Source organism: Miniopterus schreibersii, assembly GCF_964146895.1.
Source record: "Miniopterus schreibersii genome assembly, chromosome: 15".
Lineage (NCBI taxonomy): Eukaryota > Metazoa > Chordata > Mammalia > Chiroptera > Miniopteridae > Miniopterus > Miniopterus schreibersii.
In genome coordinates this window covers 19,994,826-20,102,466 of record NC_138115.1, presented here as the reverse complement: position 1 = coordinate 20,102,466, position 107,641 = coordinate 19,994,826, and the positions used below count along the sequence as shown (strand labels likewise).

Genomic DNA, 107,641 nt, shown 5'->3' with positions numbered 1-107,641 from the left:
GACACTGGCAGCCCCTCAGCTCTGTTCACCCGGCCGCTGGGAAACACGGCCTGGGGCAGTGGGCAAGCGCATCCCTTTCAGGCTCGTGTGAAGCCATTCCTCGGTGCCCTTTTGGGGGTAGTCATTCCACACATTACATAGAACCCCCATTTCTTCACCTACTCACAAGGGTGCTGGGGGAAGCGGGTTGCAATCCGGACCTTCTGTGTCTACGCACACTCCCTGCTGTATGTTAAAAGCGATGCCGTGGGGCCACAGTGTCCCATGCACAGTTAGTCCAAGCTGCTCCTGCTGACCTCTGCCCTCTGTCTGGGGGGCCATGCAGTCTCCAGGTTGCCCTGGAAACCAGGGGGAGGCAAACCCCGAGGCAGCAGCACTGGCAGGACAGGGCTCCTGGAGGCTGGTCCCCCCCCTCCCCCCGTGGTGACTGCTCTAGGCTCCTGGCTGAGGTCCCTGATAACAGATGCAGACAAAGGGGAGCCCCCTACCTTGCCCAGGTCTCCTCACCGCTCACCTGGGAATCGTGTCTGGGGCAGGACTCAATGGCTGTGTAACTAGAGAGCCTGTAGGCCGCGTATTTTTCTGGCTTCTTTTCCTTCCTCCTTTCCCACTTTCCCTGCCTTCCTTTCCTTTTCCTCCTTCCTTTCAACAGTTTTCCCCCCACTTCTGAGCACCATCTGTGTCTGTACTCACCGTTCCTTAAAGTGCCTCTGTCGTCCAGGTCACAGGCCATTGGGTGAGATACATGTGAGTGACCAACATCTGTGCCTGCTGGTGGAGAGGGGAGGGCGCAAAGCACCCTGGGCTCCATGGGAACTGGAGTTTCTGGATAGTTCCACAGCCTGAGGTTCTGTCCCGTGGTCTTCATAAACCTTCACACCCTCCCCAGAATCATCACACTTTGGTGTCCAAATTACAGCTTCCCAGGTTGACTTTCATACCTAAAGGAGATAAAATTCTTTTGTTGGACTTGTTTTTTTTTGGTTTTTTTTGTGTCTAGAAAATGCGTCCCCATAATAAGTGACCTTAAAGTCAGCCCAGGTCATTTTGGGATTCAGAATGCTCCTGAATTTGGGGTCAAATGCTGACAGGGAGCAACTAACCATAGGTCCCTGTGCTCTACTGGAACCAGGGCCTCCTGAGGGCTGAGACCTGGGAGAAATCAGCAGCTCAGGACCTTCTGGAGAGAGTGTGGACTCTGGCATCAGTCCTGGGTTTGTATCGTGGCTCTTCCTCTCTCTGGCTGTGTGACCTGGAGCCTCCTGACCTCTCTTGGGCCTCCATTTTCCACATCTGTTAAGTGGGTTATACTTTGCTGATCACTGTGAGGGTTAATTAAATTAGCACAGTTCCTGGCACAGAGCAGACATTGTGTTTATGACTTCACAGCTCTAACTCCAATAGCTCCATGAGCTCTTTTAAAAAACCTGTGACCCTTCCAACAAGGAAAAAAGTGGTGGAGAGCATGAATAGTGTAGATCCCATAGGAACGCTTGAATTACCGTTTCAAAATGGTTTTTAATTTGTGCTTCTCGTGTGAGTAGCTTTGCTTTTCTTCACTGTTGGGCTTTGTTAGAAAGCCTTTGCAGAGGGCAGAGTGTAGCTACATTTCTAAAGTAAAACCCTCCCAGCCTTGTGTTTGTGTGGGACAGCTGGGCCCCCAGAGCAGGGGTCTGGGAGCGCATCTGATGAACAGGGACAGGTGCGTCAGGCCTGTGCAGAGAAGTGGGGTGCACATGAGGGAGCCCCAGGGTGCTGAGCTGGAAGCACTTTGCATGCCAGGACAAGGGGATGGAACAATGCACAGAGTGCCATGTCGGAGGGACATGAGGCTTCGCCACTCACTTCTCCTGGGCTCTGGCCAGGGTTGTGGGTAGAAGACTATCAAAGTGGGGAAGATTCCTCCTGCTCCTCTGACCTTTACCTCCCCTCCCTCATTTTCAAGGTCAAGATCTGAAGTCCATGTTCTCTATCCTGGCCACTGTCCCCACTTATCTCCTGGCAGGACTCAGCCCAGCCTGGCTGCCAGCTCCCTGCAGGTCAGGCTGACCCCTGTCCGACCATCCTGTCTCTCCTGGCTTTGTCTCCCTCCTTCCCCTTCCTCCCAAGGCCCACATGCGCCGTTGCGTCAGGGTTTCCCAATCCAGATTCCGCGACACGGCCAGCTCATGCCATTGCGCACGGAGTCAAGTCAGCGGATTTCGTCCTATTTATAGGATGGTGCGCGATTCAGGCCTGGTGCCTGGTCTGCAGGTTGGGCAGCCACAACAGACTTTGTTTTCTTTCCCGTTTTTTCTTTATTATCTAAGTTTTAAAGATAACCATTCTTACAGGTAATATGCAAATATATTCTCACCGGGAAAGATTCCCATTTACAGATGAGAAAACTGAGGCTCACAGAGGCTGAGCACCTTGTCTAGCTAAACGTCTAACCAGGGGCAGAACTGGTAGCTGAATCTGCATGCTGCAGTGAGTAGGTATAATAGTATATGTGTGACGGTCACTGTGACCAGAAGGGTCCCACTCCTGTGGGCACACAGCTCTTGCTCCACCCAGGACCTCTCCACCAGCTCCAGGAAGGTGGCTGCATTTCTCTGACTCCCAGCTCCTTTCCCTTCTGGTCCAGCTGCTCAAGTCACTGCAACCCTGGAAGCATACCCCTTGGGGCTCTTGGCAATGGAGCATTTCAGAATTGAACCTAAATTAAAAATAAAAGCCTTAACTAGTTTCCTTTCTAGCTTTATTAGCAAACAAATAAATGGCTGCCTTTGGAGGGTCCTGTCCATTTTTCCAGGCATGATTCATCATCAGATATAAGCTTCCTTCAAGATACAATAGAAAACCAATGAGAATTTAATTTCTGTGGAGCAGTGGAGGAAAAACCCAAGTTGGAAGCAGGGGTGGCCACAGGCAGTCAGTGAGTGACTTAGAGTGTGTTTCTTTATGACCTGAGTGTGGGCTTCCAAAGGGTGCCCGAGCTCTGAGCTACCAAAATAAGGTCATGAATGAAACTGGCACTAATTTACAATCCCACCCACAGTGCACAAGGGTCCTTTTCATCTGCATCCTCACCAGCACTTGCTGTTTGCCGATTTATGGATGGTGGCCATTCTGACAGGTGTGAGGGGATATCTCATTGTGGTTTTAATTTGCGTTTCTCTGATGATTAGTGATGTTGAGCACCTTTTCATATGTCTATTGACCATCTGTATACCTCTTTAGAGAAATGTTTATTCAGGTCCTCTGCCTATTTTTTAATCAGATTTTTTGTTTTGGTTTTAAGTTATATGAGGTCCTTACATATTTTGGATAGTAACCTCTTATCAGGTACATAATTTGCGAATATCTTCTCCCATTCGGTGGGTTATCTTTTCATTTTGTTGATGGTTTCCTTCACTCCCCCAAAGCTTTTTGGTTTAATGTCGTATCATTTGTTTATTTTTATTTTGTTCCCCTTCCCAGAGGAGACTCATCCAAAAATATATTTCTAAGACTGATATCAAAGAGTTTACTGCCTGTGTTTTCTTCTAGGAGTTTTACATTTTCAAGTCTTACATTTAAGTGTTTAATCCATTTTAAGTTTATTCTTATATACAGTATAAGAAAATAGTCTAGTTTCAATCTCATCTACAATCGCATCAGAAAGAATAAAGTATCTAGGAATAAATTTAACTAAGGACTTAAAAGACTAGTACTCAGAAAATTCTAAGACACTGAAGAAAGAACTTGAAGAAGACACAGGTAGATAGGAGGCTGTATTATGCTCACGGAGAGGAAGAATTAACATCATTAAAATGTGCAGACCACCCAAAGCAGCCTACAGGTTCAGTACAATCCCTATCAAATTACTAATGGCATTTGTCACAGAACTAGAACAAATAATCCTAAAATTTCTATGGAACCACAAAAGATCCCGAAATAGCCAAAACAATCTTGAGAAAGATAGATGAACACAGTTGGAGATATGATGCTCCCTGATATCAAACTAGACTACAAGGCTACAGTAGTCAAAACAGCATCATACTGGCATAAAAACAGACACATAGGCCCATGGAACAGAGCAGAGAGCCTAGAAATAAACCCACGCCTATGTGGCCAATTAATCTATGACCAAGGAGGCAGAAATGTACAATGTGGTAAAGACAGTCTATTCATTAAAAGGTGTTGAGAAAACTGCACAGATAAAAATATTTCCCAAGTGATTTATAATAACCATAGACTTTCCAGATATTAAGCTGTGTGCAGCCTCCTGGAGGAAGACCGGGCCTCAGTAGTCTCGCCTGTCCAATGGGATTGCTATCATTCTCTCGAGGTTGCTGTGAATAGTAAATGAAGACGCTTTGTAGACCCTGAAGTGCTTCCCACAAGAGCTGCTTGTCCTTGTGTGTTAAACTCAGCCCTATGAGTTCTAAGCGTGTAATGATGCCATTTGACACAGGGATCAATCAGTCTCCTAAGTCTGCAGCCCAGTAGATGATATTTTACTGGGCAAAAGGACACCTAGGTCACCGCCTTGGAAACGTCAAGTGTATTATTTAAATGAAATGCCTGGGCTGTGGATGACCTGCAGTTCAAACTGAAGACCAGGCTGTAATCTCATTTTCGAAACACTTGTTCAGAAGCTGTTTTCTCCCCATTTTGCTTTTAATAACCTGTCTCTCGTCTTAAAATAATGGTCTGTGCCACTGTGTAGAGGTACATAATTCAAAGGCAGAAAGAAAACAACAGGAAATTGTAATTTCTCGTTTCTCAGGAAGTAAGAAAAATAGAAATACCTGCGACTCCACCGATTTTCAGATGTGAAACAGAAGAAGCTTCAGGTGGTAATAGTAGAAACAGTATAACAAAATTTGCCATATTAACCATTTTTAGGTGTTTAGTTCAGTGACATTGGGTACATTCACGTTGTATAACCGTCACCACCCTCCACCTGCAGAAAATACTCATCTTCCCGAACTGAAACTCTGTTTCCATTAAACACTCAGTCCCCTCCCTGTCCCCCAGCCCCTGGTAATCTCTGTCTACTCTGTCTCTGTGCACGTGACTACTGTAGGTACCGCCGGTAAGTGGAATCACATTGTGTCTGTCCTTTTGTGTCTGGCTTATTTGCTTAGCTTAAAGTTTTCAAGGTTCACCCACGTTGTAGCATGTTATGAGCTGAATTGTGTGCCTCCAACTAAAATTCCCATGTTGAAGTCCTGACCCCCAGGACCTCAGACTATAACCATCTTTGGAGGTGAGATTTTGTACAGAGATAATTAAGTTAAAATGAGGTCATTAGGGTGGACGCTGATCTAATATGACTGCTGTCCTTATAAGAAGAGGAAATTTGGACACAAACACTACAGGCGGGGGACCATGGCAAGACACAGGGAGAAGATGACCATCTAGAAGCCAAGGAGAGAGGCCTGGAACAGATCCTCGCTCACAGCCCTCAGAAGGAACGAACCCTGCTTACTTCCAGCCTCTATAGAAATTTATTTTCTATAAATTTCTGTTGGTTAAGCCACCCAGTCTGTGGCACTTTGTTATGACAGTCCTAGCAAATGGCAGGTATCAGGAGGTCCTTCCTTTTTATCGCTAAAAAACGCTCCATCGAATGAGTAGACCATGTTGTTTATCCGCTCATCTGTCATTGGACACTTGGCTTATTTTCATCTTCGGCAGCTGTAAATAATGGTGCTTTGGATATCTGCGTAAAAGTATCTGCTTGTGTTTCAGCTTTTGATTCCCTCGGGTATATGCCCAGAGGTTGATTTCCTGGATCATATGGTCGTTCTGTGCTTAACGATTTGAGAAACCGCCAAACTGTTCTCCTCAGTGGCTGCACCATTTTAGATTCCTACTAGCAAAGCACAAAGGTTCCGATTTCTCCACATCATCGCCAGCACTTATTATTTTACTTTTTGCGGCATGTTTGTTTTTTAATACCCGCATAATCGGAGGCGTTGAAATGAACAACAAGAGTTCCACTCCTGGGATGGTGGAGCAGGCTCCTACCAGGCTGATCCCCCCTCGGAGAACAGCTGCAAACTCGGGATCGGGGCAAAAACCAGCACCTGAAGGCCCTGGAAAGCGCACTAAAGCGAGCAGGTCGCAACTTGAAAGAAGGAGCCAACACGGAGTAGTCTCCAGTTTTTATGGCTTTAGCCTAAAGGCAGAGCGCAGCCACAGTGAAATGAACAGGAGCTAAAACTCTGGTAGCAGTTCCCCGTCTTTCTGTCCTGGGAACCAGAGCTCGGGCCTGTGGCTTCAGTGACCCCTGAGAGTGGAGGGCGGAGTCCTGGGCGGGGCGAGCTTCCAAATTCTTCGCATTTGCTCAACCGCCTCTGGCTGACCTCTGAAAACCAAGTGCAGGTCAGACGCGAGCAGCTTCCAGGAAAGGCTAACCAAAATCGATTGCGTTTTTATACATTAGCAGTAACAACTGGAAAATGAAATTTTTAGAAATTACAATATCATCGATAATTTAGGAATAAATTTAAACAAAGGTACCCAAGACTTTTACAACGGAAGACATCTGCAATAAGAGAAATGAAAGAAGACCTAGGTAAATGGAGTGATATACCATAATCGTAGATTGGGAGGCTCAGAATTGTTGAGGTGACAGTTTGTCTCAAATTGATGTATAAATTCAACACAATCCCAGTCAAAATCCCAGCAGGCACTTTGGTAGAAATTGACAAACTGTTTCTAAAGTTTATGTGCCAATGCAAATGACCTCTTTATGGGCAAATTACAAATGCAAATGAATCAACCAAAATAATTCTGAAAAGAACAAAGTCGGGAGTCTTACCTACCTGATATCAAGACTTACTATGAAATCATAGTGGTTGCGACAGTTAGGTGTTGGCAAAGGACAGACATACAGATCAGTGGAACAGAAGAGGGTCCAAAATAGACTTACGCATATAGGGTCAACTGATTTTCAACAAAGGTGCCAAAGCAATTCAATGGGGGAAAGTTTAGACTTCGCATTCTCTTGGCTAAAGCAGGCCGCAAGGCCAGTCCAGATTCAAGAAACAGGGAAGTAGACTCAACTTTTGATGGGAGGGGCAGCAAAGTCACATTGCTAGGGGTGTGGATGGAGGCAGGGAGACATGAAGGACAGGATTCATTTTGGAACCTACCACCCTAGGGAACCTGGACTTTTGGGAATCACTCATCAGACAACTCTGCTTGTCCACCAAGCTCTCAGCTTAAAGGCCACCTCCTCTGAGAAGCCATCCAGGATGGCTCTACCTCAAAAGGTGACTCACAATGACTACTTGTCACACTGGCCTGTTTAGCTCCTCATAGCTCTTCCATAATCTTGGTCATTCAATTCTCCATTTGTTCATTGTCTGTCTTTCCCATTAGGATACAATGATCATTTAAGATGACTTTGAAATAAATGAAAAGAAATGAGACTGGGAAGGTAGCCAGAGGTCAGGCTGTGAAGGGTGGGAATGCCTCGGTGAGTTTAGACGTTCAGTTGTAGAGAAAGAATCAGAGGTTTAGAGCCGGGGGTGACCTGATATAATTGATAGTTTCTAACAAGGATCCTGAGGCCAGGGCACTGGTGTAGAATTCCTTGGGAGGCAGGGTGAAGGGAGAACTGGAGGGGATGAGAACACGGACACCTGAGGGTGGCTGCAATGGGCTGAGAGTGAGTGGCCTGGGTGAAGGGTCAGCGGTCATGGGGAGGCAGGTCCTCAAACTGCTGTGGCCAGACCTTCTGACTTCTTAACAGAGTACGGCTATTTAGCTCTTCTATATGGAATGTCAACAATTTTTAACAAACAAGTTTAAGCTAATAAAAACGTTTAAACTATGTTGGGGGTGGGCTGTGGCCTGAGCCCCACGGGATAGCCTCTCTGCCAAGCATAACATAATTATGATTTCACAGGCGTAATTGTAGCTGAACTCGAACGCCTGGAATCCAGGTTATTGCTCTGCCTGGTGTGTGTGTGCAACCAAGATACAGCACCCAGGAGACAGGGTCTGGACGTGGGAGGGCGAGGAGAGGGGGACTGTGAGCTCTGTGGTGGGGGGCAGGGTGGAGGCCTGTCCTGGCCCTCACTGGGTGGGGCCTGGGATTTGGATACAGGCGGAGGAGTCAGAACCCGACTCTGCCACCCCTTCACTCCTTTCCTCTTCTGCAAAGTGGGGTCATCAATGCCTGTTTCTCAGAGCCAGTGATGAAGGAAGCAAGAACATGTCATCACTTATGTGGCGATGGCCGGGAACCACACACCCTCCTGTAGCTTTCCCTAAACAAGTCCACGCGGCCTCCGCAGCAGCTCTGTGAGGGCGTTGCTGTTGTTTCCTTTTGCCGATGGGGACACCGAAGTTCAATAACTTGTCCACGTCTACGAAGCTGGAAAGTAGAAAACAGGATTCAAACCAGGCTTCAGAATCCACGGTCCCACCCCACTGTGCTCTGCTCCCACATGTGGAAGTCCCCGGCACTTAGTAGGCCCTCTGGGAAGTTATTCATCGGTTCCATTGGGAGCTAGTGTGCGCCTCCTGAGTGCCAGGCAGCTTGCTAGGCTCTGGAGGTGGAGTAGAGATGGGAGGGGCATGGCTCCTCCCCTCATTTCATCTTTGTTGAGTGTTTGCTGAGGGCGGGGCTCTCTATTGGCGGGGGGGGGGGGGGGGGGGGGGGGGGGGGGGGGTCGGAGACTGAATTAAAATGTAGGTTTTATTATTATTCATGTATGATGAGGCCGACAGACTAGGCCCTTGGAAAGACAGTTTGTTACACACAGTTCCCAGAAGGAGGGGGTATGTCACACCATTGGGGGGGCACATGGAGAAGCACCGGGGTGGGTCAAGAGGCGGGTGAGCAGGCTGAGGCTTTAGGAGTGGAGAATTTGAATGATTGGGGGGGCTCTGGGCTATAGCGGTGGTCCCTTGTAGTCCAATACCTGGCAGTCCATGGGCTTATTTAGGGCAGGAGCATAACTAAGGCACTGTGGGAACCTAATGAAAGTAGTTGGGGGTTTGCATATCAAAGGCGTGCCCCAGGCAAGTTGTTCGCTGTCTCTCAGAGCTGGCAGCCCAGGGAGGGGCAGCCCCTCTTAAGGTCTTCAGTCAGTGAGGCCCAGGTACAGGAGCATCAGGAATACAGACAAATAAGAATATGTAGTTAATACGGGCACAGTCTGCGACATGAAACAGACATGGTTCTGACCCAGAGAAGTTTACAGGCCAGGATGGAAGGACCATCGTGCAGGCGATAAGCAGGGATGAACCCCAATGCAGAATCCTTCCCTTCTTCATTCCCTTATCAAACAGTCACTCATTCAGTCGCATGTATTGAGTGCCTGCTATGTGCCAGAATCCTGGGGAACAAAGCATGGCCAGGCCCCAGCTCCAGGAGCCTTACATCTAGTGGGGAGACAATATGTAAACAAGAAATAAGCAGGTGCACGCCTATTGGGATATGTTGTACCAAGAGAACAAAGTATAGGGATTGTTAAACAACAAGAAATATATACATTGGTCCCTGTTCCTGTTTCCTGAAAGAGCCCCCCAAACTCTTATGAATAGGGGTGCTAGGAGCATCTTTTGTTCTAACGAGGTTACTCTGGGTGGGCTCCAGGGTGGGGGATGGTCACTAGAAAGACCAAGCCATGCTTGGGAGCTTGGACTTTGTAGCCCTACCTCCCATTCTCCAAATGGGGAGAGGGGCTGGAGGCTGAGCTAATAATCTATCACACCCACATGGTGAAGTCTTCATAGAAATCCCTAAGGTATGGAGCTCAGAGCTTCCAGACTGGTGAACACATCCATGTTCCGGGAGGGTGGTGCACCCCGACTCCACGGGGACAGGGATCTTGCACTTGGGACCCTCTCGCCCTCGCCCTATGTACCTCTTCACCTGGCTAATCATCTGTACCCTTTATGTTCTCTATAGTAAACCAGGAACTGTTCTCCTGAGTTCTGTGGGCATTTTAGCAAATTATCAAACCCAAGGAGGAGGTCGTGAGGCCCCTGATTTGGCCAGGGTGATTGGTCAGAAGGATGGGTGACAAGCTGGGATGTGGGATTGGCAGTCTCGTGGGACTGAGCCCTTAACCTGTGGGGTCTGCATGAGCTCCAGATAGTGTCAGGTTTGAGTTAAATTGCAGGACACCCAGCTGGTAGAATTGTTAGGTATGGGAGAAAAGCCACATGTGTGGTCACAGAGTGTTCTGTGAGTAGTGAGTGTACTGAGTAGGAAAAAATTGTTTTCTTTGAGTTGGTAGAGAGGAGTTTTTCCTTTATAGTGATATGATATAGAACGACTGGGGATGGGCCTTTCATATAAGGAGGACAGGGCTGGCCTCTCTGAAGAGGTGACCTTTGAGCTGATGCTGGCGTTAGCATGTGATGATCTGGGGAAGGAAGGAGCACTGCTTTGCACAGCAAGTGCAAAGGTCCTGAGGCTGGAACAGGCTTTGTGTGTCCCATCTTAGGCACCATGGAAAGTATGGCTGGAGCATGGTAAGTGAGGGAGGGAGAAGTAGAAGTTGAAGTCAGAGAGGTTGACACCCACCGTGTTATGCTACAGCCCCTAATAAGGGGACTGGATTGTATTCTACGGGGAAACATCACAGGCTGTAAATGGGAGGTGACATGAGTGATGCATGTCAAAATCAGCTTGTAGGGAATGCGTCACAAGAGTGGAGACCAGCTGGGAGGCAGCTGAAGTTGACCCAGTGAGTGATGACAAGCGCCCACTGAGCGCCAGGCCCTGCGCCCGGCGAGGAAGGTGAACAGCCCAGTCCTCAGGGGCTCACAGTTCAGGCAACAGGCCACAGGGGAGCAGGGCCTGCGAGCCTGGGGCCAGCTTGGTGAGCCTCAGCACACGAACTGGGCCACGGGCTTTCAGAGTCCACCTTTCTCTCCAGAGTCACTCTTCTGCGGGCAGAAGCCAGCAAAGCCTCGGAAGGACTTGCAAGGCCCAGCGCCGCCTTGGGCGGCCTCTCCCTGCGCTCAGGGTGGATGTTCTGGGCCCCGGGCTTCGCTCCCCGCTGCCGGCAGGGTGGGCTGTGCACAGGGCTCCAGGCCCCTCGCCGTGTGCGGTGAATCTGGGCAGCTCGGCCCCACTCTTGGCAGTTTTTGCGGCCTCCTATTACGCATTCTCATTATAGTAGATGGCTCAGAAAGATTTCCCCAGCCAGTCAGGATTTTTAGTGTGGATTCTGTGAGAACAAGGGTTACATTTGTCTCTTGCTCATGGAACAGCAGTCACACTCTGGCTAACACGGGGATCCCATCACCCAGCTGGGACCAGGCTCAGGATGGATTAAACTAACCAGGTTGGCGGGATGTCCGTTAGTTCGTAAACTGAGAGCCAACGACCAAATTGCATTGCAAGCAGAGTCTAAGTGAAGAATTAGGATATCACAAGGAAAACTAGTTTTGTTAAGGACCAGTCCTCCCTTTGCTCTCCTCCCCAATTAAATTCTCTGAACTTTGGTCAAAAAATGATGAGAAAAACAATAAAAAATAGTGACTACATCATTAATAATTGTTATTGTTTTATAGATCGCTTCCACCATTCTTTAAAAAATATTTTTTTATTGCTATGTAATTGACATATAACATTTTGTAAGTTTGTGCAACACATTACTTCGATACATTTATGTATTGCAATACCATTACCGATGTGGCATAAGATGACACCTCCTTCATGCCCCACGATGCCCATTTCTTTTCTGTCTGAAAACTATTATGAGAGCAACTTCTCCTGCGTCTGCTGGTTCTCAGTGGCATTTAGCTCAAAATATCCCATTGCCAAACAGGCATATTTACTCTGGTGTTCTTCATTAGTTTATGCTTATATTCTTAAGCCACCTTTCTTTTTTCTGGAATGTAAAGCTCTTTTTAATTAACACATAGTGGACATGCAATATTAAATTAGTTTCAGGTGTACAACATAGTGATTTGACATTTCTATGCCTTACAATAGGATCATGACAATAAGTCTAGTAACCATCTGTCACCACACAAAGTTATTACAATATTATTGACTTCATTTCTTGTGCTGTACATCCTCATGACTCATTTATATAACCATATGTTTGTACCTCTTAATCTCCTCCACCTTTTCGCCCAATCCCCTGGCAGCTATCAGTTTGTTTTTTTCGGTATCTATGAATCTGTTTGTTTTGTTTGTTCATTTGATCAGTTTTTTAGATTCCACATATAAGTGAAATGGTACGGTATTTGTCTTTCTCTGACTTATTTCACTTAGCCTAATACCTTCTCGGTCCATCCATGTCGTTGCAAATCGCAAGTTTCATTCTATTTCATGGCTGAGTAATAGTCCATTGTCTACATGTACCACAGCTTCTTTATCCACGCATCTATTGACAGACGCCTCAGTTGCTTCCATACCATGGCTATTGTAAGTAATGCTGCCATGAACATAGGGGTACACCTATCTTTCTGAATTAGTGTTTTTGTTTTCTTCAAATAAATGCCCAGAACTGAAATTACTGAACCGTATGATAGTTCTGTTTCTAATCTTTTGCTGAACCTCCATTCTGTTTTCCACGGTGGCTGCACCAATTTACAACCCCACCAACAGTGCAGATGGGTTCTCTTTTCTCTGCATCCTTTCTGATGCTTGTGTCTCTTCTTTTTGATTGATGGTAGCTATTCTGACAGGTGAGAGGTGATATCTCATTGTGGTTTTTACGCGCATCTCCCTGATGATTAATGGTGTTCAGCATCTTTCAAGTATCTGTTCACTATCTGTATGTCTTCTTCGGAGAAATGTCTGCTTCAGTCTTCTGCTCATTTTTAATTGGATTATTTGTTTTTTTTGAGGCCAAGTTTTACAAGTTCTCTATGTATTTTGGATATTAACTCCTTATCAGATATATCACTTGCAAATATCTTCTCCCATTCAGTAGGTTACCTTTTCATTTTGTTGATGGTTTCTTTCACTCTGCAAAAGCTTTTTGGTTTAACGTAGTCCCATTTGTTTATTTTTATTTTGTAGCTCTTGCCCAAGGAAACTCATCCAAAACTATATTTCTGAGACCGATGTCAAAGTTTATTGCCTATGTTTTCTTATAGGAGTTTTATGGTTTCAGGTCTTATAGTCAAGTCTTTCGTCCATTTTGAGTTTATTTTTGTACATGGTGTGAAAAAGTGGTACAGTTTTATATTTTTGCATGTAGCTGCTCAGTTTCCCCAACATTATTGTTATTATTATTTTTTAACCCTCACCTGAGGATATGTTTATTGATTTTAGAGGGGCGGGGGAGAGTGCGAGTGAGCAAGAAACATCAATGTGAAAACACTGATCAGCTGCCTCTGGTATGGGTCTCAACCGGAGATCAAACCTGCAGCCCAGGTATGTGCCCTGACGAGGAACTGAACCCACAGCCTTTTGGTGTATGGGGTGATGTGCCAACCTCCTGAGCCATCCGGCTGGGGCTTCCCAACATTACTTATTGAAGACCTTTCCCTATTGTATATTCTTGCCTCCTTTGTTATAAATTTTAGAGATTATATAAGCATGGGTTTATTTCTGGGCTCTTTATTCTGTTCCATTGGCCTATGTGTCTGTTTTTGTGCCAGTACCATGCCATTTTGACTACTACTACTATTTCCCTCCTTCTACTAAATTTGGGCTTTGTTCCTCTTTTTTAGTTGCTTTAGGTATAATGTTAGGTTATTTGAGATTTTTCTTGTTTCTTGAGGGCCTGGATTGCTATAAACTTTCTCCTTAGAATGGCTTTTGCTGTGCCCCATAGATTTTGTAATGTTGTTTCTATTTTCATTTGTCTCAAGGTGTTTTTTGATTTCCTCTTTGATTTTTTCATTGGATAGCATGTTGTTCAGCCTCCACCTGTGTTCTTTTCGGTTTTCCTCTTATCACTGATTTCTAGTTTCATACCACTGTGGTCAGAAAAGATGCTTGACAGGTTTTTAATCTTAAATTATTGACTTGTTTTGTGGCCTAACATGCGATGTAGCCCGGAGAACGTTCATGTGCACTTGAAAAGAATGTGTGTTCCGCCGTCTGGGAATGGAATGTTCGGCACGTATCTATGAAGTCCATCTAGTCTAATGTGTCACGTAAAGCCAGCGTTTCCTTGTTAATTTTGTCTGGATGATCTGTCCATCGACAGGGTGTTTAAATTCCCTTCTATTATTGTATTACTGTCAGCCTCTTCGTGTTTGTCTGTTAATATTTGCTTTATGTACTTAGGTGCTCCTATGTTGGGTGCATAGATGGTTACAAGGGTCAGAGCCTCTTGTTGGATTGATCCCTTTATCATTATATCACACCCTTGTGTCTTGTTACAGTCTTTGTTTTAAAGCCTATTTGGTCTAAGTATTGCTACCCCTGCTTCTTTTTTTCATTTCTGCTTGCATGGAATATCTTTTTCTACCCATTTATTTTCAGTCTGTGTGTGTTTTTAGATCTGAAGTGGGTCTCTTGCAGGCAGCATATGTGTGTGTGTGTTTAATCCTTTCAGTTACTCTGTATCTTTTGAATGGAGCACTTACTACATTTATATTTAAAGTAATTATTGATAGGCATGTACTTATTGCCATTTTAATTGTTTTCATATTAGCTTTATAAATGGTTGGTCTACTACCTTTACTATATGTTTACCTTTTCTAATGAGATTTTTCTTTCCTTTCATATATTTTCTTACTTCTAATTTTAGTCTTTTCTTTTCCATTTAGAGAAGTTCCTTATTTCTAGTTTTAGTCTTGTTTTTTCCTCTTAAATAATTTCCTTTAGTATTTCTTGTGATGCCGGTTTTGTGGTGATGGACTCTTTTCGTTAAGCCACTTTTCTTGGAGAGGAGGAGAAATATCTCATGATCAGGGACCAGGAAAACTAGGTTCAGTCCCAGACCTGCTACCTCCTAGCCATGTGGTCTTGAGCAAGTCACATTTCCTGCAACCCATTTTACCCTCTGTGAAATGCAGTGACACCCATCCTGGTTTGCCAGCTAGCAGCCAAGCGGCCCTGAGCTTGTCCCATAACCTTCTGGAGCCAGAGTTTTCTCATTTGCAAAAAGGAGGTTACGAACACCTCCTTCCATGTAGGCAAAACACAGGCCCGTGGGGGGGCCCCTGGAGACTTGCTCTCTAGGCTGACTCACTGACAGTAGTGCTGCTGACCTTAACTGTCCCCATGTCTCCCCCCCCACCCATCCCAATTTTCCTCTGCTCCATGCTGGGTATCTGGTGATTTACGATGATGTGGTCAAGGAAACAAACACGGTTGTTTTTGAGCTTCCCCCCCCCGCCCTGTGCTGTGGGGTCTGTTGGTTTTGAGGGGGAAACCAGGCCTGAGCAAGTGCTCACCAGTGATGCGTGGCCACGAGCTGCGATTGTGTTTCATGCATGGGGCCTGTGTCTCCTGATGTCAGACAGACGGGGCCGCCCTGGGTTAGCTTCAGACCCTTTCAGTGCTGATTCCCTTCCTGCCTTCGGCATCACGGGTAGGAGAGTGGCCCCTGCCCTGTTCGTGGAAGATCCTGAATTTGGGTCTGGCAACTGGCAGCTGCGGGGCCAAAACGCTGCTCCAACAGGTAGGTTAGTTAAGAAAAACAAATGTGGAAAATTTCCCTTAATCTTTTTATTTGTCGCTGTGTGGGCTGCTTGGGCAGAGTGTAAGTGGTGGTTTTCACTCGCACTATGTAGGATACGAGCCTGAACTAGATGGGACTTGAAGGGGGATTGTTAAATGAGGCCTTGGCCACCTTTGCTCAAGTTTCCAGCTTCATCTTTAGCCCCTGGACTTTTTGCAGTCCCCTCCCCCTAGTGACACCCCTTTTCCTGCCCCTCTGATTGGTACCGTGAGGTCAAACTGTGTGCTGGACCCTCTCTTTCCCTCTCAACATCCCTCCTTCAGGAACTTCCAGAAGGAGATGGCGGAGCAGCCTGGGAGGACACAGCGAGTTTCCACTCCCGTGTCTCCTGCAGCCACTAGTCTGGGATGAGCCTCAGTTTCCTCCCTGGTTCCTGGGAGCTGGGGTCTGTGGGGAGGCCTCAGTTGTTCTATCACTTTGGGGCATAAGCTGATTGGGTGGGTCCCTAGCTGCCTTCCTCCTGCTGTTTCTTGCAGCCCTACTTCCATTTCTTTTATGTACGAGGAAATTGTATAAAATTGTATTCCATGAACAGTTCGAACATGCCCGAGTGAGCCCAGTAGGTGCCTCTGAGAGAATGTTCATTTTAGAGAAGGTTAAGAGAAGCCGGTGTTTCCTCTGGGGACAGCAAGTAAGCAGGCCACGTGTAAGTAGGGCTCGTTCTAATTTACACGAGCCTCTCCCACACTCTCCCATGTGACCTGCAGCCATCTGAGAGGTGGGATGGTCGGATGGCATCTCTCCATTACACAGGTGACTACTGAGGTTAGAGAGGTTTCCCAATTTGCCCGTGGCTAGAAAACTCAGATCTGAGCTAGGCCAGTGCTCCTTCTGTTTAGTTGACAAGAGCATGTCCAGCCTAGAGAAGAGTTTTATAGGAGTTTACCTGAGCCAACATTTTGAGGACATGCCCAGGAGCAAAATCTCAACAGGTTGAGAAAATGCTCCAGAGGATGGCCGTTTTGCAGCCTATTTTATACATTTAGAATCAAAGGAGGTGGCGTAAGGGGGTTACATGAAATCCGTTGGTGGTAGATAAATGGGGTGGTGGAAACTAAAGCAGGGAAATCTCTAGATTGGATGGAAGGCAACATGGAGAGACACATACTTCTTCTACATAGGTGGGTACGGGACAGTTAATAATTAACATTACAGCACAGAGATGGTGTGTGGGAAACAAGGTAACAGCGAGGGGGCTCTGTGGTCCTGTGCTCTGTGTTTGCACCTTTGAAGGGCCTAGAAAAGAAAATTTCTAAGATATGTTACCCTAAATGCATAAGAACAATGGACAGAGCTCACTTAAGGTAAAGATTGGCCTTGACCTTGCTAAGGAGGCTGTAGGCCTGGGACAGGACTACCTGCCATGCTTGCCCACTTAGGAATTTACGATCGGACCATCCTGTGGTTACTTTTATAAGGCCTGCCATGCAGACCCCGCCTGAGCTTGCCAACTGTAATATAGACCCCCATTTATCATTCATAGTTTCATATCTAGAACCCCCAGGAAGAGCCAGGGAGCCCTGGGTGGCTGAAAGAGGACCCTGGCTAGAAAAAGTCTAAGCTAATGAAGGGCACCAGAGTACACGACCCCCAAATGAACTAAAGACCATTGAGAACCAACGGATGGAGGGAAAGCTGTTAAAACAGGGCACAAAAGGAAATTCACCTTTAAAAGGAAATTTCTATTTATAAAGGTGTCCCCCTGACTGGTATAGGAGGAAGCCTCTTAATAACTGATCCAGGAAGAAAACTCAGACTGGAATCTGCATAACAAACCCTACTAAACAACCCTAGTTTACCTGGTTTTCCTGGTCACCTTCCCATAACTTGCCTCCCTGTCTGGCAGCCCCCGGGCCTATTTTCCTGTGTTTAGACTAAGATGGTCTGTAAGCCTCACTCATCCAGCACCTCCTTGAACCAGTTTTCTTCACGAACTGCCAGTTACCTAATAGGCACATCATTAAAACTGTTTTTCCCCTCTTTTAAAATCCATCTCTGATCCGTTTAATTCACGGGCCCCGGCCAATGAACCTACGATGTGTAAAGGGAAAAGGAATTGTTTTCCTTCCCAACGCTCACCCGCCAGCAGTGCCTCGAGAGCAGGGCCGCAGAGGGGGGCACAGCGAGCAGAACATGGGGATGGGGTCCTGGGCTTCAGAATCCTCAGGAAGTTCCTCTCTAAGTACTACCTGGGTTTGCCTCCTTTGATGGGCATTTGGTGCTGGGGGGTAGTATCTGCCATTTTCCCTCTTCCTAAACCTTTCCCTGCAACACTGCAGTTAGAGTGTTTGCAGAAGGGGAGAACAGCCGGAGAGATGTCTGGCCCCATATTAATGGGGGATGGTAACCCTTCTTCTTCCCCGAGAGAAAGGCGGCCTTTCTCTTGTGATGCCAGATGAATCTCTAATGTGCCCCTTAGGACGCCATTCAGGGCTCAGACCCCCGTCCAGCTGCCTGCATTTGACGGAGCCTTTTGAAAAAGCGAGCCCTGGAGAAAGTAGCTCTAGCTCCGCGTTACACAGGGGACACACAGGATCCTCGCTGGCTGTTTCTTCTAGCAGGGAGGGCGCCACGCTGTGTCCTAAACCCTGTCCGAGACTGGGCTTGCCTTTACACTTCGGGACACAAAGACATTTCCTGGCGTGAACAGTGCCCTGATTCCCGAGTGAAATTGGCCCCCATGTCACTCTCCGATGACACCGATGGCCACGAACAGGGCCACCTGTGCATCCTCAGGAGGGGCGGTCCATTGCAAGACAATAGAAAGCAATGGCGACTGGGCAAAATACCTCACTCTAATTAGCATATTGACAGTGGAACAAAACCCACCCAAAACGAATACAGGTGACCCCCGGGGGCACTTGTGACTGAATATGAAAGAGAAGCCCCAGGCCTGCGGCAGCTGCTGGGCTTCTGCTGACTTGAATGACAGCTTCTCACTGGTTCACGGAGGTGTTCCTGGAGCTATTGAAACTGCTGTGTAGTCAGTTCAAAATCAGGCATTTTTGTTTTAGGCTGTGGGCATCTCCTCCAGAATATTTGGCATTTTCTCCCAGGCCCCTATTTGAACAACCCTCTGATTCCCAAAAATGCTTTCTTTACACAATGTGTGTGTAGGTACAATCGTGCTCCTGTCCTCAGACCCACACGCTAATATGGAATTTGTGATCATGCAGCCGCTACGGAACTGATTTTCTTTAGTGGAGTTACACTGGTCACACAGGGTGTGAAAACCACGTGTGGAGAAGTGTGTGGTGGTTGGTGGGGGGGAGAGGTTTAACTTCTGAAAGGAAGCGATGGTCCCTTTACTGAGATTCTCCTAGGTGGAAAAGCGCTGTTTGCTCGGACTTAGAAAATCAGCTTGTCGTACCCTGTCCCATGGTGAGCCCAGGAGCCAAAGAGCAGCACACCTTAAACCAGTGGCCCTCGCTGAGGAGGAGCTTTTTTTACAGGAGTTGTTTCCAGTTGATCCAATATCACCTTATCTGTGGATTTTAGCTCACTGTCCATCCCTTCCACTTAAGCAACAACTTTGTAGGGGCTGGAGGGAGAAACTCTAGCACGTTAAATGGAGATCATAACTCTAAGATGAATTCCCATTTTAGGAATGCAATGCTTTCATTTAATGTGACCTTTGGAACTGTGGAAACAAGACGGTTAACTTCTGTCCCCATTTCTATAAACTCACAGACAGCATTATTGACCTGGAAAGACACAGTGGCAGTTTAAAAATACCGTTTTATAAGTCACAGTTTGTACAAATAGACCCCCCGCTCCCCATTTGTCGAGTCAGCTAAGGCAGGGGTTAGTAAACTGTGGCCCATGGGACAGATCAGGCCCATCTCCTGACTTTGTAAATAAAGTTTCATTGGAACCCAGCTATGCTTACACATCATCTATGGCTGCTTTCCCTCTACAACAGCAGAGCTGAGTAGTTACAACAGAGGCCATATGGCCTGCAAAGCCTAACATAGTTACAATCTGGCTCTTTACAGAAAAAGTTTGCTGGATCCTGGTGTAGGTTATTGGGGATGCAATCTGGCCACCTGTAGACCATCGCCTACAGGTATGATTTGCTGATGTTTTAAAAAGTGAAGTCACAGCAGGCTCATGGCAGCTTGGCCCCTGCAGTTGGCACCTGACCTGCTTCATCTGTTTATCTTACTGCCTGGATCCTGCAGGCAATGGAGTCCCATCCCTGGTTAGCGGATCAGGATGGATGTTGGCTTAGAAGTCAGGAAAGCTGGGCTATGGTCTTGGCTCTACCTTGAGCTTTCTGTGTGACCCTGATAAAGCTACTCTATTCTCTGGCCTCAGTTTCCCCACTTCTCAGGCAAGGGGTTGAGTTACCTGGCCTCTACTCAGCCTTTTCAACTCTAATGTGCTGTAGTCCTGCTATTCCAAGTGTGGTCCTCAGACCAGCAGCACTGATGCCCAGAGTTCATTAGAAATGCAGAGTCTCAGGCTCCAACCAGACCTACAAACTGGAACCCTCATTTTAACAAGCTCCCCAGGTGATTCTTATAAATACTACTTTTGAGAAGCACTCCTCTAGAATATCACCTTCCTGGTGTGATGTTAGTAGCAAATGCTTTGTCTCTACTTTCTAAGTTGGAGGCCTCTGGGGATTTCAATTTCTGAGCTGTTTTTACTCCTCGGGTGAATTAGGTGAGATAGAAAATGTATGATCTTATTAGTATAATGTCTCCCTAGCTTTCTCTAAGGTACTCTCTTAAGACTTGGTGGGACCCATCGTGAGTCTGAGGGTCAACAGAACCCCTTGCCATTCGTAATACACGCACAGCAGGAGTACAAGACAGGCGATCCCTGGCTTTGAAATGGCAGGTAGACCTGTAAAGAAAGAGTATTGCGGGGGCGGAAAAATAATTTTTCTCCCACCTTTCTAAGTTCTTCTGGCTGGACTAATAATCAAATTAACAGGAGATACATTAACAGGAGAAAATGATGCAATGTACGTATGTGCATACGGGGTTCCCTAAGAATATGGGACCTGAGGCCATATTGAGCAGTGGAGGCTTCTATGCCATTCTGGACTAAGGAAAGGGAGGCAGGAGTCTGGGAATTCAAAGAGGAAGTAGGCAACTCACAGGTAGGTGAGAAAAGCAACAATGGGGCACAGAGGGGCGTCTAACAGACAGGCTTGCTTGGGTCCTCCCTGTCTGCCACACTTAATTCACATATGCTAAAGCTCCCTTCCTGAAGCAGGTTTTTCTATCGGAATCCCTTTAGGCAGGTAAAGGTGAAGGTAAAAAGAATAGCTTTTCTTGAGTTTGTTGGATTTTATTTCAGCTTGAAGTAATCTGCATGCCAAAGGTAGCACATTCACAGTTGTGTGTGTGTGTGTGTGTGTGTGTGTGTGTATCAGGATGCTGAAATGTCTCTGAGCGGGCAGGTCATTTTTGAGCATTTATTAGAAGGTCTCAGATTAGAAACAAGGAAAGGAAGTTTGCCCATGAACTTCTAAAAACATACATTTACTTTTTAAAAAAATATCCTTATTGATTTCAGAGAGAGGAAGGGAGAGGGGGAGAGAGAGAGAAACATCAGTGATGAGAGAGTCATTGAGTGGGGATGGAGCCCGCAACCCGGGCATGTGCCCTGACCAGGAATCGAACCACAATCTCCTGGATCCTAGGTCGATGCTCAACTGCTGAGCCATGCCCGGCTGGGAAAAAACACACATTTTTAAACCACCGTTTCTAAGAGGAGAGGATATTGCCATGGAGCCATCTCCTTCTCTGGGCCACCGTTGGGTAATACGAACACCAACAATGATGATAAAAGCCGGTACTTACAGAACACTCACTACGTGCCGGGAGCTGTTTTAAATCTTTAAGCATGCACACATCATTTAATCCTCAGAACAACCCTGTCAGGCAAATAACATTACTATTCCCATTTTACAATGGAGAAACCTGGGAACAAAGTAAAATGTCTTCTCTAAGGCGACACAGCGCCAGAATTAGAATCAAAGCATCTAGCTCCAAAGCCCACGCTGCCAAGACAGTGCTGCCCCGTGAGGCACATGGGATCTATTTGGTGAGTGAGTGGGAAGGATCAGGAGGCTAGAAGCCTATTTGCGAGGAGGCTGGGGATGTTTTGGGAAGGAACACAAGCTGGGATTCTGCTGGGATTCAAGCAGGTCTGAGTAGATAATTATTTGCTATTTCTTGCTCTTCTCTGATAGACTGTGACTCCTCTAGGTTAGGGACCATGTCTCCTTTGTCCACTATTGTATTTCCAGTGCCTCGCACAGTGCTTGGGGCATAGTAGGTGCTGAGTAAATGCATGGTGACTGAATGAGTAAAAGAGTGAACTAGTGAGTGAGTGAGTTGCTTTACTGTTCAGGAGACAAACCACAGAATCTGACATAGTACAGTCTGGTCAAGACCAAATCAATTACATAGTCGGTTGAATCTGAGCATCTGGAGCAATCAGCAAGGCCTTCCCAGAGGAGGTGGCAGCAGGGTGGCTTTTTAGGTGGGAACGTGCGCCAAAAGCTCATTGTTTGCAAGCTCTTGCCCAAGCAATCACAGACACCTCCCCTGCAGAGGGGGACCACACAGGCAATGCACTGAGCTGACAAACACCTTCCTACTCGGCCTGGGACTTTGGCGGGAGCATGCTCTTCCATCCAGCGTTGGCACCACATGGTCCCTCGTGTTGGCCAAGGATGCCTGCCTGTCTTCTCTTGCTCCCTCTCCCCTTATCAGCTGGGGGTGAACTCCACAGAGCTCCCTGTCAACCGAAGCACAAGCCATTCCCTTGTAGGGCAAAGGCTGGCGATCTTTTGCAACAATATTTCATAATTTATATATTTGATTAAAAAGCGGAACCTGTGCCAGCAGCCTGCATAATCTAGCATATTGGGATCATTTGCTGCTTGTGTCACTCTTCTATTTTAAAACTTTCCATATTTGAACTCATGGAAGTACATCCTTCACATTTATTAAACTTTTCCCATAAAAACAGTTTAGTGAGTCTCCACCATCTTCCATAGAATGAAACAAAAAGGGCCACAGCAAAACCTTTTAGACATTTCCTTTAGGGAATGCCATTTTACTAAGGCCTTTAAAAACATTTGTCTTTTTTTTTGCCAGTAATTAAAAAAATATCAAGACAAATGAGATTTTTTAGTGGCATGATAATTACTTCAAGATGAGCTTTGTGACTTGGCGTCTGACCTTGTTCTTTGCCGTGGCTCCTCCCCTGCCTCTCAGAGGCCTCCATCCCAATCCTGGGACAGGCTTAGTCCCTTAGGTGCCTTGGGTTAGTTCTCTCCGTTTCCCTGACTGCCGCTTTCCTGTGCTTTGTTCCTGTATTTTATCCACTGTCCCTCTTTTTGGAGAACTGGGCCAGCTCCGCTTTGCCACCTCCAGCTCTAACAAGGCCTCTCTTTTTCACAAGGCACCTGTTTCACGTGATTTGGGTGTTTGTCGTTTCAAATACGCTCTCTTCCCCATTAGAAGTTTGATGGTTGGCACCAAGATCAAGGCCAATCACAGTACCCCAGCCGTCTAGGCATAGTACTTGGTCAAAAGATAGGCACATGACCTACACTGGGCCAATCGAGGTCACCCCCAGAAAGCCCCAAGGAGATACTTCCTTTCACTGGGCTCACTGGCTCCAAGGGTAAAGGTGACCCTAGATGCCGCTGGTGGCCACATCTGCTGCCATCTGAGTAAGGCCAACCCGGGGGAATCAGGTGAGAGATGGAGAAAGGAAGCGGGTTCTTGACTTCATAATTCGAACTACTGGATCAAGTTGTTCCTGCAGCTGGCCCTTCTCTTGACCTTTCGGACCAGAAAGTAAATTCTAGAATGTGGATCCTCTCTAATTTGGGGGCGTGTGTGTTAAACTGGTTCGAGTTGGATTTCCCTCACCTGCAACAAGAGAGGCCTGGATAGTATTTCTTCTGTCTGCAAGTCCAAATCCTTTCTGTTGTTTAAGAACCAACATTGTCCCGCACTCGGAACAAAGAAACACTTTAGGCTGGTGCCTGCAGGTTTTATTATCCTAGAATGGATGGAATCAAACAAAGAAATCATTTTGCTTCAAACTTAGTAGAGATGACTGGTTGCAAGTAGCGGCTGAGATCAAGGCGAGCACGCGACTTCCTGCAGCAGCAGCAGCCTTGGCTTGGCAAAGGCGGAGATGTCAGTGGCCAGCACACATGCCATTGCACCCTTGTCTTTCGTGTAACTTTCTCATATTTGAAGCCAAACGTTTGGAGCCAAAGTCTGATAACCCAGTGAGTCAAGTACTCAGGTCACTATCATTTGCGTCTCCATGGGACCAACGTGATTAAAAACCCAAATGAAATGTGTAGTTCACAGCAAGCTGAAACGTGAAACTCCTTGGGTATCAGTCACACTGTTTTTGGCTACAGTTAACAAGATCCCCGCTGATGGGAAACCGTCTGATGAGGAAATATGTTATACAATGGGGAACTGTATCACCCTGCATAAATAATAAGGAAATAATTCTCAAGTAACGAGAAGCCTAGAGGTGAGTTTACTGGCTCAACGACACAATCAAGGACCTAAGCTCTCTTTCACTCTCAGCCCATAATCCTGTTCCCGGCTTGGTTCCCGTCTCTCAAGGTTCTAAGATGGTACCAGGGGTTTCAACTCGCAGCACCCAGCTTGAGAAGAGGGAGCTCCCTGAGAAATGGCTGATTCCAAAGCTGGGGTAAAGAAAATGCAAGATGAGCCGGGAACTCCTTATTGTGACAGAAAGTGAAACTATACTTAAAAAATGATGAAGACATGTCAAAAGGTCATAGCCAGCTTGAAGGAGTTTTCTTTGGCCAAATTTGGAACAATTTGAATATCAAAATAACTAATGATAGTAATAGATGAAAACAATTTGACAAAATAGAAACCTATAACTCCAAACCTATATAAATAAATGAATAAATAAATGGGGAGATGATAGAGCTTTTCCTTATATTAGAATGCTAAGCAATAAACAATGAAGGAATGATTGAATTAGAGACATCAACACTGGGCAGTTATTACAGTGATCATTAAGGCAGTTGGGAAACGTCCACGGATACTAAGAGCCAGTGGGTGGAATTTTTATGAGGAACAGATTAACATAGTCTCAAAGTACCTTCCCCAAAATGCTCATTAGATACAAAGAGAAGATTAACTTGACACTGGAAAAATCTAGCATAGTCAAGTGTTTAAAATTAATATCAATAGTAATAAAACAAATAAAGAGTCTTTTATTATCTGATAGGGGGCAATGCAAACAGCACCGCTTCCATGGCATTCCTGCCAAAAATGCGTAACCTGAATCTAATCATGAGAGGGTATCAGACAAACCCAATTTGATGGGCATCCTTTGCAATAAGTGGCCGTGAATATTCTTAGATATCAAGATCATAAATGTCAGAGAAGGAGCGAGGATCTCTTCCAAATCACAGAAGGCTGAAGACACAGGATAACTGAATGAAGCAAGTAATCCTGGGCTGGACCTTCTTGTTATAAAAGACCTTATGGGACAATTGGCAGAACTTGAGCTGTGTCTGAGGACTGGCCGATAGATGTTAATTCCTGGTTTTGATGGCTGTGTGTGGTGATGTCGGAGAGCGCTCTTGTTTCTAGGAGTTGCACACTAAAATATTCAGGGGTGATGGGGCCTTGCGTCAGCCACACCCTCAAATGGTTTCAGGAAAAGTTCTTCTCTTTTTGTAATGTTTAGTAAGTTTAAAATTATATCAAAAGAAAAAGAAAGCAGGCTGTTTCCTCCAGAGCATCTCTTTTCATTGAAGACGACTTTTTTAAGCAGCCCCCATGGAGAAGCCCCTTGGCCAGGGTTGGGTCACATGCCCTTTCTCCGGCTGCAAAGGAGGCTGGGAAAGTGAATTAATTTAGTGGGAAGCAGGCTCGTCCTGCCAGAAGGGGAAGCGGGGTAGAGAATGGCAACTGTAGGGGGCCAGCAGTGTCTGCCTGGGTCTGAAGTGTTTGTTTGGTGTGGGGCCCTTTGGAATACAGTGCCTTCAGCGACTGTGACTCATCCAAGAGCCCTGGGCTGTCTGCTCTTTCATTTAATTGCTGGGCATTGTGCTGAGGATTGGAGAGGCCAAGATGCGCTTATTCTCTCAAGAAGTTCACGGGGGAGCCTTTCATGAACTAATAATTATAGCACAATAGAAGCAGTGCAGTGATCACTGTAAGCCTGGGGCATTGTGATGCACAGATGAACCTAAAATACCCCAGGGAAATGTTCCTAGAGAACATTCACTTGACGGGAATGGTGACTGCCCTTCTTGCTGACACAGGGAGATGAGTCATGTGCCAGTTAACACTGTCATATTTTAAAGCATATGTCCTTGCAGTTCGGGTACAGAGTCCCACTCAGCTGTGGCGGCCCCGTGGAAGAGGCAGCGACTGAGCACAGTGTAGGGAACTCGAGAAGGGAACAGCCTGAGCTATGGCACAGAGCTGGGAAGGCACAGGGCGCACGCAGGGACCTGCAGGCTGTTCATTTTGCTTCTGAGAGGGGAGCAGGAAGCAAGGTGGGTTGGGGCCAGGAAAATTAAGAAACCTGAGTGCAAGGCTGAGAGGTTTCAACTTCCGAGTGTGCAGTAGGGAGCCCCTGAATGTTCTTCGAGGAAAGTGCATCATTAGGCTGGGTTTCTGAGCAGTTCACCTGAGCTGTGTGTATAGAGGGTGAGTTTGTGGCGGGGGGAGACCCACTACCAGACTGTTGTTTGTTAGGCTGGGCAGAAAACATTCAAGGTGAAATATGACCTCAGGGATGGAGGGAAAGAGATGGTGGGAGAGAAAGGACTGTACCGAGCGACCCATCAGGGGAGGTGGAGTGTCAGTGACAATTTAGGTGTTCCAAATGCAAGGATGGGGTGTCATCAGTAGACATGGGAAGGCAGGAGCATGCTCTGGGTGGGGTCCATGGGTCTGTTGTGGGTCATTACTCCCACCCACTATGATATAGAAAAATCAATTAGGCATCATGTTGGGTTTCAGCAGAGGAGTTTGTGTATTTGATAATCTCCCTGTCTTGCTTCACCAACTCCTGCTTAAACCTCTTTGAAGGCTCCCCATTGCTTCTAGAACAGAGACCAGTCTTTTCTGTGGCCCACAAAGCAGGAGTACCCCTAAGGCCTCAGTGTTAACCTAATGCCCCGTCACTCTCCGTGCTCCTGCTACAAGTCTTCTTTCAGTCCTGTGAATGGGCCATGCTCACCACTGTATCTCTAACACCAGTTAATAGGTATTGAATAAGCTGGTGCTGCTTTAGCCCCAGGGCCTTTGCACATGCCATCCTCATATCCATATTTAACCACTGCCCTTTTCCTCTTTTCCTACTCAGATGTACTCATTCTTTAATTATCAGTTCTAAGTGTCACTTTCCTAGGAGCACATCTGACATCCCTGACTAGGTCCAATATCTTTCATATACTTTATAGTAACACACACCTTCCCTTTATAACATTCACAGTAGCTGTAATTTCACATTGACAGACTGTAAAATCCAGGGGGCAGTGTTCTTTTTTTGAGTGTTACACCTCTGTACTCAGCATGGGAACTGGAACTCTGTAGTACTCAGTGAAGATCTGAGGAATGAATGAATCAGTGAATGAATGAGTGGATGAGTGAATATTCCACTGATGTTTCTGGGGAGGGACTGAGAAGCAGGTTATGCTTGAGAAGCACCTTCTAGGACAGGTTGAATTTCAACAGAAGGAGTTGAAAAGTAACCAGCTTAGAACTAGCAAAAGCATGGTGGGGGTGTGTTTGATCAAAGGGAGTTTCTGAATGTCTAGGAGAAATAGGCAAATAGAAATCTAGAGAAATTATGAGTCACAAGACCAGAAAGACAATTAAGCCAAGTTTTAGAAGGATTCAAACGTCAGGGTGAGAACTTGGTTCTTAACTTGAGGGGTGATGGGGAGCCATGAGAGTGGGGGAGGGAGACGACACGCACAGCTTCTCTTTGAGAAGACAGACATGAGAGGGAAATGGAGTGTGGCAAACCACCTTGGGAGGGTATTGCAGTAACTTTGGCCGAACTTGCAAAGCATGTGCGAATGAGGGTATTGCAGATAAGAGATGACGAGAGTGAAATGTGGGTGGTAAAATTCAAGAGACTTGGCAACAGAATGTAAATTTAAGAAAGAAAGAAGGTCACTGGAGGCAGGACTGCGAGTTCCTAGGTCTCATGTCTTTTTTTGTCTACATATCTGCAGTAGAAAAATATGTCTTTTCTTACAAATTGTGGAAAAGAAACTGACTTGGGGGCTGCAAATGCTCAGAGAATCCATAAAAAGAGAGAAAATCTCGCCCCAAGGCCTTGCCCTAAGACCTAATCTATTTGGCTCATTCAATGTTCAGTTGGAAAAATTGAAAAATGGACAGGTTTCTCATAAAAATCTAGTGTTTCTTAAGGTCTGCCCACACATCACCATGTCCCATATGGCCGTGTTTGGCGGCAACCCAACACTCTGCCTGGCCTTACACCCAGAGGGCTCCACTCATTGCTCACTTGGGCTCTGAGTCCAGTGGAGTCTGGTCTGGTCCCTTCTCTTTAAGCAGCTCATCAGTGCCCAGGAGGCTGCTGTTAGGTACATGCCATTTCCATCAGTGATCTGGGGAAACCTGAAACTGGGGGTGGGGGTTCTGCTCCAAGGACCTACATTCTCCAAAGAAATCTGCTGAGACACATCGATGAAGAGGCGCTGGCATGTACAGTGCCTTGTGCCAGCACCAGCATTCAGGGTCACCGGGCTAAGTGGATGCCACAAAATCATTGCCTCAGTGTAAATAATTAGAGGAGGGCGTATGTGGACTGCATAAAATGTTTATTGATATGTTTATCATGCCAAAAAACGTTTTTATTTAAAATTCAAATTCCATTTGAAAGGAGGCAACAAACGATTGTTGGAATCCCAGGCTTCTCCCGGAGGGGCTCCCAGCCTCACGAAAAAGCACGCGCACTCTACAGCTACGTGGCTCGATCACTCAGAACTGCACTCTGGGAAACTCCTCCTGGGCATCCCTTGCAGGATGCCAACTGTGCCTTTAGTTGGTAGCTGGGAAAAACAGCAACAAAGACAAAATAACTCCGTCCTAAGACTTCTCAGGACATTTCTGGCTTTGAAACTATTGACCTTCAAGGATCCACCACCACCCAACCTAGAATATATGTGTCTCTATAGTCTCACTGAAAACAATATTACTGTTTTTTGTTGCTTGCTGGCTGTCACGTCAGACCCTTGGGATGGCCTCAGCGCGCCTGGCTCTCCTTCTCAGTGGGCGCCTGCGGGTCCCAGCCATGGAAAGGCAGCTCTTCAGGAGTGCTTGGACTTGCTGCAGGTTGGGCACAGAAGCTGACCCTTGGTGACAATGTATGCACGGCCGCTCAGCTGCTGCTCACAGCCCTCACAGACAAAGTGCTTTCGGTGCCAGGCCAGGTCTTCTACACGCTGGTAGTCCTCCGAGAATATTATCTGGGGAAGAGAGCAGAAGAAACGAAACTAGTAGAGACAGTGCACTGAAGCCAAGTTGGAGGATGGTGGTCCATCCTATCTGATTCTTGTTTTGGCCTTTACATGCCTCAGGGGAGAAATCTGGCACCAACTGGAGGCACTATGTATTTGGTGAAGGTCACAGTTGCATCTTAGCTTCTCAGATGGAAAGAAAGGTCCTCCACCATCAGCAGGTTTTACTTATCTAGTCTCTGGAATATTCTTTGGGTCAATTGCAAAGCTGCCAAGGACTAGTCTTCAAGAGCAAGAGCACACAGTGACCCTTAGGAATATACGTATGGTGAGGAACCCTGAGACTCAGAAAGAGCAGAATAGCATACTTGTTAGATGTGCCTTCCGACGTTGGGTCAAACACGAACTGGGTATTAAGTTTCACTTGAACACTTAGCTTTGTGACTTGGGGCAAACTGCTTAATCTCCCCGTGCCTCAGTTTCCACATCTGTTGCAATGGAGATGTAAACACTACCCATCCCATGGGATTTCATGAGCACTGCACGAGTTACTGCCTATGAAGTGCTTGGGATACCGACGGACACAAAGTCAAAGCTGTGACTATCAGACCTCTCTGGGCTGCACTTGCCTCGCGTGTTAAATGGAGATAATGGCTGTCTCTCCCTGGAGGGTTGTCGTGAGGTATAAATGGCACATTCCACATGAATTACATAGCAAATAACTGCCGCACTGTAAGCCCTTAATAAAGGGTAGAGTGCTAGGACAGTGAACATACTGTTGTTCTCACAAAAATGAGGCTGTGGCCTGGCCTGCTGACAGTCCTTTTGTTTTAATATTGCTCAATGGCCAAGTTACTAGGTAAGGGGCCTTAACTTCAAATGGACACCAACTGTGGAAGGTGGTAGGAGGCAGATATTGGCTCAAAATGAAGGCCCTTGTTTGTGCCACATGTGAAGGGAGTGAGTTTCCTGTCACCAAAGGCATGCAGACAGTGGCTGTTATTGTCACAATTACTATTGTCATTATTAATATACCTTAGGGTTCCTCGAGCCTTAACCCATATTGAAGAATTGAAACCCTCTCATAGCATCTCTCATTACTGTATTGTATTATGTTAATGTTGTATTATATCATATTATATCCCATTACCCTAAGACTAACAGCAGCTCCCATTAATTAGTTACTTGGTCAGGCCCATGCCAAGCGTTTTCATTCAGCATCTCATTCACCTTCATAGCCACCCCCTGGGATGGAACTCTTATCCTTCCCACTTTACAAGTGAGGAAACTGAGGCACAGGAGCTGGGTAACCACACAACTAATAGATACGGAGCCAGGTACCCGCCTCCTGTTATACCCTGTGATGATCTTCTGAGCACTTACTCAGCGCCAAGAACGAGACTGGACAGGCACTGTGTGTCCCACCCATCCCAGCAACCCCAGGGGTGCAAACAGGATTGGCCCCATTTTGCAGATGCGTAAACAGGCCGAGAGCGTGAAGTGTGGCCCGAGCCCCAGTTTCCTATCTGGGGGTCCCATCATCAGCGAGGCCACACTCCCCCTGGCCTCCGGGTCCCCTCCCCCTCCGGCACAGCCCGCGGGCTCACCTCGTCGCAGCCCGAGCACCGGGGCCGCAGGCTCTCGCAGTAGTGGCGGCCACACCAGGGCGCCCCGTCCTTCCAGAAGTAGATGAGGTCGACCAGCGGCTCGGCGCACTTGGCGCACACGAAGCAGGTAGGGTGCCACTGCTTGCTGTAGCCGGCCCTGTCCGCGTAGACCACGGGGCTGTCCGCGGGTGCTGCCCCCTTGCAGAGCTCGCAGACCTGGAGGGGTGGGGGAGGACCCCAAAGATACAACGCAGTCAGGAGAGCAAACTGGCACCTTTGAGTTTCGACTCCAGGCGCTCCTTGCTGGGTAACCTTGAGCAAGTTACCATACCTCTCTGTTCCTCAGTGTGCAAAGTGGGTTAAAATTGCCTACCTAGTAGGTTGTTGTGAGGTCTAAATAAATACTTGTTTAGCACACTGACTCTCAACCTTTGTGTTCTCAGCATGTTTTAGACTCTTAAAAAGAGTATAAAGACTTTTTGTTCATATGGGTACTAGCTATTGATATTTACCATAAGAGAAATTAAAACTGAGAAAAATTAAATAATTACATATGAATTCATTAAAAAGTAAACCAATATGTTAACATAAATGTTTGTAATTAAAAAATAATTCTATTTTTCAAAACAGAAAAACTTAGTGAAAAAAGTGGGATTGTTTTACGTTTTTGCAAATCTCTTTAATGACTGGCTCCATAGAGGACCTCTGGGTTCTGGTAACTGCATTCACGTTTCATCTTTTGCATAATGTTGTTTTCTTTGAAATATATGAAGAAAATCTGGCCTCATACAGATATGAGGCTGAAAAAGGGAGGAGTCTTTGAATCGCTATTGCAGAAGACTGTGTGAAGTTTTCTTTGATTCTACATCACAATTCAAGTGGTAGTTTCCCAAAAGTTAGTTAATATGGGATTTGAAACCATATTGATCAACCTTTCGTCCTTGGTACATGGAGACCTGCTGGTCCAGCTTCTATTTTGAATGGGTTTTTGCCCATGTATGATTATTTTGTAATAAACTTTAAATTTTAGAACAGTTTGATTTACAGAAAAATTGTGAATACAGCCTTCTCATATACCCCATACTCAGTTTTCTTTACTCTTAAGTTTACATTAATATGGTATATTTGTCACAATTAATTAATAATTTCGATGTTGTTATTAACTAAAGTCCAAGCTTTATTCAGATATTCTTAGATTTTACCTAATGTCCTTCTTCTGTCCCAGGATCCCATCCAGGACACCACATTACATTTAGTTGTTATATCCCCTTAGGTTCCTCTTGGCTATGACAGTTTCTCAGACTTTCCTTGTTTTTGATGACTTTCACAGTTTGGAGGAGCACCCGTCAGGTATTTTGTAGACTATCCCTCCACTGGGGCTTGACTAATATTATTATCATTAAGTTGGGAGGAAAACCAGAGGTAAATTGCCAACCTCATCACATCCTACCCAGAGTACATACTTAATCGAAAATGACCCATAAAATCCTTTGGATTATTTGGAATTATCTCCTGCTCCTCAAAACTCTGATAATGATGATGGTGGCGGCTATCATTTCCTTAGGGCAGGCTGTGTCCAGCACTGTGCTCAGGATCTTGCATTCATTACTATTATCCCTTACAGAAACCAGAGAGAGTAATTTTCCCTTCTAGAGTCATCTCCCCTTTAGGGAAATCATTATTTCCCCTGAGATATGGCAAAACTGAGGTTCAGAGAGATTCAGCTACTGCTCAGTAGCATACAGCTGATAGGAGACAAAGCTGGTATTTGGACACTGGCCTCAGAGCTAAGGTTTGTTCTGCTACATGTTAATTGGGCTACACAGTTGGCAAATTGTGGCTGTGGCCACACCTGCCCACGGCCTGTTCTTGTAAGATGCACCAGAGAGGAATGGATTTTATGTTTGAACTCCAGTTCAGTGAAATGGTCTCTCAAAAATTAATTCAATTTTCATTACCAGACCTGTGTTATACACTAAATTGTGTCTCCACCAAATTTCTATGTTGAATCCACATGTTGAAGCCCTAACCCCAATGTGGCTTTATTTGGAGACAGGACCTTTAAGGAGGTAATTAAGATTAAATGAGGTTGTAAAGGTGGGACCCTAATCAGGACTGGCGTCCTTATAAAAGGAGACACCAGAAATCAAGCAACTTCTCTCTCTTCTCCTGTGTATCCACAGAGGAAAGGCATCTGAAATCCAGGAAGAGAGGTCTCACCAGACACCTACCCTGCCAGCACCTTGATCTTGGACTTCCAGCCTCCAGAATGGTGAGAAAATAAACTTCTGCTGTTTAAGCCACCTGCTCTGTGGTATTCCCAGTTCCTAGTTATGATATCCCAAACTGACTGATACAACCTACATTACAAAAACTTGTGCTTAATTATAATATTATACAGTTGACCCTCAAGCAGCATGGGGATTGAGGGTGCCAAGACTTGCAGTAGAAAATTGGCATATAACTTAAAATGACCCTCTGCATATTCAGATTCCCAGCCTCGGACTGAAAGTACAGTTGACCCTTGAATAACAAAGGTTTAAGCTGCATGGGACCCAAGCAGTTGCAACTGGTGTTGTTCAAGAGTTGACTGTATTTTGAATTACAAATACTAAAAAATTGTGGAAATTTGTTTTCTCTCGTTACTTAAAGTACCTACATGATATCATTGATTTGGATCTTAGCCCACAACCCCTGAAATATTTACAACCTGACCCTCTACAGAAAATATTTCGTGAGAACTGGCTTTTGATGAGAACTCTGTTACTAAACAGCAGTTACATGTCAGCCCCATCAAAGTAGTGATTGCTTTGCCGTGTAGAGATGAGTAGGCATATGCTAAGAGCCTAAACACTTAGTATTTTTAATTTAAATACTTTAATTACATACTTGACGTACCCCTGCATATGAAGAGGAAATAAAATGGTAGAAGTTGGGGAAAGAAAACCAAATGACAAAGAATGTCCGTGTGCTGATAGCAGTCCCTAGCATAGTGGCTGTTGAATGAATGTTTAGGAAGGAGTGTGTTTGGTTAACTGATCCTGCCTGCCTGCCCATGTCCTGAGAACGCTGCTGGATTTGTGGTTTCAGTTCTGCCCACAGGAATGAGTGGCGTGAGAACCCCGGGCCGCTGCACACGACCGAGTCCCAGCTCGCCTGCAGCTCATCAGAGGGCCTAGACCAAAAGTGAGTGATGAATCAGCATCCATTTATTCTCACCATCTCTTCAGCATAGCTGGGAAGTGTAAGCTATTTGGCAAGGGCTGCTTGAGTACCAAGCGAGTTTTTTGTCTGTCTGTCTTTCTAAACTTCATGGAACAAAATTTCCAGACCTTTCCTCCACAGAGGGACTTACTGTTGGACCATGACACTAGGTCATGTGTCACCATGATGCGTCAGTGGGAAGGGGAGGGGGACACATGCACCTGGCTGGGCCTGGAGGCATCAGCAGGCACCCGTGACCCAGAGAAGGAGAAGGGGGATACAAGGTCAGAAAGGCAGTTTGGGGTGATCATGGGTGGCTTTGATCCTAGGTTATGAGTTGGGATTCACTCTAGAGGTTATGGGGAGGGAGCCATCACCTGTCTTTAAGGTAAGGAGTGCTGTGTTCTGGTTTGCACTGTAGGGAGATAATTCTGGTGGCTGCGTGGAGGAAGGAAGAGATATTTGTGCTCACGGGCCTGGTGTCAGCTCCTCAGCCATCTGAAAGTCCTTTGTTAAGGGCCGCTCGAAGGCGTGTCTCTTGGCTCACTGTTTCCCCAGCATCCCTGGCTCTTGGCCTTGGTGCTAACAGTAGCCAGCCCGTTAAGTAAACAGTGTCACTGCCATTTCATGAAAGGAAGATGCCTGGGTAATGAGCCCTTTCAGCATGTGTCAGGAACCAATTTTCTCCTTCTTGTCTCTGAGCTGTCCTCTGTGCCCCTTTCCCTGTCATCTCAAAGCATGACAGATCTGACAGTGTCCTGGCTCTGTCACCTGGTGGTGCCCAAGCCACCAGGGTCAGGCTGGCAACCAAAGTCAGAATGCCTAGCCTGCTTGGGCCCTAGGATCCTGGCCCCACCCTTCTCTGCACAAACTTATATTTCTACAGTCTTTGGTACTGAGGTTTACAATTTCTAAGTTGCAGGGGATGGTTGAGAGGGGGACTAACTGTGTGACCTTGGGAAAGTTACCCAACCTCTCTGAGCCTTAGTTTTTTTCACCTATTCAAAGGGGATACTAATAATAATACTAACAACATCATAGAGTTGCACAATTAAATGAGATGACAGTTAATGGACTTTATAAGGGTTCAATAATAATTAGCTAAAATCTCCTGTTATTCCCTACCCCAGCCCTCCTTATAGATAAGAAGGCGGAGGCTCAGAGGAGTTAAATCACTTTCCCATGATAACAAAGACATGTTGTAAGCGGGATCTGTATTTGGCTTGGAGGCCTGGGGTTCCTTTTGAATTGTGTGAGTTTCATTGTCTGGGACTACCCCAGACTCAGCTAGAATCAGTGCCTGGCTTGGCTGGTCTGCTCTGACCCCTCTCCGACCCCACCCTCTGGAAGACAGTGATTCTCAGACTGGAGCCTGCCCATTACCCCCGCCCCCCAGAGGGCTTGTTAAAACCCCCACCCCCAGAGTGTCTGATTCAGTAGGTCTGGGACGGGCATAGGAATCTGCAAGTCCCCAGGGGATGCTGATGTCATGAGACCACACTTTGAGAACCACTGTTTAGAGTGTTTAAAAATGATCTTATAAATAAACTCAGTAAAAATGATATCAGCAATTTAATTCGGTTACAGCTAAGGCCAATTTGAATTCCTGGCATGCTTAAATTCTGGACTATTTTTAAGAAAGCCCCATGCAGTCATTCTTAGGCTACTTCGCCTGTGAAGGAGACAGTGTGGTCAAGGAGAAGTCCTCTGGGACTATGTTAAAAGGCAAAGAAAAGAACATTTATTGTTAGCGTATCAGTTGTTTCTTACTCATACGCCTCACTATTTAGAATCAGAGCTTGTGCTGGGGCCAGTGTGGTTCAGCTGGTTGGGAGTCAGCCTGCATACCGAAAGGTTGCCAGTTCGATTCCCGATCAGGGCACATGCCTGGGTTGCGGGTGCGATCCCTGGTAGGGGATATGCAGGAGGCAGCCAATTGATGTTCTACTCTCACATCGATGTTCTCTTTCTTTCTCCCTCTCCCTTCCTCTCTCTCTAGGGAAAAAAAGAAAAAAAGTCTGAGCTTGCTCATGAGACTCTTTCCAACATTTGCCACATAGCTGACTTTGCAGACTGTTCCCCCAGGGGGAGGAGTGGGGCACAGGCCTGTCATAGGTAGAACAAACAGGACGTTTCTCCCTGTGCCACTGAAGGTTTGCCCTGTCCCTGTTCAAGTAGGAAGAGTCTTAATGAGAAGGGTGTAAATGAAAGAGTTTGAAAATTCTGTAACCTGGGCCTTTGTGATCTGTAAAAACACCTGCTTTGAAAAAGCGGAGGGAGGAACGTTTTAGACTCAGCTGCCTCAGATGCTAAGACCCTGCAGGGTTGGGGTCCCTCAGTGAGTGAAAATGACGTTGCAAATTCTCAATTCTCGGACCCTCCTCCAACCAGTGGGGTGTCTAAGTCCCTCCCTTCGAATGTGGTCCTGCCTTAATGGCAAGCCTCTGTCCAATGGAAGGGATGCTATAGATCCCTGAGGAAGGTCATAAAAGGCAACACAGCTTCCACTGGGCTCCCTGTCACGTCACACACCCTGGCCCTGGGCAGGCAGGAGAGAAGTCCTGAGGCCTTCAAGCTGGGGGACCATGTGGAGAAGACACACAGCAGCGACTGCTGGCCCAGCCCCAGCTGTTTGCATCTGCCCAGCACCAAGGCCAGATGTGTGAGTGAGGGAGCTTCAGAGGAGTCCAGCCCCAGCCTGTGAGCTGCTCCAGATGATGCTACGTGTACAGAGATACGCCATCCCCACAGAGCCCTGCCCAAACTGCCGATTTATAAGCAAACAGAGGTTATTGTCTTAGCCTCTACATCTCGGGGAGGTTTGACAGGCAGCATTAGGTAACGGAAACATCAAGTGTGGAACACGGAATTTTTAAGACTTCTGTAATGGAAGTAATCAAGACACCAAGTGTTTTAGGCAACAGCAGATTAAGGACAGTGGCCATGGGTTGCAGGGCCAAAGAGCTGTCTCTAAGGACCGAGCCATGTTGGCCTCTAAGAGAGGGATCAGCAGATATGGAGAAGCCTCTAAACCAGCAATAATCTCTCCGTCGGGGTTGCCAGAGTTCTGTCCCGATTCTGCTGTCTCCTCTGGAAGGCTCTTATCCAAAGGCCTACCCAGTCTAAACCCAGAGTGCCTTGTGAAAATCTCACCATTACAATACAGTAAATATTAGCACAAGGGCCTTGAGTTCAGGCGCTGGGCTCTTTCCAATACAAATGCTCACAATTTATTTATAAACAGCATCTCCTCATTTCCTCTTATGGTGATTGTTCCCCATCTTTGCTTTGCAGCCTTACGTATCCCAGAGCCATTGTTTTACTTTTTTTTCTTTTCTGGCTCAGGGTCATTTCTGGCATCCTTAGCCTGTTGCGTCCTGTTTCCCCAAACAGCTGCCTTCCTGAGGCTCCCGCCCGTGCAGGATGGGCAGGCTGGGTGCAATGCTCAGGGTCATGGCCTTCGGAGTGAGGCCTGTACCATGGCCTCACCACCGGTCAGCCCTTGCACGAGTCATGCACCTTCCTGAGCCTCACTTTCTTCTCTGATGCAGGTGGCAGGCCCTGGCTCATGGGAAATGCTTTGCACGCGGTCACTGTTGCTGGCCAACCACTTTGCCTCACGTGTCTTCTTGGGGCAGGTTATTGACTGTGGGGCTCAACATTAGACATTTCTAACTGAGTCTCTTCTCTGGGTATCTGGTGAAGGGCGAAGAGGGAACCAGGAAGGCTTCCTAAGTGCCACTCTCGTAAAAGGGAACGTCTGCCTGGGGTGTTCTCGAATCCGGCTTTGTGTGGCATGTGGGCAGCCACTGACTCTGCAAAAGGAGGCTGCTGAGTAGGAAAAAGCCTCACATGCGGTCATCGCTGGGCAGCAGCCTCGCCAGTGCCTCCAGCATGGGGCTCACAGCGGGAGTGCCTAGTCTTTGGAGTCTGGGTTGGGCTTGGGTGAGGCAGGCCTGAGCTCCAGTTCCCATTTGACCACTCCCCAGCTAGGTGACTAGACAATTTCCTAACTCTATGTTTTCTCATTTTTGTTTTTTGGCTTGTGATCCAGAGCAGGAAATACATTTTATGGCCCGATGTAGTACAGAAACACATGTGCACATACACACCCCTGAGATAAAAGGTTCCCAGAAAAATATTTACTACCCCTGAAGCACTTCTGTTTTTAAAAGAACAAAACATTAAAAAAAAAAATATCCTGGTTGTAATTCACTAAATCGATTTTCCTGTCCACTGATAGGTTGTGACCTGAAGTTTGAAAACACTGTTTAACTTGGCTAAGAACTTCTCTTAATGTCTTAGTCTTTCAAAGGGAGATAATATACCTTGTAGGATAATTCTTAGGATTCAATAAAATGACAATGGGAAGCCCCTGGCTCAGGGCGTGGCACAACCTAGGTGGTTGATAACATCATCATCGCCGTCATCATCACCACCATCAATTAACCTATGATAGCAAAATAAAATCGGATAAAACCGAAACAATTCATAAAAATCTAAAACTATTTTTTATGGTTTTTCTAGTTCCAGGGTCAGCAAACTACCTGCATGGGCCAAATCCAGCCCACCGCCCGTGTCTGCGAATCTTTTATTGGAACACAGCCGCGCTCATCTGTTTAGACGCTGTCTGTGGCTGTGTTAGTGCTACAAGACAGAGCGCGTAGCTGTATGGCCGAGACCGTATGCCTGCAAAGTCTAAAATTTTCACTCTCTCCTTTAACAGGAAAAGTTTGCCAACCCCTGTTTTAGTCAATGGAATATTACGCGGTCCACTTCAGAAAAAAAAAAAAGCTTGTGAAGCCTATGTGGCAACATGGGAAAGTATTTACAAGTATAAAAAGTGGGATCAAGGGAATTTTCTGTGAAAAAAATATCTCCTTTAATGTTATTAAAATATTTCCACCATAAGGAAGGAGGGAGGCAGATGTTGAGAAGCCTGGTAACCATGGTGATTTTTCAGGGCTGCTTCTCTGGGCCTGGGACCCTCCTGCCCTCCAGGGCGGGGCAGGGGTTTCAAATTCCCAGAGAGGGGCTGGCAGGCAAGCCAGCGTGCCAAGCCCACAAGCCAAACATCTGCTCGGACAAAGATTTGGAAGTCCCTTGCCCACAAATATGTCCCTTGTTGGGGCTGGAGTCCAGCTGAGCTGCCAGCTGCTATGAGTTTCCATCTGAAAGGCAGACCTCAGTGGAAGGGTGGGGACCCAGGCCTCCGGCTCCTCCTCTGTGCATTCTTGTGGGAAGGAGGGGGCACGCTATAATTTGGACCAAATTAACAAATCTTTACAACTTCGAGGAAGGTCTTCACTTCCCTCAATCTATTGCCCTCCTCTTAGTCTCTCTCTTTGCCATGGCTTGGCCTGAAAAAGGGGTGATGTGGGGAAGGGCTGGAGGGGGAGGCAGGAATATTAAATACTAAAGGGTGGAGGTTACATTACATGTTATGTCCTGGCTTTCTCTCCCCTTTCTTCAGTTACAAGTTTGGGGTGTAGGAAAGAGCGGAAATGCCTGGGCAAAATGACCATGCCCAGGAAATCTGTATATTCAATTTCTGAGAGAATATCCAGCATGCTCTCCAAACACAGAGAAATGGTTTGGTGGAGATGTTAACCATCAGAGCAGTAAGTAAGGTCATTGCCCTCAGGGTGTATAGGCGCCCATAGGCTCCATCCAGGTGGGAGACATGGGAGTGGAGGGCCTGGAAAGGGAGTCTGGGGCTTCTCCATTCTGGTGTGAAAGGGTCCAGGTTGCTGGAGTTGGCAGCTCCCTGGCCATGGAACCCTCTGAAGCCCCCAAGACCCGCAGTGGGTGGGACTGGGGTGGGGCAGGCAAGTCCTTCCATTGTTCTTGGCACACAGACAAGGGGCCCTCAAATTCTCCACCGGGCTGGGCTGTGAGTTACAGCCGTTCACCTCAGCAAACCTAAATACACACCCCTTGCGTTGCTGTACACACATTGCTGGGTCCCACCCAGGACTTCTCAGACTCAACTGAAGCAGCAGGACTTGGGTTGGAATCCCAGCTTCGCCTCTCATCAGCAAGTCAGTTAACCTCCCTGTGCCTCAGGCTCCACATCTGTGAGATGGGTATAACAACTCCAACCTCTCTCAATGGTTGTTAGGGGGATTCAAAGGGATGAATAGGCCTGCTATGCAGTAAACAATTCCCACCCATCCACTCACTCACAGTGGAGTGAGGGCAAGAGAGATAGGCTAAATCTTTTTGGGTTTTTAATTGGCCTCACTGATTTAAAGGGCATGCTTTGGGAGGGTGAGTTAGTATCTGGGATATTTCTGCCATTGTGTGTCCTCATGGAGAGGGATTACTTTGAAGCCCTCACCTGTGATGTCTGCCTCTCCTAACCTCAGTGTAATAATAACTCTCAGAGCACTGCTCTGCGGTTGATGTGGGCAGCCATAGCCCTTGGGTTCATTCTCAGATGTGCCATGGCTAATTTTAGGTTGCCTGTCCTGTCAGGAGCCCTGTCTGAAGGTCTGGGGTTTGAAAGCTGGGGGTGGGGTTCAAATCTCAGAACTATGCTCAGATCCGCATAACTGGACAGCGCTGGCCTGCAGGATGGGTCAGGCTCAGATGGCGCTGTCTGCAACCTGGCTGGCCCTCTGTTATCTGGCTTCACTCAGAACTCAGCCCGCGGGTGGGAATTCCAGACGGGCAGCTGGGAAGGGCCTTGGCAATGAAAATCCTCTGGTCTCTGAGGACACTGGTGGAGGGGCTGAGGGGGATGGCTCGGCAGCTGGACCTTGCTCACCAGAGTCTGAGCTCCTCCCAGTCTCTGAGGAAGGTCCTGACTGTGACAGGCTGCGTTGCAGCAGGAGGCAGTCAAGTGAGCTCATAGGAGAACTGGCCTCTAGTGCAGGCAGAGCGCAGCACAGAGGAAAGTGGGAGCTCGTGGCCCCAGATGGCTGAGTGTTGTGTGGTCAAGGTCATGGGTTCCAGGGTCGGGTATAAAGCAGTGTGTTAGATCCTGTGCCTGTGTTTCCAGAACTCCCGATGGACAACTCAAAGGATGTGAGAGTGGTGTGCAGTGTCCTCAAAGTTGGACTCCTTGAGCCAGGAGGCCAAATAAGTCTAAGAAATGCCTGGGTTATCATCTCCTGGCCCTTCACCATAGACCCACTGCTGATATCCCTTTTGCTGAGCTTCCAAAGTGTGGCTCCCAGACCAGCATCAGCATCTACCTGGGGACTCATTACAAATGCAGATTCTCAGGCCCCTACTAAGTAGGAAATTCTGGGGTGGGACCCAGTCCTCGAATTTGAATAAGCCTTTGAGGTGATTTTAGTTTGAAAACCACTGCGTTAGCCTAGAAAGGCTCTTAGTTTTGTTCACTCTGATGTCTCCTAAACTTACATGGCCAGATGACCCTTTTAAGGCACAATGTCCACTGGCTTTCTGAGGAATAAGTCTTGGGAAGCAGGAAAGGTGGACTTGGGGCCTGTCAGAGGCTGGTTTGAATCCCACAGCCTTTCTTCACAGCCCTGGATGGTGGGGAGCTTTTACTCAGACACTACAGTGCTCAGCCCTGCTCTCGGTTCACAGCAATGCCCGCTAAATGTAGCTGCTCACAACAGTAATAATGATCATTATTAGGACGATAAATGGCGATATGTTACCAATACAGTTCTCGTATAATAGTTTCATGTGCCCCTCTTTTGGCCTCCATTTTCCCCATAAAACTCTGTTTGGATTTGAGGTGTCAGACTGAGTCCTACAGTTTTCCCCGCACACCCAGGTTAAGATGAATGCCCTGACCACTTCAGCAAAGTTCAGGGGAGCAGAAACCAGACCCTGCACCTGATTCTTGCCTTTGTTCCCTGTCCCACACTGCCCTTTTATGAGAAACAAGAGGAGCACAGCACCCAGGACTGGCCAGCACCCATGTCCACTCAGTACTGCCACTCTCTGGGGTAAGGCGGAGCAGCTCGGGGAGTGTGGCCCATGTCCACACCTAAACGTGGCGTTACTGGGCCCACACGGTCTATGGCCTGGCGGGCTATCTAGCTACCTTTATAGGATTTGCTCCCTGGCTTCAAGGAGATAAAGAGGGAGTAAAAGAAAAGCACCCAGCCTCCTTTCTTTCTGGAACAGAAAACAAGCAGGGTTTTATAACTCTAGAAAGACTATTGGATCCACGCCCTTCTGCTTAGAAACTGGGGGACCTTGGAAAAATTACCTATCCTCTCTAAAGCTCCGATTCCTCAACTGTAAAACGGGGTTGGTGAAACTCACCCCACCAGGCCACTGTGCGAATTAAACAAAGACCCTGAGAGAGTGATTATCACATCTGGACAGAGCAGGTGCTTGATGAATGTGACCTTGAGATCTCCTTCTCCTCCTAGGCAAAATGGCCATCCAAATTGTCCCCTGTCCTTCCAGGCTCAGTTCAGTTTGAACATTCATTTGTTCATTCATTCATGGATCACATATTTATTGAGCACCTACTATGTCTATTGAGGGCACCTGCTGCAGATACAGAGATGAACAAAAGACCTCAGCCTCCAGAGGTGGCCACAGACCTGAAGCCACTAATTACATAATTAGTTACTGAATTTAGATTGGGGGTAGGGTAAGGAAGGGGACCACTGTCTTTCCCAGCCAGCCCAGGCCAATCAATATTGGCTTCCTTTGGAGTCCCTACCTTACTTTCTAACTGTGAAATCTGCCATTTACTGTCTGGTTTTGTTTAAATGCTTCCTAAGTGTCAGATTGTTTCCTCAAGTTGACTGTAGGCAAGGATCTGGGATCTCAGCCACCTTTGCCCCACTTTCATAGTGAACAAAATGTGGGGCTGAGTCCAAGAGAAAACACGTTCTGAGATCAGCATCTGCCTCTTGGGAATGGCAATTGGGAAATGTCACAACGACTTAAAGAAGTTGCCTTCCAGCTTGGAATTACACAGCATTAATCCTTAAGGGCAAATAGCTATTTGAGGGTGACTAGAAGGCAGTGCTGGGGAGGAGACTAGTTTATAAAACACGATCAGTGGATCTAATTTTAAAGTCTCTGGGACATGTAGTCTTTCTGAGAAATGGGTCTTTTCAACATCGTCGCCAAACGTGTGGTAGAGAAAATAAGTTTTGCTCTTTTGTCTTAGAGTTCTCAGAGAAACATAGTTTATTGGATGCTGATCCTAAATGAACATGCCAACAGATGGCATTGGAGATGCAGGACTCGAGACTGAGGTAACTAGTTTGAGTCACTGCAGCAGGGAGGAAAGAGCTGGCCCTTCTGGATGTGGTGACAGCATTGTTTGGGCTGGCATTCCCCTGGGGTGTCTGGCTCCCACAGGTGATTGCCAGCCTATTCCCAGCAAGCCAGGTAATTTGCTTGAGACCCCATGTATGTTTATCTCCAAATGTCAAATAGAAACATCAGGCCACCTGACTGATGAGGGGAATGGGGTGTGGGGTGTGTGTGTGTGCAAAAAGCAGAAGGGAGCTGGAAGCCATGAAACTTAGCAAACATCAGCACCAGCAACACCAGTCTTAAGCTTGTCCTTTTACTTTCTGGGGGGGGGGGGAAACAACAAGGCAAACCCATCCCTGAAGCTTCCACCACCCAGACCCTGGCTCTCCTGTGTGTTCTCAAACAGCCTCCAGAGGCTCACCCCCCCACAGCATATCGCTCACACTGCAACTAGAGAAAGCTTTCAGAAACACGGCTCAGATCCCACAAAACCTCCCACAGCTCCCATGGCCCTGAGAGTGAAGCCACAACCCATGGCTTTCTCCCACGTGGGACAGTGGCCTCTGCTTGTTTGACTTCCTGGGCTTGGCAGACAGTACAGGCTGATCAGTACTTAGTGATGAATGGGTGGGTGGCCTGACCCTTCGGGAAGCATGACCCCGCTGACCTGGCCAGCCTGTGTTCCGCCTCCCCTCAGCTCACCAGGCCTAGTCACATGGGACTTTGTTCAATCCTCTGACTCTGCAGTGCTCTCTGGAACTTTCTTTGCACATGCTCACCTCTTTAGGGCGGCACAGGTCTTCCCCGAAAGCCTGAAGGCCTGGGTGGCTCATAGTTCTTCTGAGGCCAGCCTGGGCCTCAGCTCCTAACCCAGACCTACCTTCACCCCAAGCAAGCTTAGATGCCCTTTCTCTAAGCTGCGACAGTTCCGTTGTTTGTGTCTGCCACTGGACAGTGAGACTCTGGAGGGCAGTGACCTTGTATCACTGTCCACTGGACAGTGCCAGGCACAGAATAAATGAGCACCAACTAGCTCCTGGAGGCACGACTGTATGCATGAGTGCATGGATGGGGGGAAAGCCTGGCCTGGGTGCAGCAGCCTCGGGGGCCGGGAGAGACTTACGTATTCTTTGGCCGGGTCACCGATGCTGCCGTTGGTGGTCGGGGCGGTGGGCTCTGTGCCCTCTGGCTTTTCCTGCTGCTTGCCCTCCTCCTTGGGCAAGCCACCCTGCCCCGGGAGGGCCACCTCTCCCACGCCGAGGGCCTCGCTCTTGTAGTGCTTGACGAATTCTTCCATGAGTTTCAGCTCGTTCTCCAAAAGTCCGCGGCAGCGAGAGGGGTCCTGGTCGTAGATGGGGAGCTGGTGCATGAGCTGGCGGCGGCGGTAGTAGGCGCCCTCGGTGCCCGTCACTGGCTGCTTCTCCTTTGGGATGAGCTCCATGTACTGCAGGCCCTGGGCAGGAGGAGAGAAACCAACAGTGATTCTCCAGCCCCAGGCCGAGGCCCGGGACCTGGTGAGATCTGGAATTGGTGAGCAAGTTCCTGCTTCTTCAGGATCCTGCTGAACCCAAGGATTCTCAAGGGAGAAATGTTGTGAATCTTGGTGACACCCAAAAGAGGCCTCCATAAGCTTTCACTCTCCCCCAGGTTGTAGTCACTGGTCACTTTCTTGATGAGAATGGTGAGATTTAAGTAGATGTTCATTTTCGATTTGCTGGCTTTGGGACATAGATTTTGTTTCCTTCAAAATGGAATATTTTTACTTACCCCATGTCGATGCTCCTCATTAAAAAAAGTCAATCTAGTTTAAAATTGCTTTTCTTAGAAAAGTATAATTAAATCATTATGGATGTAAGGTTTTTCATGGTTTATTAATTTAAAAATATGCAAAGACACCTTCTAATAGAATCAACAAGGTGTGAAATCAATAACATTTCCACATGGATATGAATGGTAACCATCTGAATATTAATATGTTCAGAGATAACTGTCCAATTTGGCCTTTACAAAAAATAAATGAACAGAAATCTTTTACTTTGGTGGGTCCCAGGGATGGGGAGATAGGGAGAAACAAAGGTCAAGGCCACACAGCATGAGAACCTGTGAAAGGCAAAGTGTTTATCCTTGACAACTGTTCTCCATTTTGGTGCTGGACCTTGATCATGACCTTGACACATGTACCAGGTTGCCTGATTCCCACTGCCCAGGTGGCTGCTGCCGTATTTACTGTCTCAGAACCCGCCTGCCTCATATCGCATCATTGGGGATTGTGAATCAACTTGGAAATTCATGCTGCAGTTTATAATGAGTGATCAGTTCAGTTGTCTGCTTTTGGGGAGCAGGAGTGAGGAACCTGGGTGGGGGTACTAGTCCAGAGCCTGCAATTTGCCGAGTTTCATCATAGATGAATTTTGGATAAGAGTGCTTTTAGAAAAGGGAGAGGAGGCGACCTGGGTTCCTGTGGGACTCATCAGTAGAAGGGTGGCTATGGCTGCCCCCTTGGTGGATCTGCCCCAAATTCTGGGGACAGCAGCTGAGACAGCTTCTGGCACTGTGGACTCACAGCACACCCTGTTAATCTCTGTTCATTGGCACTGTCCCTGATACCTTTCAAGGTGCTTTCCCAATGTGGGAGACAGCCTGGATGGTGGACAGAGTCCTGGGGTGTCAGGAAATTTGGGTTTCTAGCTCCAGCCTGGCTGTTGCTCTCTGTGGAAGACTGAGAGAGTACCTGGCCCCTCTGGGCCTCAGTTTCCTCATCTGCAAAGTTCAGGGTAGACTGCATGATCGTTACGGTCGTGGTGATCGTGAGAAGCGTATGGTGACTTCACTTGACCCATGAGTAAGAGAGAGATGAGCAGCAGCACTGAGTTTACAGCCCATGAAAGGGACCAAGGAGGTGATGGATTCTTGTTGGCCAAAGAGGCCAAGGTCCTTCACCCAACACTTGGAAGAGTAAGAATCTCCATGGAGCCACAAAGCTGACTACATGCCTAGGAAGGGCTTATCCTTGAACCTGTCTTGGGAAGACCAGGATGACCCATGGCTTTTCTTTTGACCAATATGAAACTGCAGGTGGCTTCCAGCACAAACAGGCCAGACAGGCAGGTCTGAGGAACTGAATCTCCAATTTGATGCTGCATAGGAATCACTGGGAGACCTGATACAAAGCTTCCTGGGCCCACCCAGACACTCTGACTTAGGAGTCTGGAGGGGCCCAGAAGTGAGCCCTTTCACAGGTCCTCCTGGGTGCATTTGAAACAGGACATCTGAGGGTCAGGGCCTTTCTGGAGACAGTGGATGGGGAGAGTGGATGTGACCATCCAGAGGATAAGGGAAGCAACAGTCCCTTAACCAACAGCCTGGGCAGGGCTCAGGGCCTTGGGCAGTGGTTAGGAAACAGCCCCTGGGGGCAAATACCCACACCAGCTCTTCTCATTTCCTGCCTGGGGCCTGCCCTGCTCCTAGGATCTAAGGAAGGATTCTGGAGTAGTGGAGATGAGGGTTTTGCTCACTCTGCCAGAATGTGGAAGCAGTCTCAGTAGCACGGCTGACTCAACTCATGGAAGAATCCCCTCTTCAATGAAGGCTGCCTACTCCCTGAAGGTTGAGCAGTTTAAGAAATGATGGGAATAGCTAACAGGTGGTACTTGCTAAGTTCTAGGTACTCTTCTAGGTGCTTTACGTATGTGAACCCATTTAATTCTAGTAACACCCCATATTACCTCTTGGGAAACTGAGGCACAGAGAGGTTAAGTAACTCCCCAAGGTCACACAGTTAGTTTGAGGTAGGGACAGCTTTGAACTCAGCAGCTAGGGTCTCAACCCCTTCTATTCTGCCTCTCTAGAAGATGGGCGATTTGCAAAGAGAAAAAAATGTCGCCCCATCTCTGGGGGATTTCCCTTTGTCATCACGTCAGGGTGGGTATTGCCTGGTGCCAGGATTCCCCAGTCCCGGGATATGTCCGTGGCTCTGGCCTTAAAGGGCCTGCACCCCTTCCTGCTCAGCTTTACAAATAAACTCTGGAAGTCCTGGAGCGGTGGCCTCACAGCGAGCCTCTGGTTGATCCCTGCATCTGCAGTACCCTTTCACGGCTCTGTGGGTGTATGTGGCCAGAACCCACATGTTCCTGGCTGGGGCCCTGGAGACAGGCTGTTTTCCTTCCCAGGGGCCCGGTGCTCCTGTTGCAGCTCCCAGCCCCAGCTGGGTGTCGTCTCTCTGCTTTGGCGCTGCCGAGGACACGGCATACAGCTGCCCCTCGTGTGTGCTTTCTGATGGCTGCCCTGGCCTGGCTGGCCTGAGACGCCTGCCTGCGCCTCCCAGTCACACACCCAGGGCAGACATTACTAATCACCCCGATGAGGGTCTCAGAATCCTCCTCAACACAGCCCTTCAGACGATTACTCAGGACTGCACGGACTTGGGCAAGGATGGTGGGGAGAGGGCCGGGACTGAGTCAGTTGCCTGTGCCATCAGAGCCTGTAAGGGGCTGTCCCGGGTACCCAGGAAGCTGACTAAGGCCATGTTCCCAAAGCCCTTAGCAAGAGGCCTTTTCTCAGCCCAGCTGGAAAGGTTGGTTTAGGTTTTACGTTTTTCATGAGGACCTTTCTGAGTCATTTGGTGGTCTGCTGTCTGGCTGGGACATCTTGGGAGAAGAGGTTTCTGGAACCAGGCTTTATCAGGAGAGAAATTAAAAATGCAGAGAGAAAAGTGGAAGGGAAGAGCTCTGTTCTCAGGGTTGGGCAGAACATGCGTGGGTTCTGGAGTCAGGACCCAGTCCTGATTCTGGTCCTCCTGACTCTTCTCTAGCTCTCAGAAAAGGACAGGAATGGGCTTCATCTTACATGTCATTCCTCGTCAATACCCAGAATGCTGTGTTGAGAAGGATTCTGAGGCTCGTTGAGGGCTCAGTGGGAGACAGTGCTCTCACTCTTCAGCGATGTTTGCCATGGGTGCCGGGGTGGAGGGTGAGGAATGAGTGCTACCTCTGTGTAGGCTCCTCACGAGCCTCTGTTTGCCCCCCTATAAAATGGGGCAGTAATGGACCCAGCACACAGGGAGTGTCGAAGTGTTGATATCATATACAAAATGCTCAATGGATGGCGGTTCCCTTCATCTTTTCTATCTTGCCTCCCCCCCAAATCCTGGCTAGCTTTCAAAACCCATTCAACCCCTATCCTCATGTTCTTGGAAGCCTTCCCTAGAAATGCTAACCCAAGATACCTGCCTCCCGCTCCACCTATCCAGTTGGCCTGGCCTGGCCTGGCAGGGAACAGCCCAAGCTTTGGAGTCAGGGAGGCCTGACTTTGGGACATGTCTCTGCCATTTAAATCAGCTGGGGGACATCTGGCTAGCAGTGCCACCTCTCTGAGCCTCAGTTTTCCCTTCTGCAGATGAGGGTAATAATACTACATCCCTAAGAGTGTTGGGAAATTAGGTGAGATCATGCATGGATAGCTCTTAGTATAGTGCCTGGCTCATAGTAAGTACTCAACAAGTATTAGCAATCAGGTTTACTGTGACCAGTTTTTAAAGGCTTAAGGATTTCTCTGGCTTTCATTCTGGTTGGGAAGGATGACAGCAAGATTCTATCCCATTTCCAAAATATAATCAGTCTCAATCATTTGGGAATTAAAAAAAGTCGGGAAGTTGAATAGGAAGGGAGATTTGTCCAATCTCAAAAATGTGATTTGCTGAGCAGGCCAGACAGAAGGGCCTTTATCCCGTGTGGTTTTATGAGCCAGCATTAATCATGGCCTGATGATGCCGTCCTCTGATTAGTTTGGGGCCAAAGCATTTGGGGTTTTCACCAGCCAGATCCTGACGCCCACAGCCAGCTCTTTTATGAGCTGCTTGCTGTAGTTTCCACTGACATCTCAGAGACCACTTGATGGCTTACCCAGCCCTGTGCACTGGAGGCAGGCCTGCCCTCGGAACCAGCTGGCATGCTTGGGTGCTGCTGTTGTTCGGTGCCACGCTCTGTGGCCCTGGGATCTGCCCCTGCCTAGTCCCTCAAACTGGCAAAGGCCAATTAACCATTCTGTTAACTTACATGTGAAATAATTCCTACTTCACAGGGTGCCTGAACTCATGAATGCTGAAGTGTTCTTTTAAAAAATACTTTTAAAGAAGTACAGTTTTAGAAAATGAATCTTTGCCTCTGTTCACTTTATCTAGAGGGGATGTCCCCCTCATACACTCTAGATTAGAACTGTGCTGCTCAAACTCTCCGTGGTGAAGGTCAGGTTTGTTTGGTTAATCTTCCCACCGGTTGCAGAGTGATCTGTGGGCTCCTGCACCTGATGAGAGGGCAACACCTGCCATGTGAGGCTTTCAGGGGCGTCTGATCACAGGCAATGAGAGTTCTCTGATCACACGCTTGGATGTCCATTGCTATGAAAATTTGCCCACATTTATTCTCGGTTTCTATACTTCTCGTTGTGGACCAGTTGCAAGGATCTTGTGCAATGGCACCAGCCCATAGACCACATGTGGAATGTCACCGGCCAGGAAGGTGACGTAGCACAAATACTCAAAGCCATTATGTGCCCTGCACAGTGTGAGGCCCAGATAGGACAGTGTATAGGACAGTATGGTGTCTGTCCTGGTGGATTTTGCTTCACTCATGAGACAATTATAGTTTGCTCTAAAAGCTTTTAAAGAAACAATGGAGAACTGAGAGAGAGAAGGTGATCAGGAGGGTGGGCGGTATCTACTGTAGTTTGCATAGTTAGAGACCTGACCGTCAGAAGGACAAAGCCATGCAAGAACAGGGACAGGATATTTCAAGTAAGGGAAGAGCAGCCCCGGCATCCCCTGGGAGCTTGTCAGGAGTGCAGAATCTCAGGACCCGCCCAAGCCTCCTGGATGCATTGCTGCAATCTCTCCAGATGATTTATATGCTTGTTGAAATTGGAGTGGTCCATTCAGAATTGGACTGGTCCCCTGGGTCTTGAAAGCGGCTGCACGTGGCGCTACCTGGGGCATCATTAACTGCTCACTTCTGGGGATTATGGTCTTGCAATCTGGAGCTTCTGGTTTAATGGCCTGGGGTGAGGTCTGTGTGTAGGAACTTTTTATGTGTCCCTAGGAAATTCCAGGAGACAGCCAGGGTGTGACCTTGTGCAAGTCACCTGTTCTCTGTGAGCCTTATCCTTTCTACCCTCCTCAGGGCTCCTCCAACCATTTGCCCAAGCCTTCTCTGGGTGCCTTTTCCCCACAGTTTTGAAAAACCAGTTTGGCTCTCCCTTCTAAGCCCAAGAGACGTCAGCAGTCAGGGAGAAGCATGGGCTGCTTCTCTGTCCTCCTAGAGGCTTGCAAATGGCACATCCCAGCCACTTTGAGGGGAAATGAACATCGTGCAGATGGAGACAAGCACCTGGAGAGGTCTGGATCATGAGCCGTCCTCTGTTAAGAAGTGAGGAGCCCACAAGGAACCACAGGCAGCCTGTACTAGAGTTGGAAGGGCCCTTAGAGAGCAGATGAACAACTGTACCCACTTTATGGATGAGGAAACCTGAGGCCCTGATAGTCATCGCTTCAAGATCACATTGTGAGGTAGGAACAGAAATGAAACCACAGCCATTCCTATTATTTCTATAACCTTGCCCTCTTCTTATCTCGTCCTTGAAATTCGTGAACCTGTGGCATGGCTAACATTCACAAGGGCAAGAAAACAACCACTTGGTTGGAGGAAGCTGTCTTACCAGTTTCTGGGTGACTCCAGGGGGAGCCCACTCGTAGGTGATGGTATCAAAGGTGGGATCCTTCCCCGTGGCAATGGGATTGGTCATGATCATCCGGTTCCTCTTGTAAATCCGGATGCCATCCCCACCTTTCACCCGGGCTGTGAGGGTGGAATACTTGGAGTCCATCAGCAAGCGGCCAATTTTCCGATCATCTTCCAGGTCGGAGCTCAGGCAGTGGTCCTCTTGACTGCATTTGCATGACTTGCATATTTTCCTGGGGGAGGGGGTGTAGAGATGGGGACAGGTGAGATCAACCTCCAGAAAAGAGAGACAGAGCCTCCGACTGGCAGCATCTACCCTTCTGAAAGCAAGGGCAAGGTTTAGCTTTAGCAACTTGGAAAGGTTGGCAGCAGACACGTGGTAATCTGAGAGCAATGGGTGGTTCATTCATTAGAGATGCTCTAAAGCAGGAGCCTTCACAGCCTGTAGGCTGAACCTGGCCCAGAACCTGCTTCTGTAAATAAAGTTTTATTGGAACACAGCCATGACCACTCACTTGCATATCTTCCGTGGCTGCTTTGGGGTGACAATGGCAGACTTGTGTAGTTGCAACAGAGACCATCTGGTCCCCCCAAGCCTAAAATATCTACTATCTGGCCCTTTCTAAAAAAGGTGTGGACCCCCTGCTTTAAGAAATTAAAAATTATCTCCCAAGATCCTGAGCCTCATAGTTTCAGCAACTTTTAAACTCTAGAGTACTCATTCTGAAGTTGGAATAGAGATGGAAATTTTCTTCAAGAAATTGGTGGACAGGACCCCATGAGAAGGGAATGGGCTTGGAAAACCCTTCAGGCTGGAGAGATTGGTGTTGCCTGGCAAGTCTTAGTTGAGAGGCTGGGAGAAGGAAAGGCATCCTGGGGGAGCTTCAAATTCTCTCTGACAGAAACAGAAGTGATTGGCCGCTCTGTGTCATGCTGTTTCAGTTTAGAGATGCAGAGTTCCATGGCCATGGCGTGAGAGGAAAAATTCGCCCCTCCTTCTCTGGCCTGTCACCGTAGGCATGCTGTATCCCAGATGCTCTATGCATGCGATTTGAGAGCTTGTTAAGACCTCTTTCAAGACCTACCGCAGGATGGGGTAGCCTCAGCAAGAGATACGTCACCACAGCTGCATGAGCACGTCCCAGCCAGGCATGCCCAAAGAAACCCTCCTTTGCTCTTTAAACTTGGGAGACTGATACATTTAAGTATAGGTCACAAATATTGACTGTGGGCCTGCCTTGATGGTCTACATCAGTGGTTCCCAACCCAGGTCAATTTTGTCCCCCAGGGGGATTTGGCGATGTCTGGAGACATATTTGATTGTCACAATGGGGTGCTACTGGCTTCTATAGGGTAGAGGCTAGGGTTGCTGCTAAATATCCTACAGTTCACAGCTCCCTCTTTGCAACAAAGAGTTATCCAGTTCCAAGTGGCCGTAGTGCCAAGGTTGAGAAACCCTCTCATAACATGAAGAGAAGAAGGACCCATCACAACCTTCCAAGAACTTACAGCTGGGGTGGGAGAGGAGAGAGAATCAGATGGAAGCCATAGCATAAAGTACAATCAGGCTGGGCCGTGTGAGAGTTGCATGTGCTGTGTGGGAGTTCTGCTGGGCTGGGCCAGTTCTCCAGGAGGCCGGTATGTGGAAGGCGGACAAGGGCTCAGTGGTGATGAGTTTGGAAAACACTGGGTTCCAGGAGGTGGAACACAGTTTTCAGTGAGAGGCTGCTTCTTGTCTTTAACACACTGATGTGCTGCGTGACTTCAGTGGGGGAAGATTGCAGCATCTCCGTTATTTGAAGAGAAGCCTGCAGTCCAAGGTCCCAGTCAGTGGGCGAATTTGAGAAAAGTTAAAGTCAACAGTCTCAAGGGTAACTCTGGCACTACAAAAGAGAATATGACCCTCCATGCAGGGTGAAACGAGGTTTCTTTCTCAGAAGAAGGGGTGGCTTGTTTTGTGGAACTGTGGAATTTTATTCATGATCAGTAATATTCTCTCGCCTCTCCCCTTTATGAGGCAGAGGAGACTGCTTCTCCAAGAGGACAGGCGATGACACCTGGTTTAACGTGGGTAGCGGCAGGAAGTGGAAGGTGCAGGAAGACGAAGGAGGTCAGGGAGATCCTGGTCTCCCACGGCCCCTCTGACCTCCCGGGTATCTTTTGTATGTGAAACTAGGTGAGGAAGCTGCCACTTGCCTTCCTGGTTAATGCAGACTTTCAGGTGCTAGTAGAGATGCTGGGAATGCAAACACTTTGAAATGGAAAATGCTGATGAAAGATGTTCCACGAAGTCATGTCTACATTACTTCTCCTTTATTCATGTTTTTTTGTGTTGCCAGGCCCATGGCTGGGACTTTATAGAAGTCCATCCACCCCACTCTTTCCTGGCACCCGGATTGTAGAGGACACGGATACACTAGAAAGACCCTCAGTGGTGTGGAAATGACCCTTTCTGCAATCAGTCATAGAAAACCTTTAATTGAAAAGGCACAGGCTTGAAATCTATAATCTCGGTCTGAACACTAGCCCACCATATGTCCGCGGTCAAGTTTCTTCCCTATCAAACGAGAGGGTTGGTCTACATCAGGGTTGGTAAACTGTGGCTTAAGGCCAAGTCCTATTTTTGTATGGCCTGTGGACCAAGAATAGTTTTTACATTTTTAAATGGGTAAAACTATGTGAATTTCCATGTCCTTACATAAATCAATGCTTTCATGCTACAAGGACCAAGGGGAGTAGGTGTGACAGAGGCCGCATGACCTGCAAAGTCTAAAATGATTACTGTCTGGCTCTTCACAAACAGCTTGCTGACCGCGGGTCTAGTTGATGAGTCTTCAAACCTGGCTGCTGATCCGCCTCGCCCGCCGGGGGAGCTGGGGGGGCTTGGAGATGCCGCGCCCTGGCCCTGTTGGCCAGGCTCCCGGGTCTGGAGTGGGACCAGGGCTGAGCATTTGAGATGCTCTTCCCAAGGTGATTCTGAGGCTCAAGACAGGGCGACAGTCACTACTCGGTCCCTTTCAGGAATTTAAGCAGCTCTGGTTGACTTTCTCTAGATTTTCCCTTGAAAAGCATAGGAAGCCCAGCTATTATGTTACTGCCGAATTATTTATGAAGATCCCCTGTCCCCATGAGAAGAGGCAGAATTAACACTATCATTCCAGGGTGGCTGCTGAAGCTGGCCTGGAGACAGGACCGTGTGAGAAGGGTTGTCGTCATCATGAGTTTGGGAGTCTATCAAGAGCAACCCCTAAGAATGCAAAATTGTGTAACTGGAGGAGCCAGCGGTCTCTCTTCCATTTTTCATATTATGTCCCCTGTTTTCCTTAAATCAGGTTTTTTTCCCCCTCTACCCACTGAAGTCAGTGTATATTGAAAAACTAAAGGTAATTAGGATAATAATAATATAAAAAAATCTGGGCAGCCCTAACTGTTTTTGCTCAGTGGTTAGAGCACTGGCCCTCGGCCTGAAGGGTCCCGGGTTTGATTCCAGCCAAGGGCACGTGCCTCGGTTGCAGGTTCGATCCCCAGCCCTGGTCGGGGTACGTGCGGGAGGCAACCAATTGATGTGTCCCTCACATTGAGGTTTCTTTCTCTCTCCCTTCTACTCTTTCTGAAAAGCAATGGAAAAAATGTCCTCGGGTGCGGATAAAAAAAAAAAAATGTGCATGCCAGGAAGGGACCTTGCATTGGGCTCTCTGAAACCCCTCGAGCCTTGGAGGTGTCTTTTCCTCTACCTTGAAGGGGAATCCAGCAGCCTGTGGAGGTTGCCAGATGGGGAAGGAGCCCATGTGGCTAGTGGGAGAGCAGGATGCTGAAGGCTGCTGGGGGGACTCCTTGTTTTCATAATGTTTGTTCTGAAAATCTGCTCTTGTACCCTCTAAGAAATGCTCATCTTCTGTGTTTCTGATACTAGTTCCATTCCAATTCTACTAACCCTGCGAATGGTTCATTTGATTGTAAACAATTACCGGAAACTACGGGGCTGTAAAGCTGAAGGGGACCCCAGAGCGCATCAGCTCCAACATCTCTGTTTCTCAGCGGCTAAGTCTGAGGCTTAGAGAAGGGAAGTGTCCTGTTCAGGCGGAGTCAGCACGTGAATTCTGTCCTTTGATGATTAGTTTTCTGAATTAGTTGAGGGCCCTTCCCACTAAACCAGGCTGGCTACCACTTGGATCATTATATATATTTCAAACTATGGAGAGTATGGGAACTGGAGCATGAAAGTGGTTTGACTGGGACCTCGCTGCTCCTGTATGGCTTGAATTTAGGTCCTGTTAAAGTTGTCCTAACCAAAGATGACACTTTGAGATGCAGGAAGGATCTATAGACTGCAATCTGTCTATATAATGATAAATTCACTTGATGTTCAAATCATTTATAGGATGGGGAGGAGATGTAGGGATTTAAATGATCCTGAGAGACTTCTGCTTCCAGCCATGAGGAATAGGGCATCGGAATTGCCCTCCTCCTGCAAACACCTACACAACCATACAAACAACAGTAAACAATCATTTTCAGATGTCAGACAATAAGAAGCACAGGGCTGTGATCCTTGTGAGAAGAGAAATATTATTGAGTGGACTCTGTGCACTTAGGGAACATTAGCCCCCTGACCCAAGAACTAGAAAAGGAGGCCTCCGAAGCTGTATAAAGAATCTAAGCTGATGATTCTAGACATTGTTCTACGACACTCCGATGGCAGATTCAGGACCAATGGGGTGATATGATACGGAAGCTGACTTTCCTTCAGGCCAGAAAGAGTTCAAGTGGCCAAAATAGATGCATGGTGGGGGGTGTCTGCCTTCTGGGAGTGTTTTAGTGGTGGGAGGAATTTGTGCAGGGGACAGGCAGGAAGTGAAACTGGATGACCTTGAAGGTCCTTGCATCCAGAAGACCACATGAGCTCCACTGAGGTGAGGACTGTGAGGGAATGGCGTCAAGGAACAGTTTCGTGCTTTGAAAGCTCACGGCATACTGAACCCAGAATGGTTGAGAGCATGGGATGGGTGTCCCACAGACCCGAGTTTGAATCCTGCCATTTAGTAGCCATCTCCCCATTACATACCCTCAGTTTTCTGATCTACAAAATGGAGATACTAATACCCACTACTAAGGGTTATTTCAACATTTAAATATAAAAGATTTAGCTCAGTTCAATAAATATTTTTATAATTGCTTTCTCATATTGGAAGTCAACATCTCTGAGGCAAATGCCTCCCAAATTTTGTTCCCCCATTAAGTGCCCAAGGCAATGCCCTGGTAGTGGAGATAAAAGCTCCTTCTCACTGTTGTACCCTACAGAGACTCACAGGGCCTCCGAAGCTGTATAAAGAATCTAAGCTGATGATAGTCACAGGGATAGTCACACAGGCTGTGCCCTGCCCAACTCCTGGGGGTGCCATCCACATAGATGCTAATGTGAACAATGCTGGGACCTTGCAGTGTGGCGGCCCTGCCTCTAGTTTTCAGAGTCCTCAATGAAAAAAAAAGAGAAAAGTCCAGCTGGCCCTTAGGGTCCTCTGGCGTGGATATGAATACTAGGACTTGGTTTTTAAGTATGTGGACACAATGCCTTTTAATTCTGTCCCAGGGTCACTTTCAGATCAGAACCCACCAACAGGGACAATGGTGCAGTAGGAGGAGAGCAACCCCATGCACCAAACCCCAGGACAGACAGCTCTTCCCAGAGTGCACCAGGCTCCAGCTAACAACTGCCCACACCTTCCCAGCGCAGCGCTTGCTGGGCTGAGCCTCCACCTTGAAACAGTTAATGGGATGCTAAGCTCCTTCTTCATCTTGGCTCCCCAAGGGCTTTTCTGGCATTTCTGAGTTAGGCCAAGAGGGAGTGCATTTGTTCCGGGGCCACTCCTCCCCACAACGTGCATCCCATGCGGTCCCAGCAGAGAATGACCAGGGTTCCCTGAAAGGACAGCCAAGAATTGAAAGCAGGCAGATCCTCCCCGACAAAGTCCGTTACCTCCACGGATGTGGCTCAAAGCCTGAACACGTCCCCTTGCATCGCAAACAAGGCACACCTCTCGCTGACTGCTGCTGGCCCAGGGACATCTGGAAAAAGAGCAGAAAAAAGGGTGTTTTCCTTTCAAAAGTCTTAGACCAAGGATGCTTGACCTCTACGGCTGGCATGCCAGCAAAGGGATTGTGTGAGGTGCAAAGGGCTTGAGATGAACAAGCCATGGCTAACTGTTCACCATCACTCCCCGTTCACCAGAACAACGGCTGGGCAAGTGGCCTTAGGGCAGGCAAGTGGAAGGGTGGGGCACTTCCCAATAAAAATGCAATGGGGCTCCCTCCCAGCCTACAGTGCTGTCCCTAGCTGCCAGGGCTGCTGCGAGGGACCATCTGCTCCTTCCCCTGCCCTCCCCGACTCCCTTGATCCACTTGTCACTGGAATGGAATCTTCCAGCAAATCTCCCTTCTCTCTCATTTACTTGTGATTTATTGATTGGGTGTGATGAAACCAAAGGGCAAACCAGTGTTCACCCCGCCAAGTGTTTATAGCCCAAAGCATAACTTAAATATTTTGCTAAAACACGGGAAAGCAGGAGCGTTCGCAGTCCGGGGCTGCTTTGGAAGGAGAGCAGCGCACGAGTCAGCTTTATTTCCCGTTACCAGCTGGAGGGGACAGAAGTGCACCGGCTGCAGCTGCTGCTGTTGCTGTGTTTAGACCCGAATGGCTCTCAAAGGAGGTCTTGAAACCAGCAGGGTCATCGGAAGCTTGCCAGAAGTGCAGGCCCTCAGGCCCCACCCCAGCCCTTTTAAATCAGAACCTTCGATTCAACAAAATGTAGAAGACCTGGATTACATCAGAACTGGAGAAGCAGCGGGCTAGTATATGGACCTGCTGGCTGGGAAACATGCCTGGCTCTCCACTGGGCTTGGGGGTGTGGGGGTGATTGGCTGCAGGTATGTACTTTATTATGATTTTATCAAAAGCAAGGCTCCATCAGCTAGCAAGATGGAGGGATAAGCTCATGATCCAACAAGCTGTTGATCCACTTAACCATTTATTTAACATCTACTCTGTGCCAGGCGCAGGGATACATCATAAAGACTCAGGTGTGCCCTAGAGGAAGTCAGTCTAGGGGGAGATGGAGCAGAAAAGGCATATTTATCACCTGCTCCTGGAGGGGGTAATTTTGAGGCAAGGAAACTGCCTGTTGTGCAGTAGAAAGGCATGGACTCTGGAGTCTGAGAGACCTGAATTCCAAACCCAGCTTTGCAACTTTACAGCCACACTGACCTTGGACCAGCTGAGCCAACTTTTCTTACCTGTCAGATACAGAGATAATGGATGTAAAGTATCTGACTGTATTAGGCACAAAAAATGGTAGCTGCTGATATTTTCACAAATACTTTAGGAGCACAGAATAAGGTGCCAATAAACCCATATGAGAAATCCAGGGAGGCTTCTTAGAGGGGGTGACCCTGGATCGGGGTAGTGCAAGATGAGCTGACAGAAAAGAAGAAAGGGATTCCTGGCAGGAGGGAAAGAATGTCTAAGGGCAAAAAGGAACAAAAGGCCTTGATGGGCAGGGTGTCGCCCTCTGAGCATGCTCTTTGGGACAGGCCAACGCTCTTGGTTGTAATGCACACTCATAGCTTCAGCGTAAGAGCCATGTTGCACATATTTGAAGGGGAGCACATTCATATTTGTGCCTGTTCAGTATTACATTCACGTTAAAATTGAACAACAAGATGATGCTCGCCACCACCCCCTTGTCCTAAGCTGGGAGCTTTCATTCCCAGGCAGAACTTGGCTCCCGGAAGCCACTGGGATGTGAAACCTTGCAGACATCCCCTCTTGCTCCTGACACCTTGGATTCTACTAGTTGAATACAGAGATCCTTCCACACTTGGCAGTTGATTCAAAGGTTACTTTGGGAGGTATATATACAGTTTATGAACAAGGCTTCATTATTGAATTGTTTTAAATATGCCCAGAAGCAGTGGGGCCTGGAAACAGAGAGCTATGTGGAAGCATTTCCTAAGTGGCCAAGCACCCTGCATGCCTGAGCATTATTGTTCTAATGAGCGGCTGATTTAGCAGTCATCCTGTAAGGGGATTAGCCCCGATGCTTGGCCAGGAGAGCTGAGCTGCTGGCTCAGGGTTTGGTTTAGAAACCGTGATGTGAGGCAACACAGCAAGCAGAGCACTGGCCTGCGGGCGGGGGTGGGGGGCTGGCCTGCAGTGCCAGCTCTGACATTTATGAGCTGTGCAGCTAGAGGCGACTCATTTCCTAGCCTGGCTGAAATTGCTCCTCTGTAAAATGAGAAAACTGGCTGGAATTGGGGTTGCCCAAATCTTGTTCTGCAGAGTCCTTGTTCTGTGGGATGTTACAAAGTGGTCCGGGGCTGGGGGCAGGGAGGATTACATGATCAAATAGAAATGGGGGACACCGGACGGAACTGGCTTCCAGGGCCTTGGAAGCGCTGGCCTGTATGGGAAGTGAGAGAGAGGTGGCGAGCAGGTCCAGGCTTTGGGGTCCGACGGTCAGGGTTTTAGTCCCAATTTTGTGCCTTTCTCCTGCTGGACCTGGGCAGGTGACTGGACTTGTGGACTCTCAGTTTCTTTGATTGCATCATGGGGATGGTAACAACCACCTGCCTCATGCAGTGACTGTGAGGATGAAATGGGTGCTGCAAGGAAAGGGCTTAGCTTGCATTTATTGTGCACAGAGTCTTTGCTGTTGTCATCGTATATTGTGTAAATGGTCTGAGAGACCCTGAATCAGATGTTCTCAAAAAAGTTTTCCCCCCTCACTTCAGAATTCTAGGGAACTTTACAGGAGCTACTTTCCTAACTGCACACCTCACACATAGACTTCCCTACTCTTTCCTTTGTTTCATGTATGTGTTGCCTCCCTGACTAAGTGTAGGGAGCAGAGGGCTGGCCCTTGTCGCCATCCTGCTGGTGGGATGGTTTCCATGGCGACAGAAGTCCATGGGAGAGGAAAATAAATGGCCCTGAGAAGAAGAAATAGATTTGGGCCATCAGGCCACACTTGCAGCCAGTTTCCCAGCAGACTGCTTAAGACGATAAATAGCCACCCATCTACTGCATGCTATTCCTCCAGGAGCCAGCCAGACCCAGCATCTCCAACACAGAAACGATCCTGCTTATTAGGGAGAGAAAACACCGACCAGAAATAGTGTTTCAAATGAGATATTCCGGTTTATAAACAGTGGGCTTGTCTGATGTGGACTGCGTCCCTGGGGAAAGATGGCACAGTGGCCCACAGTGGCTCACAGTAGCTGAGAAGGGTAGAGCTTAAAAGGACCTGTCACTTAAAAAAAAATGGGTTCTTCGAATATAGCATCTATTCTGTCTTTTTTTTCCTGAGGGGAAGATAAAATGTTTTGACAATTTTCTTTGGCTCAGGATAGTAGGATGTGGTTCATCTGATGTTGTGGAACCAAATCATGTGAGGGGCTGAAAAGGACTCAGACCAGGAGTCCCCTGGGGGTGCAAGGGGCAGGGGTGACAGAGACTGCTCCCTGCTTTGAGCATTTGCCTTCAGGTGAACTCCAAGGGGAGTCTTAAAGGGGGAAGGTGCCACCAAGAGCAATGTAGGACTAAAATGAAGAGGAACTGGAAAGGGGAAATACAATATGGGGTTTGGGGTGAGTGTGGGACCTGAAATTAGAAATGGGGGCTCTCCTCCCAGCTCAGCTGCTCTCTCCTGTGTAACTCAGTTCCTCCTCTGATAAATGGGGTTTCCTTGCCCTTTTTTTGTGTCAACAAGGCTGTTGTAAGCATCATATAAGGTTAAAAGGTTGTTTATAAAGTGAAATAATTATTTACCATTGTTAAAAATTATCCAAAACTTGGAAATAAAGGTGGGTGGTGCATCCTTTCAATGTCATGTGGTGGCAAGATGACATTGTCCCCTGCCCACAAGCCCTGGAGGATTATCTAGAGAAATTTACTTTGCTCTACTCTAAGACTTGTTGTTACATGTTAACTTGAAGCTTTTTCTCCAGTAGAGATACAAATACAAATAATTTTTTGTCCTTTTGCAAAAGGTATCCCCAAAGATTATGGTTTATTGTCCTATAGGACATGACTGCTTATATACCTAACCCATCAATATTTTCCTAACATTAAATTGACTATAAATACCTAGCTCCTTAAATGGTTTTTGAGCTGATCTAAATCTTACTGATATCTTCATTAATGAATGAGTGGACTAGAATCTTTGCTAAGTTATATTTTATATTTGCACAAAAGTCACGATTTTACCTTTTAGAAAATTACATCTTAACACCATCTCATGCCCTCCTGACTCTCCATGGGTTTACTTTCTGCGCTGGGGTGTTCTGAATTGACATTAAATTCTACCCCAAGTCAACTACTCTGACATGCCTTTATAAGTAAGCTCCACAAGCATATGTGTTATTAAAAATTGATTAGTCAACATGCTTTGTTATTTAACAACAAACCCTCCCCCAGGGGTTCCCAGGAGAGAGGGTGGAGATGGCTGGGGTGGGGTGAAGCGATGAGAAGGTCTAGAAGAGAACTGAGATCATATACTGAAAAATGATCCCGGAAACTACCCGACTTCCATCAAGAACCCCAAACAATGAGAGCTCGACAGTGCACTGGGTGATTTTACTTAAACATTCCCTTCCTTAGCAATTACGACACCCTGTGAGGTATCATCCTTACTCCCAGTCAGCCGGTGCTGGGCGACGGTGAGCCTGCGAGGAGATGCAACTTGTCCATTCAGAATGGGCTGGACTGGAGCTCCTCTGGGGGAAGGGGGAGGCTCCTTCTAAATCTATGCTTATCTCAAGCAAATGTTTGATCTTTCCTAATGTTTGTGACCGCAGCTAACATTTATTGACTATGCCCTATGTGCCGGACAAATGCCAAGTATTTTTGTGTTATTTAACTAAAGCTTCTTGATGAACCTGTAAGAGAGACTTTTACTAACCACATCCGAAAGCCTGTAAGTGGCAGAAGCAGGAAGTGAAACCAAGCAGGTCTTACTTCAGAGCTATGCTCTCATCTGATCTGCTATGGCACTTTCCGCTGGGCACTTTACAGTTTACAAAGTATATTCGTATCAGCCCTAGGTTGAAGATATATTGCATTTGGCTCATGAGAAAAGCAAGCTCATAGGACTGATGAGATTTGTTACTCAGAACATGACTAACACTCATGTCTTTGGAATCCAGATCCTGTGACTTCCTACCACACCAGGAGTCTCTAGACCCCAGACAACCTCCTACGAGTCTGGCCTTGACTCTGGGCATCAGGCCAGTTGGATCCAGAGGGGTGGAAGAGTGTTTGCAGGGGTGGGAAGTCCTGGGAGGGCTAGGGCTGGGGGAAGTAGGAAAAGGTCATGATCACCTCGGTCCGAGGATTAATACCATCCAACCCTGTTCTGCTAAATAAACTAAAGAGTAGATAGATGTTCAAGGCAATGGACAGCCCTCAAGGGCAGTTGTTGAGGCCGTGGCCAGAGAGGAGAGTGAATCAGTCATGAGTGGTGCCTTTGGGAGAAAATCGCTGGGCGTTGGCTTCACTTAATTTACCGGCCCCTCCTTGGAGGCCTGAAATGACCACTGGTCAGGTTATGCTTACTACCTCCCAGGTAGTTGGAGTCACACTGTGACCCAAGTTGTGAAGATGGTTGATCTGCTTCCTAGAGACTTATCACTTTAAAGGAAAGGACAAAAACCATAATAACCAACTTGCTAGTCTGGGTTTACTCCCAACTCTTAATCGTTTGTTTATATTGAGGATACCAGCTCCCACCTTGTTTGAAGTAATGCTGAACCACTTTTAAAGGGCTCAGGGTTGCAGATTCTGGTCCAGCGAGTCTAGGGTGAGCCAATGCTGCTGGTTCCTACTTAGAGTGGTGAGGGACTTGTCTGTACATTAGGATCCCCTGAGGATCTTTTAACCCTTCCAAAGCCCAGGCGACATCCAGATCAATTTAGCCACAACCTCAGGGGACAGGTCATAGGCTGCACTCACTCTGCAAGGTTCCTGTGGGATTCCAACGTGCAGACAAATTTGGAAACAACTGGGCCATGCCGTTCTACCCTCGGCTGCTCCAACTTGGATTTTAACACCTTTAACATCATTGGCTTAACCCCCCTCCACCCCGATACTCAACTTGCAGACCATAGTTGCCACAAGGTGAGTTTTCACGGCACATCTGACTTTTGTTATTGTCTTTTCGTTCTGGTTCCACCTGCCCTGGCACAAGCCTGCCTCAGGCTTTTGTGCCAAATGCAGTAACTCTCTTAACAGCTGTACAGAGGGGAAGCTACACATCTTCCTCTTCGTCCAAGTTTCGCCGGCTGCCTGACTCCTCTCAGGGGCTTGGATACTGAGACCCTCTGCTAGACCGGAGGTCAGGGGTGGTCCTCCGTACCCTCCAGGGCCATGGGGGGCTGGGAACTGAGAGATCCTGTCAGATGGAGGAACCCAACCTGGGAACACCTAAGGCCCCAAAAGGTTACAGGCTGCATCATGAAGAGTGGCTGTTTTGTCCTTAAGAAGTCTGATGCTTTGGGGAGTGGCCTGGCTGGGAGGTATAAAGGGGGCCTTGCACTTCACTGTCCGGCTCAAGAGCCCCAGGATCTTAACAGATGTCTGGACTTCTACTTTTTTAAGCTCCCAACAACTGAAACATGAGTTGCTAAAAAGGGGTTACAAAACCTGTTTATTGTATTGTGTTCACCATTCAAGTCAAGTCCCCTTGTTCACCATTTACCCCCCTTTACTCTTTTCTGTACCCCCACCCCCTTTCCCTCTGGTAATCACCATCCTGTTGTCTATGAGGGTTTTTTTCTTTTCTTAATCCTTTTACCCCCCTCCCCCAAATCTTAACCAGCACAATAACTCTCTTTTTGCCACCCTTCCTGACCATAAACCCTCCCTGTGACATGTCCTGTCACCAGTGGTGGAGGGTGGGGCCCTGAACCCCAGGGATGCTGGGGGAAGGCCAACAACAAGGCTCTTTTCAGTCTGTTTGCTTTTAATTAGGATGACTCTTGGCACACATTTCCATAACGTATGTATTTTCCCGTTTTAATGTGAAGTGAACGCTCCCTGTCTCGCCTCCTCCAGGCCTAAGCAAAACTGATGCTCTGCGTTTGCCTCTGTCCTCTGGCTCACTCACCTCCCTGCTGACTCTGCCTCTGGGTGGGGGGGCCGCAGGCGTGGCCGAGAGAACCCTGCTTCCCCAGATATGAGATGAAACAGGGGCCTTGGAGCCTGGATCCTGGAGGGTTCTAGCTTTATCCCATCTGACCTCAAGACAGCAGACCTAGAATATGGTAGCGACAGGCAGAGGAGTGTGCAGAGCTGGCGGATGGCGATCTTTCTCCTGGTTTAAATTTTCATTCTGCACCGTCTGGTCTGCGGTCTCTGATGACATGCACACCAGCCAGGGAAATAACTGTAGATAAAGCCTTCCTGAAAGCACAGCTACTCTGATACAGGCAGCAGCTAAGTTCCCATCTGCATTAGAGGGGACACGTGGTGACAGCAAGGTTCTGCAGGGACCTGTGTGCGCCCAGGGCCATGTGTGGCCGTGTCCTTTCTCCCCCATCTCTACTCTCCTGTCTGGACAGGCACAGATGTGAAGAAATCTCCTCAATTTAGATACCCTTTCCCTGAATTGTGTAATGAGGCTACAAATGCAGACTAAACAAATTGAGATTAGCCCAAGTGACCCAGTGCTTAGACTTCTATGGATGGAAAACTCTCTTCTTTTCCCTTTTTTGTTTTTAAAGACCGATCCTATTTAAAGCAACAAAATAGGAAAGTGGTTGGTGGGTGATGAGCTGATTGCAGAAGTGCCTGGGTCGTTGGTATTTCCCGGTGCAGATTCAGCTATTTTCCTATGAAACGGTTTGTGTGTGCTACATGGATCATGTGGATGTGGTAGAGTGAGTCCGATGGGTTTAGCTCAGGATGTTAGCAGTATCCGATGTCGCAAATAAAGTCTTATAAAAATGCCCGACAAAAGGGTACTTTTTATTCTCTGTAAGAAATGTTTTCTTTAGTTTTTGTCTGTCAAGAATCTGGGTTTGGGGCAAACTATACCATGTCCTCACTGTTCTCCCTCTCTCAACACACTGTGTTTAACAGGGAGTTAAAGTCAGGGCGGAGAGGCAGGAGCAAGAAGTCCACAGAAGCCTGACCCGCTGCTGCTCTAGAGCTGGGCAAGGTCAGCAGGATGGGGGGTGGTCCCAGACCCTCGGGTGGGGGGTGGGGCCTGCTGCCGGTCTCCGCACTTGCTGCCCTGAAGCGAGTCCTAATCATCCGTTCAGGCCCCTTGATGAAGATGCCCCTGGGCAAGTCCTGGAAACCAGCACCCAATTCTTCCTATCCCTTCCTCAGGGAAGTCCTCTGTTTTCCCAGGCTAGGGACCCCCTCCCCCCATAAACTCCTAACCACCGGGCATGACCCTTTCTGCAACATTTCTATAGTTGTAATCACTTGTTTGGGTCTTTCTTCCCCTCCAGGGCAGGAAATTATCAGAGATCCTCAAATGTGAACACAAAGGGTTAATCGGGCTCTGAAAACGGAGTGGAAAAGCAAGTCCAGATGTGGAGAGGGAAATATAAAAATGAAAGGTTTCTCTGTTTAAGACCCTGCCTTTGCCTCCCCCTCCCCCTCCGGCCAGCAAAGCTTCACGGACCCCAGCTGGTTCCAGAGAAGTAGGCATTGCCGGGACCCTGGGACATGACAGCGGTAAGCACGTGACGCCTGCCTGGGGGTGACTGGCTCTAAAGCCTCACCCCACTCCAACAGTGACCCCATTCTTAACCGTCTGCATCCTGGAAATCTAATGAAAAATGAACCATCACAGTCCCATTCCCTCCGCTGGCCCGGTCGGCCAGCGGAGCTGCTTAGTGACGGCTGCCTCCCACCCCATTATCATTTGGCGCAGTGCAGCAGACACTGAGCGCTCCCAGCGAGATAGGGGGTGTCTGCCCTGCCTTTTCCTTTCTTCTGTCTGCCTTTTTGATAACTCTACTTTTTTGTATCTTTAGCACTTTCATAAAAAAAAAAAAATAGGCAAAGAGGCGATAAGACTCAAATCAGTACATTTTTCAAGGGTTTGCAGTTCTTGGAAAGGCCTGATACAAGGGACGTTTGGACAGAAGAGCTGTAGCAATTCTAGGGAACGGTCTGCAAGGCTGGGCTCCCTCTCCCAGTTGAAAGTGGGCAGCCGTGAAATATTCGCAGAATCTCTCTTTTATCTTCCCAAGGGGATAGGGCTAGTCCATGGATCTGCGTGAGGGCCCAAGGAAAAGCCAGGATGCTGACCCCTGTCTGACATTCTTTTGGCAGGGTGGAGGCGGAAAGGAAGCCAGCCTCTTCCCCGCCTGCTTCTTGCTGATAGCTGATGTTTACACGTGGTTGTATCCAAAACAGGCCCGCAAGTCTTATGGATAAGGGGCCCTGCTGGGCTGAAGGGACAGGATTTTTAAGGCTGAACCAACACCGTCTTGGACACCAGCTCCCTTTGAAGGAGACGCGGCCACTGGGCAGCCAACGTGCACGAGGGGGCGGGGTGCGTGAACGCAGGCTGGCAAGAGCAGCGGAGGGGGCGAAACCTTCCTCCTCTGTTTGAGATCTTCCTGTTTCTAGAAATGCCAGCCCATTATTTGAGGGGTTCCGTGCTTCGCTGACTTTCTATGAGCCTTTCCAAACTGCTCAGATTCCGAGAAGGTGGGCGTTGTTTTCTTTGACTGTGAGAGGGATCACACAGGTCAAGGGCTGTCCTGGCATTTCTTGCCAAACTAAGTGTTTCCAGAGGCTCCAGTGCAATCTTTTTCTTCTTGAAAAAAATTTTTTTTTTTTTTTCTTGGACAGGCCCTGCCAGCTTTTTGGAAGATGTAAGTAAAAACACCAGCCTCACTAGGGACCAGAAGTTATCCAGACCCCCTGGGGAATCTTATCGAGATTTACTAAGTAGCTTGGGGGATGTCATGATAAAAACAAATAAGGTCCAAGTAGGGACTCTCTACTCCCCCCGCCCCCACTTCCTAAATGAGAACAAGCTGTTGGTGTCCCCAGGCTTAATATCTTCAGGTTGCACGTGGAAATTAAAATCTAATTGGCTTCATGGTTCCTAGGTTTCGGCTCTTAATAGACTGACTCAAGCAGAAAACTGTAAGCTTGAGGCCAGCAATACTTCCTTATTGTACCTCCCATGACTTATAAGGCTCCTGATTTTAGTGGCCCGATGTCCTCCTGTAAGGATGTAATTTGGGGTGTGTGTGTGTATGTGTGTGCATGCGCGCGTGCACGCGTGTCTGATTTCTTAACTTGCAGCATTACTAATCTTTCTTTTATTAGAATAATTTTGGAAATGGGAGAGACTTAGCAAACCAAGTTGGAGAATTTGTAATCTTGCCTATTTGAATCCTAATAATCTTGCCATACAGGTACAGCACTGGTATTAGAAAGTCTACAGGCTTCGCTTATGCAAATGACTCCTGCTGGGATCTCAGGCCCAACTTCTCAGGTTAACTTAAACAATAATGGAAGCATTCACACACACAACTTTCAGCCAATATTGGTGCCTTGATGTTATAAAAACCCTTGTGTTTTAGTGTAATGACATTAGCAAGACTTTTTTTCATTTAAAACAAGTACCCTTCTTATAAATGGCTTCCCTCTCCTCTCTTATTTGCTATTACATGTTTTTAAAACTAACATTCAATACACGTTCAAGTATTTCCTCCTTTCCTTGGCTTTGCCCCCACATAATGCAGTAGTTGTACATACTTCATATAGTTGAATTCTATGTTTAAGAAAATCTGACATAAGAAAATCACAGTTTCTTAGAAATGAAAACACCCTAAAGAGGATTTAGGCCAGGTTTTTCTAAGCCCAGTTTTATGAAACAGAAATTAGTACATGGTCATTCACTTTACAAATGATTCGCTTTTAAGGCCTCACCTTTGAAGCTCATTTAACACAATTAAAATGTAAAATCAAAACTACAGAAGCCAAATTTCTTTCCAGAAAATGATCTCTTGAGTAAATTCAGAATTATTCATTTAACCATATGCCCCAGGAATAGTGCCAAATTCCTGGATACCGCTGAGCCTACTTACAGTCACTTCCCTCTGCTTCGACCATTTCCCACTCCCTTCACCTAAAGAACTCCTAATCTTCCTTCAGGTACCCCTAACACAGGAAACCCTGTATCTTGTATTTCTTAGTAGTGCCTATCATGATTCTAATGATCTAGTTGTAGACATAACTCTTTAATGTCGTTCTTTTCTGCTACACTGTAAGTCTACGAGGGCAGGGTCCCTGCATGTCTAGTTAATTGCTCCATCACCAGTGCCTAAAATAATGCCTTGCACATAGTGGCTCCTCAATAAACATCTGTTTGAATAGCTTCTTTTATAATACTTTCATTTTTGCCTTTCATCAGTATTTCTTTGTGCAGTAAAAGCTAACACATCTGAGGCTGATGCCTGCAGGAAGGGTTGGAAGAAAAAAGAACCACCCTGGTTTCCAGGATTCTAGCCTCCCTTGGAAGGGGAGGGGTCACCTAACCCTTTTGACCAAACCCTCTCTTCCCCCTCAGTGGCTCTCTCTCCCTTCCAAAGTTCTAGCACTGGTTCTTGTCTTATTTTTCAACATGCTCTTCTCTTATGCGTGAATCTACCCAGCGGCTTCAACTATTCCCTTCAGCTCTCAGCTTTATCTCCAGGAGTGTCTTCAGCTCCTGGAATCTCTTCATGGATAGACTGATGGAACTTCCAACTCACCTTCTCTGCCCCCCAAACCCACTGGTTCTCCCATGTTTATGGTATCCTTGCCCATGCAGTCACCTGGACCTGCACTCTGAATGCCAGCCAACTGCTCATAGCAAGTAAAGTTGGAAAGAAAGCTCTTCTGATTGGGCAGAACACGACTTTTTCTCATCAAGGGGCCCATTTTTAGTTTGTGTCATCCCTTCCATGGTGTACCCCAGAAGGTAGGAGATGTTTCCCTGATGAGAGAGCCTGTTTCTGAACCTTCTGGAAGGTGACTCACTAGAGAAAATCAGACTTCTATAGAGAAATTCAGAATGTAGCAACCACAGGCTTTCCATGAAACAGAATATATACAAGCACCAGGAAATTGTGGAAAACCAGGCCAATCCATGAGAGTCATTAAGTTCTGCAGACTTTCCATGGCATTTCTGGTCTTGGCGCATTGCTTTGGAATATCCCTTTATCCACGCCTGCCCTTGAAATTATTTGCTGGCAGAGTGTTGGGGGAGAACTGTTCATGTTGGAGTCGAGGAGCTGAACCTGAACTCTGGCTACTTTTTTCACTACCTGTGTGACCCCGGTGAGCAGTTTCTACTGTCTGAAACTCGACTTTTTCATCTTTAAAATGGATTACAATCCCTACCAGCTTCATGGGGTTGTTGTGAGAGTCAACTGCGATGATGCACATGAGATGCTCTGAAAACTGTAAAGTGCTGTAGAGAGTAGGGATTATCAAACACAAGGTATTTATGGGAGTCCATGTTCTCTTTCATTAATTTTGTCCTCAATATACTGTGTGATTCTTTCCTTATATTTTTTCTTTAAACAAGTCACTTCTTAAAAACGTATTTCTTGAAAAGAAACCTTTATCCCTAAAATGTATAAAAAATAGAAAGTAACCATAAAAATACAGTAAATATGAAACATTATTAAATTCTAGCTAATACTGTTGCTTTTTAAAAGCTCTGAGCCAAGGACTATTTTCCATCTGTTGAAGGTGGAGTTGGGTAAGTGTCTGAGGCCTTAAAGACATTTTAGCACCAGGTGGAGACTGTCTCCTTGACATAATCTGAAGATGGAAGAACTGAAGAGGGAGAAAGATTCTGAGGGAGCTCAATTTGTGGATGCATGTCTGTGTACCAACCAAATTCACCTTATGACCAACATGTTCACAGCCCATACTTCTGGAACCCTGTAAACATGTTGGGTATAGATGGGAAAAGGTACAGAGGGAAGAGTGTGCAGTTGTGGAATGGATTTCCTACATTTAATTCGCATCCATCACACTAGTTATATCATCATGACAATTTACTTAACCCCTGAATCTTATTGCTGAATCTTAGTTTACTCATCTGTAAAATGGGATTGGTGGGAACACTGGGAAAAAAGCTACGTAGAACCATGTAGAATAATGCCTGCACATGGCCCATGCTTGATAAGTGCAGCTACTTGACCTAGTGCAAGAGCAAGGCTTCTATTTTTGCCCCTCATATCAAGGGCAGAACATGGTTGAAGTTTCTGTTGTTTTGGTTCTGGGGAGTATGGAGTAATTAATAGAACTAAGGAGAAAATGTGGGGCCATTTCTCTACTAGCAAAGGAAGGAGCAGAATGAAAGTGATTAAGTGAACCATTATGATTTTGAAAAGATGGGAAAGAATATCAATCAAGAAAGTGTTTTCCCCCCAGCAAAACTTTGCACAGACTATCACCCACTGTTTCAAAAGAGCATTCACAGTCAGTGCAGTGTCAAGGGCTTGGCGAAAATTATAAAGCCTAGAGGTGTTGATATTAAGCATTTTTAAAAAAGGGAGTGCCAACTGTTAAGTCTTCAGGATAAGAAGAAATATGATGGGCCCAGGGCCTTCTCAGAATTTCTTGTACTTCAAAGAGCATGTACTTGGCAATGATTCCACCACTTTCCTGAGTTTGGTCAATGTAGCTGAGCAAAGGCAAAACTCTTAAAACCCACACAGATGGAACTTTTCCACTGGCCCTATTTGGGTATAAATATTCATCAAGGACTAGAAACTTAAAGTAGATATCGGTCTGAGCTATGAGTGGTTTGGACTAAATTTCAGCCGATTTTCAGTCGTCTCGCTGGCTCCTGTCTCTCAGGAGAGCCAACTCTCCTGATCTGTGGCTGCTGTTGTCTAGAGATCTGAGCCAACCACCTCCCCAGACCACGGAAACCATTGAAGTTTGTTCTCAGGAGACTTCCAGCCAGAACCAGAGGGCCTCAGTTCAGATGAAGGTTCGAGTTAGTTGTCTGAAGGAAGGAAACACATCAAAGGCTTGGCTCACCCACCATTCTAAAGTCAATCCTTTCGTAGGCAAGTTTATAATCAACTTGGAACCAGACATGAAAAGTTCAGGGTCTGGTCTGGAATGGTGCTTTCCCCACCCCTCTCACTTTCATTTCCTTTACATCTTAAGATCCTTCCTAAACACCAAGGAAAATCCTTCCCACTCCTCTGGCCCCACTCCTACCTTACCAGTTCTGATCTCGGTCCAGGAACCAGAAGGTCTGAGATTCAGCTACCTGTGTGGGGCACTGGAGGGGTTAATGGTCTTACCTACTCTATTCCATGTCTGTCTTGTATCCTCAACTCTCATGTTTTCTCTGCCCCTTTCTCTCCCTGCGGATGCCTTGTCTCTGTCGGGATGGAGAACCAAGCTGCTCTTGATTCTCTGGATACCTTTCCTTCTCCCTCCTATATCCTTACTTCATTCCATTTCCTTTTCCATTCATTAACACTGCCAAGCCCTTACTGTGTGCCAGGCTTTTGGGGGGCACACAAAAGAGGAAGAGGTATGGCCTTATACGTGGAGAATTCAGGCGCCAACAGGATACATACTATGGTACAGGAGTTAAGCAGGCAAGACTGGCTGCACGTGTTCCAGGGCCACTCAGAAAATAAACCATCCACCGAGTGGGGGAGTGAATCCATGCGAGGAGTTCAGGGGAAAGAGAACTTGGTCTGCAATGACAGCTCCATGGGAGAGGGGACTGGGGAACGGACAGGATTTTGTTCCATGGAGAAGGCCTTTCAACACGCATGTGAGGAAGAAAACGTATGGTCGGAGAACGAGTGACAGATCAGTGTGGGGGAAGCAGAATGCTGTAGCGAAAGATGAGCTGAAAGGGACCGATCACACAGAAACTTTAGTTCCAGACTGAAGTCAATGGAAAGTTTCAAAAGAATCCTTAGGGCAGGTCCCTGGGATAAAGCTGTCTATTCACAGGCTAGCTGCACGGGGCGGCAGCAAGAACCTAGCCCTCAGCCCCTTGTCCCCACATCCTTCTGCTGTTTGGATACATACCACTTTCCATTATTTGTCATATACGGTCTTCTTTACTTTCTAACAGTATTTCAAGAAAAATTTATGTGTAGTAAAAATTCACAAATCTCAATATTCACTTGATTGTATGTATATCCCCTGTGGCTACCATCCAGATAGAGACACAGAACACTTCCTGTGCCCAAGAAAGTTCTCTCATGCCCCATAACATCCTCTTCTTATAAAGGCACCCACTGTTCTGACTCCTATCACCATGGATTGGTTTTTCCTGGTTTTGAAGATCACATCAATGGAATTACACAGTATGTGGGCTTTTGTGTCTGACTTCTGTCAAACATATTTAAGATTACTCTTATTGTTGCAAATATTAGATACCTTTTTTTAAATACTAAGTTTTTTGTTGTATAAATATAAAATGACTTGTTTATCTATTTTCCTATTGATGGAGGTTTTAAATATTTCCAGTGTTTGGCTATTATGAGTTAAAACTCTTCCAAATATTCTTGTCCAAGTTTTTTGTGTGTGGACAGTAATGATCCTTTGTCTTGGCTATATACCTAAAAGTGAATCTACTGGACCATAGAGTAGGTATACATTTAACTTTACTGGAAGCTACCAGTTTTCAAAAATGATTGTATCATTTTACATTCACCCTGGTAATGTATGAGTTCCAGTTGCTCCACGTCTTTGTCAACACTTGCTATTGTCATTATTTACTTTTACCATTCTGCTGGGTGCATAATGCTATCCCGCTATCCTTTTAACTTGTATTTCTCTGATGAGTAATAAGGTTTGGTACCTTTTCCTACATTTATTAGTCATTTAGACATCTTCCTTTGTGACATGCCTGTTCAAGTCATCAATTATTTTTTTTAAAATTGGATTGATGGATTGACTTGCCCTGGCCAGGTTGCTCAGTTGGTTGGAGCGTTGTCCTATACCCCTGAATGGCTGTGGGTTTGATCCTTGATCAGGGCACCTATGGGAAGCAACCAATTGATGTTTCCCTCTCACATCGATGTTTTTTTCTCTCTCTCTCTCTATCTTCCATCCTTTTTCTCTAAAAATCCTTGGGTGAGAATAAAAAAAAATTCGATTGCCTTTTAAAAATTATTGATTTATAGGAGTTATTTATATATTCTGGATACAATCCTTTGTCAGATATATGTATTGTGAATATTTTCCCTCTGTGGATTGTCTTTCACTTTCTTAATGGTATCTTTTAATGAAAGCAAGTTAATTTTGATGACCAGCTTTCATATTTATTTATTGTGCATTTCCTCCAGATGGAAAAGTCACAAGGATATAAGACTTTGGTTATTCTCTTACTATTTTAGTATTCCATACAGTAATAAGCTATGACAACTTTGCAAATAATTTTAAGAAGCTTTGAAAAGATATTTTCTTTAATAATCAAGGTTTTCATCTTTTCTTCCATAGCCGTGTTTGATTTCCTATTACTCTTCCCTCCTTTTTATAAATTAGGTACTTTGCACGTGGAACAGTGCTAATTTTTCATGAGTATTTATGACATGGGTTTGGAGTACTTCTCTTAGTGCCTTAAAATTTCCTACTTCCTTCTCTTCACATATTTTTCCATTTTAAAAACTCTCCTCTAAGAAACAGGATAGTTTGTGGGTGGAAGTGGCCTTGCCCACTGGGTAAAGACGGAACGAGGGGAACCTGCCCAGATAGAGGAGGTACACAAGTCACAGACTGATGCTGAACGAAAACGGGGTTGTCCGCTGGCTAGCTCACTCAGCTAAAACCAGATGTCAGGTCTCAAAGACTAGGAAGTAACCCCCAAATAGATGCTCTGACCTTAATCCTGACCGATACGTAGGAACTGGTTGGTGAACCAGAACAAAAATGTTTTTAAAAAGTGGCCATTGCCTCTTGAACTAAGGAAACAGAGAGAACCAATGGGGAGAAGACAAAGAGAGGGGAGAGGGAGAGACAGAAAGAGACACACACACACACACAGATCTTAGCTCAAATAAAAAATAGCTGTCTAATAATTAGAGGGGTTAAGAAAAAACAAGTCTCTATAGGAGGATAAATGCTCATCAGTGGTATTCTTACAGCACCTGGCTGCCCAGTCAGAAATCTGAAGTTAGAACAATGCAAAAGGAATTGTTTTGCTGTTTAAGTTTCTGGATCTTGTCAATCAAGTTCCCCTATTTCAAAGGCTGATTTGCTTCCTCACAGTTCAGTGAGGAATCCTACTGGGAATTTCTGTTCCTCTAATAATCATTTAAATGGCATCAGAGTTTACAGGTGAAGGCGCTTTGAAATGTTTTCATACATGCAGTGTACTGAATCTCTTAGGGGTGTGTGTGTGTGTGTGCGTGTGGGGTTCCTTGCTTTCCATATATATTGCCTACCCTCAGTTAGCTTTTATTTTCTTCTGTCACAACATGAATCTCCAACTTCCTGCAAAAAATGCAAATGCGGTGGGGCTGAGTTTGCTGGCACTCCACTGCTGGGCTTAGGAGAGCCTCAAGCTGCGGCCATGAGTTTTCTGCAGGCCAGCTGGGCCGGCACGGCCGTCCCCCACCCCAAAGGGTGTGGCTGAGACACAAGAGGAACATGTTCTCAGATGAGAAAATCACAGGTGTGCACCATGAACGGATACAGGGGAATGTATTTCTCTAGTGTAAGATGGATGATATTTCCCAAATTAGAAGTGAAATAGAATGGAATACATTGGGCGTCAGACTTGGAAGGCATGAAACTGGACCGTGACCCGATCCGAATAGCTCATTCATCCTTGTCTTTCAACACTTGGCTCGAATGTCGCCTCTCTGGTAAGCTTTCCCTGACCTCGCCAGGTAAGGTTAAGTACTTCCTCCTCTGATCTCCCCGAGTCCCATGCTCCCCGAGTCCCATGCTCATACCTCAATCTTTAGAGACTGATGTAATCTTCGGTGGCTGCACTGGCTGTTCCTTTTCTGAAAACATCAGCCTCTGGATTCCTTTCCTTTTACTTCTCCACTTTCCAGCTCAGTCCCTGGCATATAATAATTGTATAATATATATTTGCACAAAATAAGTTTTTGAAGTTGGCCAAATCAGAGGTAGGCAATAAGTTTCATCAGAATAATGTTTTGGCCCTGGCCAGGTAGCTCAGTTGGTTAGAGCATCATCCTGATACACAAAGGTTATGGATTTGATCTCTGGTCAAGGCACATACAAAAATCAACCAATGAATGCATAAATAAGTGGAACAACTAATCGATCTCTCTCTCTCTCTCTTTCCCTCCCTTCCTCTCTCTCTCAAGTCAATAAAATTTAAAAAGTAATGTTTTTATTCTCTTTACCACTTCACTCATTAGTTCTTTTAATAGTGATGATAACTCATGTTTAACATACATTCATTGTTTGTTAAGTGCTGTTTAAGAACTTAATAGATTATTGGTGTGAGGACAACAACTTTTAGGCTCATTTTATTGATGAAGAAACTGAGGCTCAGAGCTAATGTGACTTGTCCAAGGTAACAGGAAACCTGTGGCAGAGCAGGGATTCTACTCCAAGTACCTCAGATCTCAGTCCACTACAGTTGTGTGTGTGTGTGTGTTTATATGCGCATATATGTGTATATTTGTATGTGTGTGTGTCTGTGTGTGTAGAATTCTGTTAGTGCTTTATTTCAATGGAGGCTATAATATAGTTGGGTTCTTTTGACTGTCGGACATGAAAGCATCCCTTCTCAGAACAATGTTCTAAATGCATATAATAAAACATGTAGGATTACAAAGGAAACTTGTATTACTGAAATAGTATCAATATACAAGAACAAATCTGTGATTTAGTAACATACGTGCCTTTATTAAACTAATTAACAAGATCTACCAGTGGATGTAATTACTACTATTTCAGAATGGGGACAAGTAGAAGTGTCCCAATGGGCATCTGCCAACACTGGAATAGGTTATGAAAATGCCAGACTTCCACTGGTATCAAGGGCACAGGGCCTGCATCTAGCATCTTTTTCTAATGTAAATGTCATGTGCAGTAATTTTATTTGATTTAAAAAAAAAAAAAAGCACAGCGGCTGCCATTCACAATGGAAGGAAATGCTCCTTTCACAATTGAAGGAAATACCGAATTTCAATTAGAGGTTGGGGATATAAGGATGCAATATTCTTCTTCATTTCTATTTCCTGGTACCCTCAATTCTATCCACAGATCCCTTGTTTTTAACCTCTCCTCTATCTATTAACAAGATTTAAAAAAATCCTCTTTCCAGACTTCCTCTAAAATAAGTAGCCCCGAATGCTGACTGCTCCCCATATTAGGGGCAGATCATCTTAATGAGGACACCAAGGACCACAGGCCAGGGCTGCGGTGGGGGCACAGGTGGTGGCAGGTGGGTGGGTGGCTCTCCTCCAGGATGAGGGCAGGACTGGACTCCACTTTCCCCTCCACCTCTTCCAGCCAGCAGATAAGCCAGGTCAGTCACCTCAGTGCTCAGCCTCAGAATCGGACCTGGAAATGCCACTTAGTCATACAGCCCAAATAGATGCTGTCTTCTAAGACAGGATTATTATGGGGTGTTAGTCAGCCCTTTCCCCATGCTCCTGCCCTTTGGTGCCCCCGACACCAACACCAGGGAGGGCAGGGCCTTTGAAGACGTAGACTGAGCACAGACAACTTGTCTACTGCCGCAGGTCTGCAAGAGGCTGAAGTGGCCACCGGCCACCAGTGGTACCTAAGAGCTGCCAGTGGTGGTCAATCCCCCCTGCTTCAGATTTCTCTTCACTCAGTGGTCCGTTTAAAAGGCAACGACTGAGAGAATTATCATGCTCATTCCACTGTTACACTGTAGAGATGACCAGGGTTGGGATGTGGCTCGGATGCGTGCAGTGCTGGGAGACCTGAGGGTGGGTAGCAAAGGAGGAGGGGTGTGTGTGTGTGTGTGTAGCGGAGGTCAAGGGGCATAAAGAATCTTAGAACGCTGGCATTCACTGGCTTTTCTCCATCCTTATGAGAAATGAAGTCCACCAGACTCAAGTTTACATGGCTTTCTTAATTGTCTTGTATTCAGCTCTCAGCGCAGCACCTGACACACAGTAAGTGCTGAATAGATATTTTCTAAATCAAGAAATGACTTATTACCTGACTTATTACCCTGACTTATAAGTAAGACATCCAAGGCTGGGTGAGGGTAAGCGCCTGTGTAAGATCACACATCTGGGGCCGATAACTGGTTGCCCCTCCGGGCAAGGGTACGGCTGCCTTTTGGAAGTGTAGCAACCAGACACTCGGGGCAAACTGTTTTCATTGTCATGGTTTTGCATATGATGAGGCACGAGTATATTTATGGCTAGTCTAAGTTTAGCTACAAAGAGAAGGTCCTGCAATCTGATATCTTAGAAGCCACATGTGACGTAGGTAAGCTGGACTTGGTCTTCCAAGTTCCAGCACTTAACTACCTCTGTGGTTTCTGCACTGGGCTGATTACAGGGATGCCAATAACAGCAGGAGGGAAGTTTTTTGAGCACTTACTGTGCATCCAGGTACTTTATGTGCTTTATCTCATTAACTATTGTTTAAATGTAGAACTGTTAACTCTTCTTTCTCAAATGAGGAACCAGAGGTCCAGAAAGAAAAAGCGACTTGGCAGAGGTTGCAGACCTAGCAAATGGCAGAGCACGAATCACATCTAGATGTCATGCTTGCAAAGGTGATGTGACTAGCCACTCCTCAAAACGGCCTCTAAACCTTGTGGCCAAAGCTAAGTTCACAGCCAAAGTGTTCATTTGACCTTCTGAAGTTTGAGGGTATAAAGTGGACCTGAAATCACAGTATTCTGAGCATGGAAGTGAAGGGACATAGAAGGTATGCTTTTCTCCTCCATTCATCAAAGATGCTGTGAGTCAGTGCACCTCTCAGTTATGTCACATGTACATTTTGGATACACCATTTCTCCCCCACGTCCTACCTGCAACATTAAGGGACTGACCAAGCAGATCACTAGATTCTGCTCAGCTCTTTCATATAATGATTTATTTGCATTTTCTCCAAAGACTGATTTCACAAAGAAGCCAATGTTTTAAAACAGGAGGAGGGAAAGAAAAATAATCCATAAAGAAATCATGTGGGTTTGACCGAGCAACCATGGGGTAGACCCTGGTGCTCCTCTGTCCTTCAAGAGTGAGTTGCCAAATGGAGCCTCTGGTTCCTGCCCCCTCAACAATCTTCTTTCCTTTTCAAGCACACACATGGGTCCATGTCTTGCTTGGTCCCAATTCATGTGCTATTGGGTGGCCCATGAGTCAGCCTGGCCAGGCATGGATACACAAGCTTATCCCTAGGCTGGAGTTTCCTGGGATCCCTAGGATTATTATTATTTTTTTTTACTTTTTGTCAAGTGTTACTGCTTCTTTAGTGATTTTAGGATAATATTGTATAATCATACAATGGGCTGTCTCCCTACCAGCCTAGAACTCCTTCCTAGAGAGTTCTACCAGTCTTCTAGAAAACCAGAAACCAGGAGTAATCCAGAAAGCCCTTGCTCTATACCTGGGAAATGGCTCTGACTTGGTGTGGGTGGCAATATACACCTGGTAGTGACCAAGAGATATGAGAGAGGTACAGATACTCAGTAACATTTGGCAAATGCTGGGAGATTCCTGGATCAGACTATCACTATGTAGGAAGACCTTGATCTCCGTGAAGCTCATAGCAACAATCATAGTCTCTCTCCACCAGACCTCTACTTCTGATGAAAGCCTTCTTGTTTCTTCTTGTAGTGGAAAGAGCTTAAGTTTTGGAATACGAGAAAACTGGGTTTGTGTTCCTAACCTGCCATCATATGATCTTAGGCAAATCATTTAAACCCTTAGTCTTAATTTACTCACGTGTAAAAAGGTCATTAATATTTTTGCATGGTAGTCCTTAAGTCTAAATGAGATGAGATGTGAGAAAATGTCAGTCACCCTGTGTGCATTCAAGTGATCTCTTTCCTTCCTCTCTTTTGTCTTTCTTCGAACCTTTGGTAAAAGCAAGACCAAACATGTCCCTTCTGAGAAAAATATGTAAAAGCATTTGCTTCTCATATAAAAGAGCAGACAATGAGCCAAAGAGTCGATCTGGGAGTTTTACAAGGCTTTGTAATTGCATTATTGTTTCTGGTTTTGTGAAAACAATTGCATTTCTACATCAGATATCTGGACTTAGATACCAAATGTAAGTTTCAGCTGCTAAAAGAGTCTCATATGGGCACAGATGAGCCCCAACTTCTTGTTTATCTCTTTCTGTAAAAGCTTTATAGATAACATTTCTCGAGCTTTGGTAGATCTGTGCCATTGATATGTGTGAAGCTCCAAGATGGGTTCAGGAAACCTCGAATGTTCCATGTGAAGTTAGAAAATGTCATTATCTTGAGGGGCTCCTGTGGAAGGGACTGGTGGCCCTGCATTGGTGAGATCATAGCAGCTGCCAGCCAAAAAAAAGGTGGGGGGATATTTCCAGATGAAGGCACTTTAAAAAGAACAGCTGTCTGTTCTTTTGGGTGTCCTGAAAAGCTGCTCCATGATTCTGCTTTCAGTGAAACAGAATTTTAGGCCTATTTTTCCATAATCATTTGTAATTTGGGAGACAGCCTGGTATACACGAACGGTCGATGTACTAGAAGGTTCTCATCCAAGGTCTGCCACTTCCTAGGAACAGTGGCCTGTCCAAAGTCACCCAGTGCGAAAATGCCTGCAGTTATTATAATGACTCAACCCCTTGCCAGAAAACTTTTCTTATAATAAACATTTAAGCCATGCTGGATGGACACTAGAGATATAACAACTCCCAAGGTCTGTACTTAACATGACAGATTTTCACTTCATTTTACACACTTGCTTATTTTAAATAAGCAAGTTGGAAAGAAAGAATGATTCTCCTTTTTAAAGTCACATCAAATACCTCTCCTGAAGCTGAGGCTAGTGGCTTGCAGGGGAACTGTTCCCTCACTTCTCTGCTCCTTACCTCACCCTCACCAGAAGCAGCTGGAGTCGGGGTGCAAAGAAAGACACACGCATGGGCCTGTGCATTTGTCCCTCTTTCCTGTCCCCAGCCTTTGCTGAATCCAGCCTATTCTTTTTCTTCCTTGTCACCCTTGGTCAGTTAATGCAGGGATTAAACTATAGGATCTTCAGAAGGAAATAGCAGAGTCATTTTTCCAGTCTCCTACTTATAGGACTGCTGTAAGTCCTGGAAGAGGAGAAGGCCTTGGATCTGAGATGCTTAGAGTAAAGCCTGGAGATGCTCTGTGATTAAGCCCTTCCCTGCCTCCCAGCACCACAGGGGGTGGAAGCATCGGGGAAAGTCAGTCATCAGCCCCCAGTCCCACGTATTCAGACATGTCTGCACAACATGACAAGCATCTGCAATTTACAAAGCAATGGATTCTGCATCTGTTTTTGGACACTGTTTAAGAAGGTCTTAGATAATTTCTTTTCTCTTTTCTTTTCTTTTCTTTTCTTTTCTTTTCTTTTCTTTTCTTTTCTTTTCTTTTCTTTTCTTTTCTTTTTTTTTTTAAACTATAGCTCTCTTTTGTGCCAAGTTGCTTATACACCTATGGGCATGTCTCCAATGCCTTGGCTATTAAGGTCTTTAAGTGACAGCTTAATATATTTTTAAGATTGAGGGAGCCAACGACAATTCTGGAGGAGCCGTGTTTACGTTGGCTCGGCTCGCCAGGCGACGGGCCAGCACTTTTGCACGCTGCAGGAACTGGAGGTGAAAGCAGGAAGGGCTGAGCAGAGGGGAGGAGGAATCTGAAGGACAGGAAAGCTGGGAGGGACGTGATTTGGACAGGGTGCAGGGAGACGCCCAGCTGAACCTGCCCATGCACTGAGAGGCACCGTCGCTGAACGCTCCTCCGACATGGTGCTGAGGGCTGAAGAAAGCAGCTTTTGGAGCCAGTCCATTGGCACGCTCTCCGTCAACAGTGAACATGCTTTTAGGTCTCTTTGTTCTACTCCTTTCTAAATCCCCGCAAGTTCCTTGGCAGCCAAGGGGCCTGTATCCTAGTGGGAGTCAGCACACCTCTCAGCAGTCTCAGGTAAGGAGCCTGACACCTCTGGCCCTCAGTTTCCTCATCTAAAAAGTGAAAAGAGTTCCATGTCCCTTTCCGGGCCTACAATTCTATGGCTCCCGAGTGAAATGCTTGATGACCGGCCATCTCTGTTCTGTGTAAGCAGATTTGTATCTGTTGGGCTAGAATGAAGACAAGATCATCGGTCCTTGTTCTAGCTTAGTAAGGCTGAGCCACGGGCTTTGGTTCAGCTGAATGAAAATTAGTTGCTCTAGACAGTTATAAAGAAAAGTGTTTCCTTCATCAAAAGACTCCTTTCAGTATTCACACATCCATGGAAATATACCACCGCCACTGACAGTAATAATAGCTTGCTCTACTTGAGGGCTCTAGTGCTAAGCTCCTTTATATACATCATCTCATTTAATAATCTGTCATCTTAGGATAGACACTGCTACTGTCTACCCAATTTTCAGATGAGAACACAGACTCTGAAGTTAATTAGCTTGCCCAAGAACACACAGCTAGTAAGTGGTAGAGCTGGGGTTTGAACCCAGATCTGGTTACAAGAATACTAGTACCCAAAATTCTTAAATACACTTAATAAATAGTAGAAGAACAAATCCACAATAATGGGTGTTTCCGCCAAGAGAAATGGCACTTGGCCTTCAAGGCCCTTTGTTACCAAGCAGTGTTGGCTATTTCATCATTCTCAGGGAATTCTATGTGCTATAAAACCTCTCTTTCCCAGTAGAAAAACAACTCAAGAGCATCCACCCAATGGGAGCACTTGATTTAGCACAGATGAGAGGAGGTAGGGAACTCTTTCCAAGCTCTGCCACTATGTTTGTGACCCATGGTGAGTTCCTCCGCCTGTCTGGGATTGGTTTAGATGACCTCTAAGACTACTCCAGTTTTTGAATTTTATGTTTTCTCTTGAAGACCTTTTTCTGACTTTCCAGCTGCTGGGGATTCCCCCCATCCCTTGGGGGCAGAGCAGTGGAGATAGCTTGTATGCCATTTAAAATCATTTCTCATTTTGTAAACAGGTCCCTTGCAGCTCTAAGAGTCTATGAAATTGTTTTGAAATGCCTAAGTGTGATTATGCACCCTGAAGCTAAATGTTATAAGCCCTCCCCCCCCCCCCCCCCGCACACTGTTGCAGATTTAAAAAGTAAATATGCAATAAAAGCTTTTCAGCATGCTATTGATATGACATGATGTTCACTCGGCAAGGAGAGCTTCTCCCTCACTCCCTTCGCTTGACTTTTTGAGTTGAAGACATTGGTTAAGCTACAAAGTGGCGATCTTCCTACTGATTGTCACAGTCTCAAGAGGTAATACATATCTGCCCTTTCATCTCTACCCACCACATTCTTTCTCTAAGCCTGTAATTGGATCTAAATGAAAAATAAACCCTTTGCAGGCCGAGGAAGTTGACACCAGAGGGGACAAGAAGGAGAACATGTTCCACCTCTAACCTAGATAATCAGAGTCTCCTATGCAAAGAAAATAAAAACAAGATAGGGAATGGAGTCAAGAATATCGTAAGAACTTGGTACTGTGACAGATGGTTACTAGACTTACTGTGGAGATCACATCATAGGGTATATATAGGCTAGGGCAAAAGGAGGTTTAATTACAGTTGCTCGTATGGAAAATAATACAATAATTAATAACACAAGAATAAACTCGGTTCCATGTACCCACACTGTAACCTTCCTTTGCCCCACCCTGTAAATGTTGTCCACCTGAAACTAATATAATATTGTATGCCAACTGTACTTTAATAAAAAAAGAAATCAAATTATAAAAGCAAAAAACAAAACAAAACAAGGCTTCCTCCAAGGGTGGCTTTGGCTTTCAGAGAGGAGGGGGGTTCCCGTGTCCCCCTTCTCATGCCATTCATTAACCAACAGCCAGCTTGTGCTAAAACCACCTGAAATCATCTGACTTTTCAGAAGGCAGTGGGACTCTGCTTCTTCAGCCTGGAACTCTTTTACTTCAATGAATTTGGGGAGGCAGTTCAGACACAAATATCCTGGTGCTACAAGTTAAAAAACATAATGCACGAAATGTACTGTCCCTGAACATTCTGGCCTTAGCTGAACGGATATTCAAAGGCTCACTAGTGGTGTACTGAGTCCCGTTGTGCGTGGCATGCTTTTTTGGAACAGAGATGAGCAAGAAAGGTTTGCCCTTAAGGAGTTTAGAAAGATGTGTAGAGAAATAAGAGCAGAGCATGCCTGACTCACCACTAGGTAGGAATTAATGGGTATCTTACCATGGTCTAAAGTGTTACGAGAATTCCATAGAAGGAGAGATGACTTGATTCTGCAAATAGTCTGGCAAATGCAAGGGGGCACGGTGCATTCCGGAGAAATGCCCGGATGAAGTCTGACTTGGTGTACACTTTCAGAGGGGTCCGCTGGACTCTGCGTGGGAGTCTGGCGCAGCTCAGCCGTGCAGTGGCGCAGCTATAAATCAGAGGCGTGAATGCTGCGCCTCTAAGTGGCTGGCTCGCATTTTTATTTTGATTCTGACATAGTTTCTTTTTTCTTCTTCTCTTGTTGTTCTACCCCACAGGTAATGGCAGCTGTCTGAGGACTTTGCCCTGTAAGTCTGAGTCCCCGGAAATCTGAGTTTAAAAATAACTGATTTGGGACTTCTTGGAGCACCTCTCTATTTCGTACCCAGGATGCTGCCTCCATTCACGAACCACTCGATAAAGCCAATTACATCTTTTTAAAAGGGGTGGGGGGAGACCGCTTTGGGAGATTAACCTACAGTGTCCCATTCCTGTTACTGGTGCTGTGAGGGAGGTGGGGGCTATCATCCTGGCAACAGAAACAGGGAAAAGGGGAGTCAGAAAAGTGGTGGTCAGCACGGTGCAGCTAAGGGGTGTCAGGGCCAGGGTTTCAGCGATAAGCCTTCCCTTATTCTCTGCTGCCTGCTGGCCCTGGGCCTCAGTTTCTCCATTGGCCTAGGATGTCTCTGCTCCCCTCCAGCTCGCGTCCTGTAAGCCTCCGGCCTGGGCCCTCTCCCAGCTGCATCCAGGTAAGAAACTGGTGGGCGTTGGAGCCATTGGCACAGCCGCAGGCCCCTCCTGCAGTAATTGCCCCGTGACCTTCTGGGCTCCTGGCCAGCCCTTCTTGAAAGGGAAACATGCAGACCCCGGGGACAGAAATTAGTTCCCGTGTGCTGGAACCACTGCCACCCCCATCCCCGACTAAAGAAACGTGTGTGTGGAAAACACAAAACACTAGGGTGAAGGCAAAAGGGGGACTTCCTTGCTAGTACATAGCACATGCCAGTCCCCCACCCAAGCCCCCCAAACATCACCTCAGTCTCTGGAGGGGGAAGGGAGAGAGGACGGTACCCCCCCCCCCCCCAGATCATTGGATTATCATGTAAAAAAAGGTTTTTAACCTTATTTAAATTTTAATTAGCATCACCAAAGAACTAAGATTCATTGCAAATACTTTACACAAAGGCTTTCTTTCTTTTTTTTTTTTTCCCCTCCTGGAGGGGTGCCTAGTAGCTTAAACAAGTGTTCCCAACTATTTTGTTTTCTGTGAAGTCTTGGAATTTAATGAGTTTCCTTCCTACTTCTAGCTAAGTCTCCGCGAACACCTGGGCGAGGGAACCGGGGGAAAAAAGAAAATTCTGGGTAAGCACAGGCCCATCGCAGCTCACCTTCTGAACGCCCGGGTTGAGGTCCTTGGCCACTTTCGCCATCCTCCTGGGCGCTGGAGAAGCAGCGCCCGGCTTCCCGGGCAGAGGCGCGAGGGCGCTCCGCGGGCACCGCGGCGGTGAATGGCCAAGTTCGCGGGCCCAGGAGGCGCTCTGCACGCAGCGGGGCGCGGCGGGCCCTTTAATTGGAGAGTGCGACTCCCTCTAAAACCCCGCCAGCCAATCCGCGCGGGCGCTCGCACTGGGCCGGCCAATCCCAGCGCGCAGCTCCCCCCCCTCCTTCGAGCGGCCGGGGCCGGGGCCGAGGCCGCGGCGGAGCGAGCGCGTCCCTGACGTCAGCGCGGCCCCCGCCCGCCCGGGCGGCTCCGCGGTCCCGGGAGCGCAGGAATCCGTCCCCACGCCCTTCTCCTTTAAAGGACAGCGGCCGCGGGCGGGGCGGGCCGCGCGATTCATTCAGGTCAAGCGCGAGAGAGGGATCCGACGGGAAGGCGGAGATATTTTTAGTGAGCTGGGTCCAAAAATAAATGCTGAGCCGAGGTCGCCTCCCGCCCGCCCTGCCTGGTCGTGGGGGGCGGAGGGGGTGCGGGCGGGGGGCAGGTGGGGCGCGGCGGCGCTGCCCCCCTCGGCGGGCTCGCTTTCCCCAGTTGTGCAGCCACCAGGGAGGAGGTGGGAGTTCAGCGAGCCATGCATTTCTCAGCTTAACGTTCGTAAAGCATCACTCTGCCTTTTCGTAAGTTGCTCTGGTGTAAATCTTCCTGCTTCGGCGAGGAAGGGGAAGGGCTGTCCTGATTTTACAAACGCCGAGAGGGACATCGTCACTCCCGTGGGCATGCTTTCTTTATGGTGTCCTGTAGTCGTCTCCTTATTACCAGGATGGATGAAGAACTCTGATCAGAGAGGGTGACGGTCCGAAGTGGAGCTCTGCAGCACAGCTTTCACCCGAGACAGTGCCTGGGGAGAGGGGCGCAGGTTTGCAAACCATCCTCTGGGAGATTCCTAGGTACTGCAGCATCTGACCTGACAACCCCTGTGAGACAGCACTGGCCAGGGCTCCCCTCACTGTGTGTGTCCGCCTGTAGATCCGCATTCCCCGACTGAGCCAGTCCCGCAGACCTGGGTTCCCACGGTCGTTTTCCCTGCCTGGACAGAGGGCTCAACACAAGCCCCCTTTTTTCACTCTGGGGAGAAAACTGCTCCGTCATGTGGGTTTCATCCTGTAACCCGCATCGGCGGTGCCAGAAACCAGGGCTCAAGTGGCCTAAAATAAAGCCGGGTTGCAGGGAGGCTGAAGGGTGGTTTTGTTTCAAAGCACATCATGTAGGACTGAGTTGGGGGCACAGGGGGAGCTGCAGGTCACATTTTTGGACTCTTATTGGAGGCACTTTCCTTCTTAGAGGCCTTCTCCATTTGGTTCTTAACCCGTCATCGTCTCCAGCAATCCCAAATCTTGACCGATGATCCCAATTTGTGACCCCTCTTTCACATTCCTAGAAAGGGCTTTCTGTTTGTAACTCCCCTTTTCCAAGACAAGGGATGGCCTTTTTGTTCTTTCCTGGACTTCTGCTCTAATTGGTGTTTGTCTTGCTTGCTTCTCAGCTCTAGCCCCAATGCCAGCACGTGATAGACTTTCAGAACACATTTATTGAATGAACGGTTGTTGGAATCTGGCTTTTAATCAGCAGTAAGCAGGCGAGGTGGGACCGGGGAGAGGTGGTGCAATGCTACACCTGGTCTGGTTTGCCCAAACTTCCAAGGTGGGCTGCCTATTAAACCAGTGTGTAAATAATCCGAAGCGAACAGAAGCCTGGCCCGAGAGAGGTTTCCACGTGAATAGCCCTTTTAGTAGCAAATCTTGGGAACAATAGTGCTGTACTGAGATGTCATGCCCTAAGCCTTTATGTTTCAGGTGTGGGAACAGCAGCCAGCAGAGTAACAAAGGGAAGCTTTATCCCTTCAAGCTGGGCAGAAGCCTTCCCAGTGAAGTCATTTCCCACTCCCTTCCCGGGCACCTTCATGCCCCATCTTGAGAAATCATTGTTCCATGGAAGAATTCTAATTTTATTAACTTTAACAACGTTAGCTCCAAACACAAGGCCCCCTTCCTCTCCCCTAGTTTTTACTCTTGGCCCCAGTTTCAACCAAGGAGGCAGATATTATGGCTGTTTCTCAGAGTGTGAGAATCAGGAACTACTGCTGAGAGTGGCCTGATCTCTCTTTTCTGGAAAAGAACCTGTTGTGGCAAACAGGTGATCTGGCTGCGTGCTAGAGCTTGCTCTCTCCCCCGGTTGAGGGTGCTGACTCTGACCCTTTGAACCCTACTCTGGAGCCAAATGTTCCAGGAGTCTTTGCTGAACACCTGGACAGGATACTGTCATTTGGGACTGTTCTGGAAAATGGAGGCAATGTGCCAACCTCACTTGACTCTGAGGTCCATTTGCTTCTCTTGGGGGGAAAATGGAGTCTCTGTTCCAGCTGGAACAGTAGAGAGATCTGACTTCCCCAAGGTACATTGCTTGGTGGTGCTGGGGCTTGGATCAGAAGCTTCATTCATCCATCAAATAGTTTGGGGGCACCTGCCTTAAGCCAAACCCTGTGCGAGGTGCTGGGGACACCCAGGTAAATGAAAGAACCTCTCCCCTTCAAGAATAGCTTGATCTAATAAATATCCCTGGGGCTCTCTGGTTGACAAAGCTCTCTCTTACTTGAACTTCAAGACAACTGCTCTGAAAGAAAACGGAGATTGGGGACAGTCAAGGGCTCTCTCCAAGGTCACACAGCCAGTAAGTGGCAGAAATGAAATTTGAACTCAGAGCTTCTAACTCCAGACTGTGTCCTTTTAGTCACACCCACTGCCTCCTAAAATGACTGGAGGGTTGATCGCAGGGGAAAGAGAAACACCTGGAGTCAGATGGTGGCGTTGTCCCTATGATTATCACTAGGTTTGCCCTAAGTGGGGTTTTTGACGTATCCTTTTTTCACTGTTTATTCAACAAACATGGAGCTGAGAATTGCAATGGGTTAGGCCCTGAGCTGTGGATATGAAAGACGGTGAATAAGACAGGAAAGGTTCCTGCCCTCACCCAGCTTCTATTCTAGTGGGGAGACAGGCATTAAGCAGATGAGCAGGTAATTAGATAGGATAACTAAGGATGGCAACCAGTGCCTCAGAGGAAACATACGAAGGAGGGATTTACTGGATGTGTGATTCCTTCAGATCAAGTGGTCCAGGAAGGCCTGATGGAGGAGGTGACATGTGAGCTGAGACCAGAAGAAAGAGAATGAGTCAGCTATGAGTAGAGCCACCATGGAATGAACATTCCAGAAGGCTGGAGTCATGAAGACAAAGACCCTAAGGTGGACACGAGCTTGCTATGTCAGAGGGAGCATAAGGTCAGCATGGCTGGAGGGTGATGAGGGGCCGGGAGAATGCATGAGAGGACCTGAGACAGGTCGTCAGGGATTCGATTGTGTTGGGCCCTGTAGGTCACACTAGGGGGGGTTTCAATTTTTATTTGAGAACAGCGAGAGGCTATAGATCATTGCTTTCCAGCTGAGACATAATGTGTGCCATATATGTCATTTACACTTTCTAAAAGCACATTGAAAAAGTGAAAAGAAATAGGTGAACTATTTATATTTTATTTAACTCAATACAGTATATCTAAAATACTGTCATTCTATCTGTGATTGATATAAAATGAAGGTAATCAAAAGGGAGATCATCCTGAGTGGGCCTGACTTAATCAGGTGGGCCCTTTAAAAGAGGGTGTGTGTAAGTCGGAGATAGGAGAAATCCCTACTTAGATCCTGCTGGCCTTAAAGAGGCTGCCAGGAGTTCTACATGGTAAGGAAATGGATTCTGCCAACAGAGCTTGAAAGAGGACCCTGAGCCTCAGAGGAGACCCCAGCCCCAGCTGATACCTGGATCGTAGCCATGGGAAACCCTGAGCAGAGACTCTGCTAAGCCATGTCTGAACTCCTAACTGATGGAAATCATGGAAACTATGATATGATAAATGAGTGTTGTTCTAAGCTGCTGAGTTTGTGGCCCTTTGCTACCCAGCACAGAAAACATTCTCATGATTCTTGGGTCTGTCTTAAAGGTTTAATTCTCTGCTACTTTTTGGAGTAAAGTTTGGTAACTCTGTAAAAAATACTTCTGCTTCGCAGTAAGTTACACGTGTTGAGTATCTCCTTTTTAAAGTAGCATTTACTCTTATCAAGGAGAGGGTTCTGGTTATGGTCCTGGGGGACTGAACCATATTGCACATTTCATTTCCAAAGGTATAATATTTAACGCTACACTGTGTGTGTTTGAGCAAATCTTTTATCACCTGGTTCCCCGCAGCAGCTCCTATCTGGGTAGCAGGAAGGAAGTGAACAGGTGAAGTGAACACGTGCCTGGTATTTTCTATATGTCATCAGTACTTTGAGATTAAATTGTTTGTGTTTTTTTAAAAAATGTGATTAAAGTTTTATTTTTCAAAATGTACAGCTGGTGGGACCTGTTGTTTATGCATCTTACCAGCGGCTGGGACATCCCCACGTTTGGTGTTTCTGGTGTAAATTACTTGAGCTCTGTGCTTTGAAACTAGTTTAAAAAGTCCTTTACTAAGGAGCTCCTGCAGGGCTGCCCTGGCCAGGGAGCCTCGGATCTTCAGTCTCTGAGACAGCGGCTGGCTTATAAGCATAAAGTTGGGAACTTCCTTACAGTTTGTCATATGTTGCTTTGTCAAACCAGACTAGGTTATTGAGCGTGTCCCGAATTTTGCCTTTGGGTCATTTCTTCTCGGCCTTGCCCCAAGACTTGCTCACTGGGTCTTTGTCTTCCGTGGCATCTTTCTTCCTCTTGTCATACTTGGGCAGCACGAATTCAGAGAGCGGCTGCTGCCACCACAGCCTGGCAAGGTGCTAAGATGTTGGGCAAAAATGAAGTGCCGCTCACAAACAGGCCCAGAGACTGCCACCTGGTGAGGCTTCCGGAGGGGGGGGGGGCAGAGGTTAAATTGTTTTCATCCATAAAACAACCCCAGGTGGTAGATGTGATTCCTATTGACAGGCGAGAACCTGAAGCTCTGCCCAAGGCCTCAGAGCTAACCGGGATCCACACCCAGCTGGGATCACTCAGGAGGGGCTGGGCTTCAGAGTGAGGTAGAGAAGCAGGACTCCAGCCTTTGGGGACCACTCTGGATGTGCTCCGTGTCCCTCCACAGCCACTCCTCCCCCAGCTCTGTCTGGGAGCTGCCCCTCGATTCCACTCCAGCAGCAGGCTCCTTTGCCGCCTTTCCATCTGGTTCAGCCCTCAGGAGAATAGCGGAGAGCAGAGGTGGGTGCACTTTAATCTCCCCACTTCCCCCCTGCTGGCCTGGGTTTTGAAGCGGTTATATTTCTCTACCTGTAGCCACGGCTCTGGCAGCCTGGGACAGCCCTCTCCCTCGGCTCTCTCCTTCGGGCCTGGGGTTGTCCCTGCTTCTGGCTGTCGCAGGCCTGGGGCGCTTCCTCCTCCCTAGTGAGTTCATTGAACCCTGTTTTCTCCCTTCATTAATAGCCCCTTGGTTAATGTCCCCTCAGTTTCCCCTTCGAGTGTTTCCATCGAGGACCCTGACACAGGCAGACGCAAAAGTGGGTTTTAGGTGATGTCCTGGCAGCTTTCACTTGGTTGTTGAGATATAGACTGCCCTGTGTGTTTCTTATATAGTCTTTTTGGCTACTGGCATGTGAATTTGTTAAAAGGATTGGGGGTTTGGCAATTAATTAGAATGACAAAACCAGTTAGAGGTGCCTGGAGAGGCAAGACAGAAATTTGGGGAGCTCTTGCGTCGTGAGAAGACTGTGGAGTTCTCCTTTGGCTACTGACAGTGATTGTAGGTGCTTAACTCCCTGTGCCTCAGTCTCCTCATCTGTAAAAATAGGGCTTATTGTGAGGAGTGCATGTGGACTGTGTGCAAAAGCCTGGTCTAAGCCCTGAGGGCCTTTTCAAAAGTGGAGTGTTCCTAGGCCAGAGTTCCAGCTAACATGAATCCAGTCTTGAACCTTTGGGGATGAGACTTGAGTGTGAGACACTGGGGAATATGGTGCAATTTGCTGAGCTGGACCCTCTCTATAAGCTTGAATCACTGTAATTTGCTGACCTGTATGGAGTTTGCAGCCAGTGTAGCAAAATGTGTTGTGTTCTGCGTGCCCACTGGGAGTGAGGCGTTAGTGTGACTCACTATATAGGTTTAAGGGTTAGTACTGCAGCTCCAATTTCCTAGTCTAAGAATGGTTTTGATCTTTGGAGGAGGGGGGTTTTAGGGAGGGGTGGAATAGCTTGGAGGGGGCTGGGTGGTGGGTTTATAGTAGCTTATCAAAGGGGGGATTTTCCAGCCTCAAGGACAAGCCCAGGATAATTGGTACCAAGTGCCATTTCTGAGCTACCATCAGCATGATTTTGCCAGTCTCTATCCAAGGGCGGTCACTGTATCCTCCTGACACCTTCTTGAGGGAGGTGGTCTTATTCCCATTTTACAGAAGAACAAACTGAGCCTTAGTGACATTAAGGTCATACATAATTCAGGTTGCAGAACCTGAATTTCACCCACCTGTACCCGACTCCAAAGTTGTTACTGATAAAACCTATAAAACAACAACTAAAGCACCAGCAACCATTTCTTGGGGTGTCTACCATATGCCATGCTATGCTAATCACATGTAATCCCTACACTATAGGGTCTGCAGCCCTACTATGGAAGTAAAATAATTTCATCTCCCCTTCCCACACATACACACTTAGCACCCATGGTCTAATTGTAGGTAACCTTCAACAACCTAATTATGGGGACTATTTAGAATAAAATTCAATTTTGGAATAAGAGCCTACTCATCAGATAATGGGGAAAATCAGGCCTGCTCAACCCATCAGAAAATCTCTAATTAGTGAGGGGTGGGGGGAGCATCCTGGCACCCATTTCTCAGGAGATGTTAGGAGACAGAGAGGAGATAAAAATCAATATAGTTAAAGTCATCATTAACATATTTTCTCACTATCACATTTTCCATTCTGTTTGCCATGTTGGTATTTTAATTTTCCAAAGCCTCACGAACCTGTGTTCCCTGGTACCATCTCCCCGTGGGATACTGAAATCATCCTACACCCTGGAAAATAATGGTGAGAATATTGCTGCGTGTTACCTACGTGGGTCTTATTCAGGTTGGAATATCTGAGGTCCTGTGTGTGAACCTGCATCATTTGGGACCAGTTCTGTGCTTGGGCTCAAAGCTGGAATTAGCCTGACTTGCGAGGGAGGTGATGCCTGGCTGGATCCGTTTCCTGGGTTTCCGCCTGCCCTCGATGATTACCTTGACTGTCTGAGCACCCCGCCGACCTGCTTCCTTCTGTGCTACCGCATGCTGCAGTCTTCTTACTCCTTTTCTGCCCATTGAAATCTGCCTGTCCTAAGGACCATCCTCTCAGGCCCTCCCCCTCCTCCAGCTCGCTGGGCTTGGCCGCATCCTGTTGAGAACAGTGAGGGTTTTGAGGTCCGGCGTATCTGAGTTTGAACCCTGGTTCTGCCACGTATTAGCTGTGTGGCCATGGGCAAGCTTCCCTCTCTCTCAGAGTGTTCTAGCTGTCGAATGGAAACGGTCAGCCTACCTCGGGAGGGTGGTACCCAGCTTTAGGGAGGGAACCTGTGTAAAGCACCCAACCCATTTCTTAGTACACGGTAGTGCCCATAGTTCCTTTCCTCTCCCAAGATTCTTTTCCCTGTTAATGTCTACTCAGTTCTTCCTTGTTTCCCACAAATAGGTTCAGAATAGAAGTTCCCCATTGTTGTTTCTTCTGTCCTCAAGGAGATGACACTGTCATGTTGGACTGGTTCTGCGCAGATCTTTCACATGCATGTCAGTGAGATAGTGGTTGAGTGCAGGCAAGGGTGAGCTTTCTTAGATGATTAGTGAGCATTTACCCAAAGCAAACAGAGGGACAGGGAGTGGGACATGACCTCAAAGGTATCCCACCCTCACCTCCGTGGCACCCGGCAGGATGTTTCCTACCCTCTGCTTGGATGCTTTCCGTGCCCAAGAGCTCCTGCTGGTGCTGGCAGTGTTAGACAGGAGGTCTCTCTGCTAGAAGGTGCTTCGTTCCCTTGGGCTGACACTGTCTTCCTAGAGCTGCCACCCATCTGTTCTCTCCAGCCTTTGGAACCTATTCGAGGGGCTCTCCCTTTCTCACGTGATGACAGTGGATCTGTTAGAAAACTGTGATCATGGGTTCACAAGGTCTTCTCTCCATTCTTTCCTCTAGATTTTGGGCATCATTTATCCTGCCTACGTTATATGCCACCATTCCATTCCACCTCATCGGTCATCCCCCCCTCCTATCTCGGTGGCTGTGGTGCAACCTGAGGATGGGTAGGAGCTTCAAATTCCTGCTTGGACACTGGCTGGGAGCCTCAGTTTACCTCTCCATAAAATAGAAGCAATAATACCAGCCTCACAGTACTGCCATGCAGATGAGAAGTTCCGATACATAGAAAACATGCGGTCAAAAGCCTGGCATGGAGAAGGTGTTGGACACTTGGCAGCTCTGTCATTATTTACTAATTGCCAGGTAGGTAGTCACCATGTTTGTTCTAGAAATTCTTCCCAGTGACCTTTAAGGTTTTGATCAGCCTGAATTTGGGAGTTTTCCTCTCCCTTTTACCAGAAAAGTGGCATTAAATATGTGTTTCACTTATTTCATTACAATCACAGATTCTTTGTAGGAGGGTAGAATAGTCGAAACACTGGTCAGCAGTCATTTTAAGTATGTTTGTTTGAGGCAGGTTTTAATTTAAAAACAGTTTGGGTCTTCTATGGCTTACCCATGTACATCCTAAGAGGCCCTCTGGGAGTGCAACGGAATGTCCAGACGTCCACGGGCAGAATGCCAGAGCTTCTGAAAGATGAATGTGTCCTGTGTCTGATGAACAAGGTATGAAGACACCAAATCCCTCTGACGAAGCTCAGCAGTGCCTTGCCACTGACCAGCCTTTCTGGAAAGCCTTGGATGAGCTCACCCAGAAGAAAGGGGTGGGTGGGAGATTTCAGGAAAGATTCTTAGTTATCAGAAGTCAGGCAGTGGAAGCTCTGGGGCTTCCTGTTGATTCCCCCAGTTGTTCTCACAGCCCAAGACACATGGTTTGGCCATGATGTCATCTGACATGGATAGACGCACCGAGGCCAGAAGCTGTCAAGCAGATCCTGGATTATGATGGAGGTTGGAGGGATGTGCAATTTGAGGGACATGTGAGTGTGGAGTGAGTAATGTTTTCCAGTAGGGTATTAACATCTATCCCATCATTGATGGGGAGAGGAACTCTAAGATATTAAAAAACAGTTATTATATAACCCCCCTAAATTCCTATCTTTTCAAGTTAAAATCCTGTATTTAGTAGTCCCATCTTTTGTCATGCTAGGAAATTATTTTCATGTCATCCAGTTGAGTTTAGATGGCCAATTCAATCATTCATTCAGTCAATCTTTTGCTCAATTGGTCATTCAGTCATTTGATCTATGGTCCAGTCGTTTAGTCTGCCATTCCATCGGTCCATCGGTCATTCAGTCTTTCAGTCATTCAACAAATTACTATCGCATATCTCTTTCTATACCAAGAAATCTAATGGGTGTTAGGCATGTGTAGTGAAAAAAGAGTCACAGGATTTACTCTCCTTGGGAAGACAAATTTTAAACAAGCAATTACAACAAAAAGTGATGAATGGGGAGCATTCTGATAGGAAAAGTGTGGGCCCTGAGGTAAAAGTTTAGTTTGGCTGTAGGTTACAGTTTTTTATTACCGAAAGCATCAGATTCAAGTGGCTTAACTTCTGAGGTGTCTAAGTAAATAACTCCAAATACTCTTCCATTAGAAAGATTAAGAGCTAACATTTGTGGAGCTCTTGCCATGTAGCCAGACGCTGAGCCAAGTCCTTTGCAAATATGCTCACACTTAATACTCCCAATAATCCTCAGTTAGAGACTCTAAGTATCCCCATTTCACAGATGAGGAAGCTGAGGTTCCAAGAAGATAAGCCACTTGTTTGTAGTCATGCAGAGCCAGGAGGTGAACCCTGATCTGTCTTGATTCCTGAGCTCAGGGTAATAACCATGAATGCTTTTTATTTCCCCCCATGTGCCCTGGAATTGGAAAACCTGTAACAAAAGGCACTGAGAAGTCAGGATAAAGAGAGCCTCTGGACCTTCCTAGTGTATTCCTGAAGATCCCAGAGCTCTGTAGTGAAGCTCGCAGTCCACGGGGTAACCAGGTCAGAGAGCAGCTTGAGGTGAGCTATGTTCCTGTATCCCAGAAGGCATGAGAAAGCTTTGCGGGAAGTTATTTGTAACAGTAGAAAGACCTTAGGCAATCCAACCGAGAAATGAATTAATCTTGTGCTCGCATGTGCTTTTTAAATGTAGCTAGAATAATATAAACCGAATTAGAAAGCCTGATGTCCACATGACATCTTTATTTGGTTGTAAAGCAATCCATTACACATACTCTCCTTCCTTTTCAATGATCAGAAAAATAAAGTGAGTCAGTCATTTTTGTAAAAATAGACCTAATATTTCAAAATAAAATAGTTTTCTTAGAGAACATAGCCTTCTCTCTATTTTTTCTCTCTCCTTATGTCCCTTCATCCAACTCAGCAATATGTATCTCTTGTCCAGATGTTAGATCATTTTGAGCTAATTTGGAAATCTTCATGCTTAATTTAGAAATGATTCATTTACAAATTGAGTAGTACCTAAGTTTGGCCAGGGATGGGGATAGTTGCTAGTGGTGATGGTGATTCAGGCTTGCCTGTGAGTGATCCTTCTGTTGCTTGAGATGTCACTGAATTGCTACGATGACTCAGCTTGAGCCTGTACAACCGTGAATACAACGGTGAGCTCCCTCAGCAGCTTCACGTGGTCTGAGATGAGTCTGCACTAAGGGCACAGCTGAGTTTATGCCACGTATTTTCAATGAAGGCGTGAGTGAGTCATGTTTCCATGTGTCTCCCAGTCAGTTCTGGTTGGTCTTCTGCAGTTCCCACAGGATTAGTTCATACATTATCTCTTCTCCTAAAGGGATTCTTTTACCCAATATCTCATTGTCAATAAAGATGTCTCCTTTCTTTCCAGACTCAAGATTAGTGAGGCTAAGAATCCAACTAATCTGCCTAAACTCCATGTAACTACAATGGTACTGTCTCTTCTTGACAACAGCTAATACTACTCTACTAGTGCAATGCTGTAGTTACCACAGTCACCCTCACCCTCACCATCACCACCACCACCTCCATCACCATCACCACCATGACCATCACTATCATGTTCACCACCAGCATCACATTCATTATCACTATCACTACCACCACCACCACCACCACCACCACCACCACCACCACCACCACCATCACCATCACCATCACCATCACCATCACCATCACCATCACCACCATCATGGTCACATTCACCACCACCACCATCACCACCATGACCATCACTATCATGTTCACCACCAGCATCACATTCATTATCACTATCACTACCACCACCACCACCACCACCACCACCACCATCACCATCACCACCACCATCACCATCACCATCACCATCACCATCACCATCACCATCACCATCATCACCATCATGGTCACATTCACCACCACCACCATCACCACCATCACATTCACTATCACATTCACCCCCCCCCCCCATCACCATGGCCACCACCAACACCATCACCACCTCTTCTCTTACTACTAGCAGGCAATATTTTGGAACACTTACAATGTTAGAGACACTGGTTAAGTTCTTTATATGTTGTGTCTGAATGAATCCTTGTACCAATCACATATGGTAGGTGCTATTTGGATCCCGGTTTTGTTCAGCGAGAAATACCAAGGCTCATATAAGCAAAGTAACTCACCTAATGACTTACCATTAGCAAATGGCAGAGGCTTTATGTAAATTCAGCTTATCTGACAGTATGCTTTTAACCATGACATTGGTGTTTTCTATCTTCGTGAGCTTTTCCACCAGCTCATAGCATATCACCTCTGTGCTGTTATTTACATAATACCAGCTGCCTGACACTCGCCGCACTCATATGAACAAAGCTGCAAGAGCAGACCAGTCATTTTCAGTGTGCAGGGCTTCTACCTACTGATATGTTAACCATAATCTGCATCATCCATCAAAGTGAATCCCACGAAGGAAAACAGAAGTCCTGTGTTAGCCTGGACTCAGAAGAATGGGTTTAAGCTCCCAGTCTCCTCTCTGTGGCAGATGCTTTTCTTGTCAATCTCCATGCAAGAGAGTCATTTTCTAAATAGTTCCTCCTCTTTGCTATATGACTTCTTTTCCCTACTATGCTATGATTTTTTGTTTCCTCTAGTGAGGACCTTAGTTCTTTCTAGGAAGAGTCTGAGAACATCTATAAGGCTTTGTGCAATTGAAAATATCCCATGATTTCCAATTTCAAAGGGTCTCCAGAGGGAGCATGGCCCTGTCGACAGGCTGATTTCAACTGAGTGAGACTGATGTTGGAATCTGGCCTCCTGAAGTGTGAGACAATAAGGCATTAAGCCACCATGTTTGTGGTAATTTGTTACAGCCAAGGAAAGTGATACAGGCAGTTCTTAGCTTTTGGCTAGACTGTGACATGATGTGAATTACATCTCTCAGTGACCACGTGGAGTGCTGCGTGGGGCAGAGATCAGAGAGGGGCAGAGATCAGAGAGGGGCAGGAGCAGGAGCAGCGAGACCAGCTAGGAAGTTCTTGGCCGGCGTGCACATGAGACAGGATGCAGTGGTGGAGGTGGAGGTGGAGGGAAGTGGAACACTCAAGGTTTTCTTTGGAGGTAGAATGAGACTTGGCTGACAGATTGCCATTGGGAAAAGCAGGCTCTGAAAAGTCATCAACAGCTTAGTCTGAATGTTAATGTGCTTTTTCTTCCTGGGGAAACTTGTAATTTTAAAAAGAAGCATGGAGATAAGCCAGGGGTGGGAATTTAGGCTCTGTAATAGCCCGAATGTGGAGAAAGGTGCTTAGTGGGTTGTGGAGTTTTCTTATAATCCGTTCTACTTAGCTGCCCACCTGCTCTGTTTATAAGCTGCCACACATCCTTTTTTAGAGGTAGATGGGCTTCAAATGAACTGATGGTAATTTTCCATGCCATCTCAAAGGGAATTTCTGTGACACTCCTGGGTGGGGGAGACCTCTGAAAGATGTGGTTTGAATGCCACCGTATTGATGTTCCTTATGACATTTCACAGGTACCTTGTGAAATTCAGCGTGTCTCCAGTTCACCTGGGGAGCTTTGTATGTCAAGCAGATTCGAGAAATCCAGCTCCGGTATTCTGATCCTAGGCTGGAACCTTCTCTAGGACAGTGTTTCTCTGACTTGGAAGAATCTGATTAAGCTGGTTGGGGTGGAGCCGGAGATGATACATTTCTGATGAGCCCCCAGGTGATTCTGATGCTGCTCGGCTCTGGACCGCACTTAGAGTAGCAAAGCTCTGAGGGCTCATTTTCAGAGCTTTAAGCCTTCATGTACCAGGGATGAGCCTCAGTCCAGTTTGGATGCAACACCATACGTGTCAGAAACAAAGGTAGCTCAGGCTCTCTGCCCAGCCCTTCTGTGCGATGGCCCAGCTGTGATCTCGGGAGCAGATCCTTTCCTCTTGAAACCAGGGACACTGCATTCTCTCCTGCTGAGCTCATGAATGCCTCCCTGCCAGACCCAACAGGAACCAGCTTCCCAGACTGGGTTATGAGGCTGAGGTTGGCCAGGCTTGCCCCTTCTGGGAGAGCCGTGGGCCAGACGACTTCCTCAGCCCAGCGGTTTCTGTCTTGCTTGGGGCCCCATGAGGGTTGGCACAGCTCAGTCAGTGTGATGTTTCTAACACACAGGCCTGGCCATGCTCCTCCTGCACTTCAAACCCTGCTCTGGCCTTGGCCCGGCTCATCGGCTTACCCACAAAGCTCACTTCCATCTCTAGCCTTTACCATCTACTACCCACCCACGTGGAACCGCCATTGGCTCCTTGTTTCATATGCTTGCTTTCTCTTCTTCCAGGCCCAAGGAGTGACCGTGTAACTCAGAAACCATCCTCAGACGATGGGGAAGGATGCATATGGAGAGGAGAGAGGAGAGAGGAGAGAGCAGAGAGGAGCAGGATTTAGGTGTAAAGACAGGCGGTGCAAACTAGTGGTTAAGAAACAGGCTTCAGCATAAGTCCTAGCTTGGCCACACCTCAGCTGTGTGATCTCGGACATGTCTCTGGGCTTCAGGTTTCTCATCTATTAAATGGAGAAGTAAAGTCTTTCTCTCAGGCTGTCAAAAGGTTCACTGAGCAAAGGTACTTAAGAGGCTTAATTTTGCACCAGGCTCATACTAAGAGTGGAGATCAGCAGTTCAGATGAGCTGGCACCCTCTTCTCTCCTAACCTCCCCTTCTCTCTTCTTGCTTTTACTCTCAGGATCTCGGGACCTTGATAGATGCACCATTCTTAGCATTTCCTCTAGGTGCAATTTCACAGGGGTGGGCGTACTGATTGCATTCCAGAGACTGTTTTTGATAATTGACCAATAGGAATGGTTTTGGCCTGTCCATTTAGCTCCATTATCAGCAGCACTTTAAAAGGAAATGAGTGGAAATGCTCATTATTCCGGCCATTAGCCCAAACTTGGAGCCAACAGGAATCTCGAGGTCCAAACATTTCCCCTGTAAAGCTTTGTTTACCTTGGAAACCAATGTCAACACAATTAGGTTTCAACGTCAACAACATGGGAAGAAGGTTTGAAGTCCAGGGCAGCGGAAGTCTTTTAATACATCTGGTGTCCGAGGCCACAGTTAACACCTTCCTTTCTAGTCTCGGAGTAGGGGGGCATTTCAGGGTTGCTCCAATAGATATCATAACCAGGAGCTGACATTAGATTCCAGGTGTGGTTATGGCTAGAACTATGGGGAATGGGGGACTCTCTGAATCTGTGCAGAGAAGGTCCAAAGATGAGCATTTGCTGAGGCCCAGCCACCTCCACTAGCAGCCAGATGAGACATTATTTGTCCTTGGGTCACCTACGGAAAAGAAGTATGCACCTTGGCTGGAGTTCTTTCTTCCATGTTCAACAAATGCTTCCCAAGTACTCAGTGTCAGCCACTGCTGCAGGCGCTGGTGTGTGGCAGTGAAGCGGACACTCCGAAATCCTTGCCTTCGTGGAGCCCGTGTTCCACTTAGGGTAGAGCTCGAAGTCTTATAGAACATCGACTTGCCCCAGCCTGAAGTCAGAGACATAGAGGGTTCTAAGTCCTAGGGTCTGGCGGGGGAGGTGGGGAAATGTTAAAGATCATCTAGTCTCTTGGTTCGTTACCTTCTCAGGGCCACACACTTCTTGGAGAATATTGTAGGAGCCGTGAACCTGCACTGAGTTATACAACCTTCAGCCTTCAGTGTCAGAGGGTTTCCGTCTCAGCCCCCCACCTCCCTGCCTTCCAGCTTCTGCTCTGCTTCTACCTTCTTGAGAACATCCCTCAGCAGCCTTGCTAAGAGGGGCTTACCACAAGGTAGGGATTTATTTATTTTAAAATATGTTTTTATTGGTTTCAGAGAGAGGAAGGGAGAGGGAGAGAGAGCTAGAAACATTAGCGATGAGAGAGTCATCAATCAGTTGCCTCCTGCACGCCCCCTGCTGGGGATCCAGCTGGCAACCCAGGCCTGGGCCCCTACCGGGAATCACACCATGATCTCCTGGATCCTAGGTTGATGCTTAACCACTGGGCCATGCTGGCTGGGCGTGGGATTTTTTTTTTTTTTTTAAGAGATGGGCACTTTCTACCTCTCCAGGCCGCCCATGCCATCCCAGAGCTCTATAGACTACAGACTGGACCAATTCTTCCCCACACCCTGTTCCTGCCTCTGAGCCCCTAGACTGGGATCTGGCGCAAATAGGTCTGGCACCCTCTTCACTGGTGCTCTGATTTTTTTCTTGAAGGTGCTGCGAGAAGTGCCTATTCCTGTTACCCTCCTGGATTTGGGGCTATAATGGACTTGGCTACTATTCCTTTCCCTGAAAGGGAAAGACTCCAGTAACATTTCTTCTAATTTCTCTGTAAAGATGCTGGCCTAAGATAGGCCCTCTTAATCTCCTCCACCCTCTGTTTACCTTCTTATCTGAAAATATGACTGGAGTTGCAAATTGGCCAAAGGAAACAGAGACATGTTTTTAAGGCTGGCGACTCGCTTTTTGAGCCTGCCAGTATTTATAAGGCTTAAATGACTTCTCTGTTCCTTGTGTTGTGTGGGAGGAAAAAGAAAACCCACCTACAGCCCGTGGGAGGCAGTGTCAACAAGGTGTCCGCACCCCCTTCCTGCTGAAAGCAGTTTTTCTTTAAACCTAAAGTTTAGGAGGGGTGAAATCCTTCCAAAGGACAGGGCCAGAGACCCAACTCTGAGAGTTCCTTCTGAGGGAGGGTAGTGCAGACACCCACAGAACTTTAAAGAGGGTGGATACCATTTAAAAGAAGGTCAACTGGAGACTTTTGGAAGTAACTGGGCCTTGTTATCTCCCAGACAAGAGTTGTGTGATCTTCAAACAGGAGCTCAAAAGAGACAAAAGATTGTGTTGATTCACAAAATCATTTGAGCCCCCAGGCAGAGGGAGGAGGAGTGAAAGGACTTTTCTTTAGCCCCCTTCAAGCTGGTTTTGAGCCACATACACGTGTAGCAACCACCCCCCTGGAGCTGGCTGGTATTGCGGAGGTGCGTAGGAGCTGGGCCACTCCTGAACCCTCTTGACATTCCCTCCAAGTGGAATCTTTGTCCTCACTGGCATTGCTCCTCAGCTTCACAGAATTAGATTAATAATGACTCTGGGTTCATGAGCCCCCCCCAACTACATATTTTAATGATGCAATGAACACTCATGACCTGGACTTTAAAACACAAGCTCAGATGTTGACACTAACTCACATCTAAGAGTAGGCGCCCTCCTCTACCCCATCAGACGTAACCATTGTCCTGAACCCTATGTCCACCCTCTGGCTTTCCTCTCTATACAATGGCATGCATCTATGTACATTCATAAATGTATATATGTATATTTCATTTTAGTTTTTTAAACTTTATGCAAAAGGCTACCACACTTCACCTAATTTTAGGGACTTGGTTTTCCCGTGAAATACTTTGCTGAGATCCATCATCTGGTGCACTTCTCTGTGGTTCATCCATAGTGACGGCTGTGGAAAATTACCCTACACCCTACATACTGCTATAGGCACTACTACTCTATCCCACAGTTATTCAGTCTTCTCCTCAGGAGTTTTTGGGTGATGGCCAGACTCTTGCTCTTGTGAACATTGTGGCCTTGAACATGCTTGTGCATCTTGGTTTTACAAAGAGGTTGCCCCGATTTGCACACTTACCAGCATCGTATCAGAGACACCTCAGATTGTGTCCATTGCAGTGTTTGAAATTGTCATATTAAAAAATTGTTTCCAAGCTAATAGACATAAAACAGTGGTTTCCCATGGTAGTTTTGATTTGCATTTCCTTGAGCACTAAGGATATTGACTATTAATTCATATATATATATATTGGCCCTATGTTTCCTCTTTTGTGAATTGTCTGTTTACTTTGCCTACTTTCCCTGTTGCCTTGGATGTATTTTATTTACTGATTTTTTGGGGACTTTTATATGCTCTTGTTACTAATTCAAATGAAAGAATTAATATCTGCATTTTTTTCAATGGAGAAGCCGAGAGTCGTCCTTACTCAAGATCGCGTAGCTAACCATGTAGGGCCTGACTGACCTTGTGTGTATCCAGGACATCAGGGCCAACTATCTTCTTACTGAAAAGGCTGTGGGCCTGGACTGTGAGGTCTGGCTTTTGCCTCTGCTGTACCACCAGTGGGCTGAGGGCATTGGATTTGTCACCTATGTCTTTGGGCTTCAGTTTCCTCATCTGTGAAATGGTATCTTGTCCACCAGCAAAGCTCTATGGACCTATCTCTAATTTTTTAAAATTCTTACTGCTTTTAAGTACCAATGTGGCTATTGCTTTGAGGGAGGACTGTCCCCTGCCAGCTTCCACATCATCTTGTCCAGTCCACAGTTGTGGTGTGCATGGTCTTGAAAAATTGTCGGGATGAGTTAACCCATCCTAGGTCGCAGACTAGTAAATGTTTGAGCCAGGGTTGGGATTAGGCTGAATGGCCCTACAAGGACCATTACAAAGTGAGTGAAGCCAAATTCCTGTCCTTGGAGAGTTCATGTGTTCTGGGACAGACAAACATTTCACTGTAGTGCGATCGAAAACGTCTGGATGGATTCACATTGAGTGTTGATGATGTTTACTTCTGGAGAGAGACACTGGGCTGAAAGGGAGAATTTATCTCAATTTTTATCTTATTCCTTCATGTTTTGTTAAGATTTTTTTTTTTTTTACATTGAATATCTCATATTTTAGTTATAAAAAGATCACCATATGTCAGATATAAAATAAGGAAGTATGACATAGGTGATACAGAATGGTGGGTCGGTGCTGTGAGAGCCCAGATGAGGCAGCACCTAACTCTAGAGGAGGAGGTGATGGAGGGTTTTGCAGCATGAGTAGGAGTACACTGGATGGAGATGAGCAGAGAGATTATTCCAGGAAAAAGGACCACTTGGGTAGAAGCAAGGATAGCTGCCCTCAAAGCAAGAAAACTGTTGGCCCAGGTTGTGGGACACAGGAGGTGCTTGGTTAATAATAGATTTCCAGTCCAGCACCCCAGGATATAGGGGTGGCTGTTTCTGTGTCTCTCCTGCATTCTATCTATGAATATTATATTAATTAAGATTTTTTGGTAGCCACTGAAAGAGAGCAGTATAAGTTTCTCACAGTACAAGTCTGGCCACGCAAGGAAAGTGAGGTTACTCCTGCTTATTTGGCCAGAGGGGCTCAAGTAGTCAGGAGTCAGACCCTATCTCCATCTCTCAGCTTGCCCCTCAGGCAGGGTCCCCCTGACATCCCCGAGAGCAGCTGTGGGCACAGGCGGGGGGGGGGCTGCTCTTCCTGGTGCTGCCCCGGAGTCCTCAGGCTTGACTCAGCTGGAACTGAGAGCTGGTCCTGAACCAGTCCCTGTGGCCAGGCAATGAAATATGCCCATGGATGAGACCTTGGCAGTGGGAGTGGAGCTCTCCTCTCCCAAACCCCCTGAACACAAACGGGAGGTGGTAGTTTCCCTCCAGGAAAATTAGGATGATGCTTCTCTCCTGGAAGGAGAGAGAATAGATGCCAGGCGGGTAAAACCAGACCAAAGAGAAAAAGCAGGTCTTTAGAAATAAGAAACGGTTTTATTTATTATGATATGAGCTTAGGTAGGGAGCCCCTGGTATGTCCATGTGGAAACTCCTCCTGTGTCTCTCTCAGAGCTCATGACGATTTTGGATTCACTAGGGGAAAACTGTCATAGCACACGGCTCTTTCTGTTTCTTCCACTTTTCCCCTCTTATCTCCATTTTTGGATATTTTCAGGCTGGGGAAGTGTGACCCTTTGGAATACATTTTTAATAATGTTTCTCATCCAAGAAGTGACTTTTATAGAAGCTCATTCAAATCCACTGCTGTCATTGTTTTCATTCTTGGTGCTTCCAAAGGTGAGCTCCAGAGGCTGGGTCAAGGCAACTGAATGAGGGGTAGAGTTCACTCCCAAAGTATTTTTGCGGCTTCAAGGTTGCCATAGACACAAACATTAGCAAGGTCACGCGTCTCTAAGAGGCCTGGGCTGTCTGTCGTGGCTTCAAGAAAGCTATGCTCTTTAGAGAGTTCTTTTCCTGACTGGCAACCACTTCTCAACTGTCACGATTGGTTCATAATGTGTAAATACAGCCTGAGGAATGACACCTGATTAGGGATTCACACTCTCGAGTCAGACTTGTGTTCAAATCCTGGCTCTGGCACTTATTAGCTGTGCGATCTTAGGCAAGTTACATAATCTCTCTGAGCTTTACTTTTTTCATCTGTAAAAAGAGGAAAAGACTGGAGTTGAGAAGACTAGAGGTGGCAACGAGTGTAAAATTTATTCCAGGGAGAGAGCAGACCCGGTCTTCATCCTCAAGGAGTTAATATTGAAATGACTATGAATAAAACGGACAAGCCCCTGTAGTAACGTTATAGCAGGAACGCGAGCGGTGGCTGCTCGCCGCCGGGACCCCAGCCCTGGCTCTCCAGCATCAACTGGGTGGACTTACTATTCGTATCTGTAAAGCGGGGATAAGGGCACCACCTTGCGGAGTTGGGAGGCTAATTAAGGCGATTTATGTAAGCCACTTGGCGCCATGCCTGGCGCAGAACAAGTGCTCAGCCAGTGGTCCTGTCCTTCCCCTCCTTTCCTCTCTGAGAAGCTGGGGTGAGCCCGTATCCCTGTGCTGCTGATGGGGTGGCTGATCCTGGCACGGCACAAGCCAGCTGACCTCACTGGGCTTAAGAAGAGAGGGTGTTTCATACCATATCCCAGACATTGCCACTGCAGCACCAGAAGCTGCCAGATCCCCGCCCCTGAGCACCCAGAAAGTGCTCATTAAATGATTTCCTCTTTGAACAGGACTGGCCTTGTAGGACAGTTAACTACAATATAGGAATCTGGGTGGGAGTGCTGGCTTCCAGAGGGAGCAGTTCACTCAGCGCACAGTCCCGGCCACCTGCCACCTGTCACCTGCCACCTGCCGCCGAGGGGATGCTGCTGCTCACCCTGCTCCAGCTCAGGCTGGCAAAGGAAGGGGCAGTGACAGGGTAGCATGGCCAGACGCGGGAGTAAATGAAAGTGGTTTTTTAAAAAATATTTTTTTTATTGATTTTAGAGGACAGGAGAGGGAGAGAGACAGAAACATCAGTGATGAGAGAGTCATTGATTGACTGCCTCCTGCACGCCCCCTGCTGGAGATCGAGCCCGCAACCCCGGGCATGTGCCCTGACAGGGGATTAAACCGTGACCTTCTGGTTCATAGGTCTGATGCTCAACCACTGAGCCACGCTGGCCGGGCATGAAGGTGGGCTTGCCTGGAGCTGAGACACCTGCAAATTCCCTTTGGGGGTCCTCCGCAGTGGGAGATAGTGAGGACACATGACATCTATCACTGGTCACTTTTTTTCATCCTAACCTGTTGTCCCTTCCGCCCAAACCCTTTCTTGCCTCTTCTTCCTATCTTGTTTCCCACTAGGTCCTCTCTGTCTTTGTTATTGTGTGACTCAATAGTGTCTCACAGGGCAGCCCTGCTCCTGGTCAGCTTGAGAGAAGTGGAGAGCTCCCCATCCTCCACCTGAGTCCCCTTAAATATATTCCTCATTGTCTCCTTACAAGGGTCTGAAGGTCTACTCTGCCATAAGACATTGGGATTTCAGGAGCCTGATGTCATGGGGAAATAGACCATCCAGGAGACTAGTGCCCAAATCCACGGATGCCCAATGTAGTGGTCAGCTATTACTGGGTAACAAGTCAATCCAGGATCTTGTGAACAAATTTGCTTGTAGGTCTTTGTGTTGGTTTATGTGATGGCATGGGCTCTGCTGTACATGTGTTCATTCTGGGTCCAGGCTGAGAGATAGTGGGTCGCTGGGGAGCCTATCTGATGGGGATGACAGAGGGGTTGGAGGGTGAGCTGGAATACACAAGCACATTTCAAGCGTCTGCTTGTATCACATCTGCTAAGATCCTGTTGGCCAAAGCAAGTCACATGGCCAAACCCAAAGAAAAGGGATGGGGTCATATAATCTGCCCTCTGTGGAGGAACTGCATGGCTTCATAGCAAAAGGTGCCAGTAAGAGGGAGGGGTAAAAAATTGGGGCCAATAATTCAATCTATGACAAACATTAACACCTGAGTATGGATGCGGTGGCTTAGACCAGGGGAGCAGAGTCGTGATGAGAAGGTCTGGCAGGTAAGGCTCGTACAGTCCCATGAGAGCAGGTCAGAAGGAGACAGACAAAGCCTGGTGATTGTCCAGATGGGGCAGTGATTTGGACACCTGGGAGGCAATGTGAGGGCACTGGGTACCCAAGACCAGTGCTTCTCACATTTAGCATGTATTAAACCGCCCTGGGGGGCTTGTTAACACAGATCGACAGGCCTCGCCTCCAGAATTTCTGCTGCAGTAGGTCTGGGATAGGGCCCGAGAATTTGTACTATCAACACATTTCTAAGTAAGGCTGATGCTGTGCACATAGGAATTACACTTTGAGAACCACTTCTCAGGGGAAATGGTTATTACTGAAGGCAAGCTGATGTTTATTAGTGACGATGCAACCTGCGCTTGGTCTAGCCCTCTCCCCTCTGATTTCATGCCAGTCCTATTCCAACACTTTTCATCCCTCAGTCCCATGCATCTTCTTGATTCTACACCCCTGTTTTCTTCTGAGAGAGCTCCTCTCCCCTTCTTCTTCTGAGCCCCTGGACATGTGTTCTCCTTGCCCCTAGAAGGTGGGGGAACCGAGGATGTAACTGGAGTATGCCTGACAGACACGCCAGTCATAGCCAGGCAGCTGAGTCATAACCTCCAGGAGGAAACACTCCCCGTTGTGGATAGAGATCTCCAGTCGATGTCAAGATAATGTCCTAGGAAGCAGATGGGTCCCTTGGCTCTATTAATAGTGGTTTTTGGGGTTTTTTGCATCTGTGTTACATCTTTGTATTTCCACTTCCAAATTTGTTGGTGCCTAGTGGCAGCCATCATAAGGCACTGCTTTTAATGACTTGCGAGGGATAAAGATGGTCCCCATGGGATCATAACAAGTGTATTATGAAACTTATCCAGGAGTTTGGGAAGTGGTTGGACTTGAAACCAAGCTCATGCTCAGAATTCAGCCCAGTGCTGGTGCTGTCCAGCATCATGATGCGCCTCCCAGTGCGCCCGGCTCAACTAGCAAACCAGACTGCCAGGGAGACCGAGACTACGTGTGCCCTGCCACCCTTAAGCTCCTGCCAGGCAAATCAGTGACCCGAAGCTGCTTCTAGCTGTTCCCAGAGG

The 107,641-nt window shown here is 46.9% G+C and overlaps 1 protein-coding gene across 1 annotated transcript; it reads right to left on the bottom strand.

Annotated features, from left to right (window-relative positions):
* Window positions 1-28,433: 28,433 nt before the first annotated feature.
* Window positions 28,434-85,013, bottom strand: LMCD1 (LIM and cysteine rich domains 1). The gene is made up of 6 exons (XM_081160353.1): window positions 84,634-85,013; window positions 56,814-56,902; window positions 50,814-51,069; window positions 44,230-44,559; window positions 30,696-30,911; window positions 28,434-29,097 (listed from the first exon to the last, which is right to left on the bottom strand). The coding sequence occupies exons 1-6, from the start codon at window positions 84,673-84,675 to the stop codon at window positions 28,939-28,941; spliced, it is 1,092 nt and encodes a 363-aa protein (XP_081016479.1). The 5' UTR covers window positions 84,676-85,013; the 3' UTR covers window positions 28,434-28,938.
* Window positions 85,014-107,641: the final 22,628 nt, after the last annotated feature.

What these genes read in the sequence shown, in the direction of transcription:
- LMCD1 (XM_081160353.1), bottom strand. Translation starts at nt 84,675, where the DNA reads ATGGCGAAAGTGGCCAAGGACCTCAACCCGGGCGTTCAGAAG. An exon ending in TTTGAGCCACATCCGTGGAG is followed by an intron (nt 51,070 to 56,813) that starts GTAACGGACTTT and finishes CCCCTCCCCCAG; the next exon opens with GAAAATATGCAAGTCATGCA. An exon ending in GTGACCCGGCCAAAGAATAC is followed by an intron (nt 30,912 to 44,229) that starts GTAAGTCTCTCC and finishes CCACCCCTCCAG; the next exon opens with GTCTGCGAGCTCTGCAAGGG.